This window comes from Doryrhamphus excisus, chromosome 3 (assembly GCF_030265055.1).
Source record: "Doryrhamphus excisus isolate RoL2022-K1 chromosome 3, RoL_Dexc_1.0, whole genome shotgun sequence".
NCBI classification, from domain to species: Eukaryota; Metazoa; Chordata; class Actinopteri; order Syngnathiformes; family Syngnathidae; genus Doryrhamphus; species Doryrhamphus excisus.
Window position 1 is genome coordinate 1,484,045 of NC_080468.1, and position 101,390 is coordinate 1,585,434.

The following is a 101,390-nucleotide window of genomic DNA, read 5'->3' on the forward strand; positions in this document are numbered from 1 at the left end:
GACTCGGTCATTTTAAAAGTAGCTCGCATGCTGAAAAAGTGTGAGCACCCCTGGTTTAGGTCATACGCTTCCCAGCTCTGTGAAGAACCAAGGTTGTTTGAAACAGTGCTGTGCGCACGTAATGACAGTGAGTCAGAGACAGTTATTAAGTCTTTCTAAGGTGTGGGAGGATGGAAAAGCCTTCAGACAACATCGGTGAAAAGGCAAGCTTTTCCGATTCCGGAGACAAGGTTGACACTTATTTTGTAGATTTTGTCGATTTTTGAAAAGCAGCAAAGTGGCATTTACATGTACAGATACTCTCTTCAAACATGTCCTTGATTAGCGTGTCAGTGAGATGAACAGGTTCATGCAGCACTTACATGAGTGGTGTCCAAACCCTTTTCCACTGTGGGCTGCCTACAGAAAAAAATGAAGGATGCAGGCACCACCTTTCTACGTTAAAGCCAATTCAATGTCCATCAATAGCTATCTGAAAAAAATATTGTCATCTTATCTTTTGTGTTATAGGAGATGGTTACTAAAGAGAACCTATTATGTTCATTTCGGTACTTTGTATTGAGTTATGGACTCCTATAGAGCAGCTACACACAATAACCCGCACCGAAAGCTTTCTAGATCTTCTAGAATCTGCACCTATTCCAGCTGTATTTCTTTGGATTGGATTTCCAAACGCCCACTCCACTGTGATTGGTCCCACTCACTCCCATAATGAGATGGTGACTTTTCACAGGGTACTGTGACATCACAGTGACAAAACGAGCATTCAGAGGCATCCCGAACATCTTTAAAGGCTCACTTCCAAAAGCTTCCACTTCAGCTTCGTTTAACACAAAAATACAACATTTTAACGACATTTATAGGTCAGAAAAGTGGAAAAAGCATAATAGGTCCGTCCCCTTTAATGGAATGTCAAATAATATATCTTATTAACAGTAATTCATCACAATTTCAGAACATGGACATAAGAATAAAAAATGAGCGCACTTGTTTGTATCTTAATGTTCATTCATTCATTCATTCATTTTCTACCGCTTATCCTCACGAGGGTCGCGGGGGTGCTGGAGCCTATCCCAGCTGTCTTTGGGCGAGAGGCGGGGTACACCCTGGACTGGTGGCCAGCCAATCACAGGGCACATATAGACAAACAACCATTCACACTCACATTCATACCTATGGACAATTTGGAGTGGCTAATTAACCTAGCATGTTTTTGGAATGTGGGAGGAAACCGGAGTACCCGGAGAAAACCCACGCACGTCTCCTAGCCACACGACCGCCGTGCAGCCCCGTCTCGATGTCATATTTGCAAAATTTTAGAGATGCTAAATGTTTTCACTGCATGAATATTTCACTACTCAACCCTTAGAGGGAACACTAATGTATTCTGAATTGAAAGTGGAGCAAAAAGAAAAATGTGTGTATTATAGTAGAAAAAGGAAGGCTCACAAAATCATGAATCCTGTTCTCCAAGGTACATTTTAGGATATGAAATACTGTGTTATCAGAATTTCAGATGTGGCAGCTGGTGCACCATGCTTTCTGAGGATGTCTGCTTCACAGCCAGGTAGTTCTGACTTTGAATCTCAGAAGTGTGGAGTTTGCATGTGTTTATTCCTCCAACATTACTAAAACATCAATGTTTGGTTCATTGTCAATAGGTGAGAGTGATGTCTCCATCCACTGATCTGATTGTTTAAAACAGTCTTGCTGATATGATCCAATCCGATACCAATACTTAAAAAAAAAAAATCAAAACTTTTATACAAACTTGAATTTGTGGTATTGGTAATGATTTTATTTCATTTGAACATGCATCAGATTACAATTGAGTGCATCCCATAATCAGTTCCCAGTTCCACATGTCCAAAAGGAGTAGGAAGAAGCAAAGCTTATTAAATCCTACCCCTCCATCTGGTACTTTTACAATCACTAACTGTTACATTTGTTCACTTCCTGCTTTCCTAATATAGTTTTTATTTTGTTTTTTGTTTTTATTTTTGTCACATACCGAATTGCATAGAGAAGTATTGGATGACATTTTTAGCTAATTGCTTATTTTTAGCCTTATGCATTATTTTAGCTGTTTGAAGATGAACTATATCAGCAAGTTGAAGTATTTGTCATTTTACAAATAAGGAGTTAGTATGTTCTCTGTAGGCGGCATTATGAATTATCCTTACTGACCTTTTTTGCAGTACATTTAGCGAGTGAAGATTGCTTTTATTAGTTATGATCCCATATTTCCACACAATAAGTAAGATATGGTAGAACCAGAGAGCAATAAAGAGTGTGGAGTGATTTCTGATTGAGAACAAATGTATTGAATAATGTATTGGTATTGAATATGTTTATGAAACTAGCTCTTCAAAGTATTCAAAATAATGCAACCAAAGTATTTCCTTTTTTTTAATAATTACAAAGCATAGCCAACATTATTGTTTGGCTTTTGCAATCTCTTTGAGTCAGGTCCCTAATCCAATGAGATCCAATAAAAGTCCGACCAATAAAAGGCCACACTGGAAAAAATAGGCATGCAAACTATTTTTGGGGTAGGACTAATTTTGACACGTTGTGATTTAAAATATATGATTTTTTATTTAAAACAAGCTTTCTTCAACGGAAGCGTCATTTATTGATGGTCCCTAGTATAAACAACCAGCAGTTGATTCCCTGCAAGCTACCAGCACAACTGACACAGCAGTCAGGCCACAGTGAGGGGGAACTACCGCTGTAGCTACAGAGCTGAATATCCGATGGGAATCTAACTTCACCATGGCACACATCAGGGGCGGCCTTACCAATAGGTAAACACAGGCAATCGCCCGGGGCCCCTGGTGGAATGCTGTTTAAAAGTCATAGAAAAGAAAAACATTCAACATGTGCTTACTCATGTGGAGCTTCTTCTTCTTGAGATCCTCGGCTGTGTTGCAGCAAGCCATTCCAGCGTCTCGTCGTCCAGGTCGATGAAGCCCAGGTCGCTCTTTGGTGGCTGGTATTTGGGGCAGCTGTTCAAGACATGGTCAGCAGTCTTAGGGGGTGCCCACATCCCCCCGCAGGCGGTGGAGCTTGCATCAAGTGAGCATCATTTTTTTTCAACTGCGTCCCTCTTCATGATGTAGTTAATAGCCCTGCTCTTAAAACAATGGCCAAAAAACATGATTAAATTAGTGACGAGCACAAAGTTTCACAATAAACTGTCAGACACGACACCGACAGTGTTATTTCCGATGTTCCCAGGAGTTAATTAGCTGCCCTGTGGCATCTCCACATCTCTGCCGACTCACTTTGCTGAACAAAGAAAAATACTTTTAATTAGGCATTCCAATTAGGAAGTAGTTTCATATTCCACCGAAGTCTGTGCACCAAACCCATGCACCGTATCTGTGGGAGGATACTGCAATTAATGATATGCTTGTTAATTTCATTAAAATAAAGTCATTTATGGATGTAGTGTCAACACTAAAGGAGCAGGATATTACTTATCGGCAGAAATAATACTTTGCTACAATACAAGTAGTCAGTGTGCAGCCTCTATGATATATACCAGGGGTGGGCAAACTTTTTGACTCATGGGCCGCATTGAGTTAACAAAATTGTGCGGGGGGCCAGAACATATATTTAACACACATGATTTTACGCTTATAATTTTAATAATTTTTATAATTTTTATAATTTTTATAATTTTTATAATTTTTATAATTTTTATAATTTTTATAATTTTTATAATTTTTATAATTTTTATAATTTTTTTATAATTTGAATAATTTGAATAATTTGAATATTTTTTTAAATATTTCTTAAATATTTTTAAATTATTTTAAATAATTTTAATAATTTTTAATAATTTTTAATAGTTTTTAATAATTTTTAATAGTTTTAAATAATTTTTTAATAATTTTTTTTTTTTAATAATTTTTAATAATTTTACGCCTTGAATTATTTGTCTAAATTTAATTGTCATACTATCAGCTATATGTTCTTGTTTCCTTTTTTTCAGGAGCACTTTAAACATCAGACCACATCAAACTACGATTTATTTATTTATTTTTTTTACTGAATAAGACATCCGACTTGAAAGTCATGTTGCCAGCTGGTATGTTAAAAGTTGAAATACTTAAAAGCAACTGGCGGGCCGGATTCAAATGTTTGGTGGGCTGCATGTGGCCCCTGGGCCGTAGTTTGCCCACCCCTGATATATACTGTTAGCTAGTGTGTTGAGTGATTTTGAGGGGACAGTAAATGTACGCTGTTCCACAAGCTGTATGCCGACTACTTAGTACACATAGTACCTATGTAGTCACCCCCCCTTCCCACAAAGCAGCCTCAACCGTTACTGTATATGGTGCTCGTCCTCACTAGGGTCGCGGTGGTATGCTGGAGCCTATCCAGCACCCTGGACTGGTGGCCAGCCAATCACAGGGCACATACAGACAAACAACCATTCACACTCACATTCATACCTATGGACAATTTGGAGTGGCTAATTAACCTAGCATGTTTTTGGAATGTGGGAGGAAACCGGAGTACCCGGAGAAAACCCACGCATGCACGGGGAGAACATGCAAACTCCACACAGAGATGGCCGAGGGTGGGATTGAACCCTGGTCTCCTAGCTGTGAGGTGTGCGTGCTAACCACTCGACCACCGTGCAGCCTAAATTCACACATTTAGAAAAAAATAATAAAGTGCATTTTAACTCCGTTACACATCATGCAAACAATTTTCACACCACTGTACTTTATATGAACTGTTTTCAGATTTGACCAAATCGGAAGTGGACCAGTATCTCGGAATACATTGTCTTCCACTTTAATCTAATGCTAATTACCTCGGACAGAAATTCCGACAGCATCAGCTTCTTTGGAAAATGTCTTTCCAACGCTTGGAATACTGGAGTAACATTTGAAGTAGAGTATTCCGGTTAGGCCCACATGCCACCCAAACTGCTTTACCAACAAGCTCATCACTGATAGTGTCAATTATGTTTTTGGAATGTGGGAGGAAACCGGAGTACCCGGAGAAAAGCCACGCATGCACGGGGAGAACATGCAAACTCCACACAGAAATCAAGAATCGATCCCGAGATGGGAATCTTCCTGATCTCCTGACTGTGTGGCCTACATGCTAACCACTCGTCCACCGTGAGGCCCCCTGGTTTAAATCCATGAATTCCTTGTTGCTTAATGTCGTTTTCTCGCATGTATTTTTGTAGTAGGAGGATGCTTTGTGATATGAAACCTCAAACTGTTATTGTTGAACATTCTGAGAGTCATTAGCCTGCAGGAAAAAAAAAAAAGTACGGCATTTTTACCTCCTACATGTGTACACACTCTCTCGCTTTAACATCCTGTTTAAGAGCCTGCGACCTTGCTCCATGGTGGTCATCAGCACTGACCTCCCACACACTCCCACTGTCTTCATAATTGAACCCTTGGTTCTTGGTGGGTCTTGTCTTGCACCCTTTTCATTAGAGCGGGTGAAACATGATGTGTCTTTTCCACCTACTCATCTTTATGAAGTGTGATCCTATATGCATCCCACCCTTCTTAGATGGTATTAATCCATCTGCTCTCATTGATCCTGTCAGCAGCAATCCAGCATATAATCTGATTTCTTTCTCTCTGGCTTCAGCCAATTTGGATTCCGTGTAACTAATCCCTGAAGGTTTTCACAAGAGATGGTTCAATATGGCTGACTAATATTATTTGGGGATTCCACCACAGGAAAGAGGAGACGACTTTGTGACATTAATAACACACATGCTGAAATAAAATGCAGCTGACTAAGACACAGCGACAGGTTTACTATCAAGTGGGTGTGAATTATCCTCAGTCCGCTGTAATTAGAAGCATTTGGAGTAGCCCACAACCCCCACACATGCCTTTCTGGTAAATTAACCCTGAGTCTCATATAGTTGCTGGGTGCATGGGTCACAAAAGCAAATAAACGTGAGGGTCTTTAATTGGCTGAACATTGGCATCAACAACTCTGGCGGATGTAGTCTTTATTACCTCCACAAGAGGGCTGTAACTGTAACACGGCACTAACTCTGCTGTTGGTTACATTCAACTTGTTAGCGCAATTAATGCCGTCTGAGGAGATTACTCCTTAGTGCTGTTGTTTCTGTTGCTGCTGTGTTGTGCAATATCTTTGTCAATAAAATATCATACCGTCAAATACAATTTCTTTTACACTTTCTCATGTACTCCACATCATTATTAATGTGAAAGAAATTAAGTTATTATATTCACATTTCAGAAATAACTATTAAATTTCGCCTGCTTCCAAATAACAATTTACTGCCTTCTAAATATGTTTTTTAACATTATTAGAGCCCTCTAGACATGAACTAACAACCCTATAGTAATGTTTACACTCGTATTATCCAATAAAGTAGACATAATAAGAGTAAATAAGTCATTTAAGACATAATAAGACTTGTGCTTGTTTTTTGTTGCTATAAATGTGTTATGTGTTCCTTACAAGTGCTGGACGGTCTGGGGTTCAGAGTTGGGTTTTAGATTGCAGCCACAACAGTAGCCCGTGCTTTTAGTAGGGATTTTTAATTGGGATTATTGTGCCTGTTGTGAGATACTGTCATTTAAACCTACAATAAAAGCCTACTGTTCCGTGTCACACCAAAGATGCATCTTCTGAATACTTAATAGTTATATTTTTGTTTGAAAATGCTTCAATATGCATATATTTTGGAAAAACTGTGATAAAGTGAAGCCACAAAATTATTAAGATCTTAACGTTAAACCAGGGGTCTCGAACTCAATTTACCTGGGGGCCACCGGAGCCAGGTTCTGGGCATCAGGTTTTCAAAAAAAAAACAAAAAAACGCATTTATTAAAAACTGGGAAAAAAAATCAATAAAAAAACTATCTTCAATGCTTTTGCTTCTTCTATACCCTACACTTTTTCAGTACTTTGGTTCCGGTTTTCCACACCAAAATATCTGATAAAACATTCCACTGTTCTCAAATATCTTCATTTTTATTTTTCTATACACAAAATAAGATTAAAAACATAAATAAACAAATTAAGAATAAAGACAATCAATCAATCAATCAGTAATAAATAAGTAAAATAATAATAAAACAGCAAATAAGAAAAACGTAAGAAACCACATACAGTTGGTAGAGAAATATTTTTTTTCAGATTCAAATGTACAGTATTAACAGTTATTTAACCTTTAACATGAACATTAATGGAACTTAATAATTGGACCCAATTAGCAAGTTAGCATGGTACTCAGTTCCATCTGGGAGCAGCGTGGTAACTTTAACAACATGTTTGATGAGATGCTTTATCTTGACGTGGATTTTCCCTTTTATTCCAAATCATTTCCTGCATTTATTTGTACCCAGCGTCATAAGCCTTTAGCTTCATTGCTAATCCAAAGCAAAACAGGGCGGGGTAACAGGGTAGGGTAACAGTATGGGCGGGGCAAAAAACATGTTAATTATGTCCGGTGTGCACACAGTTTTAAGCTGTCAACATTAAACTTTGGTATCAAGGTGGGGGCCTCAAACTAGCGTCTCGTGGGCCGCATTTGGCCCGCGGGCCGCGAGTTTGAGACCCCTGCGTTAAACGGTCATTCAATTGTTTAGCACATTTCCACCTCACTCAAAAAGCTTTGACACTGTTAGCACATTGATGACGCAGTATCAGGGGCAACTGGGGGTTGTAGTATTTTGCCCTTCGGGTTGGGAGACGACCACTCTAACCACTCTAACCACTCTAACCACTCTAACCACTCTAACCACTTTAACCACTCTAACCACTCTAACCACTCTAACCACTCTAACCACTCTAACCACTTTAACCACTCTAACCACTCTAACCACTTTAACCACTCTAACCACTCTAACCACTTTAACCACTCTAACCACTCTAACCACTCTAACCACTCTAACCACTTTAACCACTCTAACCACTCTAACCACTCTAACCACTTTAACCACTCTAACCACTCTAACCACTCTAACCACTCTAACCACTTTAACCACTCTAACCACTCTAACCACTCTAACCACTCTAACCACTCTAACCACTTTAACCACTCTAACCACTCTAACCACTCTAACCACTCTAACCACTTTAACCACTCTAACCACTCTAACCACTCTAACCACTCTAACCACTCTAACCACTCTAACCACTTTAACCACTCTAACCACTTTAACCACTCTAACCACTCTAACCACTCTAACCACTCTAACCACTCTAACCACTTTAACCACTCTAACCACTCTAACCACTCTAACCACTTTAACCACTCTAACCACTCTAACCACTCTAACCACTCTAACCACTCTAACCACTCTAACCACCTGAGCCATATGAGGCTTGAAACACGGTGAATATAATAACTAGTATTCTCAAGCTTGGTGTGTAATGACATACTATTGTTTTGTGTCAGTGGCTCATTTAGTTCAGCTTTAAAATGATTTACATGTTTAATATCCTGCAGCTGCATGGCAGACGACTGTAACGACGCAGTATAAAGGGTAATATTCTCTGATTAATACTGACACCTAATGACACGTAGAGTATGTCATGTAGAATAAACCGCATTGCAACCACAATATTTCGCTTATTTGTTACGTTTACTAAGACACGAGAACAACACGACAACATGTCTTCTTTGAACTATTTCAGATGGAGTGAAATTGGTTGGAAAATAAAGGCTGCAAAGAGGAGAGGAAAAGATAAACAAAGAAATAAGATAGAAGAGGGGAGAGAGTAAATGAGCCTGGACTCCCTGAGGTAATGAGCTTGGCAGACTGCAGCAGAAGGAGCGAGCATGATTGGAACATCTTCTTGGTGGAAAAGCAGCGATAAAACCGAAAAAGGATGACATCACTACCCACGTCATGGGCTGTGTAATGACGTAGGAGTTCTTCAGCGTCACCGTCAAATATGGAGTCATGGCACACATCTAATCCAATCTCTTAGATCATACTCTCAGTGCTTTAGGCAAGGGTGCACATTATGTCACAATGAAAACATACTTCTAAGTTCTAAGCCAATCGCAGTACCTTTAAACCAGGGGTGCTCACACTTTTTCAGCATGCGAGCTACTTTTAAAATGACCGAGTCAAAATGATCTACCCACTACAAAAATGCAAAACATCTATTTATTTTCAAATGTATTGAGGATTATTTGTACGTACAATGTATGTTGATGTACCTTACATAACCAAATGAGCCAATATTGCAAAACACACATAATTAACTATTAACATTTTTTGTAATTACCTGAGTTTACTTTGATGACTTGCACTGAATTGAACCAGCCAGGGATGCATAGTCCGGACAGTAGCTGCTGATAGCCAGCCTCAAGCACACTTCCAAATGTTTATCAGTCATGGATAATATCCGTATCACAATATCCGTATAATATTCCATATCCGTATGGAAGTGATATGTTTTTTGACTTTTTACTTGGTCCAGTTTTTGCCTTTTTACTTGGTCCAGTTTTTGCCTTTTTACTTGGTCCAGCTCCTTCACTCATTTTAGTGACCATAAACTTTAGCGAGGGCTTAAAATCTCGCAATTCGCCGACTAGCTTAGCACTTTGCATCGTTGTTTACGCATGAGCGGTGACCTACAGGTCAAAATTCAGTTGTCATCTGACTGGTTGTCCTGTATGTCAATCAAGTAACGGGGATGGATGATAGGCTGACATCGTAAGTTCTGCTGCACTTAGAGACGTTGTTTGATTTGATTGGTCGCCCGAAGGGCAACATTCAGTTGTCATCTGAATGGCTGCCCTGTATATCAATCAAGTGACGGCATTGATGCTGGGATGATATTTTTTTAATGTCACGCCGCGATCGACCAGCGATCGACCAGTACCACCTCCGCGATCGACTGGTAGATCGCGATCGACTTAATGAGCACCCCTGCTTTAAGCTGACAGCGAGAAACGTATCTTCACACACTACGCTACAATATTTGACCTATTTACTGCACGTTTGCCATTACTTCATTATACACGATGTCCACTGAGCCCCACACGGATTTAATTGCCTCATAAAAGTGTGCCTTCGGTTAACTGAATAGAATTAGAATCAATAGAATACACTGACATGGAACTAGCTGTACAAGCACCTACTAAGATGCCCTAATTGACACTTTGTATTCATCGTTTGATTACAAGGCCGAGCCTGCTGTGTGAATTAAGAAGGATTTTGTGTGACCAGTCGTGTATTGTATTAAGAAAACGTATGTTTAACATCTTTATTAGTTATATCTATTTCAGTTTGTATCCATTCAGTGGTGTGCTTAGCAGAATCTTTGTACATGTTTGTAGCAAGCAATGTTCAAAAAGTGGTGTACTTCTCATGCAATGTTGTTGGATTTCTTTATAGTTGCTCCTGAATCCTCGTGACTTGTGTCTGTATTGTAGATGTCACATGACATCAAGAAATGATGACATCGGAGAAATGACGTCATGTCATGCAGAAAACTGCGTCCAATCAGGAGGTAGCGCATTTTGCAAATAGAAGTTAATATGACACATTGTGAAGTCTGATGCAGTGATCATTTTTTAAAGTGAGAAAATAATGCAATCTACAAATTGAATTTCTACTACGTTATACAGCCTACCGCACTCATGTGTATATGAGACAAAGAGACTGAATGACTGACAAAAGGGCTCACTTGGGTCATGCCAATGTTCTATGGAACAAGCGCACCAAGGTGCGGAAACCCATGCCCAGAGTGAACTCTCTTCCTGTCTACTTGGAGGCAGGAGATGAGGAAACACATGATTATGTTAATATAAAAAACCTGGTGAAAATGTACAACCGAGAGTTGTGTACGAGGACCTTTTAAGGCAGTAGAAGGCCTGGAGAAAGGTGCCATTGACTGTATCTACCCTCTACAACAGGGGTGCTCATTAAGTCGATCGCGAGCTACCGGTCGATCGCGGAGGTGGTACTGGTCGATCGCTGGTCGATCGCGGCGTGACATTAAAAAAATATCATCCCAGCATCAATGCCGTCACTTGATTGACATACAGGGCAGCCATTCAGATGACAACTGAATGTTGCCCTTCGGGCGACCAATCAAATCAAACAACGTCTCTAAGTGCAGCAGAACTTACGATGTCAGCCTATCATCCATCCCCGTTACTTGATTGACATACAGGACAACCAATCAGATGACAACTGAATTTTGACCTTTAGGTCACCGCTCATGCGTAAACAACGATGCAAAGTGCTAAGCTAGTCGGCGAATTGCGAGATTTTAAAGCCCTCGCTAAAGTTTATGGTCACTAAAATGAGTGAAGGAGCTGGACCAAGTAAAAAGGCAAAAACTGGACCAAGTAAAAAGGCAAAAAACATATCACTTCCATACGGATATGGAATATTATACGGATATTGTGATACGGATATTATCCATGACTGATAAACATTTGGAAGTGTGCTTGAGGCTGGCTATCAGCAGCTACTGTCCGGACTATGCATCCCTGGCTGGTTCAATTCAGTGCAAGTCATCAAAGTAAACTCAGGTAATTACAAAAAATGTTAATAGTTAATTATGTGTGTTTTGCAATATTGGCTCATTTGGTTATGTAAGGTACATCAACATACATTGTACGTACAAATAATCCTCAATACATTTGAAAATAAATAGATGTTTTGCATTTTTGTAGTGGGTAGATCATTTTGACTCGGTCATTTTAAAAGTAGCTCGCATGCTGAAAAAGTGTGAGCACCCCTGCTCTACAAACTCTAGATTAGGAGACTATATTAACGTAGTGTCATTTGATTGGAAGTCCCCAAGGTTTTCATGAGCTGGGTTAGATGACGTTCATGCACATAACCACACGCCAACAAATCCTCATTAAACCTGTTGACTTTGTTGAGGCTGGCAGTAGACACGAGTCCCTCAGGTGTGTGTGTGTGTGTGTGTGTGTGTGTGTGTGTGTGTGTGTGTGAGATAGAGAGAGAGGACTTTTATATATGTAGCCATCAGAGCTACTGACGTCTGTGGATTATTAGTGCACAGAGGGCATACAACCCCACAAACACAGACTGGCGGGATCCTCTCATCCCCTCCTGTTCTTCAATCAAAGCTGAGGAGGAATCCACTTACACAGACAAAGACAAAGCGCCTCCGCCACAGTCCACCATCAGAGAGGCCTTTCCTCCATTTTATATGACAGATTTGTTCATTTCCACAGATTCGATTTCACAGTGTGGGTTCCCAGGTGTGTTTGTGTTTAATGTACCTCCATCGACGTGGGTTTCCATGTGGATGTGGGTTAGGTTCTGTCTAAGACCAACACAAGTTAGATGTAGCAATTTCATTGTCACAGCAGAGGACTTGTTTCGCAATTGTACAAGAAAAACAGCCTAAGGAAAGTGTGCAGGCAATAAAATGAAAAGGTTATCGGACAAACAATTAGTCACATGCACTCATTATGGGCCAGAGAGATCACCCAGGAGGAGTAAACAACTGCAGCTTGATAGAATAGAAATGGAAATAATAGAAAGTAATGAATGGGTTGTCAAATGATTCAAAAATGTAATCAAATGAAGCACAGTTTTCAAATGAATGAACCATGACAATTTTTAACGTATTTTATGACCTGAAAGATAAACAGCAATGAAGTGTTGTTCCAATGTTGAGCAAACTAGAGACGTGTTTGTGAACTGGAGATACACATACTATGGTGTTGAAATGCTGTTGACATGTTCAAGCCAGAATAAAGTTATAAAAGAGTGTCGGACTCTGTATTGCTGTGTGTGGGTGCTACACTGTGACTCCATCTGCCGTCATAACAGAGATGTGGTTTGGCATGATGCGCATGTATTAAAAATAAATGTGCTGGTCAATGGATTCACTGCCCAATCTCACTTTTTGGCTCAGTGGCGAGTGCTGGTGAACTTATCTCTCAGTCAGACGCAGGATCCGTTACAAGGTATGTTAAAGGGGACCTAATATGCTTTTCCACTTTTCTGACCTATAAATGTTGTTAGAATGTTGTATTCTCATGTTAAGATGAGGTTCATGCATTTGGAAACAATCCCTGAAAGAAGTTATGGATGGTTCTGCACGCTCTGTTTTACAGACTTTGTTTGAACACAAAGTTCTATTGATGTCAGTGCAACCAGGACTTCCTTATATCGGCAGTAGGCCCGCCCTCCCCTGCTCTGCTTAGCACTGTTCATCGTGTTAGCAATGGCACGCAGGAAATGTTTGTTGTAAAGATGCAAGCATCAGGCAGAAGTGGTTAGAGTTCCTGATTCCCGACCAGCAAGAGAAAAATATGTCAACTACACACAGAACTGTGTTGTGAACAAGTCAAGTCCGCCAAGTCTGCTTGCTTAAGTCTGACACCTTTCCAATGTTACTTGGTCATGTTGAAGAGTCAGAAGAGCAAGCTGTAAGCAACAGGTGATCAGTGTCCTAACTGTGTTTATTTTGTGTAATCGGACAAAATGAGCTCGGCAGCTGTCCAGAAGTCCTAGGGAGCGCTAGGGCGTGTGACCAATCACGTTGGTCATCATTTCCAAAACTTCATTCAATACCAAAGCAAACCTGCCATTACCACTTCAAACGTTGCTGATTGTGGCTGTATTGAAACTATAGTATCCAGTGCAAGTGTCTGGTCAGGTGAATTTAGCAAGATTTACACCCTTACTTTTTCATTTCTGCTTGTATGAGGAAATCTTTGCCAAATTAAAAAGCTAGTTTGCCTGGAAAGAAGCAACACTGACTCCTATTGATTCAGTTGTTTATCAACTTTTTTTCACTGAGCAAAGTCCAGGAAAGCAAAAGCCAGGAAGTGAATACACAGTGGACAAATCGAATATTCAATAAATACAAAACAAATACAGCTCAGCTGCTAATGCACCTTCAGTCCGAATCGCTATGGCAACTTGTGATTTTAAGGGAGGTGTGCACCTTCTACTTCCAAATAAGCCATGTCCTATCTAAGCATCAATTTGCTGTTGTCTTGTGCATGGTCTTGAAAGCAGATGCAGCCTCCCTGAAATTGGGTGAAACGTGCAGCACGGAAAAGGTGCCAAGCTTCATTTCCCCGCTACAAACTCATTAATAAGGTTACATCTCATGTAGCCCCCAGCCAAGGATGGACACACAAAGAAAGATGCTTAGTTAAGTATACCAACAGAGGGGGAAGCCACTGAATAGACCGAGTAAGCATTTTTGGTATAACTGCAATACAATGTGACTGTAGGATACCAACCTTAATTGAGAAGGATTTTGTCAAATGTATACTGGCAGATTTTTAAAAATTGGTATATTTCACACAGTGGCAAATGGTGAGTAATCGTGATTAATTAATTTCAAACTGTGATTAATAAGATGAACATTTTTGAAATGCATGTAAAAACATACAAATGACGAATGGAAGGGATTAACTCACATTTAAGGTTACGTTTACCTTAATTGAAGACGTGATTCTTGATGTGCTGTTCCCAAAGACACGATATGGGAGCGAGATCAACCACCCCCAGTTGTTTCGCATATTTAATAGCGGTTCTCTTCTCAATAAGTTGCCATCATTTTGCTAAAGAAGGTGATATACAATATTGAATTCAAGAAATAACTCATGACAAAACAGGAAACTGGTGTCCGTGTGGCAGCAAGACACCACACGGGGTCTTTGGGAACGGTAGTCTTCAATGAAGGTTAAATTTGTACCGTAAAAGTAACCTTTAAATGTTCATTTAGCTGTGTCATTCGCTATTTAGATGCATTTCTAATTGGTTTATGCATGTGAAGTTATAATTATATAACTATAAACATGGGTTTTGTGTTAACATTTGTGAGAGTTTGCATATAATACAGTGCTTTTATGTACCATTTCCACCCATTCTAGGTACACGTTTAATCATGTCACAAATGATATGCCTATTTTTCCCCATTACATTTATTTACTATTTAGCTTTCCCTTTTTTTCAAATTCTAGCGCAGATGTACTCAGAAAAATACAGATTATCTACAATTATTGCCATTTGAATACTCGATGACATCTTTTCCACAAGTCATTTTCAGGAAGATTTCTAAAGAAGCTTTGAGACTTCCAGTTGTCACAACACAAAAGTTATTCTTAGTTTGGCTTGCTTCCTCGCAAGGTCAAAGTCAGCCACTTTTAAAGTGCAACATGCATTTATTCAAGCGTATGCCTCATATTGGCTCCTGTATAGTGCCAGGACTCATTGGGAGAAAAACCTGTTCTAGTATGAATGTGTACGGGAGAACATTTAATCGAGAAAAATGGGAAAAATGTGGATTTAAACAGCAGCATGTGTTAGTTAAGGGAGCTGACCTTGGTGCTGGTTTGTCACACTCCACTGAGTCCCGAACAACAAATTTGGTCTTTTTGATGAAAACCAAGATAATTATGTCATTTGACATACTTCACTTAATGAAAATATGAACATCATCATCTGGATGAAAGCTACCAAAAAATGGAAAATGGAAAATGGAGCTAATGATTTTAATTTCTCAGTACAATTACTATACTTCACATCCCATTTCATGACACCGGCACACAACATAGGAGCTGCATCAACAACTGATGTGATAAAGATAATAATGTTTACTTTGTGAGAAAGGATTCAGAAGATTGTACATGTATGTGCAGTGTTTATAGTACACTTGCCATAGTTTGGCTATTTAGCTCTGTTACCGGTTCATAATCAAATAATAATCAAATCTCAGCAAGTGAAGATTGTGCAGGGGTCATCATGTGACTCTTATACTTCAAGCACATGTCAAACATGAGAGCTGGGGGCCAGATTTGGCCCATGAAAGTCTGGAAATAACATCATAATTTAATAACATATTTAAAGTTATTTTATTTTAAATATCTTTACTATTAAACATTCATTCATTCACTTTCTACCGCTTTTTCCTCACGAGGGTCGCGGGGGTGCTGGAGCCTAACCCAGCTGTCTTGGGGTGAGAGGCGGGGTACACCCTGGACTGGTGGCCAGCCAATCACAGGGCACATATAGACAAACAACCATTCACACTCACATTCATACCTATGGACAATTTGGAGTGGCATGCAAACTCCACACAGAGATGGCCGAGGGTCTCCTAGCTGTGAGGTCTGCGTGCTAACCACTAAACCGCCGTGCTACCGCCTACTATTAAACAGTGTTTCATATATTTCAGTCTTCTTATTATTAATCATTTTATTTGTACTTTAAAAAAAAAAAAACATATGTATATCAGTTTAAAAATAACATAGGAATGTTGCTATAAAAGCCCATTAAAAATGTATTATTGTATACTCAAATTTCTCACTGACAATTTTTATGCAGTTCAATTGATAATTTACATTTCCTTGTGCAATCTGTTGGCAACACATTCTAGCCTATGGTATTGTTCTTATATTTTCTGGTTTAACAAAAATGTCATTTGGAGTTACATACAGTCCCATATAGCAAGTTTCCTGGCGCCATTCATGCTGAATATAGTTTGCATGGTCTACTGCACTGCATTATTTTGAGAGGTGTTTCGCATATAAATGATGAATAAGGTGCAGTTGTGTCAATCAGGTGTCACGTTTCTAATAGTTTCCCCCACCAGAGATCATATATTGCCATTCATCATAAAATGATGTAGCAGCCCCCCCCCCCACGGGATGACTGCTCACTACTGATCTTGGAGAAATGGGGTCCACAAGGAGCGGATGGTGCATGCAACCCGCACGTCACAGTCCTGACATCAGCACCGAGCTTAAATACCCGCACGGGGAGCGTGTACACGCAAACGGGCGCACCTTCATGCGGGATAATAACACTCGTGGAAGTCAGCTAGACGCAGCTGATGGCCATTTTTGCAACTTTTGGTCATGTATTTGTGGGACGATTTGTTCTATTTCCATCACAGGCTCGTCCAACTTTAAAATAAAGTTAGTGGACGCTCATTGTTGAGATTCGTTTGGTCTTTTTCTAAATGATGATCAACGACACCATCGCGTTGGACACAAACGGTTCCGAGCCGCACCTCCCCCTGGGTCACAACCACAGCGTGTTCCCCACGCTGAGGCTGGAGTCCAAGTCTCTGGCCACCTCAGCCACTATGTTCGGCGTGGGCGTCCTGGGCAACCTCATCGCCATCATGGTGCTGTGCATCTCCAAGAAGGAGCAGAAGGAGACCACTTTCTACACGCTGGTGTGCGGCATGGCCATCACGGACCTTCTGGGCACATGCTTCACCAGCCCGGTGGTGATAGCCACTTACGTGGCGAACCGCTGGCCCGGTGGAGCTCTGCTATGTCACTTCTTCTCCTTCTCCATGCTCTTCTTCGGCTCTGCCGGCATGACCATCCTGTGCGCCATGGCGGTGGAGAGGTACCTGGCTATCAACCATGCCTACCTCTACTCCCAGCACATAGACAGATCCATGGCTCGCTTCGCGCTTCTCGCGGCTTACTTGGCCAACATCGTCCTGTGCATCATGCCCAGTTTCGGCTTCGGTCGGCACGTCAGGCACTTTCCGGGAACTTGGTGCTTCCTGGACTGGAGGGCGATGGATCCGGTTGGCGCTTGCTACTCCTTCCTCTACGGCGGGGTGATGCTCCTGCTCATCGCCGTGACCGTGCTGTGCAACTTGGCCGTGTGCAGGTCTCTGGTGGGGATGAACCAGAGGACCGGGATCGTCCGGGCCGAGGTGTGCGACCAGGGGGGGTCACGGCGCCGCTTCCCGCGACTGCAGTCGGTTACATCTGCGGCAGAGATCCAAATGTTCTGGCTTCTGGTTTTCATGACCATCGTTTTCCTGGTGTGCTCCATCCCTCTAGTGGTAAGACCTGGTCTCCTCGACTCAGCCAAATATCACAATATCAACATCACGTGCGTTATCGGTACCGATGGCTGAAATTGACGCACAGTCGGAACCGATTTCAGTCCCTCGAGGTGCAATCTACGCTAGCATGTATTCAGTGGGACTGGCAAATATGATAGGGTAAAGTAAAGGGAATTTAGTCAAAAGTTGGCACCAAAGCCTGCTAAAAATGCTTAACCAGACTATTATTTATGTACAAAACAAAGTATTGGTTGTCACTACTCTGGATCATTATTTGACACACTCTGTGGTATTTTTTATGGTAATGTATTATTTTCTTTCTGTGTGTCAGGTGAGAATATTTGTGAACCAGCTTTACGACCCTGCTTATATTTCTGCCGGAGGGAATCCTGACTACCGTAGCGACCTGTTGGCCATCCGCTTCGCCTCCTTCAACCCAATTCTGGACCCATGGGTGTACATTCTGTGCAGGAAGAACCTACTCGTGAAGGGCTGTAGGAGGCTGAAAATGGCAGTGACTCGAGTGAAAGAAAGTGGAGGTGACAATATAGGCTGGATCGGGGATCAGGACTCCCCGCCGTCTTTAAATACGAACGACACCAGCTACGCGTCATTACGCAGGAAAGACACGGAACAGCGAGCGGCCGTCACGAACGCTCCGTCTTTCACGGACTTCGCAATGAGACATGCGTGGGACTACGACGTAGCTCGTGTCAACTTCCACCCGTTCAGCGTCGAACCCACCACCGTTCAAGGAGGCGAGGACGAAGTAGCAGCTGACCCAAATCAGGGGGCGTCATCAGTGAAGGCGTCACCAGCCCATGCCCCTTCGACACACATCAGAAGAGGCGAGATGGTCACATGCACATTCGGTACCCCCAGCTCGGGTCAGTCACTAAAATACCTCTAACTATCTTATAATGGACTTTTAAGTACTCTTTAGAATTAGAATGGTCTCAGCGGTGGCAGCTGGCATGAATGGATCATAACAAACACAACATTAGGAACACAAATGGCATCACTAAGTTGCACCCAGTAAAAGTCATGCTCAATTATGGTTGGCACTGTAATATATCATTTCAGTACTGTGGCAGCCTTTTGCAGTTTTATAAAAAGGCCAAATATGAAAAACACCTCAGCACCATGCAGGATAACTATACCACAACCTCAGCAATATACATAGATGAATATCTCCTTGACAGAGTCCCTAAACCTCGTACTTTTATCTTGATACAGCTCTTGTATTGGCTCTCACTGGTCTGTGTACGTGTACCTGATGTTGTGACTTCTGAGTGGAAGTATCGGGGCTACTGGATCTTATTAGATTGAGCAGACATACATATATGTATGTAATAGTTTGGCTCGCAGGCATATTTTAAAAAATCGGTGTCTGATACTTTAATATTAGTCAAATCTGGTTGGAGGATTTTAAGACGGTAAAAGCTGCTGCACAGCATACTTAAAAAAACAAGCATCAAGTCGAAGATATAGTGTTTTTTTCAAAATTTAATTAGTCATGTTTTACTTTGACAGCTTGTTTGATAAGTTTGGCAGCAGAATTCATTCAAACCAAATTCATTTTACATTTAATTAACTTGTGTATTTGACTTTTTTATATATAAAAAAAAAAAACCTGCATGAAAAGTGGGCCATACCCGGACATGACAGTGTTTGATTCTTGTGCCACTTCAGGGTCAGTCTCTCTGTGAAACATGAACATGAGTTGAGTGAAATATTTCGAGCTGCAGGTCCAAAAATAAACATTGTGCATTAAAATTATTCTGTGCCAATTTCCAAGCAAGGGAATGTACACAAAACATTATTATACCCCATGGGTACAATCAAATCCTTAAATGTACAAATTTGTGTGACTCAAATATGTGATTTATGTTTCTTAATACAATGCATGATGGAGATGTACTTTTTAAACTACATGCTGCTACTTTATTCTGTGCCATAAAAACGATGCAAGGACAAGTGAATGTATACAATTGAATTCCTGTTTTATATCATAAACGTACGTGCACATATTTTGATACTACTGCAAGTTGAATGGTGTTTGATGTGTGCAGAGAACACAGCAAACGAGTTACTGACCTGTCATGTTCCACTTGAGCCAGCAGGTGGGGCTAGAACACAAAAAGCCGAATTAAAGCTGACAGTAGCCAATGAATGGCGCAAATTCAAATACATTTAAGATTAAATATTAAAGTTGTGTAAGTAATATATATGTGTGTTCATTTATATTAAAATGCCATAAAACACAATAACAATTAAGCCAACAACTGCTACAGTTACTACAAATATACCTATACCACATACCTAACTGTCATGGCGGCATAAGCACGTCCACTCGACCTGTTGACTGTAAGTAGCAAGCAGCTCGTCAGTGGGCGGAGAGCTAGCTAACAACTCGCGAGAGATGCTAATGTCGCAGCCTACAATTTCATGTAGTGCTTCTTCTCCTCAAACAGGACAAACACTAAATGCTCAACACCTGTGCCAGAATATACAAATTCAAGTCATTTGTTCGCAAATGGCTGGTCGAGTCCTACTGGGAGGCCAACCAAGTAAACAGGAAGAGGGACAAAAACAACCGGAAGTGAAAACATCACAAAGATAAAATCATTATCATGCTTAAACAATAGCGTTAAAACGGACTAAATTCGGCCAAAAGTGTTGGGATAGTACTGCTTCGTCAGTCTACCTTTTCATGTATCTTCAGTGTATATACTTGTTCTTCTTACTCATATTCTCACCCTTGTTGAAAATGAGCCTTTTTTCAAAATAAGAGTACAACAGGCCACAACAAGCCAAATGAAAAAGTGCAAATGTGTACAAATGATTTAATGTTTTCAGTGTAGTTGTTAACGATGGTGACTCAACATCAGTCGAAAGAGCAGTCAATCATCAGACTCAAGTATGTGAGGTACTGTTAAAGCAAATATTTATTATGCACACAATGTCATTCCAATGGACGTCAATTTGTGGTGAATTTTGAAGCTTTATCAAGGTGGTTTTCACTCAAATAAAACCAGAATCGAGCCCCGTTTCTGGTGTTTTTTTTGAGGCTTTATTTGACCTTGCTGAAAAAAAAAATCAGCACCTTTATGAAGTATGTACATAGAGTATGGGAGCAGACGGACTCAAACACGGAATGAGACTTTTGGCAATAAATAGATATACATCTACGATACACAGTTGGATAAAACAGCTCTCATACGAAGCTATAATAAATAAATAACTTATCAGAAATAAATATATTTTACTTTTATACAGTAATACGTGAAGATGCATGGCATCCATTTGGCTGAGCTCACTTGAACATTGAACCCATTTACTTGTTATTGAACTTCTGGGAAGAGCTGGCATCACTGTGAGTAGTAAATATTGAACGTTTAGCAGTCTGTTTGCTTGTTTTAAAAGATAAACACAGAGTCGGTGCTTGTGCTGTCTCTCGACACTCAACACTGTGTGTTGAATCAAATCAGTCACGTTCACATCGTCCGTAGAAAAGTGTTCGCTCTTTGAGGATGTAACAATAATTCCACACTGTGGTTCCACGAGGGCCTCCTTTTAGGCTCTGACCTTTGCCCATAGTCATTGGCTGCACCCAGACTTGTTCCTCTGCAGCAAGAAAACAAAACACAGGAAATGACCTCCAAAATGGTCCATCCTTCAGCCCATACACATGCAGCTGGCAGCCGATAAGGACTGTATGGTCCTCCATGTGGTCTGAGCGTCCATGAAGGACACTGGCTCATAGCGGTCAGGTCGGCAACAAGGGTGGTTGCTGACCTTGCGGGAGGTGCGTCGTGGGAGAGACCCGTTCTTCAGCAGAGCTTTAAGCGCCAGGTCGTAATTCATCCTGGAGGACTGGCAGGAACCCACGCAAAACTTGAAAAGGACGATCTCATCCGAGTCAAACCCGAGTCCAAGATCCCTGACCTTCATCTCTCGCTTTTCCACTCGGCAGTCCCGACTGCTGTGCTTTGGCTGCTTGTTTTTTCCTCCACTTGCGCCGTCTGCTTCTTCTTCCCTTTCTTTCTTCTTCCTCTTCTTCTTCTTCTTAGGTGAGGCTTTAAGTTGCGGTTCAGTGGGATCTGAGGAACGTGGCATGCGGCCAGCCCAGCGAGTGCTTGGATGATCATCAACTTCATCGATAACAAAAGGGTCTGAAATTGACAAATAAACACAACTTGAAATGGGAGATGCATTGAGTTGGACAATCACGATGTATTCCGATGGGTATCCTCCATTTTTTTGGAATACTGTGCGGTATATGTAGAGTTATGCCCAAAATGTATTTGTTGAATGGATATAGTTGAGCTGGAAATTACTCTAGAAAATAGTACAAGGCTGTAAGAACGTCCTCTTTTACATTTTGAAAATTCTAAACATGGATAACAATTTAACAAATCATTCATCCGGGTCATTGTATTAAAAAAAAATATCTTGCATTACCATAAAAAGAATGCCAAGGCGAATAAGGATCACTATCGTCTTCCTGCTCCTCATCCTCCGTCAACTCTGGCAGCGTTACAGGAAGTTCTAGTCCCTCCTGTCCTCCCAGCAGGCCAGTCATATGGCCCGAATCCACTCCCACACCAGTGGCACCCATGTTGGCTTTCACGCGTGCTCCGTCAACCAGAGGCAGCACTGACAGCAGCACCCACAGCAGCACCTAAAGGACACAGAATGGCTCAGTCACAAAGGTATTCATTTAAGCCCCCCAAAGGCATCGCCTTCCAAAAAGACCCCAGAGCATTGAGATGAACCTTAATGTTATTAATGTTATATGTTTTTCCAGTGCCTTTCTTAGGATGGAGTCACGAACAGTGACCGTAACTGAGGCAAGTGAGGCCTGCAGTTCTTTGGATATTGTTGTGGGGTCTTTTGTGACCTCTTGGATGAGACATCAAAATACCTTCATAACCTTTTCCAGACTGACAGAGCTCAATCAATCTTAACTTTTCCCCACAGGGCCATGCAGGTTTGGATTTTATTTCTCCTTAATCATAACTTTTATTTAAAAATGGCATTTGGTGTTCAATTGTGTTGACATTGACTGATATCTGACTTTGTTTGATGATCTAAAACATTCAAAAGGGAACTGAATGTTTTTGGAATTTCTTTTCTCTGCGCATTTTATAGTAACTAACTAACAAGACATCTCGCTGACTGCTTGCCTCAGCGTCATTCACAGACAGAAGAGTGGATACTTCACTCTCAACACGCTCGTTTGTTTAGCATGTTCTAGCATTTTTTACCTGTGGACTGGAGCTCACGCCTTGTGCTGGAAGACACAGCCATCCCAAGGAGAGCGGACATTGTAATTGTTGTTGCTGCTGTTGTTGTTGAAAGAACTAGCAAAAGTATGTGTATCAATGCAACGTGAAAAGAAGTTTTAGTGGTGTTTTAAATCATCAAAATATGGCAAAATACTGCAACTTTTACATTACATCATCAGTGTACGTGTTAATGCATGATGACCGCATGGATATCAAACCATGCAATGTTGTTAGAGGATTTCTTTAGAGGGCTTTATAGTTGAAATAGGTGTATCCCAATGGCAGCATTGTTAGCTAGCTGAAATTGATTTTTCTTGTTTGAAATGCAGAATCAGAATCAGAATCAGAAAAGGTTTATTGCCATGTATGATCAAACACATACTAGGAATTTGTTTTGGTGTATTAGGTGCATACACATCTATTAAAAAAGAATGAGAATACAAAATATGAAATACAAAATATGAAAATACAAAATATACAGAATAACAGTATAAATATATGTACACAGTCTGAAAAGGGAAAGAAATATGTGTTTGTATATGGGACTGTGAATGATTCCCCAAAAAGTGTAACAAAAATGAAGTTACTAAATTGCAATGATAAGGGGGAGGCAATTTGCAAAGATGGACTGCACTTGAAAAATGGCATCTGTAGCTGACCAACCTTAGCTGACATCACAAAGGTCGTCTCTGGTCTCTCCTTCCTCCGACTCCTCCATCGGCTCCCACCTGGATGCAATAAGAAAAAGAGGGTGGGAGGAATGTGAGAACAAGGCTTCACTCTGTCAACTTTCCTTCTCCCTTTGAAAAAGGGTAGCATAAACTCAAAGCACAACATGCGGGCAATATGATGTCTTAACATCCACACAATGGTTCTGATACTGTAAAAAAAAAAAAAAAAAAACACAGCCCAACGGGCCCCCCTGAGCAAGGCGACGTGTCATATAAATCACATCCTCCGTGCCTGAGGGTGGCGTCTTTGTTGCTGCCTTGCTAAAAAGGACCAGTGTTTGTTTCCAGCCAGTGTTGGCTTGTCGCTTCATACATCCATGTAAACAGTCGGGCAACAAAAGGCAACATCTGCGATATACTTGTCAAAAGCATTCTTCAGCAGTTATTCCCGAGGCAGAGCTGAGAGCACTTCATGGAGGTCCCAGGCCAAAAAACCACAGACATGCAGGACAGGTGATAAGAGGTGTCACGGATGCAGATGTTTATATATAGTACGTGCAGTGCGGAGGTTAGCACCCGCCGCCCGGCTTGAATCATCATGAGGTCGGCAGGTTCCTTTGTTGCCCCCCTCCCAAATGTTAGAGGAGGTCAAGAGCATCAGGTGACGCTCAGTGTCAAGAAAAGTCCATCTCATGGATCTGTCTTGGATCTGACACTACTGCTCTGAGGGTAGAGCTTTTTTTCCAAAACACTTTTTTAATATCAGAAAACAATATCATACTGGTATGACTCTGTTTCATGAATCATTCATCTTAAAACTACCATCATGCTAACTTCTTGGGTTGCTGGTCTCTGTGAGTGACTGGAAGAAAAGCTCTGACCTGCTTGTGAGGAAGCCATTTTCACCTGTTTTCATGTACTGTAATATTTATACAGTACTGTAATATTTATACAGTACATGAAAACAGGTGAAAATGATTGGTTTCTGTGAGTGACTGGAAGAAAAGCTCTGACCTGCCTGTGAAGAAGCCATTTTCACCTGTTTTCATGTACTGTAATATTTATACAGTACTGTAATATTTATACAGTACATGAAAACAGGTGAAAATGATTGGTTTCTGTGAGTGACTGGAAGAAAAGCTCCGACCTGCCTGTGAAGAAGCCATTTTCACCTGTTTTCATGTACTGTAATATTTATACAGTACTGTAATATTTATACAGTACATGAAAACAGGTGAAAATGATTGGTTTCTGTGAGTGACTGGAAGAAAAGCTCCGACCTGCCTGTGAAGAAGCCATTTTCACCTGTTTTCATGTACTGTAATATTTATACAGTACTGTAATATTTATACAGTACATGAAAACAGGTGAAAATGATTGGTTTCTGTGAGTGACTGGAAGAAAAGCTCCGACCTGCCTGTGAAGAAGCCATTTTCACCTGTTTTCATGTACTGTAATATTTATACAGTACTGTAATATTTATACAGTACATGAAAACAGGTGAAAATGATTGGTTTCTGTGAGTGACTGGAAGAAAAGCTTCGACCTGCCTGTGAAGAAGCCATTTTCACCTGTTTTCATGTACTGTAATATTTATACAGTACTGTAATATTTATACAGTACATGAAAACAGGTGAAAATGATTGGTTTCTGTGAGTGACTGGAAGAAAAGCTCCGACCTGCCTGTGAAGAAGCCATTTTCACCTGTTTTCATGTACTGTAATATTTATACAGTACTGTAATATTTATACAGTACATGAAAACAGGTGAAAATGATTGGTTTCTGTGAGTGACTGGAAGAAAAGCTCCGACCTGCCTGTGAAGAAGCCATTTTCACCTGTTTTCGTGTACTGTAATATTTATACAGTACTGTAATATTTATACAGTACATGAAAACAGGTGAAAATGATTGGTTTCTGTGAGTGACTGGAAGAAAAGCTCCGACCTGCCTGTGAAGAAGCCATTTTCACCTGTTTTCATGTACTGTCATATTTATACAGTACTGTAATATTTATACAGTACATGAAAACAGGTGAAAATGATTGGTTTCTGTGAGTGACTGGAAGAAAAGCGCCGACCTGCCTGTGAAGAAGCCATTTTCACCTGTTTTCATGTACTGTAATATTTATACAGCACTGTAATATTTATACAGTACATGAAAACAGGTGAAAATGATTGGTTTCTGTGAGTGACTGGAAGAAAAGCTCCGACCTGCCTGTGAAGAAGCCATTTTCACCTGTTTTCATGTACTGTAATATTTATACAGTACTGTAATATTTATACAGTACATGAAAACAGGTGAAAATGATTGGTTTCTGTGAGTGACTGGAAGAAAAGCTCCGACCTGCCTGTGAAGAAGCCATTTTCGCCTGTTATCATGTACTGTAATATCTATACAGTACATGAAAATAGGTGAAAATGACTTGAAAAGCAGGTCCGAGCTTTTCTACCAGTCACTCACAGAAACCAGTAACCTGTACAACGTTGTACAACTTTTTCAGCCAAGAGGTTGGCTGGTATATTTAAGGTGTGGAAGAATAAAGCTCTGACCTGCTTGAGAAGAAGTCGTTTTCACCTGTTTTCATGTACTGTATAGATATTACAGTACATTTTCACCTCACTGTCACCTGTTTTCATCTACTATATAAATACATGAAAAAAACTCCCAAGCAGGTCAGAGCTTTTCTTCCAGACAACACTAAATGCAATATACTAAGTTCTATGTGAAGTATTTCCATAATGCCTCATATTAACTCTCTAACAGGATCTCGGTGTATAGACTGGTCATATATCTCATCTCGTTTTATATTATCTACATACTGTATTGTATATAACTCTGGGTAAAACTGTTGATTTTTGTTAATACTTGGGTTGTTTATGTTGTTTATTTTTCTATATTGTGTATTTTGTACTGCTTATCTGACTCTGTACTCTTGCTGCTGTGCAATACAAATTTCCCCACTGAGGGACGAATAAAGGCATATCTTAATCTTATCTTAATCTTAATCTTTTCATGAGCTGAACACAATGATGTACAACTTTTCCTATGTACACAAAAGGCCGTCTCTCAAATATTGTCTGTTTAGTGAGCATTCATAATTACATCAAGTTAGATTTGGAGAACATTTGGAGTAGCCTTTTATTGTAGCCAACCTTGGGCACCTCTGAGAAATAATCACACTGTCTAGTCGGGCTCTTCAAATGCCACAACTGTGAGGTGGGTGGATTATGAATTAAAAATGATGATTTCAAGTTTAGTGGTCCAGAGGTCAAATCCCTGAGGGGAGTTTTGGGTGATTTTGTCGGTTTCCTCCAGGTTCTCGGGTTTCCTCCAATAGAAGCTTTTAGGTTAATTTTAGACTCTAAATTGTAGAAAATGAATGCCTGAATCATGGCCGATGCTGCAATAATGTTATGGCATCACCTGAGTGTCTAATCAGGGGGACATATTTGGGATTGGGATTTCTATGGGATGTTGTGATGAATTAAGCAGCTCTACGTTCCTTTTTTTGGCATTCAAAATGCATTTCAAACAGCCGCTCATTACAAGAAAGAGTTTTTTTTTTCACGTGTCATATCTGTAGATCAAAAATGCTTGCTGAAAAGCACTTCTGTTATCTACAAGCAATGAAGTGCAGCTGGACAATAATAACGTAGCCGAGGCGTTCATGCGCTCTCTGATCTCTCTGATATGAAGTGGACCAGTAGGCTTTTTTTGAAACATTCACTAGTGTTGTGCAACGATAATGAGTACTGGTTACTTTCCCCAAAAAGTAATTGAGTAATGTACATTTTTTATATAATTTTTATATCATAAATAATTTGTATATTTACATCAATGACGTTGAAATGGAGTTTGTACTTACAGTTCATCTTAAAAACACCAGTTGTAACTCCACCGCTACGGTTCCACCATTGTTGCATGGGGTTCTGTTATGTCGCTGTGTCGTTTGGAACCACACTAACCACCCACCTCAACTCTGGCACTGATTGGCTTAGCATGAAATGATAGTCTCCCTTTAGCCAATCATCATTTCTTATGTATCTGTCACTCCAAATTCCTCACCAAAGAAGGACAGTTAGAAAACAAACATCGCTTTTCTGGTGGCAATGAGATGGAAAACTGATCTTATGTTCATTCAGTCCTACGTGTTCGTCCTCATACCGACACTGAGGGGTGGGCTAAGGACAACGACCAGGATGGAGAGGAACACGGTGAACATAATTCACACAGTCAGACAGCAAACACAACACGGCCGCAACCTAGAACCAAACCACGCTGACTCCTCAGCCTTCTGCGACCGAGCTGATCTAAAACCTGACAGCAGCGGGAGGCGCGATGGTTCTGGGGGGTCAGTAGCGTGCAGGCCTCCCTCTGCGGGTCGTCTCAGGAGGAGTTCCATTCATAGTTCCTAAAGCCACAGCTGGGAGTGCTTAGCCTCTTTTAGATCACTGCGCTGGGAGTCTACGGGGGCCTTTCTGCTGGTTCATTTCACCCTGGTACTCTGGAGCTGTTTACAACCCGACGCCTGCAGCCTTTTCAGGGACGCGTTGAGGTGGTGAGGAGAGCGGGAAGAAAAGGAGCGGGACACTGGAAGCTGATGGCGTGCAAGCGGACATATGTATATTTATAGACGGACATTTTCACTTCGGATGTGCCTTCTTTGCCCATCAGCTTGCAAGCCCACTTGTAGCCACATTCCATTTACATTGTCAGTGCTGCGCTAATTGAGTTGTTGTTCTAAATGAGTTAAGTGGCTAAGTCTTCCTGAAGCAAGAATGAGACGGATATTCCACAGTTTGTTCTGCTCCGCTTCATTTCAAACCAGCCGTTTACTATCATCGTGATGTAAAGTGCGTTATAAATTTTATGTATTATTAATATTATTATCATGAACATGGAATAAAGTTAGCTTGTTAACGGCGGTTTGTTAATATAAGTCAAAATCACAAACTTAGTCAAAATTAGAATGGTGAAGAAATTCATTCAATCATTCATTTTCTACCGCTTATCCTCACGAAGGTCGGGGGTGCTGGAGCCTATCCCAGCTGTCTTGGGGCGAGAGGCGGGGTCCACCCTGGACTGGTGGCCAGCCAATCCCAGGGCACATATAGACAAACAACCATTCACACTCACATTCATACCTATGGACAATTTGGAGTGGCTAATTAACCTAGCATGTTTTTGGAATGTGGGAGGAAACCGGAGTACCCGGAGAAAACCCACGCATGCACGGGGAGAACATGCAAACTCCACACAGAGATGGTCGAGGGTGGAATTGAACTTGGGTCTCATAGCTGTGTGGCCTGCGCGCTAACCATTCCTCCTCCATGCAGCCCGGTGAAGTAATATATAGGTTAATCGGCGATGGTATTAATATGAGTTGTTTGTCTATATGTGCCCTGGGATAGGCTCCAGCATACCCACATCTCTAGTGAGGATAAGAGGCATAGAAAATAGATGGATGGATGGATGAATGGATGGATATACTGTAAATACTATATATATTTAGAAATAAATTGAAGACATCTGGCACAATTTGTGTTTTATTGGTAATTAAAAGGGGAATTAGGGCCGATTTCTGTAAAAAAAAAAAACAACAACATATGATTGGCATATGCTGATAAATGACTTTTAAAGCCGATCACAAAAAGCAACAAGATGATGTGTCCCGTATTGAGCTATCGACTATTCTTGCATCTTTGTTTACTCGCTTTGCCTCACTGTCACTAGCTGTAATCTGCATCGGCAGCAGCTAGCTAGCAGCTAGCAGACTTTTCACCACAGTGACATTTGGTTTTAAGTAGGGCTGCATGATAAATATTGTGACGATAAATATCCGAGCGATATAAGGATTTATGACTGGTAATTAAAAAAAAAAAAAACGCTCCAAATGAGGTGAGATTACCCATACTGTAAACGTATTGTAAACAAACATGGCGTCAATAGTGTGGGACCACTAGCTAACAATCCGCAAACACACGAAACCTCACCCGCCTCCCAAAACGCCAGCATCGCCACCACAGCACCTTGAAGGCCCGCTCCCAAAATCATGCATCCCTAGTGATAAGACAAAACCATATATAATATATAATGCGTACACCAGCTGGATTTGCAAGGAACAAGAGGTCAACTAGAAATGAATGTGTTTGTGATTAAGCACGAGGGTACCTACTGTATACTGTTACATGCTTAGAGCTGGCCGCTTGCAACAGTCTCTATAAACCTCTCACCTTGTTAAAAAAAAACACCACCAACATATCTCATGTTTCACCAAAAACGTCTTTCATAATGACCCTTTATTAGTGATACAATAACGCTCTCTGCAGCGTGCGCGTGCACAAATGCAAAATGACCTGGAGGGTTAACCTGTCACTAACATGGTGCCTGATTGCTGCGGTACAGTAAATCACTGCTGGCTCAATAAAACACACCTGCAGTGTAAGAGGAGATGTGGGAGAGGCAGAACACCAGGAGAGCTGGCTGATCACTACCAGACACCCAACACACTGTGGGGGTGGGGGTGGGGGGTCCCTTAAAAATGGGACTAATGATTAAGGTGCACCAGGTCTGGTCAATGTTGATGCATTGTGTGCTTTCTTCTATTTACATAAAGTCAACATTGGAATATTTACTTTTTAATAATATTGACCGTCATGAAAATAGATGGATGTGGCGGTCTGATGTTTGTGGTCTCGAGACTTATACAGGCAAAGCAACAGTTGGAGCCAAAATCATTCTCCCCAAGCGTCTCAGAGCTTTTCTTCCTGTCACTCACGCACACCGGTGACCTGGGAAAAAAGGAAAGCAGAACCCGGCTTGAAAAAGCTTTGTCTCAATGGTTGTGCAAATCGACAAAGAAATTAGAGCAGCTCCTGAGATTGATTAGAGCAGATTCTTTTTTGTGGAACAAATACATAAACAAGATGCAATGACTGGGACGTAATCAGGTGTCAGGGAAGTAATAGTACAGGAAGTAATAGCACACAAGGATGGATATGCATTTTGTGAGGTCTTTACTAAAACAATCTTTACTTAACCAATCTACTTAAACGGTCTTTACTTAAACAATCTTTACTTGAACGGTCTTTACTTAAACAATCTTTACTTGAACGGTCTGTACCGGAACAGTCTTTACCGGAACAGTCTTTACTTAAACGGTCTTTAACTAAACGGTCTTTACTTAAACGGTCTTTAACTAAACGGTCTTTAACTAAACAGTCTTTAACTAAACGGTCTTTACCTAAACGGTCTTTACCTAAACGGTCTTTACCTGAACGGTGTTTACTTGAACGGTCTTTACTTGAACGGTCTTTACTTGAACGGTCTTTACCTAAACGGTCTTTACCTAAACGGTCTTTACTTAAACGGTCTTTACTTAAACGGTCTTTACCTAAACGGTCTTTACCTAAATGGTCTTTACTTATACGGTCTTTACTTATACGGTCTTTACTTATACGGTCTTCACTTAAACGGTCTTCACTTGAACGGTCTTTACTTGAACGGTCTTTACTTAAACAGTCTACTTGAACGGTCTTTACTTAAGCAGTCGTTACTTGAACGGTCTTTACTTAAATAGTCTTTACATGAATGGTCTTTACCTAAACGGTCTTTACCTAAACGGCCTTTACCTAAACGGTCTTTACTTAAAAGGTCTTTACTTAAACGGTCTTTACTTAAACGGTCTTTACTTGAACGGTCTTTAGTTAAACAGTCTTTACTTGAACGGTCTTTAGTTAAACAGTCTTTACTTAAACAGTCTTTACTTGAACGGTCTTTAGTTAAACAGTCTTTACTTAAACAGTCTTTACTTAAACAGTCTTTACTTGAACGGTCTTTACTTGAACGGTCTTTACTTAAACAGTCTTTAGTTAAACAGTCTTTACTTAAACAGTCTTTACTTAAACGGTCTTTACTTGAACGGTCTTTACTTAAACAGTCTTTACTTAAACAGTCTTTACTTAAACAGTCTTTACTTAAACTCTTTACTTATATGGCCCAAAGCAAATAAGCGGAACTACTTTCCTCATCAGAAATCTGCGACCAGAAACTGACTCGTAAGACTAATTGGGGGGTTAAGCTACTGTGGCTGTAGTACACTGCTGATGCATACAATTTCATGTCAAAACTATCCCTTTGAAACATCCATCCGTCCATTTTATATACAGCCTATCCGTCCATTTTATATCCAGCCTATCCCAGCTGATTTTGGCCGCCATTCACACATTCATGCCTATGGACAATTTGGAGTCGCCAATGAAACCAAACATACGTACATGTTTTGGGAATGATTACATTCGTACAGTATTGTGCAGAGTGAGGATAAGCGGCATAGAAAATCCATGGCTGGATGGCCGGATGGACAAAATACTATCTATGTTCAAAACGTTTAAAAATGATTCCAAAACCAGAGTGACACAGGAATCTGAGGTCAAATGCTTGAGTTTTGAAATGTAACTAATATTTTCAGTGGCAACAACTTGGCAATTTGAACTGCCGTTGTGCATGACGTCACCAACTCATGCATACGGTTTGCTTTTTCTTTGGATTTTTGGCAACACGAATGGGCTTTGCATACGGGACTGGCGAAACTCAACAAACTCATTAAAACAGCAAAGCCGATGGTGGCCTCAGACCTTTACGCAGTACTTTAGGTTTTCTATTTAAATACACCGTCTCTGCACCAGGTTGACCCTTATAGTCACCAGGAGAATAGAAAATTGATCATAATTGTGTTGGGGTTAATGGGATGATAAAAATATTTCAAAAGAGAGAATAGATTATTGTTCAGAGGAAGCAGGAAGCGAAAAAAGCTAATTGAGGTCCTGAATGGGAGCAGAGATAAAGTTAAATCAGGGAAGCATGGGAATGTCAAATTGCCAGTCACACTGTAATCCCATAATCCCGAGCGGGCAGGCGGGATGTAATTGCTCGTTAGTGCCAGTTTCCACTCGGAGGCCTGTCACTGGTGGAAAACCACAAAGCGCTGCACCGAAATGAGAAACAGATAGCAGGTCCCGTGCAGATGGACATGAACCTCCCACCACCTCAAAGCACACACACATGTGGACACACACATCCACATTGTGTCTCTGCCAATTTCTCTCATACACACACCCCAGCGCAATCAGAGGTGTGGACACGGGCGAGCCTGGAGGAGGATGGTGAGGAGTGGAGGATATCTGCCTGTGTGACCCCCCCACACCTCCAACACTCCGCTCCGCACGTCTCCCACCTGGAGGTTTTATGAAGCCACTAACATCTCATTCTCCCGGAGAAAGCAAGGGGTCGGGGTTAACATGTGTGGAGGTTCAAATGCGCTGAGCTGTGAGGAATAATGTGTCACAAACCATACAGGCTAAAAGTGGGCCTAAAGTGGACTTGACGCCGTTCCATTGAAGTGTCTCAACAAAAGGAGGTTATGTTTCATGGCTCCTCATTTGTTTGTCAGCGAGTCGGAAAGAGATGCCTCTAAAGTCAAGTAAGTAAAACAAAAATTGTGTCACATACACAATACAGGCAAAAGTGTTTGGACATGTGATCACTGCACATACGTAAGTATAAACGGAGGAAAATACAGTGGAACCTTGGTTAGGGTCCGATTCTAACCACAAACGGATGCTAACCAAATCAAGGAATAATGTCAATCCAATGAATTTGTTCCACAAAAATGTTTCACAAAACATGTTTCTTTTTCTGTTTCATTCATTTGTTGACATGACTGTTCCCAAAGACACGATGGAGGAACAAGACATGCAGGAATCACCTTCCTGTTTTGCCATTATTATTATTATTATGATTTTTTCATTCAACAGTGTTTCTCACCTCAGTAACTCCAAATGTCTTGGCTTTGTGATGTCATGACACAACCCCGGGATGCGCAGAGAAGATTAAATGTTTATTTGAAATAATAATGACTGCCATGCAGTGGCAGAGATTCACCATAGAGCGTTAAGGACATTTACAAACAATTGTAAACAATGCTCCGACAAACTCAAGAACTAAATACCAAGAACCCAAATTACTCGCAGGTGTGTGAAAAAAGAAAAGGACACTAAAAACACCCTGGAAAACACAAGGAAGTACTACAAATTAAAAGCACAGAGACTGGAACTAGACGGTCGATGACTAAGCAAAATCAAACATATGATTGATTCACTGATGGGAAAACGACAACAAAAAGAAACGTTTTACACTTTTGCTTCAAGAATGTTTAAAATAATAATAATAATAATAATAATAATAATAATAATAATAATAATAATAATAATAATAATAATAATAATAATAATAATAAAGATGAAATATTATGAGAATGAAGTCAGAATATTAAAAGAAAAAAATGAATATCAATAAAGTTAAAGACTATAATCATTTTTTTTAAGTCCTAATATTATGAGAAGAAAAAACAATTTGCAATGTTTGGAACATTTGCTATGTGACTATAATAATAAGATTATAATAATATAAGTCAAAATATTATGAGTATAAAAACATAATATTCGAATACTTAAACATGTTTATTTAAAAAAAGAAAAAACAAGCAAAATGTGCGATGTAAAGAGAACATTTTCATATTAATAATACAACAACTGATATGCAGGCTGTTTTTTTCTTTTAGATATAAAAATCATATCTACAAGCGTTGGTTAAAAAAATGTAAAAGTGGCCATCACATCCTTTGAGTATTTTTTTTTTTTTTTTTTGTGGCAAAAAATTTTGGACACCCGAGCACCAAATGAATATGAACCAAACACAGTTAATGGTTTGGTCCGCAACGTATCAGAAAAGAGGCAAACTTGATTTGATGTGATCATCTGCATTCATGGATGTCTAATATATTCACATTTGAGAGGATGGGATTAGATAGTGTTTACATTTTTAAAACAATGAATCCATGACCAAAACAGTTCAATGAATCATCAATTTATCGATGAATTGCTGCAGCTCCATTACAGTTACAAAAGGTTTTCTTCTATTTCCAATGTTTCGATATTATTCTATTGCTTTCTATGGGAAAGAATGTTGTGAAATCCCAACAAATCAGAGGTCGCCCTCAGCCCCCGGGACAGATTGTTTTTGAGCTGTATTATTCCTGAGCACTGGTGGAGGTCCGTGCTCTCCTCCTATGCATTAAAATGAGCATTAGAAGATTTATTCCCATGCTTGGAAGCAGCACGGGGACATGGCTAACTTCAGCTGCTCATTCATGCATCCCGGGATTTATTTAAAGTTGTGTTTCTGACCACCTGCTGCACTCCTCTTAATTCCGTTTTACTTTGGGGGGAGAAAAAAAAAACATCTGGCCCACTTAGGGCAGCTTGCGAAGAGCAGATTTTCAAAATTGCATGGCGTAAAACTCCAACATTAACGGTGATAAACGCTCCACGGAGGCGGGGAACCACTGAGCTCACTAATATTTCTCTGTGGTGTGGTCAAAATATTTATTACAGCAGTTTTAAGATGTTTTTGATGTCACACTGTGGTGATTATGGATGTGATTACTGGCTCGTGTATACGTGTAGTTAACTAGTGGCAGATTTAAGAGTAACACAACACATTTCAAGCGTGGCCTCAAGTCAGACAATTCAACCTGGACTTAATTAGAAGGCCCAATTAGGGGAAACATATTGAGTGCCTGATGATGAACTTGAGTGGCTTCCTGCAGAACCTGGTCTAATGGTTGTTGGGTGGTGATGGACGAGGAGGCCAATGGAGCTGTAAGTTGCTTTCCATCAACCTGGAGCTGCTAACTTGATGGCTGTTTTGTGACGCCACAGTATTATTGTGTATTTGACATTATTGCAAAATTGAACAACAATGTCCACGTCTGCATGAGGTTTCTCCGTAGGGTGGCTGGGCTCTTCCTTAGAGATAAGCTGGGAGAAACTCGGAGGAGAACCGCTACTCCTCTGCAATGAGAGGAGCCAGAGGAAGTGGCTATAGGGCAGGGGTGGGCAAACTTTTTGACTCGCGGGCCGCATTGATTTAACAAAATTGACGGGGGGGGGGGGGGGGGGGGGGGGGGGGAAGACTATATAGTATTTTACATGCAACAGTTTATTTAATTTTTATGCATATTTTACATGTAAAAGTGTCATGCAATCTGCTATATGTGCACTTTGAAATCATTTATTTGATGTAAAGTGTGTTGGAAATTAAATGTATTATTATTATTATTATTATTATTGTCTCTATTATTACTATTTTATATATATATTATTATATTAGATTTGTTATTATTAGTTATAGTAATGTTATTATCATTATATTATTATTATATTATTGTTAATAATAATAACAATAATAATATTACGACTATTATTATATTAATATTATTAACAACAATATGAATATAATAATAGCAATATTATTATTATTAACAACATTCTTTTTATTTTTATTTTTATTTTTATTTTTATTTTTATTTTTATTTTTATTTTTATTTTTATTTTTATTTTTATTTTTATTTTTGTGCTTGTGTTACTTTTTCCAGGAGCATTTTGTAAACAACAGACCACATCAAATAACGAAATTGATAAAGCAGCTACCTCAACCATCAAAAAGTTGGCCCAAGCCACGATACCAGGTTATGTGTTGAGTTTAAATGAAATACTTTGGAAAAAAACAGGCGGGCCATATTCAAACACTTGGCGGGCCGCATGTGGCCCCCGGGCCGTAGTTTGCCCACCCCTGGGCTAGGGGATCTGCTCAGGATGCACCTCCATGGGGAGGTGTCCAGGAGTGGGATTGGATCATTGGGTCAATGTATGTAAATATATTGTACCGCATTTTCCAATGACTTCTGCAACAAACATGTGACGTGTCCAGGAAAAAAAGGACATCAAGTAAATCTGTTAATCTACGCTACACTGGGTCTGGATAGCCGGGATTTTATTTCAAGTTTTACAATCAATGAAAAAAAGATGTTTCTTGTCAGTTCCATTTACAACATTGGAAAAATGGGAAAGCTGGAATTCCATAAAGAGCATAAAACAGTAAGAATCAACTTGTATGTAGGCCGCAATGGAGGAAATAAAGTTCAATTCCAACTTTATTGTTCCTGACATTGTCTTATTGCTGCAGCTCAACTAACAGACCCTATATTCGAATAAGAGCTTCCCTTCCGTTTTTACTACACATTCCACGCTGCACCCTGTCATCATGGCTGGTATGTACCTTCTACTGCTGCCAAGCATCTCTCCAACCTGGAAATTTATTGTAGTCGTCGTAGTTTAGAAGAGGGGAACGGATTTAGCATGTTGTTATTTCGTAGTAAATGCACCAAAGGGATTTGATGTCTCTTGCCAGTTAGACTATGGCCTCTAATTCCATAGACTAGGCGCAGGTGTGGAGTAGATGTGCCACAAGGCAGGTGCGCTGCAACGGGACAATCCAACAGGGTGTAGCCAGCGCAATTGCAAATGTCAAGAGCAGCGCAGTCTGGCGCACCCACGCCTCCAGAGAAGGCAGGAGAGGGTTTGACACAGCCGAGTGTAATCTGAACCGACGTTAACGTGTCTGCACCGTGCGCTTGTCAGCCCATTCACCATTATGCAGGCTGCGCTTCGCCTGCGCCCCCGAATATAGACCAGGTCTGAGCTGCCAAGCTTTCTCCTCGCCTGTGGCGTGTTGTTTTATCATGAAATTGTCACTGCGCCAAGTTGAAAATGTGGACTCCTCCCATGGTGCGCCGCCATCCCCATCTTGGCGGAGTCCAATTTACCAAATTGGCTACCAAATTATCTGGGCTGCGCTACAAAATGATAGCGCCTTCAATGTGACTGGTTGACTTAGGCTATTTCATTATCTGATCTTGTATTAATTAACGCTCCAAACATTAATAACTCATCGTTTTCTGTGCTGCGCTGTGCGTGATGCACAAAATGTAATGCTTTGTTTGGGACACCGCTGCGTTATTGTGCTTCTTGTTAGCAACATGTGTTATTTTGAGTGAAATGAATGAAGGATTAGGGTTAGGGTTAGGGTTAGGGTTAGGGTTAGGGTTAGGGTTAGGGTTAAGGTTAGGGTTAGGGTTAGGGTTAGGGTTAGGGTTAGGGTTAGGGTTAGGGTTAGGGTTAGGGTTAGGGTTAGGGTTAGGGTTAAGGTTAGGGTTAGGGTTAGGGTTAGGGTTAGGGTTAGGGTTAGGGTTAGGGTTAGGGTTAGGGTTAGGGTTAGGGTTAGGGTTAGGGTTAGGGTTAGGGTTAGGGTTAGGGTTAGGGTTAGGGTTAGGGTTAAGGTTAGGGTTAGGGTTAGGGTTAGGGTTAGGGTTAGGGTTAGGGTTAGGGTTAGTCAGTGCGAGCATCAAGTGAGGAGAGAAAAAGGAGGAATTCTAATGACTGCAGTAGGATTTTCCACATCAGCCGTAACTTCCTACACGGCAACCACTGCTATGAGACTAAGCTTGCAGGGTCACTGGAAAGTTAGGCTAATATGCAGTTAGCGCTAATTACTCACACACACATGCAACAGTGGATGGGTGGCTTGAATTAGACAGGAAGAGTCGGGACAGCTTTCCTATGGAGATGAAGACTTGACACACACTCGCTCTCCTTGGCTTTGTTTCTCACCGAGGCAGCTCCAGCGTCCATGTCCCCGACCCCAATAACCTGAATTCCTGCCTGATTGAGTTGGGTTTTAAAAAGGAAGCCACACAGAGAGCGCTCGGCTTCATCCTCACCTTAAATGGGAACACATTGTGGACGTGTGGGAGAGATGATCAGAAGGAGAGATTTTCTCTTTCCGGTGCTTGCAAAGGGGAGCTCTGCTTTAAAGCCGTCAAAGAGAAGACGGGAACACGCTCTGGGCTGCATCACTTTGTCTTTTTAAATCCTGCCCCCCCCCCAACACACACAGAAAAACTCTTAAAATGATGTGGAAAGTGATCCACCAAGTCCTTTCCCTCTTTGACCTTTATGTGCTCCTATCTCATTGTTATTCCTCGAAACGGAGCTGAAAGCGACACACACATCGGTCATAATGAGCGTGTCTTGCGTCTGGGTGAACCAGAACTCGCCAAAGTGTTTCCGTGTCGCCCCAGACAGGCTGCCTCTAATGACCTGGCCTGATGGTTCAAAGCGGCATGCAGACGCTATGATTAATGAACGGGAGCTGCTAATTTCAGCTTTCTATGCATAAAACACACACACACACACACGTAACATTAACATTCTCTAGCATTTTCAGGAAAAGATTTAGCGATAAAGGCAGCAGGTCATTCCATGTTTCATCAGCGGTCCAACAGGATTAACTATACCGCTTTGCTGGAAATTATTGAAGCTGTTTGAACTTGAACAACTAAAACGACTAAACAACCCCAGAGTAGAACACAGAAGGTAATTTGAAGATTGTCCAGCGCGACAAAAGCATAAGAAAAGACCCAAACAACTGCATGGGAAGCATTTGTCCGAAGGAATCCATCCAACAAATTCCTTTTTGTCAGATCATGCCTCCTTCAATTTGACCTGAAGGCATCACGGCGGCTCGCTGAGAACTTTAAGCACTTCCAGATTGAAGTTGCCCTGTGGCACTCCAGGTTGCATAATCAATCTCTCTCATTGCACTGAGTAACACTGCACATCAGGCCCTGAGCATGCCGCTATCTCATTATAGCTCAAAAGGCCGTCCATCACTTTAATGGATGTATATTTTATTTCATCGCCGTTATTAGCAAAGTGTGGCTCTGAGGTTTGTCACTGCTGGAGGAGGACGAGGAGAAACATCTTAAGCCACCACCAGCTTTGTTGTTCTCGTGACCTTGTTTTCCATCCTTTTCACATACGAGTTGATAAAAGTTTATTTCTGTTTATTTATTCATCAACTCAATTGAGCTGCGTCAAGGGTTGGCACCTGGGACTGAGGTTGACTCCTTTACATATTGGTGAGCATCTGGTTAAAGGGGCTAATATAGGAAGTTATTACAGTTTGAGTCACCATGGCATCAAAGGAACACTCCACTCCCAGGATCATAATAGCACCCCGGTCTGTTTGTCATCTCCATGAACCATGATTAGCCGGCTAACTAAAAAACAGATGGACAAGCAAACGCTGTGCAATTTGACATTCTAGTTCCATGTGCTCATCAAAGTATTGCGAGTAAAGCAGACTCAGATTCAGAAGTGGAATTCTTTGGACTTATAAAATGAATATCGTCTGAATTAGAGCATGGAAAACCTGCCTACGGCCTTCCGTGTACGGTTTTTAGCATTATTAGAGACCTCTGGACATTAAATAACACCCCTATAGTCACATTTACACTTTTGTTACACAATATACCATAGATTCCGATGTATAAGTCGCTACATAAGCTGCAGGGTTCAAAGTTTATAGCCTTCCTTATACGGTTTTTAGCATTATTAGAGACCTCTAGACATTAAATAACACCCCTACAGTTACATTTACACTTTTGTTACGACTTATACATTGGAATCTATGATATATTGTGTAACAAAAGTGTAAATGTGACTATAGGGGTGTTACTTAATGTCCAGAGGTCTCTAATAATGCTAAAAACTGTATACGATGTATAAGTCGCTAAACTTTGAACCCTGCAGCTTATGTAGCGACTTATACATCGGAATCTATGATATATTGTGTAACAACAGTGTAAATGTGACTATAGGGGTGTTATTTAATGTCCAGAGGTCTCTAATAATGCTAAAAACTGTATACAATGTATAAGTCGCTAAACTTTGAACTCTGCAGCTTATGTAGCGACTTATACATCGGAATCTATGATATATTGTGTAACAAAAGTGTAAATGTGACTATAGGGGTGTTATTTAATGTCCAGAGGTCTCTAATAATGCTAAAAACTGTATACGATGTATAAGTCGCTAAACTTTGAACCCTGCAGCTTATGTAGCGACTTATACATCGGAATCTGTGATATATTGTGTAACAAAAGTGTAAATGTGACTATAGGGGTGTTATTTAATGTCCAGAGGTCTCTAATAATGCTAAAAACTGTATACGATGTATAAGTCGCTAAACTTTGAACCCTGCAGCTTATGTAGCGACTTATACATCGGAATCTGTGATATATTGTGTAACAAAAGTGTAAATGTGACTATAGGGGTGTTATTTAATGTCCAGAGGTCTCTAATAATGCTAAAAACTGTATACGATGTATAAGTCGCTAAACTTTGAACCCTGCAGCTTATGTAGCGACTTATACATCGGAATCTATGATATATTGTGTAACAAAAGTGTAAATGTGACTACAGGGGTGTTATTTAATGTCCAGAGGTCTCTAATAATGCTAAAAACTGTATACGATGTATAAGTCGCTAAACTTTGAACCCTGCAGCTTATGTAGCGACTTATACATCGGAATCTATGATATATTGTGTAACAAAAGTGTAAATGTGACTATAGGGGTGTTATTTAATGTCCAGAGGTCTCTAATAATGCTAAAAACTGTATACGGAAGGCCGTAGGCAGGTTTTTGGGGGGGGGGGGGGGGGGGCACCAGTCTCAGTCGGGAAGTTCAGACTTCCAAGTCTCCTGCAACCCCAAGGCATCCCAACTGGGCATGCCCAGCATCCGATCTAGATGTCCAGACCACCTCAATTGGCGCCCCCCCACACCTCCTTAAGGTCACGACCCTCATGACTACAGGCGAGGGTGGAAACGTAGATGGGTTGAGCTCTTTCCACCATGACGCTTTCAGTACAGCGACCCCTTCCCTGCAGCAGCTGCTGCGCCGCCGAATCATCCCGATGTACTTGAACTTCACTCCAACCCAAACGCTGCAATCTACCTTATTCTGCCCGAGGCCTGCTGAATCTTATCCCAGACGCTTGGTGGGCAGATTGATTGACTTTGATTATACAGTCGTTAACTTCTATTTATGCTTCTATGATGGTTAAGAATGTTACATTTGACTTAAAACATCGACGCTGCAGTTAAGCCAGGTTTTTACGATGGTGACGGCTTGAGTCTGGAACACATTCATTTTATTATTTCCTGTGAGTTTTGAAATTAAACCAACTTGGAAGTCAACCAACATCACGGAACAGCTTGTGTTCAACTTTGGAGGCTCCGGTGTATTTATTATTGGATGCTTTGTCTTCATGACAGACCACCCAAACCCGAGCCAGCATATACAGGATATTTCATGTGCATAAAATACATTTCCAGACAGCGTTTAGGCCATGTTTGCACTAGCTGACATTATCCCGAGTCCCTGGATGCGTGCGCTATATGATGAGTACTATAAATATTAAGAACTGCGTGATTTTTCTAGCTCAGCTTTGCCTTTTGAAGCAATTCTTTTGAGTGATCCGGTGACGTGCATTTGCAAGTGGACCAAAAATCGCTCTCCTGTGGCTCAGAGGTGCACTGCTGGTATAAATTTTACATTCAATACCGAGAAGGAAATTCAGCAAATTTATAAGGGCGGACCCAGAGAAAATCCCCCGCCACTGCAGTCTCTTAGGCACCTGACTGCAGAAATATATAGCATGAGCACATTTAATAACGTTTATTAAGGGCCAACAATAATTGATTTGGACTTTTCTTTCAGTCTGTCTCCAAGTGGGAGATGATTATGGAACCTGAGAGGGAGGTCTCTGAAAAGGAAATTGGTGTAGGAATAGCAAAGCAGGGGTGGAACAAAATATTGATAAAGCGATATAGCACATTGTCATCCCTCATTGTACGCTATCAATACTTATTGATATTAATGTGATGTCAAGCTCACCTTTCTCTTCCGCTTGGAGTATTTCCGAACGTGAACAGCGACGACCGTGTTTTGGTCTTTTTCACTGTCAATCTTTTTTCTCTGCTTTTTAGTTGACTATAGTGCATTGACTGTACTGTTAATGTATTCATATTATTTCCGTAATATTTGGACTTTATTCTCATAATATTATACATTTTTCCCAAGCCTATTTTTTCTAAATGAATTACTTCATTTTGGTTTTTTTCTCATAATATTACCACTTTAAAAAAATAACCCCTTTTCCTTTAATATTTCAATGCCATGCTACATAAATGACACTATTGTTCCTCGGAAAAGCAACCATTTTTTTCGTCATATTTTTTTCTCTTAATATTTTGACTTTATTCTCGTTGAACTACGGCTGTTTTTTTCATTTTCAATCCATTTAAATTTTGACTTTATTCTCATAATATTATACATTTTTCCCAAAGCCTAATTTTTCTAAATGAATTACTTCATTTTGTTTTTTTTCTCATAATATTACCACTTTAAAAAAATAACACATTTTCCTTTAATATTTCAATGCCATGCTACATAAATGACACTATTGTTCCTCGGAAAAGCAACCTTTTTTTTCGTCATATTTTTTTCTCTTAATATTTTGACTTTATTCTCGTTGAACTACGGCTGTTTTTTAAATTTTCAATCCATTTAAATTTTGACTTTGTTCTTGTAAAATGAGAACTTTCTTTCCAATCTAATTTCCCCAAAATGACAAATTTATTTTGTTTGGTTGTTCATAACATGACATATTGTTCAAAACAATACAACTTTAAATTATGTAATGTTTATTATTATTATTATTAATTTTCTTTTCTTTTTCTGCATATTATACAGCGATATTCTAATAAAATTATGACTTGTTTAGGTGACTTTATTGTAAAATGACTCCAGATTTCTCTATTTTTGTTGTCTATTTTTTAGTTTTCTTGTTAAATGATATTTTTGAAATGTGCCGCAGGCCAATAAAAAAAAAACCAGCCAGCGTTGCATCTATTATTTGCATTTTTTTTCCGTAGGTGTTGGAATGCAGCCCCCGCTAATAGTGGGGCTCTCAACAGAAGAGATGATAAATGAGTAGGAAAAACGGGAACACATTTGGCGTTTTTGTTATAAACCTTGAACTGATTGACTGTGAACGCAACAAGAACAACAACAACACATAATAATGGCCGCTCATAATCACGGCACATAATCGCAAAAAATGTCCGCTAACTCGTAAAGCCAACCGCCAGTTAAAACAAACCAGACCACACATCATCGCCAAAGATCATGCTGGCTCGCTGTACCTGACCCTCAGCGGGGCCGCTGACCCCCCCCGACCTTTGACCGCAGGAAGTGAAAGCTGTGGCGGCGTTGTGAGAAGCCCAAGTGAGCCGCCACTCCCATGGAGGAGGACGTCTGCTCCACATGTGTCACATCTGTCATGTGACGGCCAAGAGGAGAACGCGGCATTGAACAGTGGATGTCGGCCGTCGCCACCGAGCCCGGCCTGTGTTGTGCCATGACACATTGCAAGCACATGAGCGTATGAGTCAGTGGGTCACTGAGTCAGTCGCCAGCTATGAAAGCCGTCCACTCAACTGAGTCAGCCAGGTGCCTTTTTTCTCCCGATCCTGACAAATGACATGGAAAACACAAACAATGACATTCCACAAAGGACACGGAGGTGTGTGCCAGATTCCTTTAAAGACGTCCCAGGCCTGGATTTGTATTTTGAAAAAGAAAGGGTCATGTTGGGATCGCAGCCGGCGGCTCAGACAGCCGAGGCGATCAAAACAGTTTCATGTGAGAATGAAGACACACTTCAGTGAGCTCGGCTCTGTCAAAACACATCACGATTAAGACACTTCGTATGCGCCTGATCCCCTCACCCGTTTTGGACAGAGTGTCTGCTGTGCGTCTGTGTGTGTGATAGTGTAACACACCCATTCATTTCCACTGAAATGTTTTTGTTTGTTTTTTTGCTTCTGCAACTGTTCCAATTTTCAACGCTGTGGGGTCTGGAGTTTGGATCGTCATTCATCGACATTCAAAAGCTATACAGATGTACAACCACTTCTTAAATGTTGGACTTGAACTTGTCGTGGGTTAGGGAGGTTGAAACTCAATTTAGGTCAAAATTGAGTTTCAACTCTTGTTTTACTGTGGGTTAAAGAAGGGGGGGGGATCAATAAAATAACAAAACACAACAAAATTGAGATGTATCAGTCTAGAATAGGTTTTGGGACTCCAGCAAACCACAGTGAGAGCCATTATCCACAAATGTCAAAAACATGGAAGAGTGGTGAACCATCTCTGGAGTGACCGGCCAATCAAAATGACCCCAAGAATGCAACAACAACCTATCCGAGAGGTCACAAAAGACCCCACAACGACGTACAAAGAACTGCAGGCCTCACTTGCCTCAGTTAAGGCCGGTGTTCATAACCATAAGAAAGACACTGGGCAAAAAGACCAAAACCACAACCAAGGCTTGTTTGATTTTGCCAGAAACCATCTTTGACCTTTGGGAAAATATTGTGTTTGCGCATTTATGCCGCATTTCCAAAAAAAGAACATCATACCAACAGTAAAATATGGTGGCGGTAGTGTGATACGCAACCTTTTTCATCTCCGTCAGGAACCAGTTGAAACTAAAAATAGAAAGTTTCGGGAATTATAGGTGGAATGGATGGACTTGGCGAAACCTTTCCTGACAGCGAATCCCACTCTCCAGTGCTGGCGTTACAACGAATTCAATTGTAAACTGTCCTTGAGACTCCAGGACTGCTGTTAGAATAAAAGGGGCGGTGCCAACAAAGACAACTTGAACAGTCCGACTGGGATGGATTCAATGCCCCAGGAATACGATGACCTGGATGAATGAGACAAGCACAGTATTCTCTTAATCCACGTCGAGACCGAAACCTTCACAAAGCCTTTTCTCCCCGTCCTCCTCCTCCTCCTCCTCCTCCTCCTCACTGTCCATGTCACACAGCCTCCAAATAAAGGCTAAATCCAGCCCCATAAATGCTGCCTTCAGGTTACCTTGACCCGCCGTGGTGAGAGCGGAGCAGCTGGCAGGTGAAAGCAACACGATGGAAAAGCCATCCAACATGAGCCAATGTTGTCCCAGCAAACACGGCGTGACAAATGACGGCTCTCAGCAGCGCCGAGAAACCACAAAAACAGCTCCTGGTCATCAGGAAGCTGTCGTGAAGTCACCATGGCAACATGCTGACACAAACGTTAACCGTCTCTCTTACCAGATGTCATCCGGAGGCGCGCGCACGAAAGGTCAGGAGAGACACGTTGCGTCCCACGTTGGGTCCCACGTTGGGTCCCACGTTGGGTCCCACGTTGGGTCCCACGTTGGGTCACGATTCGCCCTCTCCATCCGCTGCGGCGTGTCATTTTTTTAGCGCTTTGTCGTCACAGCGGGAAGGAGCTCCGAGCCGACTCTGACTGTCTCCTCTGAGCGTGGAACAAACATAAAGAATCCATCCGGCTGGAGGCACCTCCTCCTGGCTTTCTCTCTGTGGCAGGACTCTTGCTTCGGCCTTCCACACTTGCACAATCTCAGCCCCCCCCCTGGACAAGAGCACAGAAGTGGTAAACATCCGTGAGTGATTTCCAAAGTATTGTTTGGATTTCAGTGTCGTTTGGGACAAATATTTGATGTAATTAGCAGTCGGATGATCCATCAAGCATGCGAGATCCTTCCCAAAAACATCTTAACACTGCAGCACTCGTGTGTATAAGTCTTAGGCCGCAGTCCTCGGACTGTGCATGGCGGTTTTAAATGCACATTTAAGGATGGATCCCAAATGGATGCATGTGTCCTGCACTACTTTACTTTAGTGGGAAAGGACTTTGGCAAAAAGGCACACAGGACTTGAAAACAAACTTAGCAACATCCTGCAACACGCCATGACGCAGGGAGGCCTTTATTCAGTCTAATTCCAGTTTGTTTGTGTTGACAGAAATAAAGCCACAAGGTGGAGGACACACACACACACACACACACACACACACACACACGCAGGGAGGCAGACATTCAAATATTTGGCCTCAAATTGCTTCTGCGCTGACTCACTTGTGATGAAGGTAGTTTTCCCTCCTCCGCAGCTCCACTACTAACCTGTTCGGTCCTGCCGCCAAATCAGCGTGGATGGATTTATGAGGAAACAGGAGAAAGTCTCACATGTCTTCCTTGACGTGCACACAACTTCCTGAAAAGTCCGTGCGTAACGCTTTTACGCAGCGACAGTCCACGTCTGAGGACAACTGAGGTGATATTGGTTTCAAATCGGGTTTTCCGGGGCTGGTATCCCGTGATGAGGACCTCTGTCGCTCCGCTTGAGTGAAGGGAAGCAAAGTGAAGCAAAGTGAAGTGTTCCTTCAATGGCCCGCAGCAGTGTTGGCTGTGCGTAAAAAGAGCGCGCCGCTCCGCCTGTCAGAGGAGTGAAACTGGAGCGCGCTCGTCGCTCTTCAAGCTGCTGTGATTTCTCCCACTCTCTCTCACTCTCTCTCCCCCTCTCTCTCTCTCTCTCTCTCTCCCTCGTTGCGTCGCTGTCTCCCTCTCCCCTCCTTCTCAAACATGGATCATGTGTCTTTTTGTTCCTCGAGGGAGGAGGGAGTGAGGAGGCTCAGGTAGAGACTGAGGAGCATCGTGGGGCGTTCACGTGACAGCAACACACATTACAAAGTCTCAGAAATGCACACGTCTCCTTTGACTCACCTGCGGTATTATTCTAAACCGCGGGTGGCTAAACTGCGGCCCGTGGGCTACATCCGGCCCGCCAAGCATGTCAATCCAGCCCATTTCCAAATTCCTTGTTTCAAATCTTTCACATCAAAACTGCATTGTTATTGTGGTACGCGCGAGTCGACCAAAATATCTGTAGCTTGTACAAAAAAACCATCCAAACAACACAACCTAGCTAGCATGTGGACATACTAAGAAATATTTACATATTTATATATATTTATATTATATTTATATGATATATTCCTGCCTTTCTCCACAAATCTTGCCGCATTTGTTGCATTGTTGTCCGTTTGAAGACGTCGTCAGAGAAGCAAACAAGGAGGAGCTAACATTGTTGTTGCCGCTGGACTACCCAGCATGCTTTGCAGGTTTCAAGTTAGGTGTTATGTGCGGCCCCCTAATGTATCCTTCATTCATTTTCCATATATGACGGTCACAGGTATGCTGGAGCCTACCCCAGCTGTCTTGGGGCGAGAGGCGGGGTACACCCTGGACTGGGGGGCCAGCCAATCACAGGGCACATATATGTAGACAAACAACCATTCACACTCACATTCATACCTATGGACAATTTGGAGTGGCCAATTAACCTAGCATGTTTTTGGAATGTGGGAGGAAACCGGAGTACCCGGAGAACATGCAAACAGGCAGAGGGTGGAATCATTATGGAAGAATCATTTATGGAAGACCATTCACCAGAGTTTCAGCTATTTCTGTCCATTTTTAGTCAATTTATGGCTTTCCCAAGATGTGTTCCAAATGTCCACCATTCCGTGGACATAGACAGGCACGTTTAACGGAATGAAGTGGCCTCTGAAGCACTTTGTCTGGAACCTCTGAACCCCAAAAAACATGGTTTTTGCTATTGACGTGCCCGGAAAGCAAAAAATGGGCTTCATCTGAGAACCAGACGTTCTCAAGAAAGTTTTCGTCATTTTCAAGCACATTACAGAAGCATTCACACATTGTTACTCGCTTTTCCTTGTCAGCATCAGTTAGTTTTTGCTTTATTTGGATCTTGTACGGGTATAGGTGCAGATCAGACGTAAGAACACGCCGCAGTGACTCCCTTGTCATTCCGAGTTCTTGGCTGCGTCTACGCACTGATTTCCTAGGACTGCGTCCTACCGAGTCCCTCACTGCAGCAATGTTTTCTTCTGTCCTTGCACTCTTTTTCCTGCCTGAATAAGTTCCCCCTGTGGCTTTAGAACATAAGTTCACTACAGTCCCATTCTCTGAACTTCGTAACCCAACTAACAATCGTTGATTTTGGTGGAAAGTTGCGACAATGGAAACGTTTTCGAAACTGAATCTGTACACTCTGGTATGATTTTGTCGCAAAATAGATCTCCAGGGAGAATATCTTCTGCTGATTTGTCCAAGATATTTTTGGGGCAACTATAGCTGAAAACGATCATACATAGGTTCACCTTTCACGTCCTGCAACAGAAAAGACATTCGTTAAAAAATCGAATAAAATATGGGTACGTGTCTTTTTGCGTCACCCTGTAATAAGCGGTTTTGTCAAAGTCCAATGCAAAGTGATGGTGGAAGGGATCTAATCCAGCATCACCACCAGCACGGACCCTGTGGTCTCTCCACCCTCCACACAGCCAGGCACTCCCTGCATAGCAAACACCAGGCCCGCCACGCACAAAGGCTGGGTAAACACTTTTCCACTGAGGACCCGCTCACCGCGTAAAGTCAGAGACAAATGCAGGGAGGATCCCTGGTTCTGTGCTTCTATTAATAGCAGCAGCGACAACAAGTGTGTGACATGCAGGAATGTATACAGTCAGATAATAAGATGGGCTACAAAAGGAGGAGGTGAAAGGTCACAGTCAGAAATGATTGATGCTTTGTTTTGCACATAAAATGCACTTTATCACACCAGGAACATACAACACTGACACCTGTACACTTCTAATCAGAGCCAATACAGGAGGAATAAAACTCGAGAGGTGTTAATTCAACAATATTTGATGTATACAATATAGTATTTGTTTACTGTGCCTGGAGTTAGCATCGTACATTCTCATATTCTAATATCTTGCTGGAAAAATGTAAAGTTAGTGTCAGTTAAACACATTTACGTACTAAAAAAAAACAAAAAAATTAAAAATGATTATCAGGTCATCAGACTAAAGTCCAAGTCGAGTCCTGAGTCATTGGTGTTGACATTTCAAGTTCCGTTACAAGAATTTGATAATATTGTCAAGTTGTCAAAATTGTGACTCAAGTCATGATTTTGATCAATTTGGACTCGACTTATGAACCTGTGAATGGGTATGTCGGGATTTTTGTGCCCCCCACCCTCCAAAAATAAAAAATAAAGTGTTCCCTCGTTTATCACAGGGGATAGGTTCCCAAAAAGTGAAATCTGCAAAGTAGCCAAATTCATTTCAATACAATAATTATACATGTTTTACGTCTGTAAAACCCCTCACCATACACTTTATACAGACCCGTTTTTCAGACCCGCATTCACATTTGATCACATTTTTCTCTTATTTTGACACTCTCAAAGTTCAGAATTTTGCTTGAATTTGAATGATCAATCACCGTGGCCACACGAAATGATACGAAAGGGTACCTATGGTGCTTTTTCCACTTTTCTGACCTATACATGTAGTTAGAATGTTGTATTCTCGTGTTAAACCATGCCAAAGTTTCACATAAGGAGATTTACGCATTTGGAAGTGAGCCCTGAAAGAAGTTCGGGATGGCTCAAAATGCTCGGTTTCAAAAGGCGTGGTAAAAGAAGCCTCATTGTGATGTCACACAGCTACCTACAAAACATACATTTACAAGATAAAATGGAGTATTTGTTCCGTGAAATCGTATTCATCTATTCCCCACAGGCTGGTTGCGTGTCTCTAGGCTGGACTACTTCCAGTATATGTATATGTATATGTATATGTATATGTATATGTATATGTATATGTATATGTATATGTATATGTACTGTATGTTTATCCCATCAGATTGCATCTTATATGTGTTGCCATATGAGTATAATCTTCCCAGGGCCTTCAGAATCAGAAGTGGTGGCCCAATGGAGGTGTTGATTTCGATTTCAGATTAGCCTAATGTAAAATATTTCAGTCATGTTATTAGATGAATTGTGATTGTGACCTGCTCCAGATGATGTTGTAGTGTAGAGGATTGGAGCTTGGACTATTTTAGAGCCAGTGTTTTTGAAGATAAAGAACATAGTAGTTTTATTGTGGTTGTGTTTATTGTTGATGGTTTGTGTAATTGTGTGTATTAAGAGGTGGATCAGGCTACTGTTTTGTTGGAATCGTTAGATTTGAAATCCACTTTTGACACTCACACCCAAATCTCAATGTGTTTTTTTTCCCCAGAGGCGAAGAAATGGAGATGATACAAATCAACTTTCTCCCGCTTGTATACTTGTTGCATGCATTATTTCCAAGTTTGCCATTCCTAAAAGGGCCGTCAAAGATGTCAAGATGTGTGTGATGTATGTGATGTGTGTGAGGTGATTGTACAAACATTGTCACGCTCCACAGCCCCAAACAATGTTCAACAAGTTCATGGCTCACATTGATGGATGATGTTGACACGCGTGTTACGTGCTGTGGCCCCTTGCAGCAACGACACCGCGACGTCATTCCTAACATTAGAAGATCGGGCGTCAACTTTTGAAAGCGCTAAAGTCATCAAATGAAGCCCGTATCAGCTGATCCATTTTTAAGACTTACAGCTGAAATGACTAACCTCTACGTTGTCCGCTACATTGCACAGTTACTGCTGACTCAGGTCAATATGGAAATATAACACCCGAAAGATGTCACATGTATGATCATTCACTGACAATCTATAGAAAACACGGCTTGCATTGCAGTTCAATCAATTGGCTCATTGATTGTGGCCAATATCCCTTAGACACAAATGATAAGATGCTGGGTAATTACTATTATTATTTTTATTAGCAAATTTAAATATTATTCAATGACAACACGACTGACGGTTGCACGCCGGACTGAGTTCGATTCCACCCTGGGCCATCTCTGTGTGGAGTTTGCATGTTCTCCCCGTGCATGCGTGGGTTTTCTCCGGGTACTCCGGTTTCCTCCCACATTCCAAAAACATGCTAGGTTAATTAGCCACTCCAAATTGTCCATAGGTATGAATGTGAGTGTGAATGGTTGTTTGTCTATATGTGCCCTGTGATTGGCTGGCCACCAGTCCAGGGTGTACCCCGCCTCTCACCCCGAAGACAGCTGGGGTAGGCTCCAGCACCCCCGTGACCCTCGTGAGGATAAGCGGTAGAAAATGAATGAATGAATGAATGAACACAAAATGCAGTTTTTGAATGAAACTTTTTCATCAATCAATATTATATCCTTAAAAAAAAAGTGATTTTCCCCTAAAGCTAATATGGTTGGGTCGCCCTTAGCAGCAACAACTGCAGTCAAGCGTTTGTGATAACTTGCAATGGTGCAATGATGGTTTCTCACTACGTACACTAGTGTCCCGCGGCACAGTGGTTGGAAATCACTGGTCTAGGTCAGTAATTGAGTGTGAACTGATGGTGTGGTTTTCTGATTATTAAATCAATTATGACCAGTACGTGCGTCTCAGGGCCACATACTGAAAAAGCTAAACAATGTAACTTTTTAACAGGCTACAAACAATCCCATGTACAGTACTTTTGTAATATACAGTAAATAAGAGTATTATTATTATTATTATTATTATTAGCATCAACATTCAAACACTTTGCTTCATTTATGCTTTTTGGAGGCGTGTCTCAATTCTTTTGTCTCAAGAGTCCCGACATCCTTTCACAAGAAAGATTGATGCTGCCTTTGTGATGCAGGTGATTGCCTTGGTTCCACCCGGTACCGAAGGTAAGCCAGGAGACACAGAAGATCATCCCAGATGACCAAACTTTATGTCAACAAAGGTTCATTCGGCCAATTTCTTTTTGTTTTTCTCGTCATTCAATCTTTTCATAAAGAGTTTCAATTTCAGTCCCGGGGGTCGTGGCCTTCTGAGAAGAGGCGGGGCAGGGAACCTGTCGTGGAGAATAAAAAGACCCATCATCTGAAGAGGTGCAGGCTCGTGCTGGTCAGCCAGCTGCCTGCAGGAGATCCCATGTGGCAAATATGGTCCCTTCGCTGCAGCCGCCTCTCAATCCCACCCAGCCGTGCAGAAGGAGCCGTTTGAGGGACCAGAGCTCAGGGTGTTCGGGTGAACGGCGAGGCGTGACTTTTACGGGGGATCCGGCACCCTATTAACAGCAGGATGGGGTCAGTCCAGCACTGCTCTCTAATGGGCCCTCGGCGCCTTGTCCTTCCTCAACACAGCTGGACTGGCCACTCGCTCCCACGGACGCTCCCACAGACGCTCCCACAGACGCTCCTCTGGTTCCTCGAAGACGGAGGTTGACGTAGCAGCTGACAAGTTGCGTGTTTATAGCGTGTCTGTGCAACAGGCCTCAAATGGGTCCCTCAGGGCCGCAACAATAAAACTACATCTACCTCACAGGACACAAGAGTGGGATCAGAATAAACGAGGAGGGAAGCGGGTGGGTCAGGGGTAGGAAACGCACGGCCCGCGGGCTCCATCATATTTTGACATCAAAGTTAGTGTGGTCCGCACACGCCAGGCGTTGTAAACATTTCAATATTCACATGAGTGGAAACAATCCAAAGTGTTTATCTGTGGTTATGAAGTCAATGTTTCAGTTTTAGCAACGGGTGCAAACTGATGCTAACTCTGGAACACTGGAAGTCCAACAAACTGATCGAACAAATCAATGTCCATTCCACAGCGTTTCAACATCAACTTGCTATTTGGGAACTATGTTAAATCTAAACATGTAACTTAAGCGACTTTCCACAAAACAAGTGCCGCAAGGCATGCTGGGAAGCCGGAAACACTGATGCTACAGTGCCGTAATTGATGCGGGTTGGTCTCTGGCCCCAGCGGTGTGTTTGAGACCCCTGGCGAAGGCAGGAATTTCAACCATTGGTGGGAGACTAACACTCTTAGGTACACCTGGTCAAGGATAATGATTTCCACGGACACTTTTAAAGTTTCAGTATGGTAATTTGCGCCAAGATGACTTAAATAGCGTGACCAATCAGAGCTGTCATGATACAGGTTTACCTTGAATCAAGAAGAGACGCCAAACAATGTCCATTACAAACCTTTTAATCGAGTCGCAGAAAGCAATTTACACTTGGATATAAACAGACTGTAACGCCTCCATTTTTGATCACTTCCCCTCCACATTGATGATGCTGAAATGTTAACAAAAATGGTAACACCTCCATTTTTGATCACTTCCCCTCCACATTGATGATGCTGAAATGTTAACAAAAATCGAATAAAAAATCAACAAGACTTGACTGATTGAATACATTCCTCTTCATCAAGGGGGGAGATTTGGGTCCAGTCCATCTGAATGCCAATTGCATTCGTTGACGTTAAAACAAGGGTGGGGGTGAGGGTGGGGGGCAGCACTCACCCCCACCCGCCATCTGTTTCATGTCCGACTGAAAACACACTTTGATGTGTAATGGTTTCAGCCAAAGTGGCACGGCATCGAGATGCTGTCAGCAAGGACCAAACATGTTGGTGCGTTCAAGGACACCGGTAAGCTGCTGCAACACACTATATGCCGTGTTGTAAAATCAAAATGGACAAATGACAGCGAGCACGGCCTGCTGCTTAAGCGGCCAGCGTTCGGTGAAATGCCCGTTTATAGAAGTGACTTTATGTGGAATAAAAACAATACACACGTACTAGACTTTAGTAAAGAAGACTCAATTTCATTGTGGGCTGCACTTTGGACCTTAACACCGGGAGGATAAAAACTCCAAATAAGACAACCAGTGTCTTCAAGCGCCCCCCCCCCCCCACACACACACGTAATGGACTGCACCCAAATCTCCAAAATGAAAAGTGACCGCTCCCGACCTACAGCTGACGATCCGTACTGGGTCAGCGGCGGTTCTTCTCATTCTAGCTTCCAGGAGATGAAATGTAAGGCAGTGTGAGCGCCTGCTAAGAGTTCAAAGGTCATCTGTTCCCTCGAGTAACAACATGAACGCTACAGTAAGTATGCACTTCCAGAAAAGAAATGAAAACCCACCTGAGACAGACAAAATCAAGAACGTTCTGCTTTGGTGAAGCAGCATGGAGACGTAAAGCTGATGATCTCGTTCCAACGTTGGCAAGCAAACACGTATTTGGACATATTCATATAGTACACGTTGCAGCATGGAAATACTTGAGTAAAAACAATTGATTGGAGATGAACAGATGACAGACGTGTGCCGATGCAAAGAGGACTTTGAGATTGAAACTATTGAAAAAAAAAAAAAAAAAACTAATTCCCGCCAAACCAAAGTGGCCGCAATCTCGTAGGAAGCACACGTGGCGACGTCAAAAGGGATTCGGGTTTCCTCCAACACGACAAAGAGAAAGCAGGCCAGCCTGTGAATCTAACGTTGGCTCTCAGTAACAAAATAAATAATGACAACATATATATATATATATATAAATATATATATATATATATTTAGAGTCCACAATCCCAAAAAATGTCACTGATTTCTGAAGCACAAGAAGATCTGCAGCAGCGGGAGGACGGAATCGGTTGTGACATTCAGACCAGTGCCGACCTTCACGTGGCGAGGCGGACAGTACACATGCATGCACGCACGCACGCCATCCAGTGTCCAAATGAAACCTACCACGGATGATGAGCTGACGGATGATCGGGAAAATAACATTTTTTTTGGGGGGGGGGGCTGCTGCAGCAGCTGATTAAAAAGTAAAAATCTAAATCTGCTATTTACACTGAGGTGTGAATACATTCAGGCAGCAAAAAAAAAAAAAAAAAGAGAGAGGAGCACCTCTCCCTTGTTCGAGGTACGTTTGGCACTGCTAATACTCGTCCGCCCGTCCACCGTGTCAACTTCACCCCAAGATGGACGCGTCTGCTCTTCCAAAGTCATTCATGTGACACCGGAGTTTAAAGTGGTAAATGTTCAAATGCGGGGCACCAGACAGGGAATGGGCGGATCCAGTCAACCCCCCCCCTCGCCCCGTGTGGGGTGATCAGTCGGCGTCTTTGGTTCAGAAGGCACGTGTGTGCGCACATCACCACAAACCTCCGTTTAGACTCCAAGTCATCTCTCCTGTGATATGACAAAGCCCACAGTGTAAAGGCCGCTTGGACACTCGGGTTTCTTTCTCTCTTTCGTTCTTTCGTTCTTCCTTGCTGTCCCCCGGCTTCCCGCGCTGTGGTCCATCGGGAAGGGGCCGGAGACCAGAGTGGCGTACACTCAGATGCCGTTGGTGAGGTCTGTGATCACACTGGCCCTTACTAACTTGCGCAGGAACTCTTTCTCCTTAGATATGTTGTGAGTCCACGACTGGGGGAATCAGAGGAAACATTCATTCATTCACAATTGGGAGGAATTTGTTTTGACACAGGAATATGGATTCATGGAATATATGGATATGGAATAATGGATTCACATGGGTATGCACATCACGTACAAACTCTGACCACACTTTTCATTTTATGATCTAATGTCCATTTTTATTGGTGCTGTCAAGCAGGGCACATCTCCACAACCAAAGCCAGGGGTCTCAAACACGTGGCCCGCGGGCCAAATGTGGCCCGCAGGACACTAGTTTGAGGCCCCCGCCTTGATATGAAAGTTTAATGTTAGTGCGGCCCGCGCAAGTTTGATATGGATGCTGTATGGTATCATGTACCCAGAAAAAATGATTACGTTTGATTCATGTTCATGTTAAAGGTTAAATAACTGTTAATAGTTATCCTCCCTATCCGTGTGGAAGTGGTAAGTTTTTGGCTATTTAAGTTGAAAGGAAATAACTTGAAGGCTACCGTTTAGGTCGCTAGCTCTCTAGTTTGCGAGTTAGCATGTGTCTCAAGACCCTGCAGTTGCGCAATATGTTGTAAATAAAAAGAGTATAAATGTGACTATAGTCGTGTTTTGTCATGTCTACAGGGCTCTAATAATGCTTTGTTCATTTTAATATGAAAAAAATCATTTGTCTACCCACCAACTATATGTGCTTTCTTAAGTTTTTATTATTATTATTATATTTATTTATTTATTACTGATTGATTGATTTTCTTTATTCTTGATTTATTTATTTTTGATCTTATTTTGTGCAGAAAAAATAAAAATTAAGATATTTGAGAACAGTGGAATGTTTTATCAGAGCTTTTCTTGTAGAAAATTGGAACCAAAGCACTGAAAAATATTGTATATTTTAATAAATGCGTTTTTTTTTTGTTTTTTTTTTTTAAAACCTGATGCGGCCCAGCCTTGCCCAGACCCTAGCTCCAGCCTAAATTAAATCAATCATTACCTAAGACGTACTGTATTTATACGTCTTTTACGTTTTTTTTGTTTGAGTGAGAGGCACAAAGAGGTGATGATGCAATTCCACAATAAAAGAGAGCATATTTGATGCAGTTTTAAGGCCACAAAATAATAATAATAAATAATCACAAGGTGGCATTATAAGGACTCATCAAGGCCTGCATTTATTCTATTGAAAACAGACACAGCACGACAACCAGTAAGTAAAAAGGCATCTTTCCATGTAAAACAAATATTATTATTATTATTGTGTTTGTGTTGTGGCATCATTGTTTGGATATTTTGGATTCATATATATGGCTACATTTGTGTCAAAGTAAAAGTTATGGCTGCAATGCATCTTCACCAAAAGCCTTTTGACTGATATTGCTTTTTTGCTGAAAAATGATATGCCGATATCGTCCAACTCCCAATTTCCGATGCCGATATCAATATGTGTAACATGACATATCTCCTGCGGTGGAATGAACACACATAAGTGGACAGCATTTCTTAAATATCTCTTTTCATAATCGGGAAAAAAATGTGATACCAATATGCCATTTTTATACCAATACTGGGCTGATAATTCTAGAATGAGTCACATAAGTCATATTTTGCTGAAACTTACATATGCAAAAATGTTTGGGATACTCTGGATCGGTGTATGCAGTACTCCAGGCAAATAATGGCCACAGCAGATGCTGACTGGTTTTTGGACCGTTCCGGATCGCCCCTAACAACACATTTTGGAGTAGCCTTTTATTGTAGCCAACCTAAGACACACATGTGCGGTCTCATCAACATCCTGCTATGCCACACATAATATTAGAGTGCCATAGGCCTTCAGGGACCACAGATAAACTTGAATATCTCAGAGTTTAGCTCATGAAAAATTGGTTGCGTTTTGTTAAGCCATTTAAGATATGTGCTTATTTACTATTTTGTCTAATATATGGGTCATATGAGTGGAAAGGTGACTAAAGGGGTCTTATTTCATGTGTAAGGGGCTCTAATTCTGTTTTCTATGGCTCAACTACAATACAAATGTTCCATTTATGAATAAGGAATTCATTTGAGGGATTACTGATTCACTAAAAAGGGTCAATGATTTTTACTGCTAATGGAATGAAGAGAATTTGAACAAAACGACACAAAAGACGTAGGTCCGCCATTACTGAGTTCAGGCAATCTGCAGTCCTTATCGCAATGACGTCAGTCCAACTCTGTTGGAAAAAACAGAGCCATCCCAAACATCCTTCAAAGATCACTTCCAAATGGGCAAAGCTCCTGATCTGAAACTTTAGTATCGTTTAACACGAGGATAAACATTTGAACAACATTTACAGGTCAGAAAAGTGGAAAAAGCATAAAAGTGAAGTGAAAAGGACATTTTGGTGTACTTTGTCAAGTGACAAGCTGTCCTTGAAACACAACAACGTGATAAGAAAGAAGACCCTCTCTACTGGTCAGCGTCATTATCTGAGCTCAGAAGACCAAACAACGGCAGCCATCAAGACGTTGCACGCCGCCCACAACGAATGGCGAACGACGACAGCGTAGATGGAGGCGATAATACACGGCAACATCTCACTGGGAGTTTAGAGGAAGGTTATCATCAAACGGCGTTCGTGGTTTACACACATCAGCACTCGGGTGACATCGCTGCTCGGCTGATCGGCTTTCAGTATAAACACGTGAGAAAGAGGCTAGAAGACCATTTAGCACATTGCTGGTGTGGCCTTACATTGAGTCATAACAACTAAGGCATGCGCTTTATTTTGGTTTTATTTTTTAATTTGCGAACTCATTTTTCCACCATTTCCAAACACTGGCCAGAAAAAATGATACTCCGAGCCGCTGAAAAATAAATTCATTGCCAGACGCAGCTTTACAGAACTCCCGTATGGATATGGAATAAACCATGCCACAAAATAGATCATTGGAAAGCGAATTGATGATGCACATAAAACCAAACACATCTGCGGTGTAATTCATTGGAAGTATGAACGCTGACATAATCGTATGCGTTTTGCAACATTGCGATTTATATTTGGAAAAAGTGACATCTGTGTCGTCTGGAAAAGCATATCCTTACAACACAATTTAAAGTGTGGTCAGGGAGGCTCGAATGAAAAATACTAAACATAAAATAAATATTTGTCCATTGAACTGTGTTAATACATTCACTGTCTGTATAATTGAAATCATTTTTAATATTTTCTGAAGCATATTTCAGCAGAAAGCTGACATGAATCTGAGGCATATCCCTCCTTTTAGCTTGACTCATTCACTGCCAAAGATGTATTTTTATGTCTTTTACGTTTAGAGGAGATGATGCAACTCCACGATAGAGGAGAGCATGTTGGGTGCCGTTTTAAGACCCCAAAAAACGGCAACAAGGTGGCAGAAGTGCATTTTATAAAGAGCCCAGCCTGCATCTTTCCCAATGAAGTGCATGCTCTGCAGCAATCCGTTAGCTCATAGTGTTATATTTATGTAAAAATATAGATTTTTTTTATAGATGTAAAACTATGTGTTTATATGGAGCATTGTATAAACATTTTGTCTAAATAGATATGGCCTGTTTGTGTTAGAGTTGCAAAGTTTTTGTTGATAACTTACTACTGCTGACTTTTACGACCTTCTAAAATATATTTTTTAACATTATTAGAGCCCTGTAGATATGAAATGACAGATAAAGAACAAATAAGACTTGTGCGTGTTACCATAAATGTGTTATCTAGTGAAGCCGAGTGGTGGGTGGACAGAAAGTGATGGCCGAGGTTCAAGGTTTAGGTTGTGGCCACAGTAATTTAGTTTTTAGTAGGGATTATTGTTCCCTTTGTGAGACCAATCTGGCCAATCAGGTCTGGTGGTCTCGTTCACCATGGCACTAACATTACTGACACCTAGTGGACAGTATAGAATGCTACATATCAGTCATAACGTCTTTGAATACATTTTGTGAATGCCTTATATTTGTATTTGAGTTCATTTAGCCATAAAATATGCTTCATTTTTTCAAATCATATCAGCATGATTTATGAATACATTTTTTAAAGTGAAGCTGCAAAATTTGAACTGCAAAGGGATGACTGTATTAACGTTAAAAAGAAAAACAAACCACAGAGTCAGTGCCTTACTCGCTGTGAACCTCACTGCCCATCACTGGTGCAAGTCATTCCAATAGCTGTGAAGTAGCGCTACGTATGCACAGGAACGGAGCAGCGGCTAATAGACGGCATCGACCTGCACACTAGCATGTGTGTAACACTCACCTCTTTAATAGCAGACATCTTGACGGTCTCGTAATAGTGCAGTGGGGCGTGGGGCATGCTCATGTCGTAGCCGAAACCGGCCACGGCCACCTCGTCACAGTTATGCAGCGCCATCGTTATTGCAACCGTGCCCAACGTTGGAATGTTCTGGAGGGAAATACACAAATCCTTCATCACTCTCAATTTCATCGTGATGTCGTGGTCTTAAACTTGCTGAGGGTCCAATGTGACTCCTGTATCCCCTTCTGTCTTCAGCTCTGCTAACTGACTTTGAACACCGGGTGATGAACTATTACCTTTAAGACGCGACCCCCTTCTATCACACCGTGATCTACAGGGTTGAACTGTGCTTCCTATTCGCCTCGGGCTGCCTCAGGTCGCGGGGAGGGAGGCGTGGGGGGTACGGACTGTGTGTGTGTTTTGTTTAAAAGAAGAAAGAGTGCAGGGAGACCCCATTTAAATCATTACCCTGATTTGCAGCCCTCGGGGAAGGTGGACAGCACCTGGCCAACCCCCTACTGAGCGCTCTGATACACATTCATTTACACACACACACACACACACACACACACACACACACACACACACACACACACACACACACACACACAAGCTAAACATAACCAATCAACCAACTCATTCATTTTCACATACATAAACATACAGTAGATGGTCAGAAGAGGAGGCGGGAAAAGGCTGGAGGGAACCATCAAAAGACCAAAATCCTGCCATCTGCGTTGCATGAGACAACAGTCCTACATTCACAAACACAAATGTGCTAATACAAATGAGCAGACGCACACACACACACACACACACACACACACTCTCACCACATGTTGAACACATGTGGGGTTCATGAAGGGGTGTTCTGAACGACCCATAGGGCAACGCTGGGGTGATACACCCCATGTCCCCGCTTGTTCACTGATAGTATTCCCACTTCATTTTCTGGCTAAACATAAACCTTGCACACATGTACGGCACGCACGCCCACAATTCAGATGCTGCAGCCCCATGTAAACACAGCCCAGAGAAATGATGGATATATACAGTATACACAGTGACAGACCATGCAAGAATACATATATGCATGTTAGAATATACACTGCATCCGGAAAGTATTCATCCAAATTGTATTAATTTAATCTCTTACCTCAAAATTCTACACAAAATACTCCATTATGACAATGTGAAAAATTTTTTTTTTTTACTTTTTTTGAATTGATTAAAAATAGAAAACTAAGAAATCCCATTTCCATAAGTATTCACAGCCTTTGCCATGAGGTGGTGGTGCATCTTTTTTCCACTGATCATCCTTGAGATCTTTCTACAGCTTAATTGGAGTCCACCTGCAGTCAATTCAGTTGATTGGACATGATTTGGAGAGGCACACACCTGTCTATATAAGGTCCCACAGTTGACTGTGCATGTCAGAGCACAAACACCAAGCATGAAGTCCAAAGAACTGTCTGTAGACCTGCGAGACAGGATTGTCTTGAGGCACAAATCTGGGAAAGGATACAGAAAAATGTCTGCTGCTTTGAAGGTCCCAACGAGCACAGTGGCCTCCATTATTCCTAAATGGAAGACGTTTGGAACCACCAGGACTCTTCCTAGAGCTGGCCGGCCTTCTAAACTGAGCGATCGGGGAAGAAGGGCCTTAGTCAGGGAGGTGACCAAGGCCCCGATGGTCACTCTGTCAGAGCTCCAGCGTTCCTCCGTAGAGAGCCTTCCAGAAGAACAACCATCTCTGCAGCAATCCACCAATCAGGCCTGTATGGTAGAGTGGCCAGACGAAAGCCACTCCTTAGTAAAAGGAACATGGCAGCCCGTCTGGAATTTGCCAAAAAGCACCTGAATGACTCTCAGACCATGAGAAACCAAATTCTCTGGTCTGATGAGACAAAGATTGAAGTCTTTGGTGTGAATGCCAGGCGCCATGTTTGGAGGAAACCAGGCACTGCTCATCACCAGGCCAATACCATCCCTACAGTGAAGCATGGTGGTGGCAACATCATGCTGTGGGGATGTTCTTCAGCAGCAGGAACTGGCAGACTGGTCAGGATAGAAGGAAAAATGAATGCAGCAATATATAGAGATATCCTGGATGAAAACCTGCTCCAGAGCGCTCTTGACCTCAGGCTGGGGCGAAGGTTCATTTTTCAGCAGGACAACGACCCGAAGCACACAGCCAAGATCTCAAAAGATTGGCTTCAGAACCACTCCGTGAATGTCCTGGAGTGGCCCAGCCAGAGTCCAGACTTGAATCCGATGGAACATCTCTGGAGAGATGTGAAAATGGCTGTGCACAGACGTCTCCCATCCAACCTGATGGAGCTTGAGACTTATTGCAAAGAAGAATGGGCAAAACTGCCTAAAGATAGGTGTGCTAAACTTGTGGGATCATATTCAAAAAGACTTGAGGCTGGAATTGCTGCCAAAGGTGGATCAACAAAGTATTAAGCAAAGGCTGTGAATACTTATGGAAATGTGATTTTTTGGTTTTCTATTTTTAATCAATTCAAAACATGTCAAAAAAAACTTTTTTCACATTGTCATAATGGAGTATTTTGTGTAGAATTTTGAGATTCATTTAATACAGTTTGGAATGAGGCTGTAACATGACAAAATGTAGAAAAAGTGAAGTGCTAGAAATGTGCTAGTGCTAGAATTGTGACCTTTAGGGAAAGGTAAACAGTTAAACAGCACATCATTTGTGAACATGCTTGGCTTTGTGGCAATTATTGCGTATGAGACAGGAGATTGTGCAATGATGTATTTTTCTGGCATTGGTAAGGTTTACACAGATTTCTTACAGTAAAAGAGTTACTAGTATTGAGTCAAGTTGTGGATTGATTCTCTTACTTTCTCCCGTTTGTTTTTGATGTACTCATGCCAGATGAGAGCATTTTAGGCTCCACTGACTGCCAACTCTCAATCACTTTAGGAAGGAGAATGCTTTTTGTCTGTTTTCTGTGATCCTGAACAAATTCCTGATTTTGTCCTTACACACAGAAGAGGAAATTATAAGCCAATTTCCAAGCCTAATGCGGGTAATTCCTCACTGTTGGCTCATCATGAAGGTGCAAGTGTGTGCCTGCATGAATCTTACCCCTCTTCCCATATTGCCATTGTTAAACGGCAGGCCGATGAACTGGAAGGCAGCCTCCTGGATGAAGTAGGGGTTGAGGATTCTCATCTCACTGGGCTCACGGGGCACATGCTGAGCCACGGACTTCCAAAAACCCTCCGTTCCTCGCTGGGGTAGGGGGCAGTCCAGGAAAAGGAAAAGAGAGACAAATGGGTGTCATTTCAAAATATCCTAATTTCCAGTGAATAAATAAGGTGAAGGGGCTCAGAGGACATCTGTAATTAGTTGGTGAGTGGTACCGCTTGCCTCACGGTGTCGGTACTGTGCTACCAACCGTGAGAATAATCATTCTAAAATATGATAACTGCCTTATGTGACAAGTCCGAACAATGTAAATAACACTATTCATCCATCCATCCACCTTCTTCTGCTTGTACGAGGTTGGGCCGCTGGGGTAACAACATCAAATAATCCCAGGCTTCCCTCTCCTCAGCTGCTTTGTCCAACTCCTCCTGGGGCCTTCCCAGGCCAGCTTGGACACATAGTCTCTCCAACATGTCCATGTTCCAGGCCTCCTGCCAGACGGACGTGCACTGAACACCTGAACACCTCACCATGGAGGCATCCTAACCAGATTCCCTCGTCACGTCATCCCGGCTGCTCTACAGAGGCTCTATTCGTGAGGTTCTCCCTGACGGCAGTGCTCTTCACCTTATCTCCAAGGGAGAGCCTGGCCACCCAACGGGTGAAACTCGTTTCGGTCAATTGTCCATGCAATCTTAGCCTTTTGGTCACGACGCAAAGATCATGAGGGTAGACGAAGGGTATCGAACATTGTGTGTTTCAAAAAATCTCATTTGGAGCAAGTTAAATTTAGTCCTTTAGGAGCGTTTTCATCAATATGGGCTTGTTTATATGTTACTTTCTGGCGGCAGCTGTTTATTTGGGACAATATTCTTCCAGGTATGCAAATGAGTTTCTGTAGCACATGTGTGTTTCCATTAGTGGAACAAATGGCGTTTGATTTGTTGAGACAATTTCAACTATTCGGGGCTCTGTGAGTCTGGATCGGCACTTATTACTTCCATACATATGTACAGTGTGCATTACATATCTCATTTGATAAGAAATGAGGACAAATTTGACTGGAAAGAAGGATGGTGGAGTTGAAACATTATCCTCAACTTACATGAGAGCGATTCAAAATCACACCTTGACCTGAGGGCGTTGTTAGAGACCTCATCATTAGGTGCTTGGGAAGTATGTTAGACAAGCTGCAGCACCTGAACACAATCATTCACCTTAATGAAATGCACTTGCTCCCGTCAGTCATGCAACCCATCAAACACAAAGCCTGGTTATCGATGCATTACACCTCCTGACAATGGCTTTGCACCTCCTGTGGCATTGGCCTTCTTCTTCCACGTGAAGGTGTCGCATGATAAACAGAATGACCATGCAACAAACCGGCAGTGCGTGATTGACTTGGCCAATAGTGTGACTTCCTAAAAGGAATCAAAGGCAGGCGGATCAGAAAATGAAAATGGGAATCACCTGTTCAAATAGCGCTTGTTGGGCTACCTTTGATACGTGCGTGCATGACTGTGTGTGGCGTGCATGCGCGCTGGCAAAGGTAACAAGTCTGCTGGATTTAACAACAGTGGCGGCTCTTTTTGAACGTAGGCCCAGCGCTGTGCTTTTGGCAAGCTGCAACAGGAACAACAGCTCATCTCTCCTGTCAACACAGCTTGTGTTTGCCAGGAATCTGTGTGGATGTCTTGGGTACGTTGAATAAAAGACAGTGAAGCATATTTGTCTTTATCTGAGGACAGAGACAAGCTAAATGGTACACACAATACACGCCCTCACTTTGCACAGCGATGACCCGGCATGTATGGGGTGAGGAACTCTTTGATGATCTTCACAAAAAACTGGACAAGTACAGGTGCCTTTGAGAAAAGGTGCAGCGCTGTTAGTGTGTTGGCTGCAGCTGTTTACAGCGAACGTCATCGGCTCAGTTTATAGTACTACGGCCGGGACAACACACCCATATGGTTCCCATACATTCATTTATTTGTGGTAGCCCGCGCTCATAAACACATTATATCGGGTCTGTCTGTGAATGTATGCTGTACTTCCTCTGCTTCTTCACACAGAGAGAATAAGATGTAGCAGGAGGGATTGGTGTTACTACCTTAGTGACTGTATTTAGAGAGTATTGATTAGCAATAAATACAACAGTTATATACTTTAAGAGTCCAAGGTAGAGCATAGAAACCAGGGCTCGACAATAACGATGTACCGATGGCCCGGGGCAAGTTAAAACAAAATTGGGGCAAGTAAATCCAATCATTAATATTCCCGTGGGGCAAGTGTACTTTAGCATGCCGTACTGCCAAGAGTTTTTTTAAAAGCGGTTCTTGTTGGGTGTTGGTAAAACACGGACTTCGTAATTCCGGTGGTAATTTGCAAACTAATCTTTGCAAATCTTGAAATGGACCAATCAGAATCGTTTATTTAGACCGCGGTCCGCAATCCACAATCCGCGTTTTACCCACACCCGTTCTTGTTCGCGATCAACCAATCAGTGATCGTTTTACTAGGAAAACATCTATCATGGCGTCCCTGCAAACATGGTCTAATTCTTCAACAACTTGTGAAGGAAAAGAGCAAAAAGTGATGAAGCAGTGCCTCCTAAACAAGTATTTTATTAGCGGTTAGCAAATCAAATGATGGCACAGGTGAGTGAATCACATTGCTGTGACAATTTGAAGTGGTCACAATGAAACACCACCCATTAGATCCAATACCAAGTGCTGATTTTGCACAAGCTACAAAATCTAGCGCTTCCATTTCTCGCTGGATTTTTATCACCTTTGCTTCACAAATTATTGTTTGACCATTGAGCATTTTTTCTGGATTAAAAACACTTTACTAGTACACAAATGTGTCTATTCAATAATGTTTCATTGTGGTGCACAACTTATAAATATCACTGCTTACTACGACTACCATGTGTAAGGTAGCATGGCTTGCCATGTTAACATACATCTCCACAATTTTCAGATATTCCTCCAAATACAATGCATCAGTACTATTATCTGATGAATTATCAGCATATATTGATATATGATATCATTATGGCAGTCTTTTCATTTTACATGGGGCAAGTTCGGGCAAGTAGTTCTCACCTTAAGGATTCCCCATGGGCAAGTCATTTTGGTTTTTAACGTAGAGCCCTGGAAACCATGCTTACAACCTTTTAATATGATTATCAACATGATTAGAGACCTCAAGGCATAAACTAACACCCCTATAGTAACATTTTCACAAATATTACCGATATAGTAGCCATAATAAGGGTAAATAAGCCATCTAAAAGGGGAAATGAAAAAAATGTTGCATCGCTTGATGTAGTACATGCAGTGATCATGCATTATCTTGCGGTATTTTGTTGATTTAAAACACTAACACTACCAAAACGTCTTTCCGAGGGCGTATTGATACACATACTTATGCTAGTTTGGCAATAACGGCAGCATAGATACAGCGACAACATTAGGGTTGGCTGTGTCTTCCAGCACACGACGTGTGCTCCAGTTCTCAGGTTAAAAATGCTGACGACAAACAAGCATCTTGTTGAGTCTTTGTAGCAAAATTGAGAGCTAGGTATCCACTCGTCCATCTGTGAATGGTGCGGAGATAAGCGATTAGCGACGCCTTGTGTTAATCTGCGAGATAAATAGTTTTTCATGTTAGCTGCTTCAATAATAATATTGCTGTAGCTTGATTAATATACAAGTCAGTTATATAAACACTGTTGCTGTTTTTTTTTTTGTGAGGGCTTTCGCGTCAAAATAGGTATTTGCCATGATGACTGTAGCTAGCTAGCTCATATTAACTCGTTTTGTTGCGCTGAATGACATATTTTTATGCTTGACAATGCTCAAATTAGGCAAAGATATGTCAAATGCACTTCAATATGCATACTTGTTTTACAAATAGGCCGCATTCTACCACAAAGCAATAAATGTAAAACACAATAAAGTTGCCTACAGTTGAATAAAAGGACCGGGTTCAATCAAAAAGCTACCATTGTAATGTTTTTAGAGCCCTTTCCATATCGGTGTGAGAATTTAACACAGTATTAGTTAGTGGTAATTAAATGCATCTTATTAAATGGTTAATTAAATGCATCTTGTGTAAGATGGACAATAGAAGTAGCGAGAAGAGTGGGAGTAGCACTCAAATAGCTTTCACAAACAGCCTCCAGGGAACAGGATGTTGCCTCCACTTTGGCCTGACTGCTTACCCCCGTGCGAGTGTGCAAGTTAGGCAAGAGCAACACGGCTGCGCCAGTGGCATTTGAACACAGACAGAACAGGAAGCTGCAGAAGTGGTGCACCACTGATGTCTGTGACACAAACATGTGCGAAAGGTAGCAGGAGTTGGAGTTTGGCCTTTCACTGGTTGGAGAGGAAATGGCTTTTTCTCATCTCCTGCAACTGTTTATGGTTCAATTCAACAGTGTGTGTGCTTCCATAAAGCACCTGTTAAAACAAGCTTTAATTGGGAATTGCAACATACGCCGGACTAAACTTCAAATGATGTTCAACTCGAGTTGACTTGGTCTCCCATGGGAGAAATGATGTTGATTGGAGGAAGCACTATCAAAAAACAATTATACCCAGAAGATAAACAAAAGGATGGCATTATATAAGCATGCAGTTATAAAATACACACTGCCCTAACAAACTCCAACCCAACTTTGTACATGGATACTTACAAGCAGCTTATAGGACCTACAGCCGTTTTATTGCCTCCTTGTATAATTTAAACAAACATTCTGGTGGTTCTCACCGTTAAGCCCAATTTTATAACCTAACACTTCTGACATCTCATCTGAACACTACACATGTTCGCAGAAACAAAGATCATGAATACAGAGGAATCTTGGTTAGCATCATGAATCCGTTCCAGAAGATCCACCCTGATCCGAAACAATTTTTCCCCATAAGAAATAATGTCAATCCAATGAATTTGCTCCAGAAAACCAAAAATGTTAACACAAAACATCCTTTGACTGTACATGTGATTGTTTAGAGATGTAGCTGTGAGGTCCACTCAGGCATCACCTTCGTTTTATGCTACCAGTTATTGAGTTGAATTCAATAGAGTTTCTAACCTTCTCTGTCAAAATGTTTCTTAGGCTCCATTCGGAGTTATTTTGCAGCTGTGAAGAAAAGTGGCGTAACTGTGTTAATCAGCACAGAACTACCGAGTCAACTGCTGATGACATCATAGACAGGCATCTGAGCTGACTTCCGGTTACTTTTTCTAAACTAATAGGAAGCTAACAAGGTTGGCTTGTGACAAAAAAAAAATAATACATTAACAACACAGCTACATTAACATGACAAGGCGCACGCCATATTGTACGCTAACCAGAAAATGTACACAAACCGAGGCAAAAGTTTGAATGACATTAACAGAAAAGCACACAAACCAAGGTTCCACTATACAGTTTTCTTTTGCTACATCACACCCTCACTCTATTGTGTTTTTCAAAAACTAGTTCATGGTTGAATACAGCTTATTCTTAGTAAAAAAAACAGTACTTATTCTTGGCCTATATTAAGCCTTTCAAGCATAAAAATGACGAAATGAACTACCTAGGTGAGCTTGAAGAAGCCTTCTAATTGTGAATGTAGTATTGTAGATTGGCCACTAGGTGTCTGTAATTGTTCAGCGAGACAAGCACCAGACTTGATAACCAGAACAGACAGAACAACAGTTTATTGCAGGTTCAAATGATCTCACAACAGGCACAATAATAACATAATCATCCAAATAACCCATAACCCACAACAAACTAAAACTCAACTCTGAACCTCCAACATCACTGTCACAACTTTCTAATTCACGTATCGCTGTCAGGTCTAGGACTGATTAACCGCGATAAGGGAGGACTGTACTATATGGTAATACTAACATGATTCTTAAAAAGGTCTCATTTAATACTTCGGAATCACACCAAGTCTCCGTTGGACCGTCCAACTGACCATCCCAATTGACCGTCCCAAATGGTAGGTTTTTCGGACTCCAAACAGGAGAATCGTAGGACAACGGGGAAAACGTCACATGGCTTGCCTGAGTTTCATCCCCCTGATATTTAAATTGAACAATATTGGCACAAAATTTCACATGCAAGTCCAATTTCTAGGAGTTGAATATCAGAAGAAATGATGACCCCGTCAATGCACACAATTTTGAAACACAGTTTCCTATTGTGCAATAAAACCTACCAGTTGGTACTGGTTGTATTTTCCCACCCTGAAATGTTACTGATATTCTAGCCATTTTCCATAGCAACATCGGGATAATATACTTTATGATTCTTTAGTCTTTTAAATGTTGCCCAACTTTGTGGAAGTGCAACCCTAATTGGTTTCAATCCCTCTTTAATACTATTCCAAGTTAGAGCCTCTCAATGTCGACTACAACAAAGGCTTTACGAACTTTACGAATTAAGTTTATTTGTCAGGAAAATCATAGCCATAGAAATCATCACCAAAGATCTTAATGCCCCGGATTAGATCGAGATACTGTCAAAGGGCGAGGAGGCCTACTTATAAGCCAAGAGAAGTGGGGGGATCAAACACCAAAAGAAGTGGCACTGTGCTAAAATGGAAAATGGCTAAGAATTTACGATTGGACATGTATTACTTAGCACTTCTAAGCCTACCCATAACATCAATAAAATGTTAAAATGATTTAAGACATTATTTTGCAGCTGCACAAAATGAAAGTCTAAACTCAACACACACACAGAAACAAAACACTGATGTGACTTCCAGCAGGAGCATCATGTGCAAGCTAATCCAATTTTTGGGATTAGAAGTCATTTTATGGACTTCTCTGGAATGAGCCAGTACAACAGTACGACAGTACAACACACAGTCAGTAAGGTGACCTTCATTCCATCACTAAATCTGCAGTTGCAGTCTTGTAAACAAGTGTGAGGATGTGGTTGGGTTGTTAGAGGTGATGTTAATTACGGAGTGGACAAGACTGAAAAAAACTCAAATGACAACTCTGAACTGCTAACAAACACACATAACGCTGTTTGGAGGTTGTTAGGACTGTGTACATGTTGGGTCATTTCAGAAAGTCAGTTTGAAAGGAAAATGTACTCTACTTGCTCCCATTATAACAGGGTATTTTTCATTCATGTCAATATATGTATTATGTATGTTCTTTGGCATTTTGTTGACGTTGATTTGACTTCACAGGCAAAAAAAATCATGCAATCAACTTGCCGTGGTGACCCCCTGACAGGGGGCTCAAAGTGGCTCAAAGTGGGTAGATGAAGGACTACAATGTAAATCGAAGTGCAGACTGCTATTGGGCTCCACCGTATTTGTAAAACTATAAAATGAGCGTAGGATTGGTAGGCAAGTCATCTTTGAAACACAACACTCTCACTGCTAATCAGTGACATCCGGACCATATGTTAGTCAACCGGGGTTGGTTTGAATCCCATGTTTGCAAGTATGTAAATATTTATGAACACATATATGCATCTATTTTGGACTTCTGCACTGATGTTAGATCTGACAAATTGCATATATTTAGTTATGACATTGCTTGCAAAAACACACATTTTTATTTTAATGGGGTGCGACAACATATTGAGTGATATGATACTTACGAGTTGTTATAAATAGACAAGTAGCAGCTTCCTCAAAATATCTGGTATGTACGTCCATGGTGCTATTTTTCTTGAATTGTCTCTATGCATCAGTTATCTACCAGGCCGGTGGGGAGCTTGGGAGAGCTCCTGTAAACAAACCAGGGTGAACGAACACCAACGTTCCACCTTCAAACCATGTGTTTACCGCTTGCTGTATTCCCTTCACTGGCTCTGCTTGAAAAATATCACTGTGTATACAAACAACTGACAGGTTTCATGAACCATGACTGTACACCGAGGGTCAGGTTCAAATCTAAATTAGAGACAGAAGATATTTGCAAAAGCACGTTTGAGCGTAGCATGTAACTGAGTAACCAACATGTATGGCATACATGCGGCACTGTGAAAACCTATCTAGACATGTAATATGCAAATCAGGTACAGAAAATCCAAGAGAAAGAGCTGCGCATATGTAGTTCTCTAATCTAAATAACCCACATTGAGTGTGTGTGTCCAAGACACCGAATAAAAGACGGTGGATTCAAATTCTGTGCAGCCAACCGAGACCAAGCCCTGGGCTCCGAGAAAGCCACAGAAGCACAGCAGAGGCAAGTTCACTGACCAGAGGCTAAGTGAGACAATCGGGGCCGCTTCTTCCCATGCACTGAAGAAAGAACAAATAGGCACTACACTATGCGGAGTGCAAATGCCTGACATCCCCTACAGCTGTTATTTTACAGCTTTTGCGTAGAAAACCCGAGGAAATGGACTTAACAAAACACTGGAAAGATACATCAAGTCCGGCAACTGGATGCATCTTTCGAAACGAATCTTAAAACAAACGCCGTTCTGACCGCTACTAATATATTTGATTTCAATGATGAAAAACGCAGTTATGAATTGCTGCTAGAAATGTACGTATGTGTCAATGAGCGCACACGGGACACGCGTGCATACGCACACAATAGCATGTCCTCACACTCGTAGCATGTTTATGTTTCCAGTGCATTAGCGAGTGCTGGGTGTGAGTCAGGCTAAATAAAGCTAGGATAACAGTCTTTTAACACAACGAGAGTTCCTTTCAAGCTAAGACTCAAAACCCACTCTCCATCATAAACAGAAAGTTACCGCAGTGACAAGTTTTGTTTTGGAAAAAAGGTGCTATTCGCTATATGCAGTATTTCAAGCTAAAATGTACAAAGCACATATTGAGTGTGACAAAACCTAAGTGGGTTAGATTAGACAGAGGATTATTTTTGTTTAGTTTTTAAGCTTGTATTAAAAACATCAGTTATTTCTATACTTCCTTCAGAGCAGTGGTTCTCAAAATAAATACATTATTGCTCTTTCGTGGGTGACTATGGCCCATTATTAGTCCAAAAAATATATATATACATTTATTTTGTGTCCAATCCAGCCATTGGGGCAGATAGTATTGTTGATCTAAATGCTAAACAGATTAGCACAGATCAGGACTTTAGAGAGAGAGAGACATGAACCGTGATGACTGTTAGCTGTATCCAGATGTGCGACATGTCAATTAGACTCAACGGAAACTCCAAGCTAAGATAGTATATTCTTTCTACTACATTATCTTTAAGTCATGCTATGCAGTAGAACACGGTCGACAGTATGTGTTAGTCGTTTTTCAAATGGCTTAATTAAAATGCTTTAATAGGCTTCCCATTGTCCAGTGAAATAATCTCAGTCGTAGAGATACTTGGAAGGTTGGACACAAAGAGAAGCTAAAGTGCTTATGAGAGCTTTATTGTGACCATGAATGGGGAGGAGATAAAGCCATTAAAAAAAACACTGTCTGTTATATTCAAAGAGATAAGAACGCAGTATGGTCAGTCAGAACTTGCTGATTGTGAGCGCTTTTCATAATCTCTTCAAAGCAGAATATCTAGAGAAGAGAAGTAGAACATTGAGAAAGAAAAAAAAAAAGCATGTCAGCTGTTTTCACAGAGAGAAAGGTCTGCATGCTAGCCATTGTTTTTCCCCCCTCCTTGACCGTTCTTTCCAGATTAAGAATTGAAACCATCTAAAACCTCTCCACCATAGGGTTAACATTCATGATGTCCTCTTAAGGATTTCCCAGGGAAGGAATGTACAGAATGTAATCGGAGGTTAGGCTGCTATGTTTTGCTAAAAAGGGAACACATAACTCGGATACTCAAACAGTTAAACATCCTAAAAATAAAGTACAGGTCTTCTGTACAACTGTATAATTCTGTGGGGTGCAAGTCAGTCAGTCAGAAATTATGTGTGGGGGGGGGGGAAGTTAAATAAGAAAGAGTGAAATAGAAGAAGGTTAAATAAGAAAGAGTGAAATAGACTATGTGAAGCATCTTCCCGCCTTTTAAGTTGAATGATAATCACGTGATCATATGAGCGCTCTGAAAGATGATCCTGTTGTTTGAGGTGTGTCAAATGTGTCAATCACAGGTATTAGACATGTTCAATAATTCCGATAGAAATCCTGTTCTGTGGGGTGAACAAAGTCCAGAGTCCAAGCCTTGGACTGACGAAACAAGAGCCGATCAGGTGCGAATGAAGAAGATGGAAGCAAAGAAGTTGCAGCTGAATTGGAACAAATACTCAACTGTTTGTTTCTTGTAAGCTTTATAAAAATAGACAGCTCGTCTAGCTTATTATTGATTTGATTTGATTTTCTGGCAGAGTGGGTACACTGCGGCACATTGCTGCCTCTCACAGGTCAGCCCAGGTACTGAGTCAGGTCTCTGTTGGTGGACAGATTGTGTGTGGTGTGCTGTTTTTAGTCCCATCCCAGTACGCTACATACAATCGCAATAATAAGACTGGCATGATTTTACATACTTGAGCAACTGAGCTGGGATAGGCTCCAGCATGCCTGCGACCCTCGTGAAGATAGGTGGTACAGAAAATGGATAGCTGGGTTCCATTTTTATATAGCCACAGACCACAATATTCCGTGTGTCTTGAAAGATCTGTCAAAATGATGGCCAATAGTTTTTGGAAAAATGTCTGGGTTAAGTTCTGTTGAAAGTAGGAGTGCCCCCCTAACAATGGTAGGGGAAACTTGTAGGTGTACAGAACTTAAGAACGTGTGAGCAAATCTGTCCTGCCACAGACACAGTGATAAGAAAGTTCTTACCAGTCTCTCCTTGAAGACCATCTGCCGAAGCCACTTGAAGTCCAGTGGTTTGAAAGCAGAAAAAACAAAAAGCGAGTCCTTTTCATAATGTTCAGGCTTCTGAATAGCTCCCTCTGGATAGGTAATTCTCATTGTAGTTTTGGTCCCTACGTCCTTGCTGTAGCCAGCCACCGGGGCTTCATTCAACCTGCAACAAAGTGAATACAATATGGAAAAATAGGTTTCAGAAAAAAACCTAAGAAGATTCATGCGTTCCGTCGTTTATTGAGAAAAATCTGCAGTAATTCCTATTCATGTCTTCAGCAAAACTCATGTCTCACCTGACCACAACATCATAGTCGTCTATACGGGAACCCAGCGACTTGTCAGAGAGGATGCCTCCATTGCCCACAATGATACATTTTTTACAGCTGAGACTGAAAGGCAGACAGGTTAAGAATTAGTGATCCCAAACCAAATGCAAACACTGTTGAGTATGAAATTACCTGTCCAACTCATCTCCAAGTCCAAAATTTTTGGTGGTGGTTAAAATGCTGTCAATGATTCTCTCTGCGGAATAAAGAGACGACTGCCAAGAATGCAAAAACAAACAGTAGAGTATACCTGAAAGTTCCTAACAGTGAAAAATGCTTCAAAAGAATCCCATAACACATCAAGGATTTCACATACACTACCACCACAGGTAGATAAAACTAGCTGACTTGGCGCAGAGAACACCTGACAGATAAGGTGTGACAAAATCAACTTTCGGAAATGGTGGCGATGGAACTATTGAAGGGGGAAAACAGAATAGTGAACCTGGAAGAACGAGACAAGAAGTTTTCTAAATGGTATGCGTCTGTATGAAGAAACTCTCCCATAAAAAACACTTAGAGAGGAATGCTGTTTTCAAACAAGCACATTCTCCCGGTGAAGTGGGAGATATTGAGCTCATCTCCCTGCATGGCGAGGACCCCTGTGATCGCAGGGTGAAGAATGGGGATGTTTAGTCATAGTGGACATTCCTGCCATGTTCAACGTTGTGTTCTGTAAGAGTCACGGTTCCGGCTTTAGACGTTACATATATTACCGCTCCTCCTCGCCTTGTTTAGGAGACTCATACTTGAAATTCTTTCACCCATAATATCAGAATAGGTAGGTCCTACTTGAAGTCATGGAAATCAGGTGTAGGGAGCAACACTGTGCCCATTATTGGTATGAACGTTTGACACTTTTTAGTTTGTTTGTCCTTGCTTTGTTTTTTTAATCACTATATTTTAAATATTGCATAGCTTTTATTTTGTAATGTTGACTTCCCTTTTTTTCCGTCTAAATCTCTTTTCACAGTTCACACAATTATTCCAGCCCACGCATAAATCATGCAATTTTTAAATTGTAGTTGTAGAGTTTATAGGCTGCATGGTCAACTAGTGGTTAGCACGCAGGCCAAACAGCTAGGAGACCCGAGTTCGATTCCACCCGTTTTTTCCCCAGGTACTCCGGTTTCCTCCCACATCCCAAAAACATGCTAGGTTAATTGGCCACTCCAAATTGTCCATAGGTATGAATGTGAGTGTCCTCCGATTGGCTGGCAACCAGTCCAGGGTGTACACTGCCTCTCGCCTGAAAACAGCTGTGATAGGCTCTAGCACGCCTGCGACCCTCGTGAGGATAAGCGGTAGAAAATGAATGAATGTAAAACCTATGATTTTGCAGTGAACCAATAAACAATGTACAATGGGCATTCAAGCATTGCTACATAGACAAGAACAATATTATTGCATATTCAACATAGTTGGATTCAATTGAACAATCAATGGCCTACTAATATTTCCTTCATCTCAATAATAGTTGCGTCAGAAAGTTTACAACAACGCAAGCCTTATGAAATACCATTCTCAGATGACTTGATGTTTTTATATTGTTTAGGCTGCACTCTTCCCAGCACTGTGTCTGTGTTTATATGTTGCGTGATGAAGATTTTTGCCATTGAAGACTAGTGTGGAGACCCTTTGTGAACATGCAGCTTTTAGTCTTTGCCCGCGCCACGGAACATACTCGACTGAAATGTTTACATCGGGTGCTTACAACAGTTAGCTATCATGTCATCCTACTCATTGAGATTTGTCATTTTTCACCCACTCGGATTCAGGTGTGGTCCTCAGCGATGTGTTTATGCTGCTCAGGGTGATGCTTGATGCCAGACATCGACACCACACCCAAACAATGGCCTTTTGCTTTGCTCTCTTCCCTTCAGCAGCTTAATCATTTGGCTTGTTTGCCAAAGTGAACGGCTTGTATAATGTATTGGCAATCTGCATCTCTTAACTTTTTCTATTTCTTTTGGCCCCTCATGGCCCCCTACACACCCTGTATTCATTCACTGCAGTGATAAAAAGAAACCTCAAGAAATGCCCTCATGATAGGATCATACATTCCATCTTTCCATGTTGCCATTAATGATTGTCATCATAATATTATTATTATTATTATGCACATCATAGCAAGCTAAACCTCTCCCTCGACTGCAAACGGGGGCACAGAGCGTCACACAGAGTGATGCTCGTTTATGACTTTATTCTGACCCGTGCACATCAACAGCAGTGCAACCTTAACAGTGCACAGAGTGAGCCATGGCATGTCCAACATGACAAAGTCAAACGTTTTTAGCCTCCCATTCAGTGTGGAAGTGGACATGTTTTGGCTTCTTACTTTGTCCCCCCAACCCCCACTCTGTTTGAAACACTTTCTTATAAATAAGTAATGAATAAGTCAATTTGAGGCTAATTAGTTTGGTCTGTAGCATTCTATCCTGCAGCTGTTTCTTGTGTCGCTGCAGTGATCCTGCAGCCTGTGCAATGTGGTGTGAACAAAGAATATCCTTCCATCTTCTACCGCGTATCCGAGGTCGGGTCACAGGGGCAGCAACCCAAAGCTTGGTTAATGCTTGATGCATCGGCAAGGTCTGCACTGTGCTGCCCGGCAAAATGATTTCACTTTTGCTACCACGCCCCTCTGTGCGGCATCTGCGCAAGACTCATTTTCCACAACTATGACGGTTTTTTGTAATTATGGTGGCACGCAAGAGCTCCTGGTGGCGGAGGTTGGAAAATACAATCTACAATTCTTGGAGAGGAACTGCTGCAACCTCATCCAGCTCCTCTCAATGCGAAGGAGCAGCGGTTCTACTCCAAGTTCCTCTCGGATGACCGTGGTTCTCACCTTATCTCTAAAGGAGAGTCCAGGCACCATTCAGAGAAAAATCATCTCAGCCTTTCAAAATAATTGATGTGTTAAGATTACTATAGGGGTGTTATTTCATGCCTACAAGGCTCTAATAATGGCAAAACCTGTATTTAAAAAGTTTTGAGGCGGTAATGAGGCGTGACATGGGAATTTTGCATTCAAAAGATACAAACTACAAATTAAACTTCATGGCACTTAAAAAAAAATGGATGCAACTAGACCAGGGGTCGGCAACCTTTACTATGAAAAGAGCCATTTCACCCACTTGCCCACTAAAGAAAAATAGCCTGGAGCCGCAAAACGTTGTATGTTTAAAACAACATTGGAGGGAAAAAAAAAAGACGAGTTGGAGTACTCTTGCTAGTACTGGAGATAAACTTTTGTTTTTAAATGAGCTCTAATTTATTTTTTCAGAATTGTCAAATAACTCATTAATAATAATTAATAATTAATAATTAATAACTCAAATAACTCAAAGTATTACTCATTTCCCTTCATGTTAACCTGTCAGAGAGAACTGGATAGCATCCTGTCTGCTCATTCAGTCACCAGTCAGAACTCAGTCAGGATGCATTCATGGTCTCACACAAAGTTGGATTTTTGTAAACTCATAACGAAGATGTGCATTTTCACCACTCGGGTGCTTAAAAAATATTCAAGCATTGCAAAGGGAGCCGCAACAAAGAGACTGGAGAGCCACATGCGGCTCTGGAGCCGCGGGTTGCTGACCCCTGAACTAGACGATGCATTTCGTCAAGCTACAAATGAGATTAAGCTTTTACTGTGCATGTAAACACAACCGCATTTTGACATTGAATACTGTGGTATTTAGTGTGAAAATATTATGGATCAACCCTAACTGTTCAAAAAAGTTTCAAAGACCACATTGACAACTGAAAGCGCCTATCTCATCCATGTTTATGCTCCCTACATAGACACTTTTGTGGCGGTCTATTCAAGACACATATCACCTCTCCACATGAGCACCAATAAAAGGAAAACCTTGCTGCTATGGTAGCCCGTAGAGAAAACAGAAAGCAGGTGTAAAGCTTACCCAGAGCGTGGACTATTGATAACGAGTGCGGCAGTGAGGGCATCTGTGTGTGTGACAGAAAACACTTCACAGAGCACAAAGGTAACATTCACTGCTGCACCAACGCTTTGAAGTACATCATGGAAGCTTGTAGAATGTTATCTCCTACGTTCCCATACCCATTGTGAAGTGGTATTGTATCTGAAGCGTTTCATGTATTTCAGTCTCAAGTGATCAGTACATAGATAGGCAACACATGAGGTCAACTCTTCTTGCAAATGTTAAACTCATCCATCTGAATCGGGCGATTAAACATAAACAGCATCACTGTCGCTGATTTTATCATTGGTCTGCATTGACGACAAAAAAATAAAAATCAAGTATACAAAAACTATTTCTTACCTTGGGTTTTGAATCCAAACGGAGGCAAATAACTGCTGACTTTTGAGAGGCGTTTGAAGTTGGGGTCAAGAAACATGGGTGCCACTTTCATGAACCTTTAGTAAGACAGGAGAGAAGAGTTGAGTAGTCCACACAAACCACTGCAAAAACAAACATCCAGTAAGTATCATTTATTCTAACGCGCATCAACCCAAACACACTTGTCCGCCCCGTAAAGAGTGACAGCACAGTGAAAGAAAGCAAATAAATACTGCATTTGCTCGAGAGCTACAAAAAATACTTGGGGTCAATGTTTTAATACTCTGCGACCTCTAAACTCCAGCATCCCTTCTTCCCCATCCTGTGCGTCTGTATACGTATATCCCTCTCAAATGACAAATTGATGCTGGAAAAATCAAAAGAAAGCCATTTCCTGAGAGTCACACCCATGACCCGACTGCTGGAATACATGTCATCTCTTGGATTGGGGCTGCAGGATGGATGTGTGTTTATTTGACCTCATGCTAAGGTGTGGTGACACCAACGGAGACAGACAGAATCTATACATCTCTTTTCAGATGTTGGCACGGATGACGTGGCAAAGCTTTTCTGCAAATTCTTACAGTAGAATTTCAATAACTAAATCAAGGATGTCCAAACTTTTTCCACTTAGGGTCGTGCACTGAAAAAAAAATCAAAGGTTGTGTGGGACAATTTGTCGGATTTTTATGTTTTATGTTTTTTTCAATATTTACTTAAGTTTTTTGGTCTGGTTACGACCACCGGTACCATTATGGCACCGTTTTCCGGTATGCTTCCCCCGTCCGTCTCAGGTGTTTATATTGGTATTGTTTGTGCAGATGACAAAAAAAGTCTGAATTATGATGGAAAAAAATGATGACCTTCCCTTTATTTCTCATAAGGAATCTAAACCTAGACCCGCTTGTTAGTAGAACACTGCCACGGTTTCAGAAGAAATATCAGCAGCATACTGACCAAACATGGCAGAAATAGGTGGAGGCCTTCCAGTTGAACTTCCACCCGGTTTCTTTTCCATGTACCCTAATATGTCTTTAGATAGCCTCATTATCCTCTGGCTTCAAAGCACAGAGATTAATGCAAGTCATTGAGCCCTGACCAACAGTCCAGTCCGTCACTGACCAAGCAGAGACAGGCGACTGCTTGTTGTCAAATAATGAGGGCTTGCAAAACAGCCAAAAGGCTAAAACGCATTGTCTTCATTTCCTCTGCTAAATCCATCTCTCACTGGCAATATTTTCATAACCGTGCCACTTGGAAGTTCACTGGCAACACTTGATTAAGGACTCCAGTCTATACCGTTTGGGGTAAAGCGGAGAGAGGGGTAGCTGTGGAAAATTAATTGGATTGTAGAAAGCAGGAGCGTCAGAAGACAAACATTAAGAAAACAAAAAATGATTAGGAGAGACCCGAAACCTCGCGATTGGAGGTTAAGTCCTTTTTTTCCTCCCTAACAGCTACCCGGCGCACCTATTGACACAACACCAACTGGAACTGGAATGTTGATTGATCTGTTTTCTATGCAGGGTCACCATCAAAACATTTATCCTGTTACCTTGCAAAAACAAAACAGCAATCACCAAAATATGCACGGTTGTGTCGATTCAACCACACACAAGCTTAAATAGACACCCAATCTTGATAAGAGTGCAGAGAGTGACCATTGGTACCCCGCCCCCCCCATTAAGGACATAGCAAACAGCCGCTGCGTATCAAGAGCCCATCGGATCTACTCTGAGGGGAGAAGGCTCTGCAGCATCTGCTGTAGGACGACCAGGTTCAGAGACAGCTACTTCCCCCTGGCCATCAGACTGCTCAATGCCAAATAAGCCCCTCTACCTGCCCCCACGCACATGCAAAACTTTAAATTATTATTGATTCTAAATTATTGAAATTATTTGTGCAATTTACTGTTTACGCTGTACATTGTTGTTCATATTTGAGGTAATCTATTTATTCTCCACATTATTATTATTATACTTATATTATTATTATGTCGTCGTATTATTATACAACGACATTTTCACTGCTGTGTTATTGTGCAATGACAATAAAGGCAGTCTATCTATCTATCTCTCAGCCAAACAAAAAAAAGTATCAAGATTATATCGGCCAAATCTGCAATACCTCCATCCCCTGTCCCCCCTCCCTTTCCGTCCCTCCACCGGGAGGAGGAGACTTCGCCAGATTGTTAAAGGGGACCTATTATGCTAATTTTTCAATCCTTTGTATTGAGTTGTGGACTCCTGTAGAGCAGCTACACACAATAACCTGCACAGAAAACTTTCTAGATCTTCCAGAATCTGTACCTATTCCCCACCATTCTGCATGACCTGAAAAGGTATTCCACAGTGGAAAAATCTGATGTCGTTTCAGTGTAGACAAGCAAACCTCTACTGTCTGAAAATTGGCGTCAGGCGGCATCACATGACCACATGCAAGCGTTGCTGACAAGCCAACATAATAACATCTGAATAGTTCAAATGGCATGATTCACTGCTGTCAACATTCTCCTGATATTTTGTTGACTTGCTTGAATTATTTGCTGAGGCAATTCTACTTTGTCGTAAGTCTACGTAAGGTAGACACTTTATGTACAAGTATTCTTTATTCTTTTTTAAGTTTTGGTGTCTGCGTGTTTGTTTACATCATTTTCACCCAGTGATCCATTCCCCTCTGGATGAGACTATTTACTTTATTTATTTATTTAAAATTTATTTATTTTATTTATTATTTAAATGTGGACATGAAACAGTCAAAAAACAAAAACAAGTTCTCGTATGGACAGGGCCTCAGTTTTATCCCATCAAATGTTCGAGTAAACCATTATAGTTCCAGTTTTAAAAAAAAAAATCCCATCTTCAGGCAATGGGTAAATTTGGCATACTGGATATTGCTGTACTGGAAGGAAGTCCCACGGGCCAGAATATGCTCCTAGCGCCTCGCGGGACAATGTCCTATAGATTTACTGCAACGGGCAACAAATAAGAGGACCCCGAGAAATCAAAAGAGCCAATGACATCAGAGAGGGCCGGGGAGTGTTCTCTGTGTAGGCTGGATACAAGGAAGCGGGTGATGAGTCATGGTACGACGGACAGGAAGTTGGTTGGTGTAGTTCACAGAGAAAGCCTGTGAAGATCCAGAATTTGATAGGAGAAAGATGGGGGACCTTGTATTCAAATGACAATGGTTCTTTTGTGCCAATGGGGGAGCATGAGGACAACAGTCGAGTTTTTGTGGTTGGGAACAAGATGATAGAAGCATGACTGAAACTGGGGAAGATAGCACAAGAATGTGGGGGTTTCTCTGTTTCTATCACAAAACGCTTCAGGCACACTTGTCTTCAGAGGTGACATCATCCAGCTCTGTATCTCTCCCCCCTCGTGACACGCCATCAACATTTTTATTTGCAGAGCTCTGAAATTTCAAAGTCAAAAGCCAAGAACATCTCTACACTCCAATGTGATTGCGTGTAAATGAAAAAGGTAATCCCGCTCACTTTGGATATATGGTTGTCATCTTCGCCGCTGCATATCCTGGCTTGCATGCTCCCTCACTGAGATTGCCGTACTTGTATGCCAACTCTGGTGGCCTGTCCATGAAAAGAGCAGAAGCAGGGATTAATCAAACCCACAGAGATAACACTCAAAACCAAGCTTGTCAAACAATCTTCTTGAGTGATGCTTAGGAAGTCAGCAGAGGAGGCCTTGTACAAATAATCACGACAGCGGGGCTAAAGCTAGAACCGCTAGATTAGCAACATAATCATAAACAACTTTATTTCATGAATCTAGTTCAAATAAACAGGGAAGAGGAGAAGGAGGCCCGACATGCCACAGTTGGCAGAAACAGCAACTTGACCAAGGTGCGCTTGCTTCAAATGTACACAATGTTAATGCTAAACAGAGTGGTCAAATGGTAGATGTCCATACTAATAACACAGCAGACACAATGAGCCTATGTGATAACACCTGATAGTATGGACTGACAAAGTGTTTTTACGGTCTGGAACGTGTCGACAGACACAGCCAGTGAGCCATGGTGGTGATAGCTACTTATGATTATTGCCTGTGTGCTTGTGGAGCTCAGGGAGATGGCGCTTTAAACATTCATTCATTCAGTCATTCATTTTCTACCGCTTATCCTCACAAGGGTCGCGGGGTGCTGGAGCCTAACCAGCAAATTATACTCAATCCAGATACCACAGACCAGTGATTTTCAACCTTTTTTGAGCCACGGCACGTTTTTTTACATTGTAAAAATCTTGTGGCACACCACTAACCAAAAATGTTCCAAAATGTCCCCACGACCTCACACGTGCATCAGTAAGTCTATGGGAGGAACAAGGTAGGTGTTGCCACACGGACCAATATTCCATTGCTCTGCCAGTCTTTACACCACAGACACTCCACAGTAGCCACGTTTTTACATCACCACTTTTTCTCTTTCCCAATCACCTTTCGGGAAACAATGGTATCCATGGAAAGGAATATTCCAATCTCTTGTCTACATGCGCCGTGAAAATCAACCAGAATAGTCAATAGGGCATGCCCAGTAAAACGTAATATCTTATAATTAAACTCAGGACATGTTTTATATAGATATATATTTTCTTTTTTAATAAAACTGCACTTGTGAATGGCGCATAGAAGGGTTTAGATCAGGGGTGGGCAAACTACGGCCCGGGGGCCACATCCGGCCCGCCAAGTGTTTGAATACGGCCCGCCTGTTCTTTCCAAAGTATTTCATTTAAACTCAACATACAACCTGGCATCACGGCTTGAGCCAACCTTTTGATGGTGGAAGTGGCTGTTTTATCAATTTTGTTATTTGATGTGGTCTGTCGTTTACAAAATTCATTCATTCATTCATTTTCTACCGCTTATCTTCACTGGGCTCCAAAATGATTGTTTGTCTATATGTGCCCTGTGATTGGCTAGCGACCAGTCCAGGGTGTACCCCGCCTCTCACCCGAAGACAGCTGTTTACAAAATGCTTCTGAAAAAAGGGACACAAACACATAATAATAAAAACAATAATAATAAAATAATGAATTCATTCATTCATTTTCTACCGCTTTTTCCTCATGAGGGTCGCAGGGGATGCTGGAGCCTATCCCAGCTGTCTATGGGCAAGAGGCGGGGTACACCCTGGACTGGTGGCCAGCCAATCACAGTGCACATATAGACAAACAACCATTCACACTCACATTCATACCTATGGACAATTTGGAGTGGCCAATTAACCTAGCATGTTTTTGGAATGTGGGAGGAAACCGGAGTACCCGGAGAAAACCCACGCATGCACGGGGAGAACATGCAAACTCCACACAGAGATGGCCGAGGGTGGAATTGAACCCTGGTCGCCTCGCTGTGAGGTCTGCGCGCTAACCTAATAATAATAATAATAAATGTAAATTTATAACGCACTTTATATCAAATAAATGATCTCAAAGTGCATATATAGCAGATTGCATGACACTTTTACGTGTAAAAATGGACTGTTACGTGTAAAATACTATAGAGTCTGCCCCCCCCCAATGCCATTAGAATTTATGGCTAAATTCTAATCTTGTGACATCTCTTTTACTTCAGAACTATTTCTAATTGTTAGCTCGTTCTTTGGCAGGAACCAATCGCGAGCTATCAGTGCACTCACAACGACCTTGCCAACATACTGGAAAAGGCAGGAGGTCATTACATAACATAACATAACAGTCTGACTCACAGTGGAATGTTACCAAGAACACTTTACTAACAGTAATACATCGTCCAAAGGTATACTTCAGAAACATACAAACATGTACTAATAGGAGTTTCATTTAAAGTTTTCCCATAAGGCATTGAGTCTGAGCTATGCATCCATTGGGGCGCTGAAATGACGTCAGCTTCGCTCTGGGATCTGGGTCCTATCGCTCCCTCTGGTGGACAGAGGTGGCATTGGCATCATTTTCTATGCCACTTGTCTGCCAATTAAATGGTTTTCTGCGCCTCATTATATCTCAAAAAAGACAATCCAACACTATGGGCCTCACTAGGGTTGCAACTATGCTGGAGCCTATCCCAGCTGTCTTTGGGCGAGAGGCGGGGTACACCCTGGACTGGTGGCCAGCCAATCGTTTTCCTAAGCCAAAAGTTTTCTTAATTTTTTTCCGCGCCCCTGTCCAATAACGATAAGTAAACTGTAAGTAAAAAATCTACAGATAATCAATGTGATCAGTATCGGCCAATGTCATCTCACTAATGGACGATCAGTATCGAAAAACCTTCATTGGAGCATCCCTACTAATTGTCACAACTAAGGTCTAGCTGCGAATTTGGATGTTCTTTGCATGACAAATTGAAGGCAATCTCACCATTAGCTAGCTACTTAAAAGCGCTGTGTCGTGCAGTCATAAAAAATAAGACAACAAATATACTCACAATTTTGTCTCTAGCTGCAGCAAAAAGCCCTGATTATCAAACACTGAAAGAGAAAGACAAAAAGGGTTTTTAGGTTGAAGACAAAGTGAAAATAGAGCATGTTGGGTTAATTGACACTGGTTTGATTACCATTTAACACATTGTCTAAGTGTGTAGGTGTACATCATTACTTTTACACACAGAGGAACTGGAATTAAAGGGTTGAGACAAACAAGCAAAGGTTAGGGAGAAGCCAGCCAAAATAATCTGTTGAGTCTAAAGTAAAGTGAGGAATAAAAACGTTAGCGATCACCTATGGACAACCAAAGCGGCAGCCAATAGGTGCCTGCTATGGTGTTGAAGAGGGTAAAGCCATTTAAAAGACAAGAGGCACAGAATGATGGGAATACAGTGGTGTCCAAAAACGTATTACATTTTGCATTATCATGAAGGCCAAAACATGAAAAGAAAATGCAAGAAGATCTACAGGCATCATTAGTTTTCAAACTTCATTTCCAGGGATGGTATACCAAAAGAAACATTGTATGTGTACTTTCCAACATCCTGGCGGATGACTTTCCTTTGTTTAAAGTTTAGTCTGGCCGCCATTATTATTGACATTTGATGAAGTCTAAAAAGACAGCAAATAAATAATGACTCTTGTAGCGTGTATACATTTTTCGGACACCCCGTATTTATGAAGTGATGAGAACGTATTCAGGAGCTTTACATGGTCTTACATGGCCACAATCGACCAATTGTTTATGATACTGTATACAGTCGTCCCTCGCTACGTCGTGGTTTGAATTTTGCGGGGTCAATCTATTGCGGTTATTAAAATTAATAAATCGGCCTATTTGTTCAAAAAATGTGCTTTATTAAGCAAATTGTATGTTGTTTTTGGCTAAATGAAGTATTTGGCTAAATTGATCCTATAAACAAATTTAAGAAATAAGATTTATGAAAACAATTGATTTAATGGTGTATTCTATATTAGTCATTCGGTGCCAGTAATGGTCCAATGAGACTTGATTGCCGCAACAACAGGCTTTTATTGCAGGTTTAAATAATCATAAAACAAGCACAATACCAACACAGGCGGCTGTTCCAGCCATTAACACACAACACTCTAAAACTCGACCCCAAACCCCCGATGTCACTTCTACGCCACCCATTCTGTTCACCAGAACACATTTTCTGTGACACACACGAGCCCCGCTTTTGTCTTAAGTGACTTTTAAAATGATATAACAGTTTCTTTACAGGGTAATATGATTGTAAAGGTTATTCGAGCGGTTTTAGATGTTTATTGGAGGTTTAAATCATCTCGCAAAAGGCAAACGCCAGGCTAAAACTCAACTCTGAATCTCGGACGTCACTTCCTGTCCACCCAACACTCACCTCCCCAAGGGAATACATGTATAGAAACGTGCACAAGCACGAGTCTGTACTGTAGTGTGTCTACTATATGGGGGAATATGTAAAGGCAACTATATGGGTGTTAGTTCATGTCTAGAGGGCTCTCATAATGTTAATACATTATTTTGAAAATTGTAAACAGGTTTTCTATGCCATAACTACAAAACATACCATTTTTAAAGAAGGAATCCTACTTTGTGGAAATTCACGCATCACTGTCAGGTCTGAAACCAATAAATGTTGATAATCAACGAGGGATTACTGTATGTACCATAAAAGATGTTGATCAAAAACAGGTTTAAAATAAATGAAAATGGTTAAGTTGTACTAGTAAAGTTACCATCAGACAACATTTGTAAATGATCCATATAAAACTGACCTGTGTCAGACATTTCTGTGGTTCCCTTGGTGGGATACAGACAGTCACTAGTTTCTAGTGATGCTTAGCGTTCAAAAAGTTGGGTTCTGTTCAATGCCGAGACCACAGAGTACGAGAGGAGACAATGTCTATCAAGATAAGCATTAGTGAGAAGTAGAAAGAGCAGAGTATTACGCCTGTGGTGGTGGAGCTCGTCTTCACAGAGAAGCTGAAGAAGATAAAGACAAGCAAAATGGGAACGCATGACAGCTCATTAGGGAAGGATCCAAGCAATGCCCTGGAGGCTGAGGACATTTACCAAAGCAGGAAGGAGGACAAATGTGAGTGTGTATGCATTATGTTTCTGTTGAGAAGCATAACGCAGGGTGGCAAATAAAGGCTTTTAAATCCAATATGGTGAATGCACCAGCATTCCATTATGCAGCTACTTAACCATGACAGCAGAGGGCAGTGTTACATCACAATTCTTTCATTCCGGGTTTATTCTTAAACTTGTATTGTGGGTTTGCTAATAGTGAAGACGTGGACATTTTTTTCCACCTTAATGTGGCTGTTTGATTAGTTTTAGTAAAAAAAATCTTTTTCAGTTCTTGATTGACAGAGAAACAATAAGGATAGGTAAGGAAGGGTTCACTCGGTAGAGCTGCAGATGTACCTGAGCCTACTATTCGTCCTACAGAGGTATCCGCTTCCAGCTCTGAAAAACAAAAGGGTCAGTTAGCCGCATTTGAGAACAATCTGTGTCTGACGGCACAGAAGGACAAGGAGGAGAAAGACAGATTAGTGCACCTACGCCCAGCAGATTGAATAAATAATGTGACACTGATAATTCCAACACTCAAATTAAGGTTGTTATTACAGAGCCACCCACGGACATGGAATGAACACAGACACAGTGATAAAATGAAAGGAAGATGAAAGTAATAAAGCCTAAGCTTAAAAATGTTCAGTTAGAAGTGATTTATAGTGCATGAAAATCAACAACCACCACCAAGCTGCCTGCAGTTAAGACAGTCAGTTGAAATATGCGATTCCAGTCCTACTACCTGCAATTCTTTTCACTTCAGTCCCTTTAGTCAGGACTACTGTTGCCACATCAGCATCAAGCTCTGAAAACAAAAGTTGATTAAGACACTGAAAAATCATGACTGGTTTAGAGTTGTGAGAATGATATCCGCACAACAGGAACTAAAGATGCACACACAGAGAGTGGTTTGTAGCCAACGCTACAACAAAAACAGGAAATAATTGCTCAGTCCGATGTGACAAGAGGTGTTCAAATCATGGAGGGGTGTAGTGTCACTTATTCATTTAGCGACTCTGTGTGCATGTCTCATAGGGCTGTTACATTCTGGCGGATAGCATACGGGACTGTAAAGTGACTCATGAGTAAATTAGGTCATGTGATGTAAGCCTCATTTCTGGACGACAAAAAAGGATTGTCCAACATGTCCGACGATAAAAGTTACACGCCAACACAATAAACTGCACAGCAAACAACAATGTGGTGCGTATGTGTGTGAAGCACTCAGCAACCCTTCCTACTGTGCAAGCAAACTGTTATTGAGACGGTGAGATCATGTGATTTGATGCTCCAGGTACGTGAAGGAGCAAGAACAGAACACGAGCCGGGTATCTGGTATCTTTATTGTTAGTCTTCAAATTCCCCTTAGCTGCGTGTTTTGTTAATGTTGCCAAAAAAAAGTGGAAAACGAGGTCTTAAATTAAAACATGCTCCTCTTGATGCCAGTCAAATTCAACAGCTTACACAAAAAACTTCTTTATGCAAAGGTTTCTGTGAGATCAAATTCCTCTAGTTGATTCCTCTGTTCCTGAAATTGTATATGTGCTTGGGCACTATAGGATAAAGAGAGACAATCCCTGATGGAGAAAACTAATCTGCGTGTAAGGGATGTATTACAGCAGGCTCCGTACATGCACAGTTACCAAGCTTATTGACCCTGGAAGCTCTAAAGAAGAGAAAATGATGTGGGTGTTTACATTTAAAAGGGTGCATCTAGAATGTTTGATAGCGTTAAGTGAAAACAGGCAATAACAGGCACCTGTGATATAGCATAGCAACACCACATGGGGGTGGACTCAAAAGGCAAAACAAACTCCGGGATATGATAATGCAAACACTACGTTTAACATAGTGGATAGACCACGTTTGACAATATTCAAATTAGAAGGGATACTCTGATCAGGATTTTTGGCTGGCCATTTCAATAGTGATCATCCATCAGACAATATTTCACGTACTGAGGAGGCACGGTGAAAGAAGTTTCTCGCAGCTTTAATAATGCAGTGGAACCTCGCCTCAACTCGCATTTTTCAGTCAATGTAAAAAAGTAGAATGTTAAATTTTGCCCGTTTGTGTGCATTTTCCGGTTAGCGTACAATGTGGTCCAAGTCTTGCGGTGTTATTAATACACTGCTTCATTTCAACTGCCTTCTTAATGTTTTGTTTTGTTTTTTTTTTTAATCAGAAAACACCCTTGTTAGCAGCCTGCTTGCTAATACAGTGGACACTTGGTTAGCATGTTTTTCGGTAAACTTCACAATAGAATTTGGGTTATTGAGGTGAGAAGCACTCTTGAATTCAGTAAATAATTTATGGCAAACTAAGAAGGTGGTGTTCGTGTGGCGTTTTACTGCCACATCGTATTTTGGGGAACAATCGGGTCTTCGATGAAGACCTTTCATTTCTTTATTTGATAAGGTATGACGTATTTGTGGGTTTTTCTCTAGTCATGACCTTGTGAAGCAAAGAAATGCTGCTAGCCAACAGAACAGAAACAGAAAGCGGAGTCCGCTGCGTCACCAGCAGTTGACTCTGCCAACAGTTAAACCAGAAGTCCCTGCTTTTCTTCTCATCACGACTGTGAAATAACCCACAATACAGGCAAAGAAAGTTGCATGTGTCAGCATTTTGATAAGAGCAGGCGAGAAGCACTATTCAATTCAAGAAATCCACAAAGGTGGAATCCAAGTGGATCTCGCTACCATTTCACTGTCTTTGTCAACAAGGTTCCACTGTAATTAGGAAATAATAATAAAGGCCAATTAAACTCCCCTTACTACAATTTTTTGGTCCTTCGAGTCGGATAGAAGCAACCACTTCAGTCATCATGTTCAGGGCACAGGAGAGAGAGCCCAGAGGTGTGGACCGCCCACAAAGAGTAAAACAACTGCCATCACATCTTTAAGACTACGAGGTCAGTGACCCTATGAGGTGCCACGTTCCTGGTGTTGATGAGCAAGAGCCAGACGAATGTCTTCTCCAGAAATTATTAGATTGATCCAGAGCATGAGAGAAGAAAATGACCAGCTGCGGAGAGATCTCCAACGTCTTTCAGACATGATCCACAGTGTCCCAGCAGCCTCCACAAGGACTCGGACACAGTCCAGACCCCAAATGGAGGAAATATTCACCACACTGGCACTCGCCAGCAAGCCGACACCATCTAGTGGTCATCAAGGCCCACGTCAGCCACTCATGAATCCACCGGTGAACAACGATGCTCCTTCTGTGTCAGGACAAGTTCAAGTGGCATGCCTAGCAGCTAGTTCCAGAGTCGCGCCAAAGAAACAACTCTCCATACCCTGCCCGACTTGAGCTGCGTGGAGCCTTAATCGGTGCACAGCTGGCTTCTGTGCTGATCAAAGAGCTGACAATCAAGATCCAAGCAGTAGTATACTGGACCGATTCCACCACAGTCCTCCACTGGCTACAGTCAGACTCCTATTTGTGGGCACTAGAGTTGCAGAGATACAGGATCTGACAGACATCAATGCCTGGCGCTACATTGACTCAGCCACAAACCCAGCAGACGACATTACAACACTAACACTAGCCGATGGAGTCATGGACCCCCCTTTCCATTTCCTGAATGTTGTCGTCGTGAGAAGGAACTTTTATGTGAGGAAGTATTTCCCCAATGGCAGCGGATTCAAACACCAAACAGCCCCTCCTGGACCTAAACACGTAGCGTGAATGGAAGCTAGCGGGGATGAACTTAGTTTAGCACGCTCGTGTGGTTGTACTATGTGTGCGACTCAGGTTTAATGTAACAAACGTTTTACAATGTGCAGGTTCTGAGTGGGAAAAAATAAGACTCGCATATTTATTTTCATCTTAGCCGTAAACAGACATTGTCCACACACGAAACACAAGAACGCACATCACATGACCGTCCTTCAAAATAAGGACAAATAAGCCATTTGCCACCCGTTTGTGTATCCTAGTGTGTCATAAATAAAACAGTGCTCATTACCCACAGTGCAGTTTTCTTACTCAAAAGCCGGCTGGATATAATGCTTGTGGTATGTGGTATGTTCCAAGCCGCTCTCCGTGATATACTACAGGCTTTAAGATCAGATGGATTTTCATATCCCACAGTGAGATGAAAATAGGCCTGATGACTAAGCATCCACTCGACTCCTGAGTACATGGCAGTGAGAATCATCAATACCAGAGAAGCTTTGTCAATATACAGTATGTACAGGATGTACAGTATGACGAGCAGAACATAATCCTCTATAGGTTCCATTTTTCTAGGTGCAACGACCGTGGCACTTAAAGCCCACGGTCGAGTAGGGATGAATATTGAGAAGTGATCCTCTTAATGAGAGAGCAAAGCTCAGCTGCTCAGAGTAGAAGACTGTCAATATGTGCCTCTTTCTTAAACCTTTAACCCTCTTTAGGACCAAACATGTGGAACCACAAGCCTGCAGACTTAAGCCTAGGCCACAACCAGTTGTACGGGCGCCTACGGCTGGTCTACATGAAAAAAAAACAAAAAAAACCCGCAAGAAATACACAGAGGTGTAAAGGTTCTTTGTCCTACCATTTTTTTTCAAGATTACGTGACAAATTGACGCACTTTGTGCATCGTCCGTACCTTGCACTGGCATACTTCTGTATGTGTCGTGCTCCACATTAGCAAACCCACATAACTAATTAGTGCCGCCAATGCATGTTCAGATATTTTTTGTACGTCCTACATGCATGTCGAGCCAAAAATTGCACGTCTTGTTGTGACATTTGATTGTGTGGACATGTTTGTCAAATGAAGCCAGTTTACAGACTCCATCCTTGCTGAAAGTCAACTGAAGATCAGTGAATTGACTATTTGTAGGGAAACCAACACAAATCCCATATTTCTGAATTCCATGGATTATGACTGCTAATCATATCAGTGTGACAAAAAGAAAACAGTATCCCAGAACAAAACAGACACCATTTTCCAAATACCAGGGATTATGGTTGGGGGTGGCTGTGGTGGGGAGGCTGAATAAAGCCGCTTGGATTTCTTGTTCATGAATAAACAAGGTACTGTGTCGCATTTTTCTTTGCTGCACTGTATCATGCTGGTAAGATATCACACATTTTTACATAGCTGACAAAGCTATCACCGTGGAGGCGGCACCATTCACGGTGGAACACAAGCCAGATCAGGGTTTACCATTCCAAACCGTCCAAACATATGGCTGTAACTCAAAATAGATGTACAATATGCTTTAAAAAGCACGCCGTTAGCATTAGGCAACACCACAGACTTGAGTTGCTTTCAGGGACTGGAGAGAGATGAAGAACATGTTCACTGCTAATACACTGACTGGGGAAAGCATACTTAGTGACAACTGGAAGTGATGGTAGAGTCTGGTGACATCACTGTAATTTGTCCACCACATGATTTATCTTCGGGGTCATTCAGAACACCATCTCGGGTGGCGTGAAGCAGTTAATGGAGCAAACATTCCTCATTAATCCCATGACTAATCCAAAGTAGTTAAGATGGCAAACCCCACAGGAAAGCTTGAATGCAACATGAAAGAATAGGACGTTACCCTCAACCATTATATGGATAGGAGCATGTTCATATACCAAAGTAGTTGGCCAAGTGATCACGGCTCAGATGGAAGAAACTATAGTTGCAGCTATAACGGCTTCCACTCGTGACACAATTGCTAAGCCCAAGATCACTGATGATGAATTGTTCCACACACGCACACTCATCCAAGCGTGCCGTAAAGGATGCTGTGTGCGCTGGGGGCAAGGTCATGTTTATACAGCGTTTGCCACTGTCTGACAAGTCTTACATTGGCACTGGCATTGCCATGCGGCTAATTAGCTTGCTGTGGGAAGCTGAGTCATGGTGTGTACACAGTTATTCAGAATGGTTGCTGGATTCTATGCAGGCTCATAAAATGCCTGATCTAGTGTTATGGCTATGATGTCCCAGTTTGGACATGACATGTTCGATGCCTTGGAGATAAAGTCAGAGAAGAGATAGTGAATATATTGGTAGAAGGATGCTGCCAGGTAGGAGGTGTAGAGGAAGACCAAAGAGGAGGTTTATGGATGTAGTGAAGGAGGACATGAGGGTAGTTGGTGTGAGAGAAGACAGGGTTGGATGGAGGAGATTGATCTGCTGTGGCGACCCCTGAAGGGAAAGGTCGAAAGAGAAAGAAGAACATCTCTATTATTATGTATCACCAATTTGATTGTTATATTTATGATCATTATCTATGATGGTAGCGAAAATCACCATTGCATCAGTATATGGTTACACTACCTTACAAAAAAAAAATCATTTGGAATACAGGAAGTGAATAAATATAATACATGTATTGCAATAGTAAGAGATGGGTGGTAGTATTTAATAAGAGTTACTTTTTCCTACCCCTTTTGGACATGTGCTACTGTGAATTGAATTATGCTATGTATTCCATTGTAACTTTTATCATTTATACCCGTATTAGTAATTTTTTTATCATTGTTAGAATCTGTAACGGTATACCGATACATGAAATATATCGCCCAACCCTACTTCATGAATATGCAGATATACTGTATCAGATCCAATTAACCACTGGGAGAAGAAAATCATAATCATATCTTCAAAATGATTTATCAAACCCTGCAACTATCGGCCGTCGGTGTTTCTGCATCTATTCTCGCCACGCTTCGAAGGCAGGTACAAACCACAGCTTTACCCGAGGCTTCACACAACGCCGGTCAACGTATTTGGACTGTCACAAATGAAAATAGTAACATATCGTCTATCCAGCAATGCAATTTTAGAGCTGCTGGAACGGCGTTGCATCTGGATCATTCCAACAGACCATCGTAGTTAGTACCATGTGGCCCTGTCAATTTGGGTGTGCCTTAGTGCAATGGCGGGAATTTAATCTGGCTGTGCAATTATCTTAGTAACTATAAGCTAATTGTCTCACACGCTTTGAGCCCTGTGTCTTTAATAGGCGGCTAATTTATGGCAAAACAAAACAAAATTCAGTTTCCACGATATTTAAAAAGAGAAAGTACTAGAATGGAAGATAATATCACATTTTAAGTCGTATGCAGAGATCCCGCTTTGAACTGATGTGGCATTACATTTGGTGTAAAAATAATGCCGGATGTCAGAAAAAGGACATCATACCAACAGTGAAAAATGGTGGTGGTAGTGTGATGGTCTGGCGCTGTGTTTCTGCTTCAGGACCTGAAAGACTTGCTGTGGTAAATGGAACCATGAATTCTGCTGGCTACCAAAAAACCCTGAAGGAGAACGTCCTGCCAGCTGGTCGTGACACCAGCTTGGGTTCTGCAGAAGGACAATGATCCAAAACACACCAGCAAGTCCACCTTTGAATGGCTGAAGAAAAATAAAGATGAGGACTTTGGAGTGGCCTGTTGAGATGCTGAAGCATGACCTTACAAAGGTGTTTCATGCTGGTAAAGCCTCCAATGTGGCTGAATGACAACAATTCTGCAAAGATGAGTTGTTGCTGCTAAGGGTGGTCCAACCAGTTATTAGGTTTAGGGGGCAAACACACACCACTGTATTGTACAATACACTAATCCAGTATTATGATTATCATGCCATTTCTCTGCTGGAGTTCACCAGTACGTTTACTTGTATCCTCCACCAAGACCTCCAAATCCAAACCTCATTTTTCATTAACAGCTAGTAACAAGATGCAAAATACTCATTTAAATAGGGCAGTCCTCACCACTTTCACACCAGTAAAAAACTGTGTACTTGCATTAATTAGCATGCACAATTTTGGGGGTTTGCTCATGCAATTTATGCGGCATTACAAAATTACTTTGACTCAGAACTTGGTACAGAAGCTTTCAAAAAGCCAATTTTGTTGGAAAGTGAAACAGATTCAGAATCTACAGTTGGAAAACGACATTTTCAACTAGCTACCCTTTCATATTTTTCAAGTGGAAACCTCATGACGTCATTTCCTTCTGGTGGTTTTAAAAGTCCAGAGAAACTGTAGATGTAATCACTTTTAGAAAGAGGGCTGCAAAATGTTCCATCACACGACCCATTTGGGTACTATTTGGGTCTGCTGATTTCTACAGCTTCAAAGATGAACAGGCCAACAAAACTAGAAAGGTTCAGGGTTTTTTCAACATGGATTATCATTTATGAAATGAGTAACAAAGACTCAAAGTCTCACCGAGTCATGCGGAGAAAGAAGAAAAAAAATGAAGTGTGAAAGGAAATATTTTTTCACCTGACTAGTTTGTTATGTCTGACAAACATACTCCTCAGAACGTCCTATTCTCCTCAAACATATCACCTCCTGTTTATAATTCAGAGCACACACAAACAAAGAGTCTAGTCTAAGGACGTATCTCCCACTTGGACTTCTTATCTTGGCCATTTACACACATTGCCCAGTTGAAGTTGTGAGGAGAAGCAGTGGTTACAAACTTTACTCAAGGAGGCCAACTCCAAACACCCAACAGGGAGAGGAGTAGAAGTTATAATAGAAAGATAAATATGTAAAATCTTTGGGCTTTGGTTCCAAACAGCTGATTTCCTCCAGTGGAATGGCCTTACTATTCACTCCAATAGAAGATTACAATGATGAACTTAATATTTGGTCTCTTAGCATGATTTCTACAAAAGAATGTGGGTGAGGCCCCCTTTGTAAAAGGGACAATCCGAACGCAAGAAAACAGACTGGAAAGGGCAGACGGCTCACAAGCAAACAGCACAAAGCAGCAACACAGAAAGAGACATTTTACAATAAAAGAGGAGAAAATGTGCACAGGTTTCCAAACGATATCAGGCTGTGACTGGTATGATAAGGTGAGGAATAAACGTTAGCAACAGTCAGACTACAGTTGTGACTTACGTGACTTCTGGCCCCATACGTGTAGCTTCCAGGAGGAGTAGTAAATAAAGCCTAGAACCAGCATGGGGCACAGGACGAACAGCAGCTTGTGTGTGGGCTTCATGGTCTTCACTCATTCACATGGCACCATCCAGGTCATCACCTGCATAACAGCAAAGAGAGAGAAATACAATATTCACCTTTTAGTGGTGGCAGGTACCAGGGCCACAATTACCATGTGACTACTATGTCAGAGTGTCATTCACTGGTGTTCATTTGCTTTGCTTAATTTCCACCAGTCTGTAGTGTTGCAAACTAGAGCCCGACCCATATGGGGTTTCTGGGGCCGATGCCGATACTGATATTTGGGAGAAAAAACGATATCCCATACATCAGCTGACAGGCCGATATATGAAATAAGACCCTTAATATACACAGGATATTAATACTGTACATAAACATGAATTCGCATACCCAAAATCTGAAATAATAATTAGGGCTGTTTAAGTCAACGCATTATCGGGATGGCAAAAGTTTCAAATGGAATTGTTTACCACAAAGAGTTTTCCCCTATTTATTGTAGATAAAAACTTATTTCTATCCGCGATTAAATGTGATTAATTCTGAGTTAACTGTGGACAAGATGCGATCAATCATGATCAAATATTTTAATCGACTGATAGACGTCAAAGTTAACACATTAATGACGCACTAACAGTAGTTTTCTTTACGGTGGTCGTTTTTTGACACGCAATTAACTTGCGCTCCTCCGGTTGGGCCACCGAACACCGTAGTGTGGGCTTTGAAGCTAACTTTACTAATCAAAATACTCTTTTCATTCTCCATTTCTGCTCAACATTTGTTCCAGCTTGTGGCTACAGAGTTACCGTGCCTCAAAGAAACTACGGTGTGGTCCGAGGGTGAAACAGGAGGAGCGCACAATAATCGCACGTCCAAAAAATGTACCGCTGGAAAAGGAAATTTCCGTTAACGCATCATTAACACGTTAACTTTGACACTAATTCACAGCTGTCAATGGATTTAAATGATTTGATCATGATTAATCGCATTGTCCACAGTTAACTCTGAATTACTCGCATTTAATCCACAGATAGAAATTGTTTTTTATCTATAATAAATAAGGGAAATCTCTTTGTGGTAAACAATTCCATGTGAAACGTTTTCAAACCCGTTGTATCATGCAAAGGAGGGTTCACCACTAACATGATTAAACACTTCCGGCTTCACATTGACAGAGTGATCTGTTATTGACACGCTACGCTGGACCTCTTCCAACCAGGAAGGTAAGTCATAATAAATTCTGTCCATCGTATGTGTTACAGGTTTCAGTAGGAGATCCCGTGAACAGATTATAATTCTACTGTTTGTGGAATCAATGAATGAAACGTGCAAGCAAAGTCTTCTCCGTAAATCAAGCCTTCCTCAGGGGAATTTATTTACGTTGCATCAATACTCATGGACATACAAATTGTTCTTGATCTTATGTATCACATTAAATTCTTCAAACATAAGATCACACTTTTCTTACTAAAATGAGACAATTTGCATTAATAAGCAAATATTACTTTATAGTGCATATTCAACTATTAAACAGGCGAGCATATGGCTGTTAAAGGCCATAGAGTGAATGTACATGTATACATGTATGAAATGGCAGGCTTAGACAAAAAAAGGCATTTCTCCCTTAAAGTGCAAACATTACCTTAATATATAAAAGTCACAAACATATAAACATCAATATTGCATCAAAGTTGCAAGCCCGTCGTGGTGTAGACGTTTGGAGCAGACGCCGCGGGTTCGAATCTCCACTTGTAAGCATCATCGGTATTCGTCAGTAAGGGCATCCAGTATGCGGATCAAATAGATCTGCTATGGCGACTCCGTAATCAGGAAAAAGCCGAGAGAAACAAACTAAATTGCATCAAAGTTGCATCAAAATCTGGAGCCAAAAAGAGAATCTCTATTCATCAAAGACAAAGGCACCGACGAGCGGGGAAAAAAAACGTAATGTCGTACTGTTCAAATGTACCCACAGAGCCACTTATATAGTTATTACTAAGCATATTCATACTTCTTATATGTATTTTATGATACTCTGAATGGTTACTCACCTTTTAAAACTAGAATCAATAAATGAGACATGCAAGCAATGTCTTCTTCATCAAGCCTTCCTCAGAGGAATGAGGAATTCCAGTCAGTACTTTTAGAGGGGGAGAATTGCTACACCGCCCCCTAGTGGCGAAACTATGAGTGTTCATTAATTATGGTTAATTATGGTGTATTTGGCAAAACACTTGCTTCATTCATTCATTCATTTTCTACCGCTTATCCTCACGAGGGTCGTGGGGGTGCTGGAGCCTATCCCAGCTGTCTTTGGGCGAGAGGCGGGGTACACCCTGGACTGGTGGCCAGCCAATCCCAGGGCACATATAGACAAACAACCATTCACACTCACATTCATACCTATGGACAATTTGGAGTGGCTAATTAACCTAGCATGTTTTTGGAATGTGGGAGGAAACCGGAGTACCCGGAGAAAACCATATACGGTGGCCAACTCCAGCAAACGTAAGGCCGTGTAGTTTTTGTTCATAGACAAACAACCTGACGTTAAACCTTTTAACCTGGAGGATGGTTAGTAACAGGAATCAAACCGTGGAATCACTTGAATTCAATTAATATTGGTAATGGTTACATCTCTACTTTAGACACCTTTTAATAGAAACTCTTCTTGGTAGTTCCAGGAAACCACACCCTCACGTCTGCAAAAAGCATGAAAGTTACATTAAAAAAAGGCAGACTCATTTATGGTTCTCTCGATACACTGTTTTCATGTTTAAAATCATTTTCAATTTTAGACTGACAGTTATTAAAAAGGGGAAATGTGCCTTAGTGTGAATGTCATATGATAGCAAACATTGCTCTATCCAGCAGTGGCCACTCTCTATTTTCAACTCAAGATCTCAAATTGTCTACAGTCTTATGGACTGTAGCCCAGCACCATAAAACTGCTTTCAACCACATTTCCTTTTCATCTTCATGTCAAGCTATACATAAATTGCCAGAAATACTATAATCAGTGTTGATCATGTTTCATTCTTGAGGATATGCGTATATAATCCAGAGCAGACATAGTAAGTGGCGATCCGCGGGCCGGATATGGCCCTTGCTTTTTGACGTCCGTGACCGTTTTACTGGTCATTTCACAAACACGGATCAATTTTGCCATTCTGTGTCGTCAAGATAGTACAGTCTTCCGAGCCGCCCCTGCTCTTGTTCCAGAAGACGTGGTAGACTCAGCTATCTCTTTGAATGGCTCCATTCTGATCTACTGGTGTTATCTTGGCTTTTGACTCTGTGTCAAAAGCCGCTTGTGCTCCATTTCAGCTCCATAAATGTTGTCACTGCCGGGTTGAGACATCTACGTTTTTGATTAGGGTAAGCCTGGGGTGTTCTCACTTTTTCACCCTACTTTTAAAATGACCCAAAGAGTCCCAAAGTCCCAAAGAGCTACCTCCTACTATCTATATTTATTGTAGGCGGCATATTAAAAAAAGCTACAAACCTTAACCCATATAATGAAATACACTCTCAAATTGTAAAGCACGTTTATTTATTGGTAACAAACCGCCTCTGCGCATAAAATCTTCAACAAACTGTAATGCCTGTGCTCGTGATTAACTTCAAATACAGATATTTTTTTATGACACTCTTGTTTAAACAGTTCAACGGCAAACAAGCATTTTAGTTGAGTGGGATGAGATTTAGCGTGATATATAGTGAGAACGGTCCGCCAGGTAAATATTCCCTCATATGAACCTTCCTTTATCCTCACGATGACAGGATTTTATTTATCTTATGTATCAAAGTACGCGCCGCAGTGTGTCAACTATTGAACTTATTTACTGGTAAACTTTGTGACAATATTAAATATTGATGCATGTTTTCTGGCCTTTAGAGGTCACTTTGTTTTTTGTTTTGTTTTTTAAACAGTTTTGCACCTTTTTGATGTGAAAAAAATATGAGAAGTATGTTTATTTTTGAACGTAGCTCATAAATACACATTCTCCACGCACACGGAACGGCCCATGACCGTCTTTCAAAATAAGAGAGCCGTTTGCACCGAGTGTCGGAAATATCTTCCCTAGGCAGTAGGACTTGCATGGGTGACTACATCTTCCAACCAGGAAGGTTTGGCTGACATCCCATTGGAAAAGTTAGCCACTTTCTTACCAATTGATTAATGCGCTTTACATTTTTAGACAAGTGTATTTACTTATATGGTTTAAGGTTTGTTTACTGAATTTCAATTTGATATATTGTCCACGCAGGTCGCCAGACCTTAGTACAACCGGCAACAGCCAATCTAAACATGACAGACCTCACCTCGTACACCTCAGATTTTTGCGCACGCAAAAGTTCCAAAACTGTTCAAAAGTCCGATTTGAAATGAGACACATGGTGGAACACAGTTCAAACAAACGTCACAAGCTGTTAAGTGTCACCGCTGCTAGCTAAACAAACATAACGGAACTTGGCTGTCCATTTCCAACCACTCGCCTCAGCATCGTCACACAAGTCGTCACTGAAATTAGCACAAAAATTGGCTTTTTATCCCAGCGATCAATTCTTCAAGGGTAGGGAAATGTATCATAGTTGTGTTGCTGCAAATGTTAGCTTCACCGAGCTAACCAGGCTATGCTGGCACGGTGGGATGTAGTCGGCAGGCCTACGCTAGCGGGCTAAATGTGACCGCACTCTGGTTTATTGACGCAACTTTGCGAGGAACGGAAGACCACATGCAAAAAAGACACGTAATACAAATAATGCTGCGTGACAACAACGACGACGAGAGGAAAGGAGCATAGAAACATTCACCCTTGCGTGGTTTTATAATCGGGGAGCCCCCCATGACCGCCGTGATACAGGACAAGGAATAACCGCGTCTTATTGTTCAAGTGTTAAATGAAAAAGCATGAAATTACCTTTTCTTCTCCGAGCCTCCTGCTGCCAAGTAATCCCGATCCTAATTGATATAACGGATTGGGTGATACAAGAACCGTGTTCTCGATCGCCTCCAGGCCATGACGGTGAAACCCGGGGAAGTAACCTGAGGGCTCCGGACGCACCAGACGATTGCGTGGAATCTCCTGCGCGAATATGCATGAAGAAAGCTAGCGAGAATGGTAAAGAAGCACGTCCACCCGCGGCGACACTGTCAGCATTGGTCACATGAGGTGTCTCGGTAAATTAGGAGAGTACCCCCTCCTCCTCCTTCTAACTCTCTCTCTTCTCCTCCGACCGCGACTGTTCATCTAGGGAGGAGGGGGGGGGGGGTCCATGTGATGACGACTATCATTCATATCATTCATATCGGGTTGCTGTATGATAAACACATTATTTGTTGCACACACGTTAATCTCACACTTGGTGAACAACAAATCACGAGACAAAATAAAGACAAATCCTGTTTTTCCACAGCCCGCGTCGAGATCCCCACCCCCACA

General features: G+C 41.4%; 3 protein-coding genes across 10 annotated transcripts; 1 reads left to right on the top strand and 2 right to left on the bottom strand.

The window, feature by feature from the left end:
- The first annotated feature begins 16,962 nt into the window (after positions 1-16,962).
- On the top strand, positions 16,963-18,871 carry ptger4c (prostaglandin E receptor 4 (subtype EP4) c). The gene is made up of 2 exons (XM_058065982.1): positions 16,963-17,811; positions 18,146-18,871. Exons 1-2 carry the CDS (start codon positions 16,963-16,965, stop codon positions 18,722-18,724), a joined length of 1,428 nt encoding a protein of 475 aa, XP_057921965.1. The 3' UTR covers positions 18,725-18,871.
- Positions 18,872-20,739: 1,868 nt separating this feature from the next.
- On the bottom strand, positions 20,740-46,998 carry LOC131124968 (glial cell line-derived neurotrophic factor). Of its 2 annotated transcripts, none has more exons than XM_058065997.1 (5): positions 46,625-46,998; positions 45,750-46,074; positions 23,769-23,833; positions 22,279-22,498; positions 20,740-21,989 (listed from the first exon to the last, which is right to left on the bottom strand). In XM_058065997.1, the coding sequence occupies exons 2-5, from the start codon at positions 45,895-45,897 to the stop codon at positions 21,493-21,495; spliced, it is 930 nt and encodes a 309-aa protein (XP_057921980.1). In that variant the 5' UTR covers positions 45,898-46,074; positions 46,625-46,998; the 3' UTR covers positions 20,740-21,492. The 2 variants fall into 2 exon arrangements, with proteins under 2 accessions (XP_057921980.1, XP_057921979.1); XM_058065996.1 differs by having other exon boundaries at positions 46,580-46,998.
- A 6,426-nt stretch (positions 46,999-53,424) lies between these two features.
- st3gal3b (ST3 beta-galactoside alpha-2,3-sialyltransferase 3b) lies at positions 53,425-101,186 on the bottom strand. 7 transcript variants are annotated; one of them, XM_058065989.1, is made up of 13 exons: positions 100,869-101,186; positions 95,884-96,025; positions 87,768-87,830; positions 87,377-87,418; positions 84,945-84,987; positions 82,022-82,114; positions 78,505-78,599; positions 74,330-74,393; positions 74,165-74,260; positions 73,845-74,031; positions 63,034-63,180; positions 59,919-60,065; positions 53,425-55,671 (listed from the first exon to the last, which is right to left on the bottom strand). In XM_058065989.1, exons 2-13 carry the CDS (start codon positions 95,984-95,986, stop codon positions 55,582-55,584), a joined length of 1,170 nt encoding a protein of 389 aa, XP_057921972.1. In that variant the 5' UTR covers positions 95,987-96,025; positions 100,869-101,186; the 3' UTR covers positions 53,425-55,581. The 7 variants fall into 7 exon arrangements, with proteins under 7 accessions (XP_057921972.1, XP_057921973.1, XP_057921974.1 ...); XM_058065990.1 differs by lacking the exon at positions 100,869-101,186 and adding an exon at positions 97,995-98,100; XM_058065991.1 differs by lacking the exon at positions 100,869-101,186 and adding an exon at positions 97,586-97,742.
- Positions 101,187-101,390: the final 204 nt, after the last annotated feature.

Coding starts and splice junctions, on each gene's coding strand:
- ptger4c (XM_058065982.1), top strand. CDS start 16,963: ATGATGATCAACGACACCATCGCGTTGGACACAAACGGTTCCGAGCCG. Junction 17,812..18,145: donor TGTGCTCCATCCCTCTAGTG/GTAAGACCTGGT, acceptor TCTGTGTGTCAG/GTGAGAATATTTGTGAACCA.
- LOC131124968 (XM_058065997.1), bottom strand. CDS start 45,897: ATGACACGCCGCAGCGGATGGAGAGGGCGAATCGTGACCCAACGTGGG. Junction 23,834..45,749: donor GCGCCTCCGGATGACATCTG/GTAAGAGAGACG, acceptor TATTGCATCCAG/GTGGGAGCCGATGGAGGAGT. Junction 22,499..23,768: donor CCTTTGTGATGTCAGCTAAG/GTTGGTCAGCTA, acceptor TGTGTCCTTTAG/GTGCTGCTGTGGGTGCTGCT.
- st3gal3b (XM_058065989.1), bottom strand. CDS start 95,986: ATGAAGCCCACACACAAGCTGCTGTTCGTCCTGTGCCCCATGCTGGTT. Junction 74,261..74,329: donor CTTGGAGATGAGTTGGACAG/GTAATTTCATAC, acceptor TCTGCCTTTCAG/TCTCAGCTGTAAAAAATGTA. Junction 63,181..73,844: donor TGGTCTTCAAGGAGAGACTG/GTAAGAACTTTC, acceptor CCCCTACCCCAG/CGAGGAACGGAGGGTTTTTG.